Source organism: Amborella trichopoda, chromosome 4, assembly GCF_054954075.1.
Source record: "Amborella trichopoda isolate Santa Cruz 75 chromosome 4, AtrichopodaSantaCruz75HAP2 v2.0, whole genome shotgun sequence".
Lineage (NCBI taxonomy): Eukaryota > Viridiplantae > Streptophyta > Magnoliopsida > Amborellales > Amborellaceae > Amborella > Amborella trichopoda.
In genome coordinates, this window is record NC_142339.1 from 11,683,378 (window position 1) to 11,789,499 (window position 106,122).

General features: G+C 33.3%; 1 protein-coding gene, 1 non-coding gene and 2 pseudogenes across 2 annotated transcripts; 1 reads left to right on the plus strand and 3 right to left on the minus strand.

Annotated features, from left to right (window-relative positions):
* The first annotated feature begins 8,317 nt into the window (after positions 1–8,317).
* Positions 8,318–20,790, plus strand: LOC18426868 (uncharacterized). Its single transcript, XM_088864604.1, has 15 exons — positions 8,318–8,461; positions 8,690–8,777; positions 9,009–9,176; positions 9,454–9,527; positions 14,308–14,451; positions 15,163–15,266; positions 16,255–16,326; positions 18,916–18,972; positions 19,058–19,100; positions 19,435–19,541; positions 19,630–19,729; positions 19,814–19,852; positions 19,932–20,042; positions 20,274–20,345; positions 20,424–20,790. Exons 1-15 carry the CDS (start codon positions 8,318–8,320, stop codon positions 20,721–20,723), a joined length of 1,623 nt encoding a protein of 540 aa, XP_088720730.1. The 3' UTR covers positions 20,724–20,790.
* An 8,725-nt stretch (positions 20,791–29,515) lies between these two features.
* Positions 29,516–29,640, minus strand: LOC148782296 (small nucleolar RNA SNORD14). The gene has a single exon (XR_016055167.1). It is a non-coding gene; the product is annotated as a small nucleolar RNA SNORD14 (small nucleolar RNA).
* A 3,742-nt stretch (positions 29,641–33,382) lies between these two features.
* LOC18426869 (ABC transporter G family member 1-like) lies at positions 33,383–36,913 on the minus strand (annotated as a pseudogene).
* A 13,776-nt stretch (positions 36,914–50,689) lies between these two features.
* LOC18426872 (ABC transporter G family member 1-like) lies at positions 50,690–62,172 on the minus strand (annotated as a pseudogene).
* Between the last annotated feature and the right edge of the window lie 43,950 nt (positions 62,173–106,122).

The window sequence follows — 106,122 nt, forward strand, 5'->3', positions numbered from 1 at the left end:
GTATAAAGGGAATAGGGAATAATTCCTCCATGTTTATTTTTGAGCCGTGTTTAACCTTTTCAGCAAAAACATGGGGAAGTCGAGCTATAAATTTTTCATTCCAATGATCTGTCTTACTATCTTCCCTAGATAATAACCTAGAGTAGAAAACATCTTCATACCATTTAAAATGAGAAAGTGTTGGGCAACATAAATTTGAAAGCATATCTTCTAATCTAGCGGCTAAAAGAGCCGTACTTCCAACAAAGTGAAGGGTGATAGTGTAGATCAATGTTTTAATTGCATCACCTTCATCAACTACATTTTCGTACACCTGTCCAAGGCCGACTTCAGTTTTAATAATCCATTGTTTAGTAGTATTTAGGATTTGTTCATTTGCAGTCTCATCCATATGAAAATCCCACCATCTTCTAAGCCATCCTGTAAAGCCACATATGATAGCTTTGATAATTTTATGTTTCCACTTACTTTACAAACTGTGGCATACATTGTCACGTGTTTTATTAGATCGGGGATCTGATTTTCAGACAAGCCATCTATATTCCAATTTACAATTGACCTTTCTGAATAGGACACAGAACTAGAAATAAGATATTCTTCTATTTGGAGATCAACAGAAGTGGGTCTAGGATAATGCATTCTAGTTTGGGCAACTAGCTTAGTTTTCCTCCCATAATCTATTTTGTTAAGATCGAAGCTTTTTGTTTTAAAAGCATTTTCTATCTCAGAAATTTCTTAGTTTGTATAATTCTGATCTTTTTGGAGAACTTGTAGCTCACCGATAAGAGGTTTTCCCTTCTCATTAATATTCAGTTTTGCAAGTCTTTTGACTAACTCATCAACCAATTCTTTATTATCTTCTTTTTTCTTTATTTATTGCATACTGAATTTTCGTGCTTCTATACTTGGTGGTGGTTTGAATAACACTGCTTCCTTTTGATTTTCTTCTTTCTTTTCTTTCCGTACAGATTTCAAATTATTCAAGACATTTTCAATTCTAGTGGTATGTTTTCCTATAGTTTGTAGGACGAGATTTGTGTAATTATTCTGTTCTATGATGTGTGGTATTCCCTCTAATTTGGCCATATGATTTTCAAATTCCTTAGGCCCCAACTTAAAGGGCGAAGCTTTAGTTTCAAGCTTCTTTCCTTGTAATTGTAAACTCGTTATTAGGGGATTGATAGATTCAACAGTTTCACCTTTGATAGTGTGAAAGGTTTGAAAGACCTTTTCAGCCATATTTATTTTAAATTTTGGAAGCTTAATCCCTTCTTTTTTAGGATATACTTAAGCCATTTGAAGAATTTCACATTCCTTCTATGTTGTATCATAAATTTATTAAACTTTTTATGAAAAGCATCCCTTAATTCTTCCTTAAATTCTTGGAAACCCCATTCCCTTATGAGTCTATTTTTTTCCGAAAGGAAATCTCTTTTAAACCATTCTTTATCAATGACAAACTCGTCTTGACTTTAGATTGTAAGTAGATCAAAGTCAAATTTTGATAGGGTTGACTCTTCTGGTTTAGTTTGAGAAGAACGAGGAGTGTTAACTCTATATACTGGATGTTGGACTTGATTTGAAGCTTTTCTAAGTCCTTATAGGATTATTCTATCATTATGGGTTTTTTCATAATCTGATTGAGGAATATAGGAGGTTAAGTTCTTGGCGGATTAGGAAGTGTGATGGAAATACTTAGTCTAGTTTTTCTAGACGATGGAAATTGTAATTCAATTTCTCCATCCGGGTATTCAATTATTTGTTCAGCCTCTCTACTTTCAGGAATCTTAGTCTGATTTTCAGAGTGAAGAGACTATCTTTCCTGTAATTTAACTTGTGCCCAAGGTAAATACTTAGGTATAACCAGATTAGATTTATCCATATTTGTTTAAAAGAAAATGGTCCCCTTTGTATCCATTTGCCTCGCATTTGGACATAGAATGTTCATGACTTTATAATAGATTCTATAAACAAAACCTACGTTTTGAGATCCAGGATCTATATCAAAGCCTTGAGTTTTTAAATTCCGAGTTAAAACCTTCAAAAGATTTGGATCATATAAGGCCACCGTAAAATTCGGAAAGCAATTAAAATATATAGGACCATTGCAAAGAGTTGATTCGACGATTCCTAATAAAGAATCGATGAACCTTCTACGTCTGTTATCCCTTCAGCAAAGCAAAACAGAGTTGTTTAACCTTGTTCTGGTTAAGGGTTTAACAACTATCTGGTCTAGGCCAATATGCAGATAATTAAAATCTTTTCTTTTATGCTCTTCAATCATCCTTGAGGATAGGAGTTGGAAACTATCTTGAGTTTTCATGACATAAATAGCTTTCTCAATAGTTTTAATTGAGAAGCTACTTTTAAAATAAAAAATCCCCTTTTTATAAACATCCGTTATAGGAACTTTTGGGATGTTTCAATTTTTGATTTGTTTTTCGATATTATTGATAATAATTTCTTCCTTATTATTTATGCAAAGTGTGCCGGTAGAAGTTGTCCTACTAGATAGTGTTCTGAAAAAATTTGCATATTCGATTTTGTAGTCTTAATCTGGGTCAATTGGAAACAGTCCTTACACCTTCCCTACCTTCTGCCTCACCGGCGATCTTTGGGTCACAGTGACTTTCGATTTGACTGAAAAATCTAAATTTGCATAGTTAATCAATTCACCACTGAAGAGAACTTGTCTTGATTTTCATTATATAAAGAATTGAGCAGATAATATATATATATATATATATATATATATCTATAAATATGAGGTTTGTATAGGGTGTCAATCTTATACAATCACACTAAAGTGCACCATAAAATATGTATTTTCGATAACAAAACTCTTATAATGCCCCAAAAGTCAATTTTTCACCCCTATAATGAAACTGAAAGCTCCAAAAAAAGGTACAAATCTAGCATATCCATGAGTACTTGAAAATCTTAAAAATGGACGGACTAGATAATATGTTACAAGATGCACTAATTTTAAAACTAGATATTTAATTTTTCTTTCATATCCATATATATTGAGGTCAAAATGATCAGTTGGAGAGTTTTATAGTGACGAACAACCATTTTCAATGAGTTTTCGAGGTGCACCTTACTTCTACAGTATAATTCTGACACCTTGTATAAACTTCTACACACACACACACACACACACACACACACACACACACACACACACATATATATATATATAAACCCAGAAACCCTGATTGAATCAGGGCCGATCTAATAGTCACGATTATATTTCGTATTTTAAATTTTTATTTTTTATTTTTACAAATCCAAATCACTTAAAATTTTAGACATGTTTTCATCAAAAATAGATGAATCTTCAAAAAATATCAAAAACTTTTTTACATGAAATAAATTGACCAAAACATCCCCGAAAAATATTGGGGGTATTTTTATCATTTTACTTTTTGCGAAAAATTATTTTTATATTTTTATTAAGTGCACCTTGATGAGAAGAATACATACCTAAAATTTCAAGTGATTTGGATTTAAAAAAAAAAAAAAAATTAAAATACTGACAAATGTTCTTGATAGTCTGATCGACCCAGATTTAATCTGGGCAGTTGGACTCATATGTTTATATGAGCTAGTGAGCTAAGCTCAACGTTTATATTTATATTTATATTTATATATATATATATATATATATATATATATATATATATATATATATATATTGATATTGAAAATGCTAAGGTTAACCCACTAGCTCTCATCAACATAGCTCAAATTGAATCTGGATCGATCTGACAGTCACGATCCTCATTTCGTATTTAATTTTTAAGTTTTTTTTTTATAGATCTAAGTGACTTGAAATTTTAGGCATGCGTTCTTTACAAATTGCATAATCTAATAAAAATATCAAAAAAATAATTTCTAATATATAAATTGATTAAACTATGCCCGAAATGTTTTGGAGGTATTTTGATCAATTTATTTCTTCTGACTTATTTTTTAATAATTTTATTAGGTGCGCCTTGATGAGAAGTATGTTCAATTAAAATTTGAAGTGGTTTGGATTTCTAAAAAAACAATTAAAATTCAAAGTTCCTAAAAGGTCACGATTCTGCTGATAAGTAAATATAAATATAAGCTAGTTGGCTAACCTCAACATTTTCATATATATATATATATATATATATATAGTTTCTTCTTAAGTTTTTACCCAAAACTTGAGGTTTATAATCAAATAAGAGAACAACAATAACTTGGAGAAGATACAGAGTTACCTCACAAGTTTCAAAGAATGGTCTCTTTCCCACATCAAAAAACCCAAAGATGGTCTTCCAATGGCTTGGAGATGCAATCACCGAGCACACCAACTGTTTCTATGGTTGAAGGATACTCAATGGTGGAAGATGCTCGCTAGTAGAGATGATCACTGGTGGATGGAGGTTGCTACGCTCTCCCTATTCTCTTTTTCTACCGTGGTGAAAAATCCTAATGGGTTTTGTCTTTTAAATACCCCCAATGTTCTTTCTCTCTCTAACATTTTATTATTTTATTGGGTCTTTTTTTTCTTATCACTCCTTATGGAGCTAAACCCCACAAGGTATCACCCAACAAACTCCCCCTCCAGACCTATGAGGAGGGCTCCCCCATATTGGATGCTCACATGGCACCCATGCATGCCAAAGCTCTGCATAACTCATGCTTCTCCTTTGGCACTATCTTCGTCATCATGTCTGATGGATTCCTATTGGTGTGGATTTTTCTATTCTTCATCAACCAATTTTCTAATACATCTTGAATCCAATGGTATCGCACATCAATGTAACATTCTTGCTCAAATCAATGGCACTTTGATTGTCACATCTAACTGCATACTCTGCAAAAGTAAACAAGTAACCGATGTAGACTCTCTTCTATCAAGATCTCCTGCCATATCCACATCGGTATAGCCTTCCACCAAGGGTGATGAGTTTTCAAAACATAGACAAACTTTAGATGTGCCTCTTAGATACCCTAGAATCCATTTTACAGTTTTCCAATGTTGCATGCCTGGATTTGCCAAGTATCTGCTAACTACACCGATGGCATGTGCTATGTCAGGCCTTGTGCACATCATAATGTACATCAAACTCCCGACGGCTGATGCATAGGGGATCTTCTCCATTTTCTTCTTCTCTTCACTCCTGGTTGGCGATAACTTGGCACTCAACTTGAAGTGTCTAGCAAATGGTGTATTGGCTGGCTTGGCATTATTCATGTTAAATCTTTCAAGTACCTTCTCAATGTGCTTTTCTTATGATAGCCACAACTTTTTGTTCTTCCTATCACGCTTGATTATCATGCCCAAAATTTGTTTTGCAACCCCTAGGTCCTTCATGTCAAAAGCCATGTTCAATTATTTCTTCAACTAGTCAATCAAATTCGCATCATGATTAATGATAAGCATATCATCAACATATAACATGAGAATAATAAAGGAAGACTCATAATGCTTTTAAAGGTAACCACAGTGTTCTCCAGTGGTTTTAGTAAAATCATGGCTCATCATAAAAAAGTCGAACTTTTTGTACCTTTGTCGTGGAGCTTGCTTCAATCCATACAAGCTTTTTTTCAACTTGCATACCATATGCTCCTTGCCCTTCACTAGGAAACCTTCTGGATATTTCATATATATTTCTTCCTTTAAATCTCCATGCAAGAAAGCTGTCTTGACATCTAACTGTCCATTCTCCAAGTCTTGACTAGCAGCTAGACCTAGGATGATGCGAATAGAAGTCATCTTCAACACGGAAGAAAAGATTTCATCAAAATCAACACCCTTTTTTTGCCCGAATCCCTTGACAACTAGCCTTACCTTTTACCTCATTTTCTTATTGTCATCTTCATTTTTTAACCTAAATACCCACTTGTTCTTCAAAGCTTTTCGTTCCTTTTGTAGCTCAACAAGCTCATAGGTCTTGTTCTTATGAAATAATTCAAGTACTTCTTGCATAGCTTTCTTTCATTGTTCATTTTGCTCATGTACCATAGCTTCTTTAAAAAATTTTGGTTCACCACTTTTGGTGAATGTGATAAACTGTGATGATGGATATTTTGTTGAAGCTTTTGTTCCCTTTGTGACCTTCTCACCATAGGTGGTTCTTCTTGAGGAGGTTGCTCCCCCTGCTCAACATAACCATGTACATCATTATCATGTATGGGTAAAGCGGCTTGTGCTTTACCCATACATTATCAAGTATGGGTAAAAGGGCTTGTGCCCAAACTTGGTCATCTTCATCTTGAACTTGTTGCCCATCATTATCATGTATGGGTCAAGGGGCTTGTGCTTCTGGCAACTCATCTACAAGCCTCTTTGGCGGTTCCTCCTTATCAAAATCGGAAAATGTTTAGCTTTCACGAAAGATCACATCTCGGCTTCTATGCAACTTCTTGGCCTTGGGATCCCACAACCTGTACCCAAATTCATCATCTCCATGGCCCAAAAATACACATTGGGTTGTTTTGTCATCAAACTTGCTTCGATGCTCTTTAGGTATATGTATGAAAGCTTTGCATCCAAAGACTCTCAAGTGTGAGTAGGATACGTTCTTGTCGGTTCGCACTCTTTTTGGCACTTCCCCTTCCAATGGAGCCGAAGGAGATGGATTTATCAAGTAGCACGCCGTATTCATAACTTCACCCAAAAACTCCTTTGGGTACTTAGTTCACGAAAGCATGCTTCTAACCCTTTCCATTATGGTACGATTCAATCTTTCTGTAACACCATTATGGTGCGATGTGGAGGGAACAATCTTCTCATTGAAAGTGGATACAAAGACTAGATCAAATTTTCATGCCAAAAAATAAGGCAAAATGAACACCTTCAACAAGCCACTTGCTAAAAACCAAGATAAATAAATAAGTTACAATCCTTTTAAATAACAATTGCAACCATTTCTAACCTTGTATAACCATTGTAAATAAACTCAAATACCAACCCCTTATGGGGCAATTACCTATAAAGCAAGTTTGCTTATGAATTACACTTTCATAGCACAAATTACATAAACTATGTCCAAAAGCTTAAATATATCATGCAACTAATCTAAAAAAAAATCTAAAGAATAAAATTAATTAAACAGCGAATTAGAATGCCAAATTAAAATAGGGAAGCCATGTTTCGAACCCCTTGTGCCAATAGGGCCCTATAAGGACTTAATTTTGTCCATTTGGATTGTACAAAGGTGGTTCAATCTCACAAGAGTATCTAATCCAAATGGGAAGAAATTACACACCTTAAAATTACTTCTTAAGATCTCAACACACTTAAATTGACTTTTGTCTCTAGTCTTGAGTCATTGGATTTAAACTAATCCAATGGCTGTGGTGCTTCGAAAGTACCACATAGAAAGGTTTATTTATTTATTTTTTAAGTTAACCTTTTCTCGAAAAATTTTTATTTATTTTTCTTTAGTAGGAGAGAAGGAAAGGATGCAAAGAAAAGGGAGCTTACAGTGGGTTTTTATGCCGTGTTTCTGTGCCTTACTTTCTAGAGAGAGTGAAAAAGGAGGGTCATCTTTTTGGGTTTTGAAGCCCTATTGCATGACCCATTCTAGTGAGAGAGAGGGTCGAGAGAGAACCCCTTGTTGTTGTGTCTGGTGCCCTATTTTGGGCCTTGTTTTGGAGAGAGAAGGTTGTTGTAATTTGGTGTTTTGGGCCTTGTTTTCTCTTGTAATCTCCTTGAATCAATTAGTAAGGCCTCACACCATTCTCCTATGGATGTAAGCCACGATTTATAGGTAAACTACCGTAAATCTTATTTCGTTTCATGGTTGATTGCTTTCCCATGTTTCTTACATTGTTGTTTTGATTGTATAAGATTTCATGTTATTTCCACTGCATGTTTATGTGGATTAGATGCACAATGACTGTTTATGCTTCATCATCAACAACTAGTATAAGAGATTATCGTTATGTGATTCACTTTATTTATGAAGAAAAGGGTTTTCGTTCTTGTGCTTGTTTGTTATATTTTCTAAAATGGACAAGGCCAATGGAACTTGAAAAATTAAACGCAAGTAATTGGTCAATATGGAAGATATTGACAGAAGATTCTTGTTGGGAAAGAATTAGATCAATCACTTTGAGAAAAAGAGCCCATCCTTGTTGGAATGGAAGACTAGGGATTGGATATTCTTCATAAAAAATGTTTGGCAGCCATTAAACCTTGTATTTCACTCTCAATTTTATTTCATGTTTGCCAATGTAAATTATCTGCAAAGCTTTGGCAATCTTAGGAGCAATCTTTTGAACAACCCTTTGATGCAAATAAATGCATGTGTTGAAAAACATATTTCTTTTGAAAATGAAAGAAGGAGCAACAATTGGAAAACGCTTGAGTGAATTTAATCCTGTTGCTGCACAATTCAGGTCTCTAAAAGTCATGTTCGATGAAGAAGTTTTACATTTTCTCTTGCTGAGTTCTTTACCTCTTAGTTCGGATACCTTGGTTACTACTATGACAAATACAATAACAAGTTTAATTTGAAGGATGGTGTTACTTCATTGTTGAATGAAAGGGTGGAAAAGTATCTACGCATATGCTTGCTGAATCAAATCAAGTATTGATAGGGATAAATCTCAGGGTAGAGGAAGATCCATGTCATAATGCAAGAATGTTACTTGTTGGAATTGCAAGAAACCTTGTCATACAAAAAAAGGTTGTTATGCTTTCTAGAATAAGCAAAGGGCTAAAAGCAAGAATAACAATGTTGAAGCAAGTACTGTAGCTGATGGTGAAGAAGGGGTCACTTTTACTGTTGCATGTACATCATTATTTACTGAAGACACTCAGGTTTTTGACTCTGATGCTTCATTTCATGCTTGCCTAGAAAGCTCATATTTTCATCATGCGCAAATGTAGATGGTGGTTTTGTCTATCTTTGTAATGACCATGCTTGCAAAATTTTGGGCATTGGAATGTTATTATTAAGCAACCAGATGGAAAGAAGCACACATTGAGAAATGTGAGGCATGTTCATGACTTCTCATTTCAGTTGAGCAATTGGATGACTTTGGTTTCATTGTAACTTTTGGAAGTGGATCATGGAAGATTTCACAAGGTAGCATGACAATCTTAAAGAGGCAAAAAGATGGAACTCTCTACATTCTTCATGGCACGACTCAAAGGAATGATGTTATAGAGCAGATCGTTGCTATGACTGGTAAGCATGAGTTTATGCATATTTGATATAGCTGCTTGGATCATCTCAGTGAGCATGGTATGAAGGTATCATAAAATCAAAACCTTATTCCTATTTCTAAACATTTCGCTCTTTCTTTTTGTGATCATTGTGCCATGGGTAAGCAGTGTAGAATTAGCTTCAAAAGCAATGAATCTCATAGAAAAAGCAAAGCATTAGGATTATAATATGTTATGATGTTTGTGGCCATGTTGATTTTAAATCTCTTATGAAGCTTCTTATCTTGTGACCTTTTTAGATGAATATTCTGGAAAGTGTTGGTTGTATCCTTTGACATTCGAGGATCAAGTTTTTGATGTTTTCAAAGCTAAGGTTGAAAAAGAAACAAAAAGATTTATTAAACGCCTACAAACTGATAATGGCGTGAATTGCTCAAATGTTTTTGATGCTTTTTATAGAGAGAATGACATTAGCAGAGTAAGAACTATTCTTGGAGCACCACAATAGAATAGTGTCATTGCGAGGATGAATAAGACCATCATTGAATGTGTAAGAAGCATGCATTCACAATCTGGTCTTGTCAAGCAATTTTGTGTTGAAGCTATTGTTAGAATTGTATATTTGATCAATATATCTCCTAGTGCACCCTTGAATGCTAAAATACCTTAAATTCTTTGGAGCGATAAAAGTGTGTCATATGATCACTTGAACATTTCGGTGTGAAGTTTATGTTCAAGCGTCAATTGTAAATAGAACAAAGATGGATTGACAGTCAAGAACACGTACTTTCTTAGATATGATAGTGATGATAGAGGCTATAGGCTTTGGGATGCTATTGCAAAGAAGACCATAAGGAGTAGGGATGTTCTCTTTAATGAGAATGTGATGTTCTCTTTAATGAGAATGTAATATTTGCTTAAAAGAAGTAAGAAGAGCCAAAGCAAGAGAGACTTGTTGTAGATATGCAAGTTTGAGATCCCATTGTTTCACCTCGGAAAATACAAAAAATTCAACTTCATGCTCAAGATGATGTTGATGGAGGTGATGATCCATTCCCTTTACTCTCTCTCTCCAGACCAGGGCCCAAAATCAGGCACCAAACACAAATCTACATACACATGAAGTGGAAACACAATATGAAATTTCATACAATCAAGACAACAATGTAAAAAAGCGTGGGAATGCAATTAACCATCAAACAACACAACATTTAACATTGTTCAGCCACAAATTGTAACCTATATCCACGGGAGAACGGTGTGAGGCTTTACATACTGATTCAATGATATTAGAAAGAAAACAAGGTTCAAAACACTAAATTACAACAACCTTCTTTCTTTAAAACAATGTCGAATTGAGGACACCAAATACAACAAAAATGGGTTTTCTCTTGACTCTTTCTCTCACTAGAAAAGGGCCTGCAATAGGGATTCAAAACCCAACAAGATGACCCTCTTTTTTCACTTTCTCTCTCTAGAAGGTTAGGCACATAAATAGGGAATAAAAATCCGTTGTGATCTCTATTCTATTTTTTTTTCCATTTCTTCTCTTTTACTAAAACAAATGACAAAACCCCTTTTAACATGGTAATTTCAAAGCACCACAATCATTGGATTAGTTTCAATCCAATGGATCTAAACAACCCTTGTGTGTGATTTGGATTCAGACATATAATATCTCCCACTTGAAGACAAGTCACCAAGCCTCAAAAGCAACCACACATGCACCATTCTCCATCTCCTTGAGGTTATGTCTCCTCCAATTTTAAAAACCTTCTACACATCTTATTCTTCTCAGTTGAAACAACTATTGCCAATACATCAAAGAGGTTCTTCTCAGTGTTGATCTTATCCATTTGCAAATCCTTATGTTCCAGGGCTAATCGAATGAAGTAGTGTCTAACCACTAACAAGGTATGACATATTTATCTTCTGGTCAAGTAATCTCCTCAACAAAATCATTTCTTTTGTTGCGTTTGTCAATGTAACATACTCAAGTTCCGTTGATGACAAGGAAATAATATTATGCAACCTTGACATCCAGTTGACTGCACCACCACCAAACTTGAAAATGTTGCCAATAGTGGATCTTCTAGTCTCATGGCACCTTAGCATAATCTGTATCTACAAAATCAACAACTTCCAAAGTTGAATTTTCAAAGCATAGACGTACATTTTGTGCCCCCTTCAAATACCGAAGGATCCACTTCGCTGCTTGCCAAAGTTCTCAACCTGGATAAGCCATATATAGAAACAACTCCCACTGCATACAAACCATTGCATACATCGAACTACCCCTTGCAAAAGTATATGGAGCATTTTTCATCTTGCTTTTATCTACCTCGATAATTTGAGAGTCATTTTTAGACAACTTAAAATGTGCAGCTAATGGTGTAGGAACAAGTTTATTGTCAATCATATTAAAGCACTCAAGAATTTTAGAAATGTATTCAGATTGACTCAACTAAAGCTTATCTTGCTTTATATCTCTGTGAATGTGCATGCCCAATATCTACTAGGTTGGTCCAAGGTCCTTGGTGGCAAAATGTTTGGACATATCAAGCTTCAAATGCTTGATCGACATAGAGCAGTAAAACAACAAAAAAATCATGTCTGAAGTACACACAATGATAGAATTCACATCTAGTATAACCTTCATCTTGCAAAAAGTTGTCTAATTTCTTATACCATTGCCTAGATGCTTGCTTCAAAACATATAATCCTTTTTTCAACTTGCAAACCGAGAAAGTATTGGTTTTGTCCTCCAAACCTTCAGTTTAACACATAAAAATTTCTTCCAAGATCACAATGCAAGAAGGCATTTATGATATTCAATTGTTCTAGCCCCAAATTCAAGTTAGTAATCAAAGATAAAACAACTCAAATAGAGCTATGCATAACAATAAGAGAAAAAATTTCATTAAAATCAACACATAGTTTTTGCCCATAGCCTTTCACCACAAGTCTGGCCTTATGTCGTATAATACCATTTGCCTCCTAGTTAATGCCTACATTCATCTATTCTTTAATGTTTTGCTCCCCTGTGGAAGTTCCACCACCTTCCATGTACGATTCTTGTGCAAAGTATCAATCTGTTCCTCATCATTAGGACAATAAATAGCCTCTTCAAAAGACTCAAGTTCATCATCATCAGTATATAAGGAAGGAGAGTACCTTTGTGTGGGCTTGTGAGGGCGTGTGGATCTTCTCAATTCTTGTACAGATGTAACTGGTATATGTTCTTCATTTTCAATCAATTCAGTGTCTTCTTCCTAACAAAGAGACAAACAAATGTATTCACAATACGGTCATCACTCTGAGATGAGAGGTTTTTACTTGGATGGTGTGAGAACAAAGAGGCCAAGTAAAACTCTATATACAATGCCTGGATGGTGATGCTCCACTTTCCATGTTTGGCATTCCTTACGAAATTCTTGTCCATAAATACCTTCTCAGTCCTTATGAGGCTCCTGTTCCCTCTCTTGCTCCCTAAATTTATTAGTTCCCCATCTTCCTGTTCCAACCAATGGTTTAAAAAGCGGATCGGTGACCCGGATCGGGCATCTCAAAAACCTATCCAAATCGGTGAATCGACGATCCGGGTCGGGAATCGGCTGAATCGGTCGGATTAAAGCTTCAAAACACTCCGAAAAAATTATTAAAATTCATTATAAATATTGCATTTTAGGAATCCAATAAGAAATGAAGGTACTACATTATTAACTTTCATTTTTTTCATCAATTTGTGAATATCGAGATGCTCTTTCCCTGTATAAATTTATGTTAACCATTAAATTTACATCACATAAAAGAAAAATCATAGAATTAACATAGATAAAATATAAAATTATACATGGACTATTATAAAGAGTAGACTAATCAATGAAAGAATGGCCATTAAAATATCATTTTGGCGAAAAACCCTAATCCGCTAAAAAAATCCAAATTATTACAGCCTAACTAACTATAATCCAAAATTATTAAAATCTAACCAATTATAATATTATATACTGAAATTATAATTATTAGTTTACATTTTATAATTATTTTATTAGACAAATAATAACAAATTAAAAATATTTTATAATATTATCTAATTTAAAATGTATTATTGACGACTATAAGAGAAATAGTACATTACATGATTTATAATGTAAAAATTAAGAAATAAAATATAAGATTTGGTTATCAATGTAAAAATTAATAAAATGAGTACAAATGTTGGAAATAGCACTTCAACTTTTCAAAAAGTTATTTTTTTAGGTTTCTATAGTAAATTTAGTGAAAGATGTTGTTAGTAGAAAGATGGAGATTTCAAATAGAATAAATTTTTTATGTTTTAATTTTTTATGCCTTTCATATTATTTAAAAAAATAATATACCACTATATACAACAAAAATTAACTACTATACAAAAAATTAAGTTTTTAAATTTCAATTTTTTATGTTTTTTATATTATTTACAAAAATATTTACACAATATATATAACAAAAACTATACTACAAAAAAAAATAACACCCACGGGGGGACTCGACCTTGAGACATCACATGAAGAAGCAAAAGTTTTAACCACCAAGCCAACTCACCACATGTGGTTGTAACTTGATGATTACTAGAATATATTTAAATTCCCTTTTCATTTAATGATGTTTGGGAATTATCCCACATCGAAAGATGGGTATTTCACTTTGGTATATCAATACCTAGGTAATATAAATTAAAATCTTTGTAAAGAAATATTGGGGTAACCTCAACCGTGTCGCACGCATGCGTGCGTGCAGGGGGAGCCGGGCTGAATCGGGTAGAACCTGACAGAACCAGATTGGAACCTGCAGTTCTTCTCTAGAACAGGGCGGTTCCCGGTTTTGTACCGGAACCGGCTCGGCCCTTCCGGATCCCGAGTCGAAACAGGCGAGTCCTGTTCGACTCCCCGATTTTTAAAACACTGGTTCCAACTATTGTTCATGATCTTTTCATGATCTTTGGTTTTCTCCAACCGTGTTTTCCATCTCCTTGATATTCTCTAGTATCCTGAGCAATTATGTTGTAGCTGTGAAAAGTGATGACCGATAAACTACCATTCTTTATGATGCTAATTCAGCTGTGGAATTGATGACTGGTAAACTACCATTCTTTATGATGCTTATTGTAGCTCATGTTGCACATTGAGAAGTATGCTTCATTGCCCTCACAGAAAAAGACAAAAAGAGGGGGCCTGCTGGGGGGGGGTTGGCTTTTGTTTCTTGTAGAACTTCAGAATCTTATGGATTGCCCTGTGGTCTCCACTTGTAAGATTGTAAGTTGTGAGTTACCTTCTGTGATTATAATTGTCATATAGGCAACCAAAAACATGAATACTTCACTGTTATTTTACTATGGTTTGCTCCAAATTGCACTGATTCCCCAAATCAATACAGTTTCTTGAATCCCCTGCATATAATAGCTAGCACTTTTCTCTACAAGAAATGTGAGCACAGCATTATTCAGATGCTGAAATCTTCTATAGTTGAAAGTCGCAGATATTTTTCCAAAATCCACTATGAGGAAAAGACACCAAGTCCATTTTTAGTGAACTCCTGCAAACTATCCTTCTTATAATTGCCGGGAACCATACTTCTTTCTGTGAAATATTATTAGATTGTGGTTAAGTTAACCATAAGCCTGTGCTTCAGTACTGGATATTTCAGCCTGTAGATAAGAATAGCTGTTATCAGAATCATAATTATTTCATCGAATCTGATTTAGACTAAAAAGCTGCATTATGATGATTCAACTGTTGCTTATGTTTGGTACCACAGTTTGAACCATTCCTAGAACTCACATATATACTTGATAAATGCATGTAAAAATTTGACAAAGAAACTTCAAGAATTGTGTCCCTTTTATGAATATTTTCTGCGTGAGTCTTTTTTAGCGTCTTGCATGGTTGCTATTCCGAAATTGATATTCTACCCTCCTACAATGAAGCAATGCTTAATTCTATATATTTTCACTAACGCTGTGACAGGTAGGTGGTGCAGCAGCATATTTACTGACTGGATTCTTTGCCGCTAGGCGCTATCTTGTGCTCTTATTGGCATCAGCTTCCATCATTACTTGGCTCAATTTGAGGTGAGATTAATTGCGACGCAAGAAGTTGACAGTGCCACAAAGTACATCAGGGAACCAATCCATCAATATTCATATCTAATGTCTGTTTTGCTACTATAGTTGATCATTGTGGTTCCTTTTATTGATATGATTTTCATTTTTCACATAATCAACTCAAGGTTGAAAAAAAGGCCAGACGTTGCTCAAGTGTTGGTGGGCACCAAGGGTCTCTCGGAGACCAAGAAACGCACACACACACATGCACACATACACACGCACACACACGCACACACGTACACACACACATATTTGTATTTAAGAATTTATATTTATTTTAAATTTGTACATGTGCAAATATATTCACTTAAATGCTGTGAAACACATTGAAATAATTGAATCACATTTCACAATTGTAACAAATCAGTAGTCACGTATTAATGGACTATTAAATTAACTTTGCTGAGAGTAAAGGTCTAAAAGATATGACATTGATATGTTCATATCCATGAAGTAATAAAAGTACTCAAATATTGAATAAATACAAGTCTGCAACCTCGAGTCCAAAATTCACAGACTTGATCTCCGTACACATTCCAAAACCTAAATTTTCAATTTCCAAACCACGATATATTGAAATCAGTCTTCTAGGCATTAGGTGAGCCTTACCTGCCGAGGCGGCCACCTCCGGCCTCCCAGGAAGGGCCCCATAGGCCTAGCAGGGGCACCCTGGCCTCCTAGGCGGCGTGCTGCTCCCTAAGTACTAGACAATTGTTTTTATGATATTATCCAATGGGCTTTATATAAACCATGTCATTGAGTCTTAACCATCAAATGAATTGATAAATTGTAGAGAAGTTGGACCCACCATTCCACCATTGAGTCCACTTTTTCTCCATTGTGCCCACCATTTTGTTGGGAAGTGATGACCCAACAAATAATGAGTATTCCATAGTCCATTATATTATAAAATACTCAAGCTGTCTGAGGACCTTTTTTGGTTTTTACGCAGCAATGATGTTTATGATTATGATACTGGGGCTGACAAAGACAAGAAAGAATCCATGGTGAACATTTTTGGCAGGTGAGCACTTAAGGAAATGTAATAAAACCCCATGGACTGTGGAAAAACCATAGTCCATTGGGCTATCTATTCATTGAAGTGTTGGATGGTGATGGAGTGAGTTTGGCGCCAAACCATTATGGTGATGTCAATGTTCCTCTCTCTCTCCTTCTCTCTCTCTTTTACATACACATACATACACGTACACGCACACACCTTACTCCAGCATTTCAATGGATTGTGATGACTAGTGGACTTGTAATTTTGTCATAGTCCACTGGCCACTAGTCTACTTATTTTTTTTCAGTTTGGGAGATCCATGCTTCTTGTAGAATCCTGCAGAAATAGTAGTGAGGTTGATAATTATGTTATTCATGTGATGCAGTCGTGGAATGACCCTCTATGCTGCCTTTGCTCTCCTAGCCTCAGGCTTTGTTGGACTTGTTTTTGCTTCTATAGAAGAGGGAAGCATTGTCTCGATTTTGTTATTAACAGGTGCTATAAAGTGTGGCTATGCCTATCAGGTATGAAGTTGTCCCTGGTCTAAGCTTTTTAATCGCCACCAATGGAGAAGTTTGGTGTTGAATGCCTTATGAGAAATCTTAGATATCTTCTTATTTATTGCTGATTTTGTACAAGTGGTTTGGTTACAATAAAAATATGGACCTTGTCCAGCTTGAAAGTAGCAGCATATTCACTAGATAGTGATGGGTTCTCGGTTAGAATGGTTAAAAAATGGAATTGACAGGGTATTCAACCCAATCGAGGAGATGATATTGTGGATTGCCTTTGAGTGCGGGCAATGTTGCGAATCATATCGTATCGGTATATAGTAGGGAGGACATAAGATTCCCTGATATGGGAGTCGGGATATGTGTTGCCATTTGGGTTCTTTTATTTTTTTATTTTTATTAGGATGTTGAAATTAAGTTTGGGGTTATTCGGGCTTCTAGTTTTTTAGGGTATTTGTATCCTTTTTATTATAGAGAATTGAAGGATAGACTTGAAAGGTTGGGATTTAATATTGATTGGGATTTCTTAAGGAGGAAGTTAGGTTTTACGGTATTCTCTAATAAATATATAACTAGTGGACTAGAAATAGTGAGAGAGGAGATGAAAGTTGATTGGAACTCTTGGGGAAAGAACATTTTGAGTAGATTCCCCTGAAACCTAGAGAAGGTATATTCTCTCACCTTTATGTTCTTTTTTATTTTTCTGATTTATTTTTTCTTTCTGCACCTTTTTCTTCATCAATAAGAATGCATTTTTCAAAATTCAGGACATAGATACAGATATGATTGTCCTCTCCTTTATAGTAGCAAATGTATATTGTAGTTTCAATAAGATTATATCATCATCATCATCAACAACATCACAGACACACACACACACACACACACACACACACACACACACACACACACACACACACACACACATATATATATATATATATATATATATATATATATATATATATATATATATATATATACACACACACACACACACACACATATAGAGTTTTGTTAGGCTACACCACTTGGTGGTGTAGACCCTTAAAGTGCTCAACATTTTTTGACACTAAAATACCCTTGAATTGTAATACAAAATTTCTCAAGTAGGGGCACTTTTTGTCCTTTGGAAGGGTAGAATGGATATTTTTATAAGAAAATAGTGGCATTCTATTAGTAGTTAAAAACAATTAATGCATCTTGTGGGTGATGTCATACACCATATCGATGATGTCATTGTCCACTATTGTTAGTAAATGATTTTATTTCTATTAGGAATATCTAGTTTACCCTTGACTAATTACTTAAAATACCCCTAAACAAAAAGTTACTAAACTATAAGATAAGGGTATCTAAATGTCTAAAAATGTTACGTAAGGGACTACACCACAAATGGTGTAGCCTAACAAAACCCATATATATATGGGTAAATATAGAATGAGACCATTTACCTTTGGTACAAGGTGAGACATTAATCTTTACCATTGGATGTGAAATTGGATGGCTGCAATTATTCCATTAACCAAGCTCAAACTTCAAAAGAAATTTTTTTGTACTTTGTGACACATCCAAGCTATCAAACTTCACATCAGATGGTTGTAAGTAATTGTGACCACCTTGTATCAAAGGTAAATGGTCTCATTGTGGACAATCCCAATATATATATATATATATATATATTGTTTTTAGATGGAACACCTACTTGCATCCGACTTTAAGATGGATGCTTTACACTTTTTGGACCTCATATGTGGTGATGTGGTCCAGCCGCATGAAACAATTTTCCATATATATATATATATAAAACCAAAATATTAATGCTTACAAATACAATTATCATAATGATATTCTATGAGTGCATATACTATGTTTCTGCAAAAGTAAAATTGACATTTACTTCCTTAAGCAAATGACCTGCTTAAAGAGAATTCCTTGATCTGATATTGTGTGATCCATTTTACTATCACCAGGCGAGTAAATTAGGGAAAAAAGGGAAATTGAGTACCTAAACACCTAGTTTTGTCTGTTAAAAAAGTGGACAGTCTGTGTGCAATCGTAGGGTATAATATTAATTCCTTTTTTCATGCAATTCCAGGATGCATATTGAAGTTCTCTTTCTAGGGTCAGTTACCAGGTTGAAGTTTGCACTAAGGTTCTTGAAAACTAGAACCTGACGTTTTATTGTTAGAAGCTGGTCATATTTTATATGATGCGGTATAATGAATCATATTACAAAGGGGAAAAAAAGAAGCTGTGGAAAATGTGGAAATTCCGGAAAATGTAACTTTCTAAGTAGAACAACTAGAGATGGATTCCACCATTCAAAATCTAACTGCATTGTATTTTTTCATATTAAACAACTCTTAACAGGTTGCTTTGTTATTTTTCATCTAAATGGAGTTGGAATATATCCCCCTATTGTGTCTTGTGCATAGCAGCATAGCAAACTCCATTTTTTTTGTGCTAGATGTCTTTTTCTAACAAAACGAGCATTAGTAAGCCTTTCTCATATCTTGCACCTTACTATCCTTTCTTATTTTTATAAATGTTACTGTGGCTTAGGTTGTTAAATTCTGACGTAGATAGGGATGGATATATCTGATCTTTTTGGCAGTGTCCTCCCTTTCGATTGGGATACCTGGGACTTGGGGAACCGTTGTGTTTTATCCCATTTGCCCCTCTTGCCACCACTGCATTTTATTTGTCTCAAAGCAATAAAAGGTAATTATGGATCATATGATAAGCTCTTGTAGGCCCCTATTTGATTTACAGTGTCTCTCATTATGATTTTAAACGATTGGCTTTTCAGTGTTACAGTCCTTCTTCCATTAAATGGCACAGTTCTATCAGCAGCTATCCTTGTTGGCATTTCAACCTCTCTGATTCTATTTTGCAGCCATTTTCATCAGGTCTCTTTCTCTCTCTCTCTCTCTCTCTCTCCATCCTGTTCTTCAAAGGCAAATAATATAAGTGTATGACCTTAACTATATCAGATTGAAGGAGTTCTGGCTGTGGGTAAAATGTCTCCCCTGGTAATATCCAAACCTGAACATTACTACTAATTGAACATAGCCATATTGTTGTGGAAGTAATGAAAAGCTTTGTGTTCAGGTCCGAATTGGAACTGAGAAGGGATCGAAGGTGGTGAAGTTCAGCATTTTGACACTTTATTCCTTTCTATTTGTTTTGGGTGCATTGAGGTCTCTTCCTTTAAAATGTGTCGTAAGTCTCTGATAACTTATGAAATATCTCTTTTAAATCCCTCAAATTTGTCATAGGATTTTAGGAAACAACATGTTGCTTTAAGATCGTGCATTGTGTAAGTATCATTATTGATATGTGTAGTTCTTGCACTAATTCTTTTATTATTTGCTAGATTTATTTGTTATTTTCTTTTGGTGTTCTGTCATTGGTACCATATGCTGATTGTCCCATACTACTAAGTGATTTTAGGTCCTCTGCACATTAACCCTCCCGATTGGAAAGCTAGTTGTTGACTACGTTCAAGATAACCATAACGTAAGCGTCCTTGCCCACCCTTTTACTTGCTCCTATGTGTTATTGCCTCTCACAACTGTGGATTCTCATCTCTTAAAGGTTTAGACGAAGATTTTTATGGCCAAGTATTACTGTGTGCGCCTTCATGCTTTATTTGGAATTGCTCTGGCTATTGGACTAGCCATGGCTAGAAGGATGGCTCATTTTTTAATGAAGGTACAAGAAGCTCTTTTGTGTTTACGGTTTTTACTTGGTTTTCACCTTTTCTTTTGGAGTTCTTTAGGAGGACCTAGGCTTTTGGATCACCTGTTTTGCGCTCTAATGGGGTTTGTTATAATGCCTATAGAGATGCAAATGGGCCATGACAGAGAAGGAAAAGCTCGAAGAAAAGGAGAAGCAGTGTGAATGTAAAGAAAAGTAAAAGCAGTGTGAATGTATACTATCTGATGGTTAATGTTTTGGTCTTTCGTCAGCATGCATTTAAAAGGGAAAAAAAGAAGCAGCCGCCACGCATCTCTGGATCATTTTAGGGCAATAAAAAAGACAATCAAGGTAAAGAGTGTAGAATGAGAGGAAGTCCCTTATTAACTCTCTAAGGTCCGTCTTGACTCCTTTTGGGTAGATCAGTGTGGATTACTGCCCCCCTACGCTACCCATTTATGGAAAGAGTCAATTTTTTGGTAGTGTTAGTGACAACGGAGGACTTAACTATCAACTGAACTGGTACTACCACCAGGACCCCAGCCCCATCGTAGCTGTCCGTCTTTACTCCAGAATCCCTAAGTTACGAACTTTTATTGTTTAAAAAAATTACATAGAGCTCAAACAATAATGTGGTCATTTCCAACAACTATTTCAGGCAAAGATACCCCATGCTTAGTCAAACCATCCGCAATATAATTCGCTTTCCAGTAGACATGATTAAATTAGATCAAAAGATCATGACATATATCAACAATTTCAGTCCATAGAGAATAAAATTTCCAATGAGGCTACGCCACTTTGTTCCTCAAATTTTTGATATTTTGCAAATCGTCTTCCACCACAAATGCAACCCTTCGAAATTTTGTTTTGCTACATCTCAGCCCTTGCAATATATTTCAGAATTATGTTTCATTTGAGGTTGCAATCCCACAAGGCCTTGCACAAGAAAGAAAGAAGAACCAATCCTCTCCCATCTCTTAGCACCCTTCCAAAACTTGCGAGCTCTGGATTTCTAAAAGAAATACCATCGAAGTTAAAAACTTCAAACAACCCTTTTGTGGCGGGCACCACCTTTCCTTTGGTCTCAACTTCCATGATTTATTTAAAACCATATTTTTTAGATTCATTGAAACGTCAACCTTATAAATACCCCTTCCTTCTTTTGAAACTGAGAACCAATTCCAAACTCCAAATAGAATAACCTCCTTTATCTTTGATACACTACAAAAGCCTTATTGTTTCTTTCCCTCCATACTTCCCACAAAATAGCTGCTTGAGAAATAACCGGCCACCTATAAGTAAACCTAATCCCTCTTGGCCGTTGTTTCTTCACAATCCTCCAGGTTTGTAGCACTAGTGTTTTCAGAACTAAATTGGACATGCAACTGATTATAGGCCAGTCCAAACTAATCAAAGCAATGAGAAGGAAAATTGTTTCATGTGGGCTGGACCGCATTACATATGCGGTTCAGAAAGTGTAAAGCATCCATTTTAAAGATGGATGCAAGTGGTTGTTCTTTCTAAAAACAATGAAAACTAACAGTACAAATGTTTTCTTACCAAAAGTATTTTTAATTTTTAATTTTTAATTTTTAATTTTTAATTTTTATTTTTTCATATTCATGATCTCATGTTAGAGATTACATGTTCTTAAAATTATGCCTTAAAATCCATTTCAAAAATAGATTTCTACCTATGCAAGCTTGGCCGCATAAAAACCGGGACCATGAGAAATTACTCCATTCACATCACAAACCAGTTTTAGCCAATCCTTTTGACTGAAATATGAAATTTTGTGATTGGCCTGTGTGAATTGTATTGCTCCTCCCTTATTTTCCTCCTATAGTGGTTCCTACCTTTGCATAAAATAAAACAAAAAAGAAGCTAGAAGAGGTGCATAAAAGAGGCAAGATATAAGGGCATAAAAGAGACTAGAACAAGAAAACATATGCAGTTAAGATAATAGCATAGCACACATTGCATACCAAAGTCTATTAACTTAAGGATCAAAGTTACAGCAAAGAGGGGGAAGGAGAACCAGAAAGAAGCACACCAAAGAAAATCAATGAAACTAGGCTGAGAGGCTCTAGAAGCGCTCTGCCGTTACAACTAGCTTAAGCATCCTTATATAGACACAGGACTTGAAATCCGGATTTGAAAAAAAAATAAAACAAGACAGCTGGCCTAGATAGGTGGCCTTTTGGAACAGCAAAATGGTGATGTACAGTGGACAGGTGTCCGACATGAACAGTGAAAAGCTGGTGTACAGTGTTTTCTAACAAAAAAGTGTTGAACAGTGCGGTCGACAGAATAGTACTTGAACAATGCTTTCGACATAATAGTGCTTGATTAGTGTTGCCGACAGAATAGCACTTGAACAGTGCTTCTTTAATCTGTGTCATAATTGAGGGGATATTTGTTTGAATCATAGCTTGGGGAAGAAGGATTGGACGCGGCCAGTACAATTTCCAAAGTCATTGTAAGGCTAAGAGGACGCGTTTTTGAGTGGTACATAAGCCTTGGAGAATATAGGCAAATACAGTTGAGAAATAGTCAGTCCATTGTTGAATTTTTGAATTAATTGGTTTCCGAATTCTCAGGCCCGATTAAGCATGAATAGATTGCTGCCAGAGAAGAATTTTTCCAACTCAAATGTTGTTCGTTCAAGAGACAAGATCTTGAAAAGCATTTTTCAGTAATGAACAAAAGATACCATAAAATAGAAGGAATCGATGACATCAATCTAAAACAATTTTATCTTAAATCTATACCTCCTATTCTTGGTAAAGAAGCAACAAAGACAATGGAAAACCAAGGACTTACTATTCAAAATACCACTTTTGGTGAATTATATCAGTTTGTTTTCCATGCAATAGAAAAGCTCTACAATCAAGTTGAATTTGTGAAACAAATGGAAAAAATAAACATTTATTGGGAAAATCTTGTGATAAACCCTATCTCAAGATTAAATGTGATGCAGAAAAACAGTGTTCATGTCCACCAACTTTGAAAGGAAGGAAGAAGGTTGAACAAAAGCGAAAAAAGAAGAAATTCAAAAGATTCAAATATCTCAGAAGGTCAAGATTCAGAAGAAATAAACAGAAGGGAGATAGATGCTATATTTGTGGAGAAAAAAGACATTTTGCAAAAGATTGCCCAAATCAGAAAAAGAAGAAAAAGATAATACATTTTTTATCGCAGGTTCTAGAGGAAGAAATTGATGATGATTTAGAATCTGTGTTCTCTCTTGAGGATGAGCAAAGTTCTGACACTTTGCTATCAATATGTTATTCTGATGATTTTGAGCTCAATGAAATAATCAACACCCTTGTTCCAGAGATATTGTCTCCAGAAAATGAAATTACAGACATCAACAGTTTACTATTTCAGCCTACCCCAATAGCCCTTGTTCAAATACTTCAAGAACATTATTCCAAGCCTTTGACCATTCCTGCCTTTTTTGATACAGGAGCATCAGCTAGTATTTTAAAACCTGATTTACTACCAAAACAGTTTTGGGAAACATGTAATCAAACCTTTAGAGCTGCTAATGGAGAAAAATTTACCATAACCCAAATTAGCAAACCTGGTTAGATAAAACTGTTTCCAAAACTAGTTATCCAACATAAACTCTTAGTATCCTATTTACCCAATAAGGAACTTTTACTTAGGATTCAATGTTTTGCATCAAGTAAAACTTCAGTGGACTTCTAAAGGACTACATTATAGGAACCTAACCTTACCCTGGATAGCTGCCGTAGGCCAACCTTGCACCATAGAAACAGTCAAACAAAAAATAATATCAGACTGTTGCGCCACTTCCCATTATGAGTTTCTTAAAAAGTGCACAAACCCATTATGGAGAAATCATAATTTCTATGTCAAACTGTCTTTCAAGAAAAATGAAGATATAAACCCCACAAAGGCTTCTTATAGAGGTTTAAACCCAGATCTGATGGAACAAGCTAAGCTAGAAATACAAGACCTGATAAAGGAACAGTTAATTGAGCCTACCAGTTCTCCTTGGGCTAGTGAAGCATTTTATGTAAATAAAAGAGCTGAACAGATTCGAGGAAAACTTAGGTTAGTGATCAATTACTAACCTTTAAATGCTTTTCTTGCTGATGATAAATTTCCATTGCCTAATCAAACAACACTATTTTCTCAGATTTCTCATGCCCATATCTTTTCCAAATTTGATTTGAAATCAGGATTTTGGCAAATAGGAATCCACTCAGATGATTGTCCTAAAACAGCTTTCTATTTACCAAATTATCATTTTAGATGGACGGTTATGCTATTTAGTTTGAAAAATGCACCCACATACTTTTAAAAAGTTTTAACTACCATTTTCGAACCAATCTCAACACATGCATTGATATATATAGATGACATCCTCTTATTCTCTCCAGATCTTGACAGCCATGTTCTCTTGTTAGATAAATTCCACTCCCTTTGTTGTAAATATGGTATTATGCTTTCAGAAAAAAAATGTCTTTGCTACTGCGGAAGTAGATTTCCTCGGCATGCATTTTCATAATGGCATGTACAAACTCCAGTCTCATATAGCCAAACACCTTTTAGAATTTCCGGATACTTTATCCTCTGAAAAGCAAATACAACAATTTTTAGGAATTGTAAATTACATGTCCCCGTTTATTCCTAAACTTCCTTTATTTACTAGTCCTCTTTACCTTTTGTTAAAGAAAAAAGCACCACCGTGGATAAAGAAACAAACTGAGTCTGTTCTGGAGCTCAAAAAATTTTCTCAAAACCTTCATTCTTTAAAAATCCCTTCCACAGGAAAAAGAACTTTGCAAACAGATGCTTCAGATGAATTTTGGGCGTGTATCTTGCTTGAAAAACAAGACAATATCAGAATGATTTGTAGATACAAGAGTGGAAAGTTCAAAGGCTCTGAACTTAATTACCTTTCAACATTCAAAGAAATCCTTGCAGTAAAAATAGGAATTGAAAAATTCCAATTTCATTTAATAAGACATACTTTCTTTGTTGAAATGGACTTATCTACTTTTCTGAGTATGCTAAAATTCAAAAATAAGATTTTACCAAATCCCCAATTACTTAGATGGTCGAACTGGTTTTCTCAATTGAATTTTGAGTATAAGCATATTTCTGGAAAAAACAATGTTTTAGCACATATGTTTTCAAGAAGAAAATTTATTGAAGAAACAAGCCTTGTTATTGTTCCTTTCATTGGAGCAATACTCAGAATTGAGGAGGAAACAAAAGAAGTTCCTGATGAAATATATGACATCATTCTAAAAAAACAATGGAATCTAGAAATGAGAATATGCAACAAAAAATGCATGAAATAACAATCAGAAATCATGGAGAATGTTTTCAAGGAATTCGATGCCATCCTACATATCCTTTTTTATCCTTCTTCCAAACAAGACATTATTACAATATGCCAAAAGAAGCTATTTGTTTCCTTTGGTATCTTACCCAAAACCACCATATATGTTTTAATTTCCATATAAGAAAATTATTATCCTATCTTAGACACTACTATTTCCTGCAATGGAATAACTATATCCATCCCAGTCCCAGAGCTTTCAACTTCTATAAATTTTTTATCAGACATTACCATTATAATCGTTGGATTGAGTCCTTTGGTTGTCCCCATCGTCCTTATATCATTATTGCTTTTCACCAAGACCTTGAACCCCAGATTTATCCTGAACATACCTACATCACCCAACATCCTTTAATCCATACCATTGGATGGTATGATTCTAATCTCTTGAATTGCTGGTTATTGCAGACAGAATTATGGAAAGAATTAAAAATTCTCATGTGCTACATTAACAGAGTCCAGCCAGAATGGATTCCTCTTGATGTCTATATAAGAAACACCGTTTGGAATGATGAAACTCCCAGAAGAGTAGCACTGTTACACCAGCTATACCAATGGCTTGCTGAAGTAATAATACAAATCCGACGGCCCATATTAAATGGGTTGATCTGATGATGACGACTTCATTTTATAATATAATTTTAATATTTTTTCTTTAAATCCCAATTACATGAAATTTTGAATATTCATTCTTCTCATCAAGGCACATCTAATAAAAGTTCTAAAAAATAATTTAAAATAATAAATTAATCAAAATACCCTTAAAATTTTCAAGTGTATTTTTGTCAATTTATCTTTTATTAACTATTTTTTGATATCTTTAATTGATTCTTCTATTTTTAAATATAAAAGCCTTAAATTTTAAATGATTTAGATTTATAGAAAAAAATTTAAATTAAAATACAAAATACAATCGTGATCATTAGATCACCCTAAAATCAATATGGGCCATTGAGCATTCACTGTAGCTATCAACTAGAGGCCTGCCCTCATATTCTCCCTGTTATTTTATATTAAACCTCCCAAGTTTTTTTTTTTCTGTTTATGCACACTTTTATTAAGGGTGTGGTTGCAACCTTGAACAATTCAATTAAGGTGAACCTCCAAATTTTATCATAACATGTAATTTTGGTATTAAAAATTCTTAGGATTATTTGAAAATCTATTTTCACATCTAATTATAAAACTTTAAACTCTAAAAATAGTTAAAATCAAGTAGATCTATATATGTATGAAAATCTTAAAAATGGATGGTCTGTATATATGTATGAAAATCTTGAAAATGGATGGTCTATATATATGTATGAAAATCTTGAAAATGGATGGTCTATATATATGTATGAAAATCTTGAAAATGGATGGTCTAGATAATGTGTTGCAATATGCACTATTTTTGAGACAATCTTTTTTATTTTTCTTTTTCATATTCATACATCTCAATGTCAATATAATCAATTAGAAGATTTTTCAACATTAAAACAACCTTTTTCAGATGGATTTTTTAGGCGCATCCGTAGTTCTACATTTCAAGGTACATTTCAAGGTTACAACCCTATGTAAACTTTTTAAGTGATCTTCTTGTAGAATAGGTATATGGTTTCACATAAGATGTTTGTAAATAATTGTGATCTCCTTATAGTATAGGTATATGGTTTCATATAAGATGTTTCTAAATAATTGTGATCTCCTTGTAATATAGTTATATGGCTTCATTGAATACATCGCTTCTTTTTAACTGGGTTATGTTATTGAGAGATTATTTGAACTAATTTTTTAATATATTTCCTACACTCTGTTTCCTGCCTCTCCTTCGGATGTCGTATATGCAGAGATAATATGATGAAGGTATATGAAGTAATTATTTAAATGGTGTGGTTTCTGAAGGGTTACAACCTCAAAATTAAAGTGACGTCCAAATTTTATCATTTAATTTTGGTATAAAAAATTATTCAGATTGATCTCAAAATCTATTTTCATATTTAATTAAAAATTTTAAACTCTAAAAATTAAAAATAATTACAAACAACTAGATATATCAATATATAAAAATCTTAAAAATGAAATGTGTTGCAAGATGCACTATTCATTTTAATTTTTTTATATACATGCATCTCAATGTCAAATCTCAATATCAAGATGATCAATTAGAGGATTTTTCAACATTAAAATAACATTTTCAGATGGATTTTTGAGGTGTACCTTTAATTTTACATATTTAATTTTGTATTAATTCCTACATAAATTTAACTGGGACTAAGAGTTTTATTATCATCAACCTCCAAAACCAAAACTGATTTAATTTTTACAAATAAGTTATAGAGAACCAACTCTCATTGGAAGAGATTTCCAAACAAAGTTTATTGTTTTATACGAATTGGAAAATGATTTATGGATTGAGACAAGTTTGTTTGCAATCAATGTTTAACTGTATTATATTGATTGGAATACAGTATTTTTCATTGTGATTTTGTATGCAACGAAACAACTCAAGAACGTTCATTTCTAATCTCGCCACACTTATAGTCAACCGCAACCCAAAATAACCAACATGAATAATAACCATTTTAAATGTATATAATATGATCTCATTCCCTCTACCAAAGTAATGTAATTTTTAATAATTTTAAGACTACGCTTTTCACTGCCTTCCTACTTTCTTGATACATTTGTTGCAAATTTTCCCTTCACAGGAAAAATTTGAGTTTTTCAAGAGAACATAGATTTATTTTTTATTGCACTAAACAAGAAAGCGCAATTGTTGTTTAGGGAAATTATAATCCTCCCCACCCCCCCCTCCCCCCCCCCCAAGCCCCAAGAACTAAACTTTCGTGAAAATCGAAAGCTCTGATACATTCCAAAACATGGCCAAGTTAATATACTTTTGAGAAATTAGAAACAAACAAAAAAGGCCCAAATAAAATAGAGAGCTACCTTATATGGATAACTCAGTTATGCATATAAAGTATCTCAAAAACGTTGATAATCTCAAAAGAAAAAATATAAGTTATAATCTCAAAAGAAAAAATATAAGTTATCCATATAAGTTATCCAAAAACATTGATAATCTCAAAAGCAAAAATATTTTAAATCTTGGTATCCGTATCTCTTGTAATACGTTGTAATACATTTTGTGGACCATCAGTTTCCAAGATGTTCACGTGTTTCATACTTCATCCACACTTTTTTAAGCTCAAATTATATAATTAGAGATGAACATAAATTTTCCTGCCATCAACTTTAAATGCGATTGAAAAAAATCAATTTAAAGACGAAAAAAATACATATTAAAAGTCAAAATACATCCAAGAATCACAGAGAGGAATACTAGCTCAAAAACGAGTATCACAACCAAGAAAAAAATTCTAAAATGTTAAAACTGTAAATAAGAATTAATAAAAATCTTAAAAATGTCAAAAGAGCAAAGAAGAATTCATAGAGAGATCAAGAGAGAATAACCAAGAATAAGATAACAAATATTAACCAAAAGAGACCATTAAATAGACGGACAAGCAGATCTGAGAAAGAGAGAAAAAGAGAGAAGGAAGACATAACTTCTAAAAAATCACAGACTTTAAAGAAAGACAGGAGTAGGACTGAATTTTGTGAGAGTGAGTGTCTCAAACATCCAAGGAAGAGTTAGGCAGTATTAGGTCTCAAGCCTGGCGGGGCGAAAGCTCTTAGGCGGGCACTGCAAATGTTTTTCTGAGAAACAAGCCTTTCCTTTTATCATCATTGACACAACCATTCATCCAATATAAACATCTTCACATGAAGATCACATCAAAACCAATTACAGAGTTATCAAAGACCTTGACTTAAAAAGCCCAACATATCAGAGAAACAAACCCATTGAAAGGTTCATTATGTTATCATCTCGACCTCGAGATATATAGGTGAAAAAAACAAAAAAAGTTATTTCAAGGTTGGTTTGAAGTTCGAAAGGTTTTTAACTGATCATCTCGACATCGAGATGTATGTTGAAAAAACAAAAATAAATAAATTTCAATTCTTAAAACTAGTGCATCTTGCAACACAATATCTGAATCGTCTATTTTAAAGATTTTCTTGTGTTTATAGATCTACTTGAATTAAACTATTTTTTGGGTCCAAAATTTAGAATTAGAAATGAGAATAGATTACTAAGCTATCCTAAGAATTTTCGGCACCTAAATTATATCTTATACTAAAATTTGGTATTGCACCTTATTTCGATTTTTTAAAGTTGCAATCTTATACAATCCACACCCTTAAAAATATTACATTGCTTATTCTTTATTATCTTTTTTTACCATTTTATATTTTTTGAGTCCACATACTCATGTAGAAATGCGGTCCTCTTAATTATTTATTTTCCAAAATTTAACAATTATAAATAAAAATAGATTATTACGCTATCCTAAGAATTTTCGGTACCCAAATTATATCTTATACTAAAATTTGGTGATGCGCCTTACTTTGATTATTTAAGGTTGCAACCTTGTACAAACCACACCCTTAAAATTATTGCATTGCTTATTCTTTATACTCTTTTTTACCATTTTATATTCTTTGAGTCCACAAACTCATGTAGAAATGTGGTCCCCTTAATAATTTAATTTTGAAATAGAATTTGATCCTAGTTTTGAGGAAGTATATAATATTTAACATGGAGACTATTAGCCTATAAAAATAAATATTTTATAAAACTAGAAATGACATTTTTTGAAAAAAATATTTGAATTTTACTTTTTCTTTGCAGGACTATTATTTATGTGACCCGATTTTGGTGGACAGTGTAGATCTCCAAGTCCACAGAGTAACATGTGGGGGCTTGGACGCACCATACAATTTTCCTTACATTGAGGGTATTTTAGTCCTTGGATTATTTTTTAGGGAAAGTCTTAAATGTGACCCTACCCACATATAAAATATATGTGATCTCTGCTCTCAATTGTAAGATCTGAGAAGATGGCTGGAATACCTTGAGTCACAATGTCATAAGTTGGCTCTTGAGTGTCAGATCTTGATCTAACGGCTTAAAATATTTTATTTGTAATATTTTTCTTCTATAAATCATTTTGCAGCAAAATTTGGGGCACATATATATCTGACAGGGGTGAACATGATAAAAATAAATTAAAAAATATTTCCCTAGATAAAACAATACTAGAATACCCTTAAAACATTAGAGGCATTCTGGTTATTTATTCTCCACATAAATACATTTTTTATTTTTTGCTAGGTGCCCAATAAGAAGATGGGATACCTCAGTAGAATAAATAGTTTTTTATTTTTTGCTAGGTGTCCAATAAGAAGATAGGATACCTCAAATTTCACTTGATTTTTTTAATTAAAAATCAAATAATGTTTTGGTGTGACCTTGTAATATGAGCAATCCTAACCATCTATTCCAATTGAAAAGCTGAGAAGTGGGATCACATCAAATCTATATGTGGGTGGGTCACGTAGAATGCTTTCCTTATGTACCTCTTCCAAAGAGAGGGGCAGGTTAATAATATTAGTTCGGGAGCGGCCCGTGTCACTCTTTCGCCACTGAACATTTTGTTAGATGTTATATGCATCTTTAACAAGAAAAAAAAAAAAAAACACATTATTGAATTACTGGGGTCAACGAAGAAAAGGTCATTACCTTCATAATACAATTACAAAGTATATGGATCATCGACCTCATGTTTCTTATTGAATTCCATGCATAGGCTCTTCTAAGTTTAATGAAGCCATAGGGATGGGAACACCTATGGGAAGCCACTACGTTGTGAAAAGAGAAATTTACAGAAAATCCGTTTCTATTTTTGGAAATTTAGAAATGGTCATGTATATCTTATATTTTACAGTAAAATCTTACTTTTTTATCTAATAATGTATTTTAATTCTATATTTTATATTTTACACCCAAGTCTAACTTTTTTTTTATAGTAAATAATGTATTTTAATGTTATCTTATTTTCAGTACATTTGATTAAGTTCAAATTTTAAGTATCCATACTTCTTATCATAATACACTTGTAAAACATTATTAAACATATATTTCAATGACGAAAATACCCCTATAAATTTTAAAAAATTTGTGTATTTTGTTTATTATTATTTTTTAATTTTCTTTAGAATGTGAGATGGTGATAGAGAAGTTTCTATCAGGCCTGGGCATTATGAAAACAAGATAAAGCCTCACCTAAAATCCTCGTCTGGAAAGTCCTTTTGGCAACATAAATCTCCATGATGTATCTAAAATCAATTTTCAACATAGATAATGAAATTTGAAACTCAAAAAATGATACACATATTGAGAATCTATGAACACTTGTTTTTAGGGTAAAATGGATGGCCTAGATAATTTGTTACAATATACATTATTTTTAGAGCTTAAAATCCTAATTTTTTCCCAACCATAACGTTCAAGCTGAAATGATCGATGTAAATATTTTCCAGTACTTGAATCGCAATTTCCAATATTTTGATAGGGCTGCAGCCTTATCAAACCACTTTCCAATATTGATTCCCCAAATTTGAGCTAAATTAAAGAAAATAAAAGTCAAAACACAATTCACAGTCTCGTAAAGTGAGACTATAAAATATACATGTCGATTTTTAAAATTTTGATAATTATAAATTTTGCTTGAGTGATGCCTAAATTGTGACCAATCCTATATTTCATGAGCTCTTTGAGAGAGAGCAAGGAAGTACAATAATAATACGTACCACTTTTTCTGTCTTTTTGGGAATACATATATAAAATATTTTTTTTTTGATAAGTCAGTGGGGGAGAAAGCATGTTACCAAAATTTTCATTAATAATAGAATACACATAATTACTATACAATAAATAAATGGCAATGAAAAAACATTAATAATAGAATACATACACATAATTACTATACAATAAATAAATGGCAATGAAAAAACATTAATAATAGAATACATACACATAATTACTATACAATAAATAAATGGCAATGAAAAAACACATACAATGACCCTAGCCTAACAGGTACAATAACATCATTTCAAGTAAACAGATGATCTCTCCCCACCATGAAGGGGACTGCATCATATTTGATAATTTCTAGGGTTATCCAACCTCATACTAATAAGTGTACCAATATGTGTACTGTATATTTACCTTGGAGATCCAACTTCCATGTTCCTACAAAATCAGCTTGTTTCATCTGTCAAACAGACAAAGAGATAGGAGGAAAACTTGTATCTTCATTATTATCAACATGTAGATATACAATCAAAAGTAATTTTGCACAATAAGAAACAAATTCTATTATAAGAGAAAAGGGCATTTCTTTCTACTCTTGTGTCGCTTTCTAGCAAGGCCGAGCTAAAAAAGCCAAAAAAGCCCTTACATATTGGAGTATGGCCACAAAGGCCTCACGACTGCCATTTACTTCGTGGTCTCTCTTTTTTATATTATTTTAAAGTACATTTAATAATATTATTTACTTTATGCTATTTTCAATAAGTTACTTTTCAACTATTTTTTCTTCATCACATTCTCACTAAACTTAATTATGCCTAAGAACATGAGCCTATATAAAACCACCATGCCCAAAAATATGGCCAAGTCCACCCACTTGGAGTAACCCATCTCCACTTGCCATGTCTCTGTTAAAATCTTCTCTCCTGTTATGGTGGGTGCCTCCTACTAAGCCATTAGGGAAAGTAAGACCCTCAAACTCATTCTTGTAAAAACCTTGGTTAGCATGCTTACGGAATGCGATGTAGTACATTGGGTACTTCCAGAACGGCTTAGGCAAGTCGTTAGGATGTCGGAAAAAGCCACCGTTCAGCATCATGACACCTTGGATACCGGCACCAGTGATGATGCCCATGAGGAAGTCGGGGACGAGGCTCGCAACAATCATCATGAGGCTCTCTACAAGCATCATGCACACAAAGAAGACTAGAGCAAAGTAGATGAAGTGCTTGGCTCCATCTTGAAGACGAGCCAGGTAGTAGGCAATGGCTCCCGGGATTAGAGAGATGAGGAGGAGGTTGGGGGTGGAAGAGATGGTGATTCCAATCACATAGGCACCCACGCCGTAGTGCCCGTTTAGTCTCTCATGCCCAAAGATTTGTGACCATGAGGATCAATCCATGTGAGAGAGAGTGAGAGTCTCTAGTCATTTGCATCTTGGATTATTAGGTGAGATGTTTTGAACCCTCGATGTAATTTTTTCGTTTTCTTCTAATCTTTAAGCTTTTTATATGGAAAATGTTTATATAGAGCCGAGGCTCTAAACAATCAAATTAGAGTCCACCTAAAAATTTTTGAGGTCTTTTGATGCCCAAATATCCTTAAATTGATCATCTCGATATCAAGATTCATAGACATGAGAAAAAATTTGATTTCAAGCTTTATAAATAGTGTATCTTGTAACACATTTTTGGACCGTCAGTTTTCAAGTTTTCATAGATATGCTTGATCTACAGTATTTTTGGAACTGTGACTTTTTTTTATTAAAGGTGAAAGTATATTTTAAGACTATCACAATGATTTCACGTATTGAAACTACCTTTCTTTTTAAGACTATCACAAAGGTACGTTTTACTTTGATTGTTTAGAGCCTCAGCTCTATACAAATTGCACCTTTTTTATATAGGTTCATGGTTCCGTATTTTTTATTCTTTTTTCTTTAGTATTCTAGTTGAGTCACCAAAACTTTTTTTATTGTTGCTGTAAAAAGGAAAAGAAATATATGGAAAGATAGTAATGAAAAAGCGACCTTCATGTCCTCCACAAAGAAAGGGAAGCCACCAATCGCCATGAACGTCCAAAATGCAGCCACAAACATGAGCATGGACCCTCTCGCCTAAAATGTTTGTCATTACAAAACACACGAGAACCATGATATTTAGAAGGTAGAAAGCATAGGTTGTTCAACTTTTGATTGAAGTTGAATGAGCTCAAGGCAAAGGCGATCAGGTTCCACAATATGACATTTTGAGTTCCACTTTTACTACAAGTAAGGCCGTTCCCCACTGATCTACCCTAAAAAGCAAAAAAAACTTTTAATTGAAATACAATGTCACACTAACCTGAATGGAGCCAAAGCTGTGGCCAATGTCAAAGAAGATGGTGCCTACGCACACGCACAACGCAATGTAGATTCCTAGGTGCAACCAATAATATCCCAAATCCCTATACATGTTCACAAAAGATCTTCTTGTCAAGACTGATGCTTGTGTAAAGAAGCTTGCTTGGCTTCCTTTCTTTGTCAATGCTTCTCCCTCCTATAACAAATCCTTCAAAGAGTTAGACATACACATATGGAGAGAGAGAGATTGAGAGAGAGAGGTCTTAGAATCTTGGATATATCAGCTACAGAAGCAAGGACTTGTTTGGCAATGGTGGATGACTTGTAAGACTTGACTAAGATATCAATGGCCGCAGCAGCTTTTATGGCCTTGGCCTCGGGACCTTGTTCAATATCCTAAGGAAATTGACTACTTCTTAGTGACAAGCAACAACCTTGGATCAACAAACACCAGCCCAAATCCAAGAATTGCAAGCCTAGGAGAGCTTGAAAAAGTATTGGGCTGGACTTGGGCCATCATATAAATATATATGATATATATTCTCCAGCATGGCAGAGCTGGGCCAAAAAATAATTTGGGCCCACTGGCCAGTGCACCTTATTTTTAGAAAAATACCAATAAAAGTGTCGAAACCCATTGCAATATAGCTAAAAGAATAAAAAGATTCAAAATTACACTTAATATAAATGGATATATTAGTAGGGTACTTAAAGAAATTGTTGAAACTTTGTCTTCCAAATTGCCCCAATTCGATATTAGGAAGCCATAATAATTAAGGGTGCTTTGGTAATTTTACCCCCAAACAAGCTTTAACTAAAAGATGTGGTTTGTATAGAGCCTAGGCTCTAAACAATAAAATTAAAGCCTACTTTCAAATAGTATCGAGAAAAATCTTTGTGATAGCTATAAAATATATTTTCATATTTACTTATAACATTTCAAGTTTAAAATTATCCATGAAAACTTGAAAATCTTGAAAATTGACGGTCCAAAAATATGATTACAAAATACAATATTTTGAAAATCTTGAAAATTTTGATGTCAAGAAGATCAATTTGAAGATATTTGGGCATATTAGGAAGGTTCAAATTTGGTTGTTTAGCGCCTCGGCTCTGTACAAACTTTTCCCATAAGTAAATGGCAGAAGTGTATCTTTTGAGGGTAAAATTACCAAAACACCTCCAATTTTTTTGGCTTGTCAATACTGATTCGGTGAAATTTGGATAGTTTTTAACATTTTCTTTGAAGAAGTGCTTGATTGATAATGAAATTTAGAGGCATATCCCCACTTGTAATTTGTAATATTTTAACCCATTTAGTGATATTGTAAAGGTTTCAACCCATTTTCCCTATTTTCTTGGCCTAAACCCGGTCCAAAAACCCACTTAGACATGAGAGGGGGAGAGATTGTGCACATTCCAATTACCTTATCAAAGTCAGAGTTGATGGTGCAGAGGAAGTGATCTGATGGGTTTCTCAGTGAAGGGCAAGGGAAGCCACTCAGTGCAAAAAACTTACTGGCTTTGGTGGCCGGGCCAAAATACAAAATTTTCCCAGTGGAGAGGAGGGATAGTGTGTTGAAGAGGCCGAACACCTCAGCACTAGGCTGCTGTATCAATGCCACCATGGTTCGACCATCATGCCAAGCCAAACGTACAATTCGAGTCATGACATGGTAAGATGCTGCACTGTCGAGCCCACTAGTGGGCTCATCAAGAAAGAGAAGGCTAGGTCTCGTGATGATCTCAATACAAACACTCACCCTTCTCTTTTGGCCACCACTTAGTCCCTTAACGCCCCAACCCCCTATCCTTGCATGCATCGTGTCATGTAAACCCATCTCTCTGATGGTTGTCTCAGTCTTCTCTCTCTTTTGGGAGCTCGACATGGTGCTGGGCACGTGGAGCTAAGCTGAGTAGTACACCGCTTCCCATACCGTGAGGGTGGTCATGAGTGTATCATCCTGGGTCACATGGGCCTAGGTTCCAAAAGGAATTTGAGCCTATATAGATTAGAAATTGAAAGTGATTGGTGCTGGATCGGTCCTTTACATCTACGAAGAGGTTTATATAGAGGCGAGGCGATAAACAATCAAATTAGAGCCCACCTAAAAAATTTCATTAGATGAGGTTGTTTTGATGTCCAAACATCCTCAAATTGATCATCTCGACATCAAGATGCATGGACATGAGAAACAACATAGATTTCAAGTTTTGGAAATAGTGCATCTTGTAATACATTTTTGGATCGTCAATTTTCAAGCTCTTCATGTTTTCACAAATTTGCTCTATCTACACTATTTTTGAAGTTGTAAAATTTTTAATTAAAGATAAAAATATATTTTAAGGCTATCACAAAGATTTCCAATATTGAAACCATATTTCTCGACACTATTTGAAGGTAGGCTTTACTTTGATTGTTTAAATCCTCGGTTCTATACAAATCACACCCTTACATCTAAGGTGCATGATATATCCTACACCATAGGAACATGTATTGTGTTCTAAATGATGAATGGTCAAGATTAACTCTATCCAATTGACTGCTCATCATCAAGAATTGTTGTTAATCTCTCATTGGATTTTGGATGTTCCCCATACTAAATAGAACGTTAGGAACCATGTCCTTCTATTTAGGAACCATGTCCCTTAGAATAGGGTCAAACGACTCAATTAAGAGGGCTGATCCCAATGTAAAATCCAGACTTAATGCATCAAGTAAGGTATGCCCATACCTATGTTCCATATGCTAGGTCTTGTTTCCGACCATTGAAAAGGATCTCCCCTGTTTGCTTTGTGTTAGAACTCACTCGGCCTACAAATCAGGCAATCCAAGTGTAGGGCATCACAAGTGTCAGAATACAATGAATACTCATAAAAAATGAAAGGGCTATGTGATCTAGCACAACATGTACAATCAAAATTTTTGCATTCTTTCTTTTGCAATACCTGTTAGATGACTTACATATGTCTAGAAAATATAACATTAACTTACATAAATAAGAGCTAATACAACCTAGGATCTTGTCTTGCATACCATTGCAATTCTATAAAAAAAAATATAGTTAAATTCATTATTTTTAACAAATATTTGTATTAGTAGGAATTTAGAAAATATGCTATCCTTGTAGAATAGAGTCTTAATGAACAAAGTTTATTTCCATAAATATTAAATTTAAGTCCTCAAATTATAAGGAGTCCCTTAATTTTTATTTCCATTGCAAATACGGAATGCGACATTTTTAAATTTTTATAAAATTTAATTATTAACATTTTATTGTTAAACATAATTTACTCCAATTTAAATTATGAAATTTAAAAATAAAGTAATAACGTTAAAGCATCAAAGGCTATCTATTTTGATTGATAGCTTACGAGCTTGCAGCTCGTGACTAAACACACTCATTTAAGGAAGGAACAAGTTTAGATGAGGTGTGAACATCATACTATAGAAGTAAAGCGTACCGTAAACATCCACTTGAAATTAATCATCCCGGCCACATAATATAAGAATATACAAGAAAGATTTCAAAGATTTCAAGTCCTAGAATTAATGCAATGAACTATTTGGACCATTCACTTTAAAAAATTTAAAGTATATTTAGATTAACTATATTTGCACTATTTTTGGAGCTTTAAATTCATAGTTTAGAGAAATATAGATTTTCAAGCTACTATTGCTCGAGCAACTGGAGAAGTAAAAGTCTAATCCGAGATTGGAACCATAATTATCGTATCAAATTGGATTGCTTGCCTTTATAGGTAACTTCAAATAATCTGTATTTTTTTTTTTAAATAACATTTTGTTTTCTTTTGGATAAGTTGGGTTATTGAAATTAGGCTCCCCTAGAATTTTGTGCATCCAAACAGGGTATAAACAACTAAATATCTTTTTTGGTGGTATTAGAACTTCGCTTTGATTAGAATGTTGCGTTTTTTTACTGCATGATTGGTTGGTGCATGTTAAAATTGCCTTATACATATTTTTGTAAATAAAACTCATCATAAAATATTTTACTATAAATTGGTCCACTTTGCATCAAACTATAACCACATTTCAGCCCATGAGAAGCATTTCTCTGGTTTTATTTAAATATAATATATAAATTATTAATATATATTTATGTTATATCTAAAGTTGAAAGAAAAGCCTCAAACCTGCAAGTGCATCAAGAAGGATTGACTTTCCGCACCCTGACGGGCCCATGATAGCTAAGACCTCACCTGGTTGGGCGCACCCATTGAGCCCCTTGAGAATTGTGCATGCACCTTCTATCCCATGAGCCGTGACCCACAGATCGGTCCATGTTAATGACAATTTGGACCTAGTGGAGCCTACTGGATCCATATCGGGCCGAACTGACTTATGCTTGGTCCTACCCATCTCCACAGTTGTCTCAGTAGTGCGTTTAGAGCAAATCTTGGGCTGTTGGAGAGCTGGTGAATTGAGGTGGAAGAAGCATTCAGTGATGGTTGATGCATCCCCATCTGTGCCGAAGACATTTAGGGTAGGGCGTTGGAATGGTTTGGGAGTGATTTCATTAAGGCAGATGTCGACTTTGGATTCATGTCGGAAGGGAAGGTTGCCGAGGAGGGGGTTTGGGGATTGTGTTGGGCTCGAGCTTGGCGTCCATCGTGGGACATAAGGGGGTGAGGCCATCGAGATTGAGAGAGAGAGAGGGCGGTTAGAACCAGCATGAAGGGGAGAGAGAGAAAGAGAGAGAGAGAGAGAGAGAGAGAGAGAGAGAGAGGGGGGAGGGGCGGACGGGGGACTGGGAAGACTGGTCTGAGGGGACGATGGTTTTAAACTCTTTTTGGTCTGTTTAGAATGAGCGTGTAGAGATAGAGGGTGGTTTATTTGTAAAAAGAGAATAAAGAGTGAGAGTGCGGCTCGAACCAGAACGAAGAGGGGGAGAGAGAGGGGGAGGGTGGACGATGGCTTTAAACTAAACTCCTTTAGGTCCGTAAAATGCATGGGGAGAGTAATATATTATATTTAGGGGAAATTTTTTTCACAGGGTCCTCTCCCTACCATGCAACCATCCAATTTTGATGAAGAGAGTCACTCACCATTTGATATTAGATCTGACATCTCATAATATTTTATTTTTAGTTTCTTTTATACAAATTGTATGAATATGAAATTTAGTACATACCATCTTCTCATTGGGGCGCACCTATAAAAAATATTAAAAATAATTTTTTGATAATATATAATGACCAAAATACCCTTGAAACTTTCAAAGGTATTTTGATAATTTTAATTTATTGAAAAAAAAATTTTAATATTTTTCGCTAGTGTGAGCTTAATAGAGAAATGGAAATTAGAAATTTAGTTTCAAAATAGTTTATAGAAAAATAATTAAAAATAAAATAGTGTAGAGACGTGACATTGTCATTGGGGCAATCTTAGCCCTCCATTCATAATGGACGGTTGGATAAGGGAGAGGATAGAACTTCTATGCTATCGGGGAAGCATAGAAATTTTGCCCAATAAATAAAGCCTCAGGTCAAAACTCATTGATTTTTAGTGTTGGAAAATGAAAAAGTGCTGATTCATATCAGAATTGTCTAATCCAGATAAAGTATCGCCATCACTGTTTTGGATCTCTCGATATATCAGGATTCAACCATGTCTCCCAGAACCGATCCTTTGTCTCGGCCATTGTAGCACGTGTCTCGCCCTCAGCTTCCTCCGGCTATCATCCGTGGCAACTAAATATGAGGGTTGTGCTCGCCACAGAACTTAACCTAACACCTTATGGCACAAGTTGATGACAACAATGCCCCCACCTGGGTCTGCCTTCCCTAAGGCATCCTTCTCTTTCAAAAGGGTTCACGATATGTCAAGCCCTGATAAGGTTTTTGGCTTTGCATTGAATTAAACCACATGCTCCATCGCTTGTCGGTCCCTGTCAACTCCTTTGAGTTTCATGTTCGAATTGGTCTATACCAGGTTTTGCCCATTTGCCAAAGAACCGGAGAGAGAACATGACGATTCAAAATAAACAGATTTGTTCAACATTTTTTCAATAAAAAGTATTGTGATAGGGCCCACCAACTTCATTTACATAAGCCAACAATCTATCACACTTACCTCATGGGCAATAATGTCGCTCTTACCTCATGGGCAACACCTTTTTGGTAGTCAAGTGAGGTTCGTACCTTTTATGGTGGCATTTTCTCTCACAATCCTTGGATTTCCATTCCACGTCTATATTTCCCTTAACTCTCTTGGTTGCTTCTATATTTTCATGAACATATATATATATATATATATATATATATATATGGGAAAAGTTTATATAGAGCCGAGGCTCTAAACAATCAAAATTGAGCCTACCTCAAAACTTCATGAGATGAGGTGTTTTGATGCCCAAATATCTTCAAATTGATAATCTCGACATCAAGATGTATGGACATGAGAAAAAAATGGATTTCAAGTTTTGAAAATAGTGTATTTTGTAACCCATTTTTTGACAGTCAATTTTTAAGATTTTTAAGTTTTCATGGATATATCGATCTATACTATTTTTGAAGCTTTAAATTTTATAAATAAGTACGAAAATATATTTTTAAGGCTATTATAAAGATTTTAAGTATTGAAACCACATTTCTCAACATTATTTGAAGGTAGGCTCTAATTTGATTGTTTAGAGCATAGGCTCAATATAAACCACACCCTATATATATATATATACATATATATATATATATATATATATATATATATATATATATATATATATATATATATATATATATATATATATATATATATATATATATATATATATATGTATATAAAAGTTAAACAAGGGCAAGTTTGACTACAAAAATGAAGTAGCCTATAAAACAAAATTTATTTTTCTTTTTTAGATTAAAAAAATAAAAGTAATATAGATAAAATTTTAATTACATATAATTACAAAAATAAATTCCATATAATTAATTTAAAAAAATTAATATAATTATATTAAAATTAATATTGTTTATTTATCTTAATAACTTGTTAAACTTATGTCAGTATAATTATGTGAATTCGATTACATTAAAATTATGTTAGTATTATTATGTTGAATGAGTAGAAGTATGTAAAAGTTGTTAAATTATTTATTATAAATATGTTAAAATTGTTAGTGCTATATTGAATTTTTGATCGTTATAAATATATTAAAACATCACATAATTAATGTATTAAATTGCTGCATTTTTAATAAATTTTTATTGTTATGTTGATTATGTTATTTTCTTATTTAATATAGAGTGTAATTTTAAATTAATATGTTTATAACTTATGCGTATAATAACAACTGACTTACTTTGTAGATCAATAAAAATTTTAATATAATTTTATTTATTTTTTTATCTTGGTATCAGGTTGTATTTTAATTGTTCTATGTTCCATTTTAGACCATGTATTTATATCGATGTTGATATGCTTGGTTTTTAGTGATGTGGATTTAATGGTCAACAAACATCCAGACAAGAAAACAACATCTCAATATCCACAATTTTTTACAAATAATGGAAGTAGATAATGCACTATCCCTTGTTTTTTGAAAACTCACAAAACATTATTTATGAATTTTTAGTGATTTCTTGAAATTTGTTTGAGACCAAAATTGGCCAATCCGTCCAATTCTTTGATCCATATCGTCAATCCACCGATATGACCCGATTTTTGAAGGTGGCTGATCGAGGTCGCCTATCCATAAACCTTGCTTTAAATTGATGATCTCAACCTTGACTATTATGATTATGTAAAAAAAAAAGATTTCAAGCTGTAAAAATAGTGTGTATTGCAACACATTATTTATACCATCTATTTCACCTTAAAAATAACTATTCACACATATACAAGATCTATACTATTATTCGCTTCAATTTTATAGTCCATGTTGAAAATTGATTTCAGAGACATTATAAAGATTTTTTATGTCCAAAACTAATTTTCGAACAAAAATTCAAAGTGGCGCTTTACTTTATTTTCATAAAGCCTAAGCCTAATAGATACTCCATCTTTTATATTATATGGGGTTAGTGGGTGGGATGCGTCACTCACTCAAACGACACGGTAAGTATTTCGAGATTTTGCTTTTACAAATGGGAAAAGTTTACATAGAGCATAGGCTCTAAACAATTAAATTAGAGACTACCTCAAAACTTTCATTAGAAGAGGTTGTTTTGATGCCTAAATATTATCAAATTGATCATCAAAACATCAAGATGGATGAACGTGAGAAAAAAATGGATTTCAAGTTTTGAAAATAATGCATCTTGTAATGCATTTTTGGATAGTCAATTTTCAAATTTTCAAGTTTTCAAAAATCTGCTCGATCTACACTATTTTTGAAGCTTTAAATTTCATAACTAAAGATGAAATAATAATTGAAGGATATCACAAAACTTTCCATTATTGAAACCATATTTATCGATACTATTTGAAGGTGGGCTTTAATTTGATTGTTTAGCGCCTTGGCTCTATACAAACTGCACCCTATATAAAAAGTCTTTTTTTTTTTTTCACAAAGATACAAAAAGTCTTAGGTGAATTTTGGTGCACATCGATCTCACACATCTTTCCATGATTAGTGGGGTATTATATATGCGGGTGTGGTTTCTATAAGGTTGCAACTTTAAACTAGGGGCACATCTAAATTTTATTAAAACATATAATATTGGTGTAAAAAATTCTTAGGATGATCTGAAAATCTATTTTCATATCTAATTATAAAATTTTAAACTCCAAAAATGGTTAAAATCAAGCAAATCTATAAACATATGAAAATCTTGAAAATGGACGATCTAGATAATGTGCTGCAAGATGTACTATTTCTGGAACTTAAATCTTTTTTTTTCATATTCATTAATCTCGATATTGAGATGATCAATTAGAAGGTTATTCAGCATTCAAATAGTCTTTTCCGATGGATTTTTGAGGCGCATATGTAATTCTACATTTTAAGGTTGCAATCTTCTATAAACTCTGTCCTTGAATGAATTACATATATAGCTAATCTTTCTTTTATGGACCTGATTTCCATGTGGCCGAGCCCGCATATGCAGAAATGCAGACCTCTTAATAAATCTATTTTTGAGATGGATTTTAAGACTTAATTTTTAAGGACATGTAATCTCTAACATGGAGATTATGAATATGAAAAAGTAAATAAATTTTAGAAACTAGAAATAATAATTCTAATAAGATAACAATTGGATTATTAATCTCCATTGTTTTTACATAGAACACCTACTTGCATCCATCTTTAGGATGGATGCTTTACACTTTCTAGACCGCATATGTAGCAATGCGGTTCAGCCCGCATTAAACAATTTTCTTTCTTTTATTTGTTTTATTGATGTACATAGCACTCTTTGACTCTATTTTGTCTTTCATAATTCCACAATGATATTCCTAAGGTAAAATTAAATGAATAAACCAATGTTTAGAATTGTTGGGTTTATGTGGTCTTTAAACGCCTTATGAGTGTGTAATGAAAAACATTTATTATAGTGGAACATAAACTCAGTGGGAGTGTGGTCCCTCGGGGACCATACTAAGTAAATGATATTTACTGATACTGGACTGTACTCGATTATCTAGGCCAGTCGGTTGGAAAAGTCAATGTACCTTAGCATAGGGAATAAACCGAGAAGGGTTCTGGGTTATCCCTTGATGAGGTCGGAACTTATGCCTGGATGAGTGAGCTGAAGAACTGTGTGACCCTTGTGTGTGATGGTAGGCTTAAAGAGACGGGGGTCAAAACCTCATCTATGATCCATCACAAGGCATGCATATCGATAGATAAAGCTAGATATCCACCTTTGGTTGAAGCGTATGCATGTGTGAGAGATACCCCTATGCACCATAGAGATGTGGTCGCATCAGGTTGTGGTGACTTTGACTCATCTCTAAGGGAGGACCTGTAATCCATAGACTGGGATTGCGACCCCTTGGCTTATTGGCTAGACTTTGGTGACCCGTTAATGAGCCCCTGCTTGGACTGTGGGTCATGGGAAACACTGGGTCGGTTCGATAAACCAAGTGTGGTCTGCAGTCTACAGTTGAAGGTGGAGTACCCCATTATTTCAGATTGAATTCCTAAACTATATGGATCCATTTCTCATCAAATTAATTTAATTGATTTAATTTTATTATAGAAACTATTTTAGATTTATTATTTGATTTTTTTGTGAATTTTTTAATATTTTATTTATGATTTTTGAACTTATAAAAATTCAGTAATTAATTTTACAAAGTTATAAAATTTAAATAATGTTTTAAAATTATTGTGTAAAATCTCATGGGGGCCCATAGTGCACATGGGCCTACCATGTGACAAGCGGGTGGAGCCCACATGTCACACAAATGGGTGGCATGCCCCACCCCTTGTATGCTTCCTTCTCATTGCTACGAACTCAAGAAATCTATTTTTGGTAAGTATATCTTGATGCATGTGGTCAAATTGGAATATGGTATGTTTTGACCATATCTTAGCTAATTGAGATAGCAAATATTAACTTGATATCTTTTGACATATTCTTATGGAATATATGAGATGGATTATGCAATTTTATGGAATGCATGATATTTTAATAGATTTAATTTATTTAAATATATTGATGGGAAAATGGTTTAAGGAAAGGGGGATAATAATCCATGCATCTTCCATAATGTTGATGACCCATCTATGGAATGGATGGCTTAGATCTCTCAACCCACAAGTCATCCTGATCAACGGTCTATATTCAATCTCAAGAAAGAGGTAGACTGAGAGAAATCCTAAACCTAACTTTGTACTATAAATATGAGTGTACCCTTCCCAATTCTCTACACCTTTTCTCTCCCACAACTATCTCATTCATCTCTCTCCTCAGGGTTTCTCTCTCCTAAGACCCATAGGGGGCATGCCCCAACACTAGGCCTCCTACTCTCTCTCTCTCTCTCGTGACCTAAAGGTACTGAGGGTTGGGAAATTACGGTTAACCCTAAATTATTTCTCCTACTCTCTCTCTTTCTCTTGACTTAAAGATACTAAGGTTTAGGAAATTAAGGTTACGACTAAATTATTTTTGGGATTAGGGTTTTTTAGAGATTTAAGGGTGCTTACTCAGTTTGACCAAAATTGGCTTTCCCAGTTCGAGATTAAAGCTAGACCGCTGATCTCGCGCCATCGGATGTTGGTGAGTCGGTATGGGGTGTAATAAGCCCAGTTGAGTTAATCTTCAGCATCTTTTTTTATTTCATGCAAATTTATTTTTATTCTCAAGTGTAGTGTTTAGTTGTATAAATGGCATCAAGTGGTCTTTTTGCCAAAGCAAAAAGGGTGATTAAACAAAAAAAAGTTATATTCACCGACAAAAGGGCACATAGGTCTTACTTTCAAGAAAAACACTGATCTAAATTGAAATCACCCGATTTGGATTGGTATTTTGGCTGCCGAAATTTGGTTCAGCCGATTCTCAGATAGAATTAGCATATTAAGAGAATTAGCCTGGGGACTTGGTGGTAGTATTGTTGAGCCCTATGGTGAGTTCTCTTACTCCATTCTCACCAAAGGGTAAAGGCCCAAATCTCCACTGACTTACAATATTTTCAAGAAAGGAGCTAGGTCGTAGTGGTAGTACCCCATACCTAGTTACCATATTGTGGTTTCCAATCCTGCTAACACCACTTAGACACTTTAAAAAAAAAAGCTAACTCCTTAATCTACTTGAAAAATAACGGTTAGGGGCTTGTCTTCCCCACTCTATTACTCAAAAAAACCGTTACTTAGTTATCATGTTGTGGTTTCCACTCCTGTTGATATCACTCACTGACACCTTTAAAAAAAGCTAACTCCTTAATCTATTTGAAAAGCAACCAAGTAGGGGCGTGTCGTCTCCAAAGAATTACCAAAAAAAATTAAATAGAAACCTAATATGTTAGGAATTGGGCACCGACTCATGTCTTTATGTGAATGGCTTCACTCATTTACTATGCTACTGACTCCACATCCACGTGGTGAAATCGGCAAACTATCCTTAGCCTAGATGGGCTTTTGTAAGTCCTTGGCTCTCAACTATTCTTCCATCTCCCCAATTTGAAATGATATCTTTTAGTTATAAAGCACATTATTTGCTTGCTCTCTCTAACTAGACTTCTCACACTATAAATACCTTGATTCCCACTCTCATTCTCTCTCTAAATTTTACACCAAATAAAGAAGGGAAAAGTTTATATAGAGCTGAGGCTCTAAACAATCAAATTAGAGCTCATCTTAAAAATTTCACTAGAAGAAGTTTTGATGCTCAAATATACTCAAGTTGATCATCTTGACATCAAGATGTATGGACATGAGAAAAAAAATGGACCTCAAAATTTGAAAAATAGCTTATCTTGTAACGCATTTTTGGACTGTCAATTTTCAAGATTTTAAAGTTTTCAGGGATTTGTTTAATCTACACCATTTTAAAGCTTTAAATTTTATAATTAAAGATGAAAATATATTTTAAGGCTATCACAAAGATTTTCAATATTGAAACCATATTTCTAGACACTATTTGAAGGTGGACTCTAATTTGATTGTTTAGAGCCTCAGCTCTATACAAACCGGTGTGTTTATAGTTCCAAGCCTTCACAAACAATAATCTCACTCAATAATTGATTGAAAAAGCCCTAAAAAGTAACAAAAACCGAATAAAAAAAAGAATCAAACAAAACACATGGGTTCGGTCAAATATAATGGACATAGTTAAAAATAATGTCATACTTATATATAACGGGCATTATTACGTTAACTAGCGATTTTTAAAAAACTGGTCTGGTTAGGTTAAAAAGCCATCTGATTAGCGATAAAATCATCCAATTCATGTATATTCCTACGGTTTTGATATGGACATGTTTTATTGTGTTAAGTACACCTATTAGAACCCTGAAATTAGGGTTAACTAGCGTCGAGACCCTACCGGTTCTGATATAACAGGCCGGTTTTGATTCTAACTAGCCAGTTTGTTCTATACTAGTTTCTTCATTGAGTACGAGAGAGAGGAGGAAAGGGACGAGAGAGAGGAGGAAAGGGAAGAGAGAGAGAGTACCATTGTACTAGAAAGAAGGAAAAGGAAGAGAGATTGAAAGGAGAGCGTATGGCGGTACCACGGTGTTAGCGGGCGGGAATTAAATGGACAGTTTTTTAATCAAAATTGAGGGGACAACAGGAACAACATCATAACCATCCATTTTTTCCAAATAAATCAAGACCGTTTGGTGCACTTAAGAAGGGTACACGGGCAGGCGTTTGTAGAAAACTACGTTATATCATTCCACACACTCTCTTCATCTCATTAATCAATGTAACAAAAATCAATTTGCACTCTACATATGGTCAAAGTGAGTCATCTTCCAACAATGAATTTAGATTATCGATTTGGTGAATTTCAAGATCTAAGTCTTTACAATTCAAAATCAATTTTTTCCTTTTTAATATTGTTAATCCAATGATAATAATGCTATCAATAAATTTTGAAAATAAAAAAAAGATCATTTATACCCAGATCTTTGCATATCACTAAAATGGATGACTTATATGAATTGGGCTGTAAAAAACACTTTTTTGGGGCTATACTTTCAAATTTTGTTTGTCTTTATTGTTCATTAGAATGAAAAGAATGTATATTAACAAAATTGAGGTCAAACAAATAGACCTAATATGATATTTGAAGAATATTTGTTTTTCTTCGGTGAATATAAAAAGGAAAAAGTTTGCAAGGGATTCGAGCTTCAAGCAAGTTGTAAACTAAGTACACAATGATATATATATATATATATATATATATATATATATATATATATATATATATATATATATATATAAAATATGTTGGTTTGGTTTTATAAAGTAGCTTAATAATGTGTATATAGATATGGAAAGTGTTTATATAAGTTTTCACAATAAAATGTAGAAGTAAGGCACAACTAAACAATCCATCAAAAAATGTTGTTTCAACGATGGAAAACCTTCTAATTAATTACCTTGACTTCGAGATATAATGGATATGAAAAAAAAAAAAAACCTATTTCAAGTATTAAAAGTAGCACCTCTTGTAACACATTATCTGGACCGTGATTTTTCAAGATTTTCACATATTTATAGATCTACTTAATCTAAATTATTTATGAAGTTTCATATTTTAATAATTAGAGATGAAAATATATTTTCAGGCCATCACAAGAATTTTCAATACTAAACTTATATCTTTAAACAAAATTTGGAGGTATTTAAGATTGCACCCTTATGCAAACCACACCCAATGCGAAAAAACATGTAAAGAGTATTCTGGGTTTTTAATTATTTTTAATACCTCATGTAAAGAGATGGGTCGGTGAATGAAACTAGCTCGAGAGCTGCCCCTTTCACATTTTCGCCACCCTATATTTTGTTAAGGACAAAGCAACCTGACATTTTTAGCTACAGAGGCACCTCAAAAATCCATCAGAAAAGATAGTTTTAATATTCTTGGTAAAAAAAAGATAGTTTTAATGTTGAAAAACACTTTGATTGATGATCTCGACATCGATATGTATGGCCATGAAAAATAAAAAGATTTCAGTATCAGAAATAGTGCATTTTACAGCATATTATCTATACCGTCCATTTTCAAGATTTTCATATGTTTATATATATCTAACTGATTTTAATCATTTTTTTTAATTTAAAATTTTATAATTAGATATAAAAATAGATTTTGAGATAATCCCAAGAATATTTTATATAAAAATTATATACCATGAAAAAATTTGAAGGTGCACCTTACCTCTATAGCTACGGATCCATCTGTATGCCAACTGCACCCTTTTGTTAAATGGTACATGCTTATTAAAAATTGTTTAATTACCGGGGTCAACAAGAAATAAGTAATTGTCTAGGCGCATTTGCTTCGCATGACAAATATTTTTTGAAAAATATTTTTACGTGAAAAAATTCCTTCATGACGTTAGATATGGGATGGATCACCGACCTCAATTTCACATTGAATTCTATGTATGGGAGTCTCTAAATTCTAATTAGTAGGAACCCTAGGGGGGACACTACACAGCAAAAAGAGAAATTTGTATAAATTTTGTTTTTTATTTCAAAATTTAAAAATAGTTATGTATATTTATATTTTACTCTAGTCACTTTTTTATAGGGAATAATTTAGTTTTATTTTATTTTACTTTTTATACATCTGATTAAGTTTGAATTTTAGGCATCAATACTTCGTGTCATAACTCACTTGTAAAATCACTAAAAAATATAATTAAATTAAATAAAAAGATAGAAATAGCTCTACGAAAAGCAGTGAGGCTTATATTGAGCTCATCAATAGGATGTATATGAGAGAAAATAAAATTAAAATACAATACTACATGCTCTCAAAAAATGACACTTGAGCGTAAAATATAAAATGCACATGACCGTTTTAAAATTTTGATCATAAAACAATTTCCTTTATTTTCTTTGCAAAAAGAAGGGAGGTTCATATTGTGACCAATCCTATATCTCATGAGCCTATTGAGAGAGAGCCAGGAGGTATAACTATTCCTATATTTCATGACCAATCCTACAGTCAAGGCCAAGATGACTAATTTGAAGGTTTTTGGATGTCAGTACTGTTTTTTTTTTTTTATGGGTTTTGATGGGAGGCTTTAATTACAGCCCTCTCAAAAGTTATTCCTATACATTTTCCAAATGAGAATACACACACATTTAAATGGCAAAGAAAAAACCTATCCCTTGCCTAACATGCACAAGAATATAACCTCAAAACCAGCTTCTTTCATCGATGCACAAATGAAGAAGAGAGAGATTAAAGAGAGAACATCAGATGAAGACTTCCCTGTCAACGAGGATCGATGAAACCAGACCTCACCTTAACATCCAACCAGCACAGATTCTTTTTCTTTTTTTTGAGCAATAATGTAGCTGAATACGAGTTCTACTCAAGGAGACTAAGGCATCGGGTCTAACACCTTTGTCACTTGCTTGCGATACCGTACCAGAAAGTCCCTCACCACCGGCATTGCCTTCTCGCTGAGCTTAATGATGGCAAAGAACATAAGCCTATAGAAAACCAGCATGCCCATCAATATGCCCAAGTCCACCCACTTGGAGTGCCCCATCTCCGTTTGCCATGTCTCTGTCAAAATGCTATCGCCAGGTATGGTGGCTTGCCTTCCGTCAAAGCCATTAGGGAAAGTAAGACCCTCAAACTCGTTCTTGTATAAACCTTGGTTAATATGCTTGTGGAATGAGATGTAGTACAATGGGTACTTCCAAACGGGCTTAGGCAAGTCGTTAGGCAGTTGGAAAAAGCCACCGTTCAGTGTCATGATGCCTTGGATACTAGAACCGGTGATGATGCCCATGAGGAAGTTGGGGACAAGACTTGCAACAACCATCATAAGGCCTTTTACTAGCATCATGCACACAAAGAGGACTAGAGCAAAATAGAAGAAGTGCTCAGCTCCATCTCGAAGGTGCACCAGGTAGTACGCGATGGCTCTTCGGAGTAGAGAGGTGAGGAAGAGGTAGGGGTGGAGGAGACAGTGCTCCCGATCACGTAGGTACCCATGCCGTAGTGCCTATTTAGTCTCTCTCGCCCAAAGATAAGTGAGAATGAGGATCATTACATGAGATAGTGAGACTAGTTAATTGCATCTCATGTTATTAGACTTAATTTTGAGGGAAATATCTGATGAAACCCCTTGTAAAATCATTAAAAGGGTAAAATTATCTTTATTAATATTTAAGGGCATTTTTTTTTTTTTCATTTAGGGGTTGATGAAAGAAAGACTAATAATTCTTTCTTCAAAGAAAATAAAATTAACAAATCTTAAAAACCTTGATGCTATTGAACCATTTTTTTTTAAACAAAAAAAATATCCACAATTCTTATGCTTGGGAATATAAAACCAATATAATTAAACATAGCAAGAAAAAAAAAAAAGAGTGCCGGAGATTACCTCAATCGAGCTTATTACACCCCACACCGAGTCACCAATATTTGATGGCGTGGGATCAACGGTTTAGCTTCAATATTGAATCGGGAAAGCAGATTTCTGCCAACCTGAATATTCACCCTTAAATCTCTACAAACTCTAACCCCCAAAATTTTCTTGGCCTACCCCTAATTTTCCAACCTTTAGTATTTTTAAATCATGAGAGAGAAAGTGGGTGACCTAGGGTTGGGGTGTACCCCTCTAGAGGATTAGGACAGAGAGGGTTAAACAGAGAAATTGGAGAGACACCCAGAGGAGAGAGAGAGTAGGGCATGCCTCTACAGGAGAGAGAGGAGAGAGAGAGTTGTGGGAGAGAGAAAAGTGTAGTGAATAGGGAGAGGGTGCACCCCTATTTATAGAGAAAAATTAGGTTTAGGGTTTTTCATAGTTTGCCTCTTTATTGAAATTGAATATGGACCATTGATCAATGTGACTTGTGGGGTGAGAGATCTGAGCCATCTATTCCGTAGATGAGCCATTAATATTATGGAAGGTGTTTGGACCATTATCTCGCTTTCCTTAAACCATTTTCCCATCAATATATTTAAATAAATTGAATCTTATTTAAATATTATTCGTTCCATAAAATAATATATTCTTTCCCATACTATTCAAAGATATGTCACGTCAAGATATGCTTTCAATATTTAGGATAAGATATGGTCAATCTTTTCTATATCTAATATTAGATCACATGCCACAAGATACCTTTCCTAAGTTTGAATAACTTGACAACAAAGCAAACAACGAAGAGGTGGGGCATGCCACCCATGTGTGGCACACGTGGGCCTCACCAATATGGTACATGGTGGGCCCATATGCATTATGAGCCCCCATGATATTTAACAAATTAATTTTTAAAATATTATTTAAATTTTATACTTTTGTAAAATTAATAATTTTATTTTTATAAGTCCAAAAATTATAAATAAAATATCAAAAGATTCATAAAAATTCAAATAATAATTCTAAAATAATTTATAACATAAAAAGAATATAATTAAATTAATATGATGAAAAATAGATCCATATGGTTCAGGAATTGAATTAACAATCATGGGGCACTCCACCTTCAATTGTGGCCAATAGATCACACTTGCTTTCTCAGACCGACCCTGTGTTTCCCATGACCCACAGTCCAAGCAGGGGCTCATTAACGGGTCACCAAAGTCTTGTTGATGAGCCAAGGGGTTGCAATCCCAGTATGTAGATTTCAAGTCCTCTCCAAGATACGAGTCAAGGTCACCAAGACCTTATGCGACCACAACTTTATAATGCATAGGGGTATCTCTCACATATACATATACTTCACCTTACAAGGTGGATATCTGGCTTTTTCGAACGATCTATCGATATGCATGCTGTGTGATGGTTCATGAATGACGTTTTGACCCCTGTCTCTGTAGGACCACCATTACACAAAAGGGTCACATATGCTCATTCATTCTAGCATAAGCACCAACCACATCAAGGGATAACCCATAACTCATCTTGGTTTGCTCTCTATGGCCAGTTATCTTGGGTTTTCCAACCGACTGGTCTAGATAGTCAAGCACAGTCTGATATCAGCAAACATCGTTCCTTTAGTATGGTCCACGAGGGACCACACTCCTACTGAGTTCATGTTCCACTATATTATTTAATTTTACAAGCACTCACAAGGCCTTTAAAGGCCACATAAACTCAACAGTTTGGATACTTAGAAATATAATGTTTGTGAAATATATTACTGGTGTAATACATTACTGCGTAATGTATTACCTTCAAATGGACTATTACTACTTGGGTAGTATTTAGATTGTTACTATTTGAGTAGTATTTAGATACAACCTGGGAAATACATTGCTACTGTTTGGCTATATTTGAAAGAGATATGCAAAATGCATTACCAACATTTTACCGGTACTTGCTTATAAACTATCATTTCTTTCTTTTTTGTCACATAATTCCACTGAAATGAGGAATTAAAGTCATCATCACACCATTACAAAAAGATTTTCTAATAATAACATCATCGCCATTTCAAAAAAAATTTCTAATAATAACTTGTACCATTCTAAAGTCATCATGACACCATTTCCTACTTATTTTGCATGCCTTTGGCACTTACATGGAATTACATGTCTATTAACATCATTAGACTTTGGTTTCAACATGATAAGTCATTGGAATAATATGATTTTATTGTGATAAACCTTATTTTTATAGAAGTCTTTCAAATATCTCTCTATATAATTTCAAATAAACAATAAATTTTGATACCAAATTCAAAATCTTTAGGGTACAAGTTAAAATATGGGAAGAAGTTTGATTAGTAAACTATAATTGCAGTATAAAATTTTTAGGAGACTAAAGCGGTATCTTATTTCAATTGAACTTTTACTAATCTTTTACATGAGTATATTGTATGAAATTTTTTATTATGATTGCATTGTATAATTTATGATTGATTACCAATTATTATTTTTATTATATTTGTCTATATATGAGAGCTGATGGCTTCAGATGACGGCTACAACCAAATTGGGGATAGAGGGATGTACAAATGGATGTTAGTGTAGAAATGGAAAAAATAGATGTGCGTGCAAACACTTATAGGTGAAGTTTAGGGAGAAAAAGTAGAAATGGATGTGCGCAGTAGAGTGGGAGAATGACAGGAGAATGGATGAGCACAGGAGGGAGGGAGAATGGTGGGAGATAAATGATTTTTTTGGGTAAGAGACACAGGTAGTTATATTAGCCGCTAAGCACGTGGTGGATTTCACAACCATTATGTGCGTAATAGATTTCACGTATTTTGGAGAAATCTTGTGTAATTTATGACCATTTTCTCACTGTTAACGTGTACCATGGTAAATCTCATATTTTTGTGGAATATGTTTTCCTGTAATATATTTTCAGGTACCCAAATGGCCCTTTAGATATCTTTTTTAAAAGAATTTAAAAAAATTCTCAAATTGCTCTTGTTTGGTAATTCAGAATATGAAATAAATCAGGCGTATTTTTGTAGTACTAAGAGACGTCACCTGAATTATGAAAATAGTTGTAGTTGTTCCACACTACAAACAAGGAACTCACACTTTGGAATTAGTGGTGTAGAGCAACTAGGTGTTATGGATCCGGTTTCTATGCGGCCAAGCTTGCATATGTAGAAATGCTGGGGGGCCTATTAATAAATCTATTTTTGAGATGGATTTTTAGACTTACTTTTTAAGGACATGTAATCTCAAACATCGAGATCATGAATATGAAAAAATAGGTAAATTTTAAAAACTAGAAATAATAATTCTAGTTAGAAAACATTTGGACTGTTAGTTTCCATTGGTTTTAGATGAAACACCTATTTTCATCCAGCTTTAAGATGGATGCTTTACTCTTTTTGGACTGCATATGTAGGCATGCGGACTAGCGCGCATGAAACAATTTTCCTTTTGTTATTCTACATATAAATGTTTTGTATGTATCTAATTACAAAACTATAACTAGTTGTTCCACATCATTACTAATACTGAAGAATGTAAATACAAAATAACTTGAGATAATTTCATCATTCAAATGGGTCTCTAGAACATTAAATTATTAAAATGCCCCTCATGTTCCTCATACCCAATACTGAACAAGAGCAATATGGATATTTTTTCAATTTTTTTGAGGATGTATCTAAGTGAAATGATAACATAAAATATGCCCTCAAATGTTAATATAAATGATTTTGCCCCTTTTAAAGATTTTATAAGAAATTTGATCTCCTTTAATGGTATTTTCCAATTAATTTTATATGGTATTATGTAATTTAACAAACAAAAGTTTAGGAAATATTAAATTAATCAGTCATTTGGAAAATTTGGAAAAGTAGGAAATTTAGCACCCATGCGAGTTTTCTAGTCTTATTTTTTGTGGAATTCTTCATCATTTTAGTCAATGTTGTTGCTAAAATACCATTTCACACAATCATTACCATTATTAGAGCCTTATCTAAATTGCTTGCGGTCAGCTACATCATTACCATTATTAGAGCCTTATCTAAATTGCTTGCAGTCAGCTACAAATCCTATTTCGTGCTAACATATCTAAAATAGGGAGTGCTTTCGGGCTTTCGGGTTTGAGTGAAATGAATTTGAGGACGTGTCTTTCCAACTATGTTTACCAAAAATGGAAAAAAATGCATGAATAATTTTTTCATACGACCCCTAAGCTCTAAGTTTTTGATAGAGGTTCATGGTCGCCCATTTCTTGATGCCTTCTTTAGTGTTCTAATTGAGCCATCATCTTTACATTCTATTGGATCATTATCGTTGTAAAAGAAAAAGCAAAACTCAAAGATATTAATTAAAAGGGACCTTCATGTCCTCTACAAAAGAGGAGAAGCCTCCAATTGCCATGAACGTCAAGAATGCTGCAACAAACATGAGCATGGACCCTCTCGCTGCAACATTTACCAGCCCAAAACACAAGAAAACCATGATATCAAAGGAGGTAGAAAGCAAAGGTGGTTCAACTTTTGATTGAAGCATAGGGATCACTCTAACCTAAATAGACCCAAAGTTGTGGCCAATGTCAAAGAAGACGGTACCTATGCACACGCTCAACGCAATAAAGATTGCTAGGTGCAACCAGTAGTAACCCAAATCCCTATAGATATTCACAAAAGATCTTCTTGTTAAAGTGGATACTGGCGTAAAAAAGGTTGTTTGGCTCCCTATCTTTGTCAATGCTTCTCTCTCCTATAACAAATCTTTCACGGGTTAGACATACACACATATAGTGTGGGAGTAGGGCTGTGAAGGTATCTGATCCAAATCCGAAACTTGAAATTTTTGGTGCTATCTGGATCTGCGTATAGATCCAAATCCAAATCCAAAATTTAGATCCGAAAAGTTTTCGGGTCAGATCTGGGTATAGGTGGATCCGATATGGAAAACGTTCCTGTACGCCTATGTGCGTACTGCTACAGTAAACGCCCAACAACCTAGATCGAATTTGGGCTGATCTAACTATCACGGTTGTCTGAGAGTGTTTGAATTTTAATTTTTTTTTCTATAAATCATAATAATAAAAAATTTAGAGCGTATGTACATATTAGTTAGACGCACCTAATAAAAATATAAAAAAATATTTCGTAAAAAACCTATTGACCAAAATACCCCTGAAGCTTTTTGAGGGTATTTTGGTCAATTTATTTCATGTAAAATTTTTTTTTGATATTTTTTATAGATTCACCTATTTTTGATGAACACACACTCAAAATTTTAGATTATTCTAATTGGTAAGAAAAAAGAATAAAAAATAAAATACTACCAGACATTTGTGGTCGTCAGATTGGCCAAGATTCGATTAGGGCCGTTCGGTGTTTATTGTCGGCATACCGTAGCATCTTCATATATATATATATATATAAAAAGTATCCCCCACGGGCTGAATGCTACAATGTCAATCAACGACTCAGATTGAATCTGGGCTAATCTGACGGTTACAACTTCATTTCGTATTTGAATTTTTATTTTTTCTACAAATCCAAATCGGTTGAACTTTTAAGCGCTCGTTCTTCTCATCAAGGCGCAGCTAATAAAAACTGATCAAAATACCGTTGAAAAGCTTTGGGGGGTAATTTGGTCAACTTGTATTTAACAAATTACTTTTTTTTTATATTTTTATTAGATTTTTCTATTTTTAAAGAATAGACGCTCAAAATTTCAAGTGATCTGGATTTTTTTATGAAAAATGAAAATTAAAATAGGAAATGAAGTCGTGACTATTGGATTGGGCCATATATATATATATATATATATATATATATATATATATATAGCCCTCTGCAAAGACATGAAACTCAAAAAATAGTTAGATTAACAAAAAATGACTGGAAGAAAAGAATTAAGAGACTTCTGTGAACAATTTGATTATAATATTGAAAATACAAAAGATAAGAGTTATAAGAAGAAAAAATATAAATATGAAAGTAAAGAAAGAAAACAAAGAAAACCAGATAAAAATCATAAAAGAGAAAAATTCATGAAAAGATTTACACCAAAACAAAAATATAAAAATGGTAAGAAAAAATTACCTGTATGCTATAAATGTGGAGAAGTACACCATTATAAAGTTAAAAAGAAAATAGAATCATTAATATTAGATGAATCCATAAGAAATAAAATATATGATATTATACCAATATACCATGAAGATAGCTCTAAATTAAGTAGTTCAGATAGTTCTAGTGAAACTTCATTAATAGGAAATATAGAAGATGAAAATCTAATATAGAACAACACTGAGGAATCTTATCAAAAAATTGCAAGAAGGCTTCTGTAATATGTTATCTAAATAAGATAATCTCATACTAGATCTAATAGAGAAAATTACAGATCCCAAGGAAAAAAGAGAAATAATAACCCAATTTTTAAATATTACTAAAGCCAAGAATAAACCTCCTCCTTTGTTAAAAACTCCAGATGAGTATAATTTTGCAGATATTATTAAAAGAATAAACAAAAAAGATATAGTGCAAAAAGAACCAACAATAGGAGAATTACAAAAAGAGATTAATGAAATCAAACTAGAAATTCAACAATTAAAAGATAGAATTAAAATATTAGAATTACAGAGTGAAGTCTCAGGAAATATAACTGATACCGATGAAATAGAATTTGAACAGTTAATAAGCCAAACAGATAAACCTGAATCATCAGAACTAAAAGAAATAGATACTTATGATAATTCCGTAAACTTGATAGATAGAGTTATTACTCAAAAATGGTTTATATTAGTTAAAATTATAATCAACAATGATTATACTTTTCAATCCTTAGCATTAGTAGATTCTGGAGCAGATTTAAATTGTATCAATGAAGGATTAGTACCCACAAAATATTTTGATAAAATAAAACAGATACTGAATACTACTGATGGTAGCAGACTACTCATTAAATATAAATTATCCAATGCTATTGTATGAAATAATGGTCATTGTTTTGCTATTCCCTGCATAATGGTAAAAGGACTAAGTCAAGCTATCATTATTGGAGTTCATTTTCTTACTTTATTATATCCAATCATAATTAGTAATAGAGGAGCAAGAGAAACAATTATATTTGAATTTGTAGCTAAGCAAAAATTAAAAGAAGTTAATAGAATAAAAGATAATATAAAACAAAAAGAAAAAAGTATTTGTTCTCTTAAGGAAGAAATTAAATATAAAACCATAGAAGAAAAATTATAAACCAATGAAGTAAAAGAGCAAATAAAAAATCTCACTCAACAAATTGAAATGAATTTATGTAGTGAAATAACCAATGCTTTTTGAGAAAGGAAAAAGCATATAGTAAGTCTACCATATGAATCTGGTTTTCATGAATCCAAATTACCAACAAAGGCGAGACCTATACAAATGAATATAAAATTACTAGAATTTTGTAAAAAAAAAATAGATGGTTTAGTATCTAAAGGATTAATTAGACCATGTACTTCCCCTTGGAGTTGTGCTGCTTTTTATGTCAATAAAAATGCAGAAAAAGAACGAGGAGTATCAAGGTTAGTTATAAATTATAAACCATTAAATGAAGCACTTCAATGGATTAGATATCCTATACCTAATAAAAAAGATTTACTAGAAAGATTAATAACGACTTGTATCTTTTCAAATTCGATCTAAAATCTGGTTATTGGCAAATTCAAATACAAGAAGAAGATAGATACAAAACAACATTTAATGTCCCCTTTGGACAATATGAATGGTATGTTATGCCTTTTGGATTGAAGAATGCTCCATCAAACATATTAATGCTTTTATAAATGCAGTTAAACATGCAGGATTAGCCATTTCTGCAAAAAAGATGAGTTATTCCAGACAAAAATCAGATTTTTAGGACAATATATCCTAAGGAACCATCATACCAATAGATAGATAAATTCAATTTGCAGATAAATTTCCAAATATCATTCTAGATAAAAAAAAATTACAAAGACTCTTAGGTTGTGTTAATTATATAGTAGATTTCTATAATGATTTAGGAAGAGATGACAAACCTCTATATGGTAGACTAAAAAAGAATCCTCCTAAATGGACTAATATCCATACTGAAGCAGTTAAGAAACTTAAAAATAAATCCAAAGAGTTACCTTGTCTTTCTCTATCCGATCTCGATGCTTTTAAAATTATTGAATGTGATGCATCAGAATTAGGCCTAGGTGGAATTCTTAAACAAAAAGTACATTCTACTGAACAATTAGTCAGATACACCTCGAAAGCTTGGAATTCTACTCAACAAAATTACTCTACAGTTAAAAAGGAAATCCTCACCATTATTCATTATATTATTAAATTTCAAGGTGATATCCTCAATACTAATTTCCTTATTCGTACTAACTGTAAAGCAGCCAAAGATATTCTTGCCAAAGATGTGCAAAACTTGATTTCTAAACAGATCTTTGCTCGATGGCAAGCCATTCTCTCTGGTTTTGATTTTACAATTGAGCATCTTAAAGGTACTTCTAACCATTTACCTGATTTTCTTACATGTAAATTTTTGCAGGGGGGGCAGAACTGATCAATCTGACTCTGAAGACTTATCGTTAGGTCTCATTCTATTTAATAAAAATAGAAATCTGAATACCAGTCATGGTAAAATGTCAATGGATATAATTTCAGCCAGTTCATCACCCAGTTCCTCACCCAGTTCATCACCCTCACCAACTAGAACTTTAGTACCATATTCTCCAACTGACTAAAATAGTCTAGTTTGTCCTATATATTCAAGCCAACCACCTCCATCATCTCCAAGTGCACCATTATTTTTACAATCATCTGTTCCTAGAAAACCCACATTTAATCTCAATATGAAGCAACCGCTTTTATTGATGATATCATAATAGAAGATAATCAAGTGGCAGAAGACCTAAATATATTAGCTAGACATTATCTTTGCAACAACTTAAACCCTTCTTTTGGTATAAAAACCAGAGAATAGTTCGAAATGATACTGCTTGAAACTGGTTCAGTCACTATAGCACATTACTATCAGAAAAATTCTACAATAATAACATATTCAAAATTTCAAATAAGAAAAGTTTTACATTTCAATGAATGGGGTTCAGACACTTCCAGGGCAAAGAGATTAATATCCCCAGAATTCCCAAATAAACATTTCAGATATTTCGAATATATTGAAGCCTGGCATAAAGTGTTTACTGTTCAAAACCAGTTTTATTCTCATATCTGGTTCCTGAAATTCAAATTGCCAGTTACAAACCCATTCCCAAACTGGTTCAAGGACTTGTTTATGGTTTGGGGTTCCTGAACCCAAATAATTCCCAAAACCTTACAATTTTCTGAAGACAAGTTCATTGAATTTAATGGGAGCAATCCCAATGTTCATTATCATTTGTATTTTGTAGCATTATATCAAGTTCCATGGATATTAAAATGGCCATATGCTATATCTCCCAATATAACAAATAATTATCAATATGTACCATGCTTGGGAAAGCAAACCTCAGTAAAATGGTGGCTGTCTTAGTCTGCCACCATATTGAGCCTGATAATATTATTCTCAAACAAATACCTTTAGATTATACTCCATATGGAAACCCAAATAGTTTACCAGAATATATATCTATAATGAAAAGAAAAAATCCTAAGGCCACCAAGGCAGAATTGGAAAAAGAATTATTGAAAATATTCTCAGAAGAAGCTGAAACGGCCCAAATACATCATGAAGAAGGAACAACATCAGAAGATCCAGAAGACCCTGACAACATTGAAGATCAATCAGCCCATGGATGTTCTCAGAAGCAGACACTTTATTAATTCGGCCCAGTCTCATCTCCATCATAGCAACAGTCAAATCAAACAATAGAGAAGATTCCTTCTCATCTCCATCATAGCAATAGTCAAATCAAGCAAAAGTGAAGATTCTCTCATCAGACCACCTGTCTATGTGCTACACGAAAAAGTAGATCATGACAAGACATAAAAAAGATTCCATATTTCACTACCGACATATAGGACAATGCTGCTACAGGAAAAGGTGAATAATACATATTCCAAAAGTCACAACAAGTCAAGTCACCAACAAAAGAAAACTGTAAAAGTACATTCCTTACTTGCTTTCCACCAGCTTTTCCCGACAGCATCTATCCACTTACTTTCCTTTGTCGCCAACTCACCTTATCCTCGCCAGCTGCCCAGACCAAGAGAATCTTCATTTTCCCAGGTCATCCTCCACTATGCCTACTTTGCAATCCAATTGATAATATTTGGCGCCCGCTCCCTATAAAAGGAGGACGAAGGCATTTCACTAAAGCGTCGAGTCTTTCATCCAAGCATTCGGAGAACCCTCAGACATTCTCCTCAGCTCTTCTTCTCTACTCTTGTTCTCTGTGCTTCTCTGCTCCTCTCTCTCTCTCTTCCCTCTCAATGTAAATTCTTATGTGTGATTGTAATTGGGAGAGTCTCCCAAGTTACTTTCCAAATCCTTGAAAGGCATTTAGCAGCTACTGCATCTGTAAACAGTAAGCCTTTCTTCTCTTTCTTTCTTTCTTTTAGTTTGCTATGAGTCTGTAATATGTCACAGTAAGTTTGAGTTTGTAATAGTCTGTAATATCTTCGTGTTTTTTAATTTGTTTCATACAGTCTGTTATAAGTTTGTCCATGTAATCTTTGATACAATTGTTTCAATAAAAAGTTAGTTTAAAGTTGTAATCTTTGATTATGATTAATTATGCAATTTAGGATTGTTTTTAGCATAAAAGTTTATGAATCATCGTATACTACTTGGTAATTAGTTGATATAGCTCCGTTTTCATTAGCCATAATTATATTTTATACTTATATTAAGGATATTTTAGGTTGTTAGTTTAAAGGGATGATCTTGGCGTATTTTTATTAAACAGAATGAGACCTAAAGATAAGTCTTCAGAGTCAGATTGATCAGTTTTGCCCCCCATGCAAAAATTCACGTGTAAAAAAATCAAGTAAATGATTAGATGTACCTGTAAGATGCTCAACTGTAAAATCAAAAGCAGAGAGAATGGCTTGCCATCGAGCAAAGATCTGTTTAGAAATCAAGTTTTGCACCTCTTTGGCAAGAATATCTTTGGCTGCTTCACAGTCAGTACGATTAAGATATCACCTTGAAATTTGGTAACACAATGAACAATGGTGAGGATTACCTCTTTAACTATAGAGTAATTTTGTTGAGTACAATTCCAAGCTTTAGAGGTGTTTCTGACTAATTGTTTAGAAGAATGTACTTTTTCTTTAAGTATTCTATATAGGCCTAATTCTGATGCATCACATTCAATAATTTTAAAAGCATCGAGATCGGATAGAGAAAGACAAGGTAACTCTTTGGATTTATTTTTAAGTTTCTTAACTGCTTCAGTATGGATATTAGTCCATTTAGGAGGATTCTTTTTTAGTCTATCATATAGAGGTTTGTCATCTCTTCCTAAATCTTTATAGAAATCTACTATATAATTAACACAACTTAAGAGTCTTTGTAATTTTTTTTTATCTAGAATGATATTTGGAAATTTATCAGCAAATTGAATTTATCTATCTATTGGTATGATGGTTCCTTAGGATATATTGTCCTAAAAATCTGATTTTTGTCTGGAATAACTCATCTTTTTTGCAAAAATGGCTAATCCTGCATGTTTAACGTCATTTAAAAAAGCATTCATATGTTTGATATGTTGGGCTATGCTTTCAGAAAATATTAAAACATCATCTATATAGACTATCATGAATTTGATATAAGGATTAAAACCATCATTCATAATCCTTTGAAATTCTAATGGGGCATTCTTCAATCCAATGGGCATAACATTCCATTCATTTTATCCAAAGGGGACATTAAATGTTGTTTTGTATCTATCTTCTTCTTGTATTTGAATTTGCCAATAACCAGATTTTAGATCAAGTTTTGAAAAGATACAAGCCTTTATTAATCTATCTAATAAATCTTTTTTATTAGGTATAGGATATCTAATCCATTGAAGTGCTTTATTTAATGGTTTATAATTTATAACTAACCTTGGTACTCCTCGTTCTTTTTCTGCATTTTTATTGACATAAAAAGCAACACAACTCCAATGAGAAGTACTTGGTCTAATTAATCCTTTAGATAATAAACCATTAATTTCTTTTTTACCAAATTCTAATAATTTTATATTCATTTGTATAGGTCTTTCCTTTGTTGGTATTTTAGATTCATGAAATCCAGATTGATGTGGTACACTTACCATATGTTTTTTCCTTTTCCAAAAAGCGTTGGGTATTTAACTACATATATTCATTTCAATTTGTTGAGTGAGATTTTTTATATGCCCTTTTACTTTATTGGTTTGTAATTTTTCTTCTATGGTTTTATATTTAATTTCTTCGTTAGGAGAACAAATACATTTTTCATTTTGTTTTATATTATCTTTTATTCTATTAACTTCTTTTAATTTCGGTTTATCTACAAATTCAAATATAATTGTTTCTCCTGCTATATTGGTTTCTAGTCCACTAGTACTAATTATGATTGGATATAATAAAGTAAGAAAAGGAACTCAAAGAATGATAGTTTGACTTAGTCCTTTTACCATTATGCAGGGAATAGGAAAATAATGACCATTATTGCATACAATAGCATTGGATAATTTATATTTAATGAGTAGTCTGCTACCATCAACAATATTCAGTATCTATTTTGTTTTTTCAAAATATTTTGTGGGTATTAATCCTTCATTGATACAATTTAAATCTGCTCCAGAATCTACTAATGCTAAGGATTGAAAAATATAATCATTGTTGATTATAATTTTAACTAATAAAAACCATTTTGGAGTAATAACTCTATCTATCAAGTTTACTGAATTATCATGAGTATCTATTTCTTTTATTCCTGATTATTCAGGTTTATCTGTTTGGCTTATTAACTGTTCAAATTCTATTTCATCAGTATCAGTTATATTTCCTAAGACTTCACTTTTTAATTCTAGTATTTTAATTCTATCTTTTAATTGCTGAATTTCTGCTTTGACTTCATTAATCTCTTTTTGTAATTCTCCTATTGTTGGTTCTTCTTCCACTATATCTTTTTTGTTTATTCTTTTAATAATATATTCATCTGGAGTTTTTAACAAAGGAGGAGGTTTATTCTTGGCTTTAGTAATGATTATAAATTGGGTTATTATTTCTCTCTTTTCCTCGGGATCTATAATTTTCTCTATTAGATCTAGTATGAGATTATCTTCTTTAGATAACATATTATAGGAGCATTCTTGCATTTCTTGATCAGATTCCTCAGTGCTATTCCATATTAGATTTTCATCTTCTATATTTCCTATTAATGAAGTTTCACTAGAGCTATCTGAACTACTTAATTCAGAGCTATCTTCATGGTATATTTATATGATAGCATATATTTTATTTCTTATGGATTCATCTAATATTAGTGATTCTATTTTCTTTTTAACTTTACAATTACTTTGATAATGGCCTACTTTTCCACGCTTATAACATACAGGTAATTTTCTCTTACCTTTTTTATAATTTTGTTTTGGAGTAAATCTTTTCATGAATTTTTCTCTTTTGTGTTTTTTATATGGTTTTCTTTCTTTTCTTTCATATTTATAGTTTTTTCTTCTTATAACTCTTATCTTTTTTATTTTAAATATTATAACCAAATTGTTCACAAAAGTCTCCTAATTCTTTTCTTTCAGTCATTTTTTATTTATCTAATTGTTTTTTGAGTTTCATATCTGTGCATAGGGCTGATCCTTCTGCACATATTTCTACAGAGAGTTCCCCTATAGTATTTGATGAATAGGGTATAATACCACCATGTTTATTTTTTAATCTATTTTTTACTTTTTCAAGAAATAAATATGGTAATCTTGCTATAAATTTTTCTTTCCAATGGTCTAATTGGCTATCGTTTCTGGTTAATAATCTTGAGAAAAATACATTTTTTTACCATTTATAGTGTGATATGGTTGGACATTTTAAATTAGATAATAGGTCTTCAGTTCTTGCTTCCAGGAGGGCTGTACTCCCAAAAAAATGAAGAGAGATGGTATAGATAAGGGTATGACCAGCATCACTTTCACTATATAAAATGTCTTGATTTTGTTCATTTTTGACAGTCCATTGGCGGGTAGTATTTTATATTTGGTTTTTTGTATTTTCAGGGAGGTGAAAGTCCCACCAACTACGAAGCCAGCCAGTAAATCCATAAACTATAGCTTTGGCTACTTCTTGGTCATGGTTGCCTACCATTTTACATGCAGAGGCATACATAGTCATATGTTTCATTGTATCAAGGATCAGGTGTTCTGACATACAATCTACATTCCAATTTACTTTGGTTCTTCCCGAATAAGATGTTGTATGTGATATAAGATCTTCTTCAAATTGGATATCTACAGGAGTTGGTCTATGATGATAAGGCCTAGCTGTGGCAGGTTTCCAATTTTTACCATATGCTATTCTTTGAATAGATTGATTATTATTTTGACTTTTAGTAAAAGCTGCTTCCATATTTTCTATAGTATCAGGTATTATAGGTTCTTCAACTTCTGACGTTAATGTTTCTGATTCTTTAATTATGACTTTGCTTTTACCTTTTTTATCTGAATCTTTAATATCTAATTTAGCTAGTTGAGATATGAGTTGATCCATTAAGGTTTTATTATTTTCACTTATATGAATTTTTTTTTTATTTAATGTAGGAGGTGGTTTGAATAATACAAATTTCTGTGTTTCCTGTATTGGTAATGGTCTTAGCATATTTTCTATTCTTATGGTTTTTTTTCCAATAGATTGCATATATAAATTAGTATAATTATTTTGTTCTATAATATGTGGAATTAATTCTGTTCGATGAACTATTTCTCCAGAGGTCATTTCATATGGAGTGGCTTTTGTTTCTAATGTAGGAGTATTTTTTGTTTCTTTTCCTTTTATAATTAAGCTTTCCTCCAGAGGATGTACACCGGTTATTTTAGTTCCTTCTACTGTGTCATAGGTCTTATATTGACTTCCTAATGTATTTATTTCAAAATTAGGAATTGGAATATTTCTTTCTATTAATATTTGTCTTAACCAAATAAAAAATCCTTTATTTTTTTTTTCTTCTTTCAAAAATTTATTATATTTTGTATGAAATAGTTCTACTAATCTAGGTTCAAATCTTTTAAGATACCATTGTCGTATATTTTTATTTTTATCTAATAGGTAATCTGCTTCTATATATGCTTTATCTATTTTTTGTTCTTCTAATACACATACATGAAAATCCATTTCTGAGTAAGAAAATTCTGAATCACCTTTAGCTTGTTTCTGTATTGGTTTATACTGAGGTATTACTATATTGTCCCTAGTTCTTATTAATCCTTGTATTTGACGTCTAGATGAACTAGATGCAGAATAAAGGGAATGCCTTGATGGTTCAAGTCTTATTTTAGAATTATCTAACTCATCTTCATCGTTAGATTTAAGTATTTTATCTGATCCTGCAAACTTTATTTCTATATTACCGTCTATGTGTTCAATTATTTTATCAGAAATGTTATTTATTGGTGTTTGATGAGAAGTATTTTCATTTTGGATTGACCATGATTATGGTAGGATGATTCCTAACCATTTTATTGTTTTTGGTATTATAGTATTCGATTTTTCTAAATTAGTTTGAAATAAAATTGTTCTTCCTTTAGTATCCATTTGTACTACCTTAGGACATAGTGTATTCATTACTTTATAATATATTCCATATATAATTGCTATGTTTTGTGATCCTTGGATCATATCAAATTCTTGAGTTTTAATATTTAATGTTAAGACGTTTAATAAATTTGGATCATTTAATGAGACTGAGTAATTCGGAAAACAGTGGAAAAATATGGGTCCACTACATAAACTAGATTCTACCATACCTAGTAATGAATCATTAAATTTATTACGTCTAGTATCCCTTAGACATACTAAGATTTAATTATTAAGTCCTAATCTTGTTAAGGGTTTAATAGCTACTTGAATAAGTCCTATGTGTAAATAGTTATAATTTTTATTTCTATGTTTTTTGTATTACCTTATTAGACGACAATTGGAAATTTTCTTGAGTACTAGTTACTGATAAAGATTGTTCTACAGTTTTGATTGCATAACCTATTTTTAAATCAAAAGATCCTACTTGATATATATTGGAGATAGGTACCGTAGGTATAGTCCAATTTTGTAATTGGTTTTCTTTATTATCGATAAGAATTTCTTCTGTATTTTTTAGTTTAAGAATATTATTATTTTAAGGTAACGCTTTATTAGATAGATTCATAATGTAATTTTCCATTATTAGGATGTGGATGAGTGCTTTATTGGCTCTCTTACATCTTTTGACCTCAGCGGCTCTCCTGGCCTTAACGGTCTCTCGACTGGGTGCTCTTTAGCCTCAACTCTCGGACCAACTTTCTCTAATGGAAAATTTGATTAGGTTTCTGTCTAATAGAGTATTTCTCAAAGTAATAATTTCCTTAAAATAAAAACTTAGAAGGTTTTCTTTTCAGGATAGGCTCTGATACCAAATTACGCCAAGATCATCGCTTTAAACTAACAACCTAAAATATCCTAAATATAAGAATAAAATGATAATTATGGCGAATGAAAACGGAGCTATATCAACTAACAACCAAGTAGAATACGATGATTGATAAACTTTTCTGCTACAAACAATCCTAAATTGCATAATTAGTCATAATCAAAGATTACAACTTTAAACCAATTGTTTATTAAAACAACTGTATCAAAGATTACATGGACAAACTTATAACAAACTGTATGAAACCAATTCAAACACACGAAGATATTACAGACTGTTACAAACTCAAACATACTATGACATATTACAGACTCATAACAAACTAAAAGAAAGAAAGAAAGAGAGGAAAGGCTTACAGTTTACAGATGCAGTAGCTGCTAAATGCCTTCCAATGATTTGGAAAGTAACTTGGGAGACTTTCCCAATTACAATCACACATAAAAATTTACAAAGAGAGGGAAGAGAGAGAGAGAGAGGAGCAGAGAAGAATAGAGAAAGAGAGGGAAGAGAGAGAGAGAGGAGCAGAGAAGAATAGAGAAGAAGAGCAGAGAAGAAGAGCAGAGGAGAATGTCAGAGGGTTCTCCGAATGGTTGGATGAAAGACTCGATGCCTTCGTCCTCCTTTTATAGGGAGCGGACGCCAAATATTATCAACTGGATTACAAAGTAGGAAAAGTGCAGGATGAGCTGAGAGAAGGAAGATTCTCTTGGTCTGGGCAGCTGGCGAGGATAAGATAAGCTGGCGATGAAGGAAGGTAAGTGGATAGATGCTGTCGGGAAAAGCTGGTGGAAAGTAGGTAAGGAATCTACTTTTACTGTTTTCTTTTGTTGGTGACTTGACTTGATGTGACTTTTGGAATCTGTACTATTCACCTTTTCCTGTTGCAGCGTTGTCCTATATGTCGGTAGTCATATATGGAATCTTTTTTACGTCTTGTCATGATCTACTTTTTCCTGTAGCACATAGACAGGTGGTCTGATGAGGGAATCTTCACTATTGCTTGATTTGACTGTTGCTATGATGGACATGTGACCAGGACGAGATCGGGCCGAATTAATAAAGTGTCTGCTTCTGAGAACATCCATGGGCTGATTGATCTTCAATGTTGTCAGGTTCTTCTGGATCTCCTGATGTTGTTCCTTCTTCATGATGTATTTGGGTCGTTTCAGCTTCTTTTGAGAATATTTTCATTAATTCTTTTTCCAATTCTGCTTTGGTGGCCTTAGGGTTTTTTCTTTTCATTATAGATATATATTGTGATAAACTATTTGGGTTTTCATATAGAGTATAATCTAAAGGTATTTGTTTGAGAATAATATTATCAGGCTCAATATGGTGGCAGACAAAGACACCCCACCATTTTACTGCAATTTGCTTAACCAAGCGTGGTACATATTGGTAATTTTGTGTTATATTGGGAGATATAGGATATGACCATTTTAATATCCATGGAACTTGATATAATGCTACAAAATACAACTGGTAATGAACATTGGGATTTCTCTCATTAAAGTCAATAAACTTTTCTTCAGATAATTGTAAGGTTTTGGATATTATTTGGGTTCTGGAACCCCAAACCATAAACCAGTCCTTGTACGAGTTTGGGAATGCGTTTGTAACTGGCAATTTGAATTGCAGGAACAAGGTATGAGAATAAAACTTGTTTTGAACAGTAAGCACTTTGTGCCAGGCTTCAATATAATCGGAATATCTGAAATTTTTATTAGGGAATTCTTGGGATATTAATCACTTTGCCCTGGAAGGGTCTGAACCCCATTCATTGAAATGTAAAACTTTTCTTTTTTGTAATTTTGAATATTATATTATTCTAGAATTTTTTTGACAGTAATGTGCTATAATGACTGAACCAGTTTCAAGCAGTATTATTTCTAACCATTCTCTGGTTTTAGTGCAGAAAAGAAGGGTTTAAGTTGTTGCATTGATAATGTCTAGCTAATATATTTGGGTCTTCAGCCACTTGATTATCTTCTATTATGATATCATCAATAAAAGCGGTTCCTTCATATTGAGATTTGAATGTGGGTTTTCTTGGTACTGAAGACTGCAAAAATAATGGTGTGCTAGGAGATGATGGAGGAGGTTTGCTTGAGTGTATGGGATAAACTGGACTATTTGGGTCAGGAGAATATGAAACAAAATTTCTATTTGCTAAAGGTGATGAAACAGGTGATGAACTGGCAGGAACTATATCCATTGGCATTTTACCACGATTGGTATTCATATTTCTATTTTTATTAAACAGATTGAGACCTAAAGATAAGTCTTCAGAGTCAGATTGACGATTAGTATTAGTATTCATAATATTCCTTTTTTTATTAAACAATATGAATCCTAAAGATAATTCTTCAGGGCCAGATTGATCAGTTCTGCCCCCCCTGCAAAAATTCACGTGAAAGAAAATCAGATAAATGATTAGAAGTACCTTTAAGATGCTCAATTGTAAAATAAAAAGCAGAGAGAATGGCTTGCCATCGAGGAAAGATCTGTTTAGACACCAAGTTTTGCACATCTTTGGCAAAAATATCTTTAGCAGCTTTACAGTCAGTACGAATAAGGAAATTAGTATTGAGCATATCACCTTGAAATTTGGTAACACAATGAACAATGGCGAGGATTTCCTTTTTAACTGCAGAGTAATTTTGTTGAGTAGAATTCCAAGCTTTAAAGGTGTATCTGACTAATTGTTCTGTAGAATGTACTTTTTGTTTAAGAATTCCACCTAGGCCTAATTCTGATGCATCACATTCAATAATTTTAAAAGCATCAGGATCGGATAGAGAAAGACAAGGTAACTCTTTGGATTTATTTTTAAGTTTCTTAACTGCTTTAGTATGGATATAAGTCCATTTAAGAGGATTCTTTTTTACTCTCTCATATAGAGGTTTGGCATCTATTCCTAAATCTTTATAGAAATCTACTATATAATTAAGACAACTTAAGAATCTTTGTAATTCTTTTTTATCTAGAATGATATCTGGAAATTTATCAGCAAATTGAATTGATCTATCTATTGGTTCCTTGGGATACATTATGTCCTAAAAATCAGATTTTTGTCAGGAATAAACTCATCTTTTTTGCAGAAATGGTTAATTCTGCATGTTTAACTGCATTTATAAAAGCATTAATATGTTTGATATGTTGGGGTATGCTTTCAAAAAATATTAAAACATCATCTATATAGACTATCGTGAATTTGATATAAGGATTAAAAGCATCATTCATAATCCTTTGAAATTCTGATGGGGCATTCTTCAATCCAAAGGGCATAACATTCCATTCATATTGTCCAAAGGGGACATTAAATACTCTTTTGTATCTATCTTCTTCTTGTATTTGAATTTGCCAATAACCAGATTTTAGATCAAATTTCGAAAAGATACAAGCCTTTATTAATCTATCTAATAAATCTTTTTTATTAGGTGTAAGATATCTAATCCATTGAAGTGCCTTATTTAATGGTTTATAATTTATAACTAACCTTGATACTCCTCGATCTTTTTCTGCATATTTATTGACATAAAAAGCAGCACAACTCCAAGGAGAAGTACTTGGTTTAATTAATCCTTTAAATAGTAAACCATCTATTTCTTTTTTACAAAATTCTAATACTTTTATATTCATTTGTATAGGTCTTGCCTTTGTTGGTATCTTCGATTCATGAAAACCAGATTCATATGGTAGACTTACTATATGTTTTTTCTTTTCCGAAAAAGCATTGGGTATTTGACTACGTATATTCATTTCAATTTGTTGAGTGAGATTTTTTATTTGCTCTTTTACTTCATTGGTTTGTAATTTTTCTTCTATGGTTTTATATTTAATTTCTTCCCTAAGAGAACAAATAAATTTTTCTTTTGGTTTTATATTATCGTTTATTCTATTAACTTCTTTTAATTTCGGTTTATCTACAAATTCAAATATAATTGTTTTTCCTGCTATATTGGTTTCTAGTCTTCTATTACTAATTATGATCGGATATAATAGAGTAAGAAAAGGAACTCCAAGGATGACAGCTTGACTTAGTCCTTTTACCATTATGCAGGGAATAGGAAAACAATGACCATTATTGCATACAATAGCATTGGATAATTTATATTTAATGAGTAGTCTGCTACGATCAACAGTATTCAGTATCTGTTTTGTTTTATCAAAATATTTTGTGGGTACTAATCTTTCATTGATACAATTTAAATCTGCTCCAGAATCTACTAATGCTAAGTATTGAAAAGTTTAATCGTTGTTGGTTATAATTTTAACTAATATAAACCATTTTGAGTAATAACTCTATCTATCAAGTTTACTAAATTATCATGAGTATCTATTTCTTTTAGTCCTGATGATTCACGTTTATCTGTTTGGCTTATTAACTGTTCAAATTCTATTTCATCGGTATCAGTTATATTTCCTGAGACTTCACTTAGTAATTCTAATATTTTAATTCTATCTTTTAATTGTTAAATTTCTAGTTTGACTTCATTAATCTCTCTTGTAATTCTCCTTTTGTTGGTTCTTTTTGCACTATATGTTTTTTGTTTATTCTTTTTATAATATAAGCAAAATTATACTCATCTGGAGTTTTTAACAAAGGAGGAGGTTTATTCTTGGCTTTAGTACTATTTATAAATTGGGTTATTATTTCTCTTTTTTCCTCGGGATCCGTAATTTTATCTATTAGATCTAGTATGAGATTATCTTCTTTAGATAACATATTACAGGAGCATTCTTGCATTTCTTGATCAGATTCCTCAGTGCTGTTCCATATTAGATTTTCATCTTCTATATTTCCTATTAATGAAGTTTCACTAGAACTATCTGAACTACTTAATTCAGAGTTATCTGCATGGTATATTTGTATAATATCATATATTTTATTTCTTAAGGATTCATCCATTATTAATGATTCTATTTTCTTTTTTACTTTATAATTACTTTTATAATGACCTACTTTTACACATTTATAACATACAGGTAATTTTTTCTTACCCTTTTTGTATTTTTGTTATGGTGTAATTCTCTTCTTGAATTTTTCTCTTCTATGCTTTTTATATGGTTTTCTTTCTTTTCTTTCATATTTATATTTTTTCTTTTTATAACTCTTATCTTTCGAATTTTCAATATTATAACCAAATTGTTCACAGAAGTCTCCTAATTCTTTTCTTCCAGTCATTTTTTTTTTATGTAATTGTTTTTTGAGTTTCATATCTGTGCATAGGGCTAATCCTTCTGCACATATTTCTACGGAGAGTTCTCCTATAGCATATGATGAATAGTGTATAATACCACCATGTTTATTTTTTAATCTATTTTTGACTTTTTCAGCAAATAAATATGGTAATCCTGCTATAAATTTTTCTTTCCAATGGTCTAATTGGCTATCTTCTCTGGTTAATAATCTTGAGAAAAATACGTCTTTATACCATTTATAGTGTGTTAAGGTTGGACATTTTAAATTAGATAATAAATCTTCAGTTCTTGCTTCAAGGAGCGTTGTACTCCCCACAAAATGAAGAGTGATGGTATATGTTAAAGTATTAACAACATCACTTTCATTATATAAAATGTCTTGATTTGCTTCATTTTTGACAGTCCATTGGCGGGTAGTATTTAGGTATTTGGTTTTTTGTATTTTCTAGGAGATGAAAATCCCACCAGCCACAAAGCTAGCCAGTGAATCCACAAACAATAGCTTTGGCGACTTCCTAGTCATGATTGACTACCATTTTATATGTAGAGGCATACATAGTCATATGCTTCATTGTTTCTAGGTGAAAATAATAAAACCTTAATGGATCAATTAATATCTCAACTAGCAAAACTTGATATAAAAGAAGTGGATTCAAAAGGTAAAAGTAAAATAATAATTAAAGAATCAAAAACATTAAATTTAGAACATGAAGAACCAGTAATACCCGATACTATAGAGAATATAGAAACAACTTTTACTAAAAGTCAAAATAATAATCAATCTATTTAAAGAATAGCATATGGTAGAAATTGGAAACCTGCTACAGCTAGGCCTTATCATCATAGACCAACCCCAGTTGATATCCAATTTGAAGAAGATCTCATATCACATACATCCTCCTATTCAGGACGAACCATAGTTAACTTGAATATTGATGGCATGTCTGAACATCAGATACTTGATACAATGAAACTTATGACTATGTATGCCTCTGCATGTAAAATGGTGGGCAACCATGACAAAGTAGCCAAAGCTATAGTCTGTGGATTTTCTGGCTGGCTTCGTGGTTGGTGAAACTTTCACCTCCCTGAAAATACAAAAAACCAAATATTAAATACTACCCGCCATTAGACTGTCAAAAATGAACAAAATCAAGACATTTTATATCGTGAAAGTGATGTTGTTAATACTTTAATATATACCATCACTCTTCATTTTGTGGGGAGTACAGCCCTCCTAGAAGCAAGAACTGAAGACCTATTATCTAATTTAAAATGTCCAACCTTATCACATTATAAATTGTATAAAGACGTATTTTTCTCAAGATTATTAACCAGAGAAGATAGCCAATTAGACCATTGGAAAGAAAAATTTATAGCAGGATTACCATATTTATTTGCTAAAAAAGTCCAATATAGATTAAAACATAAACATGGTGGTATTATACCCTATTCATCATATACTATAGAAGAACTCTCTGCAAAAATATGTGCAGAAGGATTAGGCCTATGCACATATATGATACTCAAAAAACAATTAGATAAACAAAAAATGACCGGAAGAAAAGAATTAGGAGACTTATGTGAACTATTTGGTTATAATATTGAAAATACAAAAGGTAAGAGTTATAAAAAGAAAAAATATAAATATGAAAGGAAAGAAAGAAAACCATATAAAAAGCATAAAAGAGAAAAATTCATGAAGAGATTTACACTAAAACAAAAATACAAAAAGGGTAAGGAAAAATTACCTGTATGTTATAAATGTGGAAAAGTAGGACATTATAAAAGTAGTTGTAAAGTTAGAACGAAAATAGAATCATTAATATTAGATGAATCCATAAGAAATAAAATATATGATATTATACAAATATACCATGAAGATAGCTCTAAACAGATCTTTGCTCGATGGCAAGCCATTCTCTCTGCTTTTGATTTCGCAATTGAGCATTTACAAGGTGCTTCTAAGCATTTCCCTGAATTTCTTACACGTGAATTTCTGCAGAGGGCCAGAACTGATCAATCTGACCCTGAAGACATATCTTTAGGTCTCATTCTGTTTAATAAAAATAGAAATATGAATACCAATCATGGTAAAATGCCAATGGATATAGTTCCAGCCAGTTCATCGCCGAGTTCATCACCCTCACCAACTAGAACTTTTGTACCATATTCTCCAACTGACCCAAATAGTCCAGTTTATCCCATATACTCAAGCCAAGCTCCTCCATCATCTCCTAGCACACCATTATTTTTGCAGTCTTCTGTACCCAGAAAACCCACATTCAAATCTCAATATGAAGCAACCGCTTTTATTGATGATATCATAATAGAAGATAATCAAGTGGCTGAAGACCCAAATATATTAGCTAGACATTATCTTTGCAACAACTTGAACCCTTCTTTTGGCATAAAAAACCAGAGAATGGCTTGAAATGACACTGCTTGAAACTGGTTCAGTCACTATAGCACATTACTATCTGAAAAATTCTAGAATAATATCATATTCAAAATTACAAATGAGATACATTTCAATGAATGGGGTTCAGACTCTTCCAGGACAAAAAGATTAATATCCCCAGAATTCCCAAATAAACATTTCAGATATTCCGAATATATTAAAGCTTTGCACAAAGTGCTTACTAATCAAAATCAGTTTTATTCTCATACCTGGTTCCTGCAATTCAAATTGTCAGTTACAAACCCATTCCCAAACTAGTTCAAGGATTGGTTTATGGTTTGGGAATCCAGAACCCAAATAATGCCCGAAACCTTACAATTATCGGAAGACAAGTTTATTGACTTGAATAGGAGAAATCCCAATGTTCATTACCATTTATATTTTGTAGCATTATATTAAGTTCCATGGATATTAAAATGGTCATATGCTATATCTCCCATTATAACACAAAATTACCAATATGTACCATGCTTGGGTAAGCAAATTGCAGTTAAATGGTGGGATGTCTTTGTCTGCCACCATATTGAGTCTGATAATATTATTCTCAAACAAATACCTTTTGATTATACTCCATATGAAAACCCAAATAGTTTATCAGAATATATATCTATAATGAAAAGAAAAAACCTTAAGGCCACCAAGTAGAATTCGAAAAAGAATTATGGAAAATAATCTCAGAAGAAGCTGAAACGGTCCAAATACCTCATGAAGAAGGAACAACATCAGAAGATCCAGAAGACCCTGACAACATTGAAGATCAATCTGCCCATGGATGTTCTCAGAAGCAGACACTTTATTAATTCGGCCCGATCTCGACCCGGTCTCATCTCCATCATAGCAACAGTCAAATCAAACAATATTGAAGATTCCTTTTCATCTCCATCATAGCAATAGTCAAATCAAGCAATAGTGAAGATTCCCTCATCAGACTACCTGTCTATGTGCTACAGGAAAAAGTAGATCATGACAAGACATAAAAAAAGATTTCATATATCACTACCGACATAGGGGACAACGCTGCTACAAGAAAAGGTGAATTGTACAGATTCGAAAAGTCACATCAAGTCAAGTCACCAACAAAAGAAAACAGTAAATATAGATTCCTTACCTGCTGTCCACCAGCTTTTCCCGACAACATCTATCCACTTACCTTCCTTCGTCGCCAGCTCATCTTATCCTCGCCAGATGCCCAGACCAAGAGAATCTTCCATTTCCCAGCTCATCGTCCACTATGCCTACTTTGCAATCCAGCTGATAATATTTGACGTCCGCTCCTTATAAAAGGAGTATGAATGCATTTCATTAAGGCATCGAGTCTATCATCCAAGCATTCGGAGATCAGACATTCTCCTCTGCTCTTCTCCTCTGCTCTTCTTCTCTTCTTTTGTTCTGTGTTCTTCTCTGCTCCTCTCTCTCTCTCTCTCTCTTCCCTCTCTTTGTATATTCTTATGTGTGATTGTAATTGGGAGTGTCTCCCAAGTTACTGTCCAAATCATTGAAAGGCATTTAGCGGTTACTGCATCTGTAAATAGTGAGCCTTTCCTCTCTTTCTTTCTTTTTTTTAGTTTGTTATGAGTCTGTAATATGTCACAGTAAGTTTGAGTTTGTAATAGTCTGTAATATGTCACAGTAAGTTTGAGTTTGTAACAGTCTGTAATATCTTCATGTGTTTGAATTTGTTTCATACAGTCTGTTATAAGTTTGTCCATGTAATCTTTGATACAGTTGTTTTAATAAACAGTTGGTTTAAAGTTGTAATCTTTGATTATGATTAATTATGCAATTTAGGATTGTTTTTAGCATAAACATTTATGGATCATCGTATACTACTTGGTTGTTAGTTGATATAGCTCCGTTTTCATTAGCCATAATTATCATTTTATTCCTATATTTAGGATATTTTAGGTTGTTAGTTTAAAGGGTTGATCTTCGCGTAATTTGAATGTAGGTTTTCTAGGTACAGAAGACTCAAAAATAATGGTGTGATAGAGTTGGACACTTTAGATTAGATAATAAATCTTCAGTTCTTGCTTCAAGGAAGGATTTACGCCCCATAAAACGAAGAGTGATGGTTTATATTAAAGTATTAACAACATCACTTTCACTATATAAATTGTCTTGATTTTGTTCATCTTTGACAGTCCATTGGCAGGTAGTATTTAATATTTGGTTTTTTGTATTTTCAGGGAGGTGAAAATCCCACCAACCTCGAAGCCAGCCAGTAAATCCACAAACAATAGCTTTGGCGACTTCCTGGTCATGATTGCCTACCATTTTACATGCAGAGGCATACATAGTCATATGCTTCATTGTATCTAGTATCTGATGTTTAGACATGCCATCTATATTCCAGTTAACTATGGTTCTTCCTGAATAGGAGGTTGTATGTGATATGAGATCTTCTTCAAATTGGATATCAACTGCGGTTGGTCTATGATGATAAGGCCTAGCTGTAGCATGTTTCCAATTTCTACCATATGTTATTCTTTTAATAGATTGATTATTTTTTTGACTTTCAGTAAAAGCGGTTTCTATATTCTCTATAGTATCGGGTATTACTGGTTCTTCAAGTTCTAAAGTTAATGTGTCTGATTCTTTAATTATTATTTTACTTTTACCTTTTACATCTGAATCTTTAATATCTAATTTAGCTTGTTGAGATATGAGTTGATCCATTAAGGTTTTATTATTTTCACCTATATGAAATTTTTCTTTAGTTATTGTAGGAGGTGGTTTGAATAATAAAGATTTTTTTGTTTCCTGTATTGGTAATGGTCTTAGCAAATTTTCTATTCTTAAGGTTTGTCTTCCAATAGATTACATATATAAATTAGTATAATTATTTTGTTCTATAATATGTGGAATTAATTATGTTCGATGAACTATTTCTCCAGAGGTCATTTTATATGGAGTGGCTGTTTCTAGTGTAGGAGTATTTTATGTTTCTTTTCCTTTTATAATTAGGCTTTTCTCCGGAGGAAGTACACTGGTTATTTTTGTTCTTTCTACTGTATCATAGGTCTTATATTGACTTTCTAATGTATTTATTTCAAAATTAGGAATTGGAATATTTCTTTCTTTTTATATTTCTCTTAACCATATAAAAAATCCTTTATTTTGTTTTTTTTGTTTCAAAAATTTATTATATTTTTTATGAAATAGTTCTACTAATCTAGGTTCATATCTTTTAAGGTGCCATTGTCTTATATCTTAATTTTTATCTGATAGGTAATCTGCTTCTATATAAGCTTTATCTATTTTTTGTTCTTCTAATACACATACATGAAAATCCATTTATGAGTAGAAAATTCTGAATCACCTTTAGCTTCTTTCTGTATTGGTTATGATTACAGACTCAATCTAACATATTGTATACTAACATTCTATGCGATATCAAAATTATAGACTCATGAGAAAAAAATTTAAAAGAGAAAGAGAAAAGTGTACGGTTTACAGATACAGCAGCTGCAAAAAGCCTTCCACTTGTTTGGTCAGTGTCTTGAGAGACTGTCCCAATTACAATCACACATAAAACTATTTTACAAGATCAGAGAGAGATAAGAGCAGAAGCGAAGAGGAGAAGAGCAGAGGAGAAGAAGAGAAGAGCAGAGGAGAATGTCTTTGCTTGAATGAAAGACTCGAAGCCTTAGTGAAATGCCTTCGTCCTCCTTTTATAGGGAGCGGACGCCAAATATTAACAGCTTGATTGCGAAGTAAGCATTGTGGAGGATGAGCTGGGGAAAGGAAGATTCTCTCGGTCTGGGCAGCTGGCGAGGATAAGATGAGCTGGCGACGAAGGAAGGTAAGTGGATAGATGTTGTCAGAAAACGCTGGTGGAAAGCAGGTAAGGAATCTACTTATACTGTTTTCTTTTGTTGGTGACTTGACTTGATGTGACTTTTGAAATCTGTACTATTCACCTTTTCCTGTAGCAGTGTTGTCCTATACGTCAGTAGTGATATATGGAAATCTTTTTTATGTCTTGTCATGATCTACTTTTTCCTGTAGCACATAGACAGGTGGTCAGATGAGGGAATCTTCACTATTGCTTGATTTGACTATTGCTATGATGGAGATGAGAGGGAATCTTCACTATTGTTTGATTTGACTGTTGCTATGATGGAGATGAGACTGGGCCGAGATCAGGCCGAATTAATAAAGTGTCTACTTCTGAGAACATCCATGGGCTGATTGATCTTCAATGTTGTTAGGGTCTTCTGGATCTTCTGATGTTGTTCCTCCTTCATGATGTATTTGGGCCGTTTCAGTTTTGAGAATATTTTCAATAATTCTTTTTTCAATGCTGCTTTGGTGGCCTTAGGGTTTTTCCTTTTCATTATAGATATAGATTCTGATAAACTATTTGGGTTTTCATATGGAGTATAATCTAAAGGTATTGGTTTGAGAATAATATTATCAGACTCAAAATGGTGGCAGACAAAGACATCCCACCATTTAACTGCAATTTGCTTACCCAAGCACGGTACCTATTGGTAATTTTGTGTTATATTGGGAGATATATCATATGATCCATTTTAATAGCCATGGAACTTGATATAATACTACAAAATACAAATGGTAATGAACATTGGGATTTCTCCCATTAAAGTCAATAAACTTGTCATCACATAATTGTATGGTTTTGGGCATTATTTGGGTTCTGGAACCCCAAACCATAATGGTCTCTAAACCAGTTTGGGAATGGGTTTGTAACTGGTAATTTTAATTGCAGAAACCACGTATGAGAAAAAAATTGGTTTTGAATAGTAAGCACTTTGTGCCAGGCTTCAATCTATTAGGAATATTTGAAATGTTTATTTGGGAATTCTGGGGATATTAATCTCTTCGCCAATAAAGGGTGTTAACCCCATTCATTGAAATGTAAAATTTTCTTATTTGTAATTTTGAATATTATATTATTCTAAAAAATTTATGCTAGTAATGTGCTATAGTGAGTGAACCAGTTTCAAGCATTATCATTTCAAACCATTCTCTCGTTTTTATACCAAAAGAAGGGTTTAAGTTGTTGCAAAGATAATGTCTAGCTAATATATTTGGGTCTTCAGCCACTTGGTTATCTTCTATTATTATATCATCAATAAAAGCGGTTGCTTCGTATTGAGATTAGAACGTGGGTTTTCTGGGTACAGAAGACTGCAAAAATAATGGTGTGCTAAGAGAAGATGGAGGAGGTTGGCTTGAGTATATGGGATAAACTGGACTATTTGGTTCAGTTGGGGAACATGGTACTAAAGTTCTAGTTCGTGAGGGTGATGAACTGGGTGATGAACCGCCTGGAACCATATCCATTGGCATTTTGCCACGATTAGTATTAGTATTCATATTATACCTATTTTTATTAAACAATATGAGTCTTAAAGATAATTCTTCAGGGTCAGAGGAATCTGTTCTGCCCCCCTGCAAAAATTCACGTGTAAGAAATCAGGTAATTGATTAGAAGCACCATGTAAATTCTCAATTGTGAAATCAAAAGCACAGAGAATGGCTTGCCATAGAGCAAAGTTCTGTTTAGACACCAAGTTTTGCACATCTTTGGCAAGAATATCTTTAACAGCTTTACAGTCAGTACGAATAAGGAAATTAGTATTGAGGATATCACCTTGAAATTTAGTAACACAATGAACAATGGCGAGGATTTCTTTTTTAACTGTAGAGTAATTTTGTTGAGTAGAATTCCAAGCTTTAGGGCTGTATTTGACTAATTGTTTAGTAGAATGTTCTTTTTGTTTAAGTATTCCACCTAGGCCTAATTCTGATGCATCACGTTCAATAATTTTAAAAGCATCGGGATCGGATAGAGAAAGAGAAGGTAACACTTTTGATTTATTTTTAAGTTTCTTAACTGCTTCAGTATGGATATTAGTCCATTTACGAGGATTTTTTTTTAGTCTATCGTACAGAGGTTTGTTATCTATTGATAAATCTTTATAGAAATCCACTTTATAATTAAGACAACCTAAGAATCTTTGTATATCTTTTTTATCTAGAATGATATCTGGAAATTTATCAGCAAATTGAATTTATCTATCTATTGGTATGATGGTTCCTTGGGATATATTATGTCCTAAAAATCTGATTTTTGTTTAGAATAAACTCATCTTTTTTGCAGAAATGGCTAATCTTGCATGTTGAACTTCATTTATAAAAGCATTAATATGTTAGATATGTTGGGGTATGCTTTCAATAAATATTAAAACATCATCTATATAGACTATCATGAATTTGATATAAGGATTAAAAACATCATTCATAATCCTTTGAAATTCTGATGGGGCATTCTTCAATCCAAAGGGCATAACATTCGATTCATATTGTCCAAAGGGGACATTAAATGTTGTTTTGTATCTATCTTCTTCTTGTATTTGAATTTGCCAATACCCAGATTTTAGATCAGAATTTGAAAAGATACAAGCCTTTATTAATCTATTTAATAAATCTTTTTTATTAGGTATAGGATATCTAATCCATTGAAGTGCTTTATTTAATCGTTTATAATTTATAACTAACCTTGGTACTCCGTGTTTTTTTTCTGCATTTTTATTGACATAAAAAGCAGCACAGCTCCAAGGAGAAGTACTTAGTCTAATTAATCCTTTAGATATTAAACCATCTATTTCTTTTTTACAAAATTCTAATAATTTTATATTCATTTGTATTGGTCCTGCCTTTGTTGGTATTATAGATTCATGAAAACTAGACTCCTATGGTAGACTTACTATATGTTTTTTTCCTTCCCAAAAAGCATTGGGTATTTCACTACATATATTCATTTCAATTTGTTGACTGAGAATTTTTATTTGCTCTTTTACTTCATTGGTTTGTAATTTTTCTTCTATGGTTTTATATTTTATTTCTTCCTTAAGAGAACAAATAAAGTTTTCTTTTTGTTTTATATTATTTTTTATTCTATTAACTTCTTTTAATTTCGGCTTATCTACAAATTCAAATATAATTGTTTCACCTGCTATATTATTTTCTAGTCCTGTAACAATCCTAAACTTTAAAAAAAAAAAAAAAACAACTATTAATACATGACAATTCGTTTGAACATGATGGTCCTTAGGGACCATCGTTACTTTTAAAAGCTTTTGTTTTAAAAGCTTTGTGTTTCCTTGCTCTTGCCACGTCCACTCAAGGACGTGGGCTTTAGGTGTTTAAAGCGTAAACTAACGCTCACACCTGTAACGTAATAAAAGCTTTAGGTGTTTAAAGCGTAAACTAACGCTCACACCTGTAACGTAATGAAAGAATAAAATAATTGTTAGTAGAATTTAAATTCAGAGAGGTGAAGACTCCTACCTTAGAAAACTTATGAGATTTTTCTCTCTGGCCGAATTTTTATCGGAAGCTCCCTCTCAAATATTTGTGTGTAAGTGACATCGTTTTCTTGAAAAATTGTCTGTTTTTAATAAATATTGATATTTCCGTCCAGGATCTTTATTTTATAAGTTTTGTGTGTAAGTGACCTCATTGTCTCGAAAAATAATCCATTCTTTTTACAAATGAAATGAAATAATTATTTCTGCTTATTATCATGAATTTTAGGCGTGATAAATTTTATGCGCACGTGACCTCATTATCTTGAAAAATAATGTTTTTAATAAAAATTGTGATATTTTATCTATGTTAGAAATTTTGAATGCTGTAAATTAGAAAATTAAATTTATTTATTTTTCTTGTCTATTGTTAGAAATAAATGTGATATTTCTGCTTTTAGTAAAATTGTGATATTTCTTTCTACTGTTTTGAATATTTAAACATTGCAAAATTCATGTGCAAATGACTGCCTTATTATTTAAAAATTGACATTTTTGCAATTGATTATAGTATTGTTGTGAAATGTTTATTTGTGGATTGATATCCCATAAATTGTGATAATTCCGTATTCTTGAATTTCCATAAGAGTTTTTCTATACATATTAAATTGGCAATTATACTAGAATGCCTTTACAAACTGCTACCTTTCTAAATTTGAGCCCAAAATATTTGATTGGTTATTTTTGAAATGTTATACAGAGTGACTGTTATTAATGGTTTAAGTGAAATTCATATTAATGATTTCAGTGATATGTTGAGTACATGATATTGCTGCTTTCGAATATTTAAAGAGATTTAGAAATACTTTAAGTATGCAAGTGGACTCATCCGGTTCACCGGTGAGGTATAAGTGGACCTATCCGGGACGCCGATAGGGATTAAGTGGACTCATCCGGTACGCCGGTGAGGTATAAGTGGACCTGCAGGGATTAAGTGGACCTATCTAGAACGCCGATAGGGATTAAGTGGACCTATCAGGACGCTGATGGGGTATATAGGTGACCTACTTGAGACGCCAGTAGGGTATTTTGTGAAATCGTTTAAATTATGCTTTGATGCTAAAATGTGATATGTATTTCAATTATTCGGATTATACTTAATTATGCATTTTTTAAAGTGAAATTGTTAATGCATTTCTGTTAATAGATCGCCTTTCGAAAAATATTGATATCTTTCAATCATGATTATTTTTAGGATTATGATGATCACTTACTGAGTAGCCAAACTCATCAAACTATGGTAAACATTTTTTCGGATAACCGCATATTCATTTTGAGTGCTAGTCAAGATCAACCTTGGAAGATATTGTTGTTGTGCTAGCTTTCTTTTGTTACTTTGTAAGACCTCGCCGCTGTAAATTTGTCCTATCAATAGATCTATATATGTTTTGTCTGTCACATCTCAGGATTAACAGTATTGTAAATTCTTGGAGTGTGACAATTATGGTATCAGAGCAATAGGTTTAAGATTCTTAGGAATGGAAATTTAAAAAGAATGTACTTAACATCACATTTATTGTGTGTAGAGACAGGGACAAAGTCAAGATCCAGAATGGCTAAGGCTAATATGGAAGGAATTCACAAAGCCTTGGAAAATATGGTTACTCTAATGCAACATCAGATGGAAAACAACAATCCACCCAGGCAGTCAGTTACTGGAAATGGTGGGTGTAATATCGAGCAATTTAAGAAATTGAACCCACCTTCTTTTAAGGGTGCTGTAAACCCACTAGAAGCCGAGGGATGGATTATGCAATTGGAAAAAATATTCGAGGTAATGGAATGTCCTGATGATAGGAAAGTGGCCTTGGCAGTCTTTATGTTAAAAGGTGAAGCACAACACTAGTGGTGAATGGCAAAAGGAGTATTGGTCAAAAAAAATAAACCCTTGACTTGGGAAGTATTTCTAGAGGCATTTAATGAAAAGTATTTCCTAGATTTTATTCGAGACCAAAAAGAAATGGAATTTCTAGAATTAATCCAAGAAAATAGGACAGTAGCACAGTACGAGGCCAAGTTTACTGAATTGGCCAGGTTTGCACCACATATGATTAACAATGAGGCATGAAAGGTGAAGAAATTTGAAATGGATCTCAGGCCAGCTATTAGAAGCAAAATATCAGTTTTGAAATTGAGAACTTATGCTGAAATAGTGGATCGAGCCCAAATTGTCGAAAATGATTTTGAAGATTACCAAAAGACAAAAAATCAAAACAGTCATGTTAGACCTACATCATCTAATCGACAACAGTTTGAAAGGCCAAACAAGAAGCCAAGGCCCTCGCCATTTCAAAACCCAATAAAACCATGTAGAAAATGTGGGAAAAATCATGGATCAAGCCCTTGTTATTGGAATACTGAAAAGTTTTAAATGTGGAAAATTGGGACACCAGATTAGACAATGTCCTAGCTTACAGACACAACAGCTTCCAAAGCAGGAAGAGATAGCTCCAAAGCCTCAGATGAAGGGAAGAGTATTTGCGGTTACCGAGCAAGACGCTCAGGCCTCAAAATCAGTGATCCAAGGTACTCTTACTCTCTTCCAAAAAGTAGCTCATGTTTTGATTGATCCTGGATCTACTCATTCATTTGTGTCACAACACTTTGCATGCCACTTAAAGGTAGAATCAGAACAGTTAGAATACATTCTAGAGGTAGCCACACCGTTGGGAAATTTAATTAACACCAATATAGTGTACAAATCATGTGTAATAAAGATAAAAGAAAAGGAAATATTGGTTGATTTAATACTCCTGAAAATTCAAGATTTTGATGTAATCTTAGGCATGGATTGGCTTTTTGCATACCATGCAAGTATTGATTGTTATAAGAAAATTGTTACCTTTAGTATTCCGAATCAACCAGTATTTTACTTCAATGGTGTCAAAGAAGACTCCCCATCATATTTAATCTCTTGTATTCGAGCTAATCGCCTCCTTCGAAAAGGGTGTCGAGGCTTTCTTGCATATATCAAAGAAGATAGGAAGGAAGAAATAAATTTGGATCCCACTCTGATTATCCGAGAATTTCCCGACGTTTTTCCAGAAGAATTGCCATGATTACCGCTTGACAGAGAAATTGAATTCTCCATTGAATTATTGCCAGGGGTAGCACCAATTTTTAAGGCACCATACAGAATGGCTCCTGCAGAACTTAAGGAACTGAAACAACAATTGGAAGAATTATTAGATAAGGTTTTATCAGGCCCAGTGTGTCACCTTGGGGTGCTCCAGTATTGTTTGTCAAAAAGAAAGATGGGACTATGAGATTGTGTATTGATTATAGACACTTGAATTAAGTGACAGTGAAAAATAAGTATCCATTACCTAGAATTGATGATTTATTTGATTAATTACAAGGATCACAAGTGTTTTCAAAAATTGATCTTAGATTTGGATACCATCAGCTTAAGATTAAAAGTGAAGATGTACTCAAGACAGCTTTCAGAACAAGGTATGGCCATTATGAATTTTTAGTCATGCCTTTTGGATTAACCAATGCACCGGCTGCATTTATGGATTTGATGAATCAGATCTTTAAGCCCTTTTTGGATAAATTTATTGTGGTATTCATCGATGATATTTTAATTTATTTCAAGAATCAGAAGGAACATGAGCAGCATGTAAGAATGGTATTGCAAATATTAAGAGAGAAGAAATTGTATGCCAAACTTAGTAAATGTGAATTTTGGCTTGAACAAGTGACATTTTTAGGACATGTCATATCAAAGGAAGGTCTATCAGTTGATCCTACAAAGGTTGAAGCCATTGTTAATTGGAAACAACCAAGTAATGTGACTGAAGTTCGAAACTTTTTGGGATTGGCAGGATATTACAAAAAATTTGTAGAAGGATTTTCTCGAATCGCAACCCCATTGACTCGCTTGACACAAAAGAATGTCAAATTTGAGTGGACAAGTGAATGTGATGAGAGTTTTCAAGAACTAAAAGTTCGATTAACTTCAGCACCTATTTTAACTATTCCTGAGGGGAGTGGGGGATTTGTGATTTATAGTGATGCTTCACATAAAGGTTTGAGCTGTGTATTAATGCAATATGGGAAAGTAGTGGCATATGCATCCAGACAGTTGAAAGAATATCAGAAAAAATATCCAATTCATGACTTGGAGTTAGCAACAATAGTATTCGCTTTGAAAATATGGAGGCATTATCTATATGGTGAGCAATTCGAAATATACACGGATCATAAGAGTTTGAAATATCTCTTCTCTCAAAAGGATTTAAATATGCGACAGATAAGATGGATGGGTTTCTTAAAAGATTTTGATTGTACAATCCATTATCATTCAAAAAAAGCTAACGCTGTGGCCGACGCTCTAAGTAGAAAATCTACGAGAGTCTTAGCACATCTAATGATCCAAGAAATGAGATTGTTAGAGGAAATAGTGGATTGGCATCCAACTCCGTCCATTAATGGTGTGGTAAGTATGATTGCCAACATTAAGGCGGAACCCCAATTAATCCAACAGATTCGATTGGCACAAAAGAAAGACCCCCAGCTTATAACAAATATAGAAGAGGTGAAGCAAGGATAGAGAGATGAATTCTCTATATGTAGTGAGGATTTGTTAAGATTCAAAAGTCGGGTTTGTGTCCCGAATAATGAGAGTGTGAAGAAAGCTATCTTAGAAGAAGCACATCATTCTCGTTATATAATACATCCAGGAAGTATTACAATGTATCAGGACCTGAAGAAAACCTTTTGGTGGAATAATATGAAAAAAGAGGTAGCACTATTTGTGTCTAAATGCCTAACATGCCAGCAAGTAAAAGCTGAACATCAAAGGCCCGCTGGGTTGTTGCAACCTTTACCCGTGCCAAAATGGAAGTGGGAGCACATCTCTATGGATTTTGTCTCTGGCTTGCCTAGAACAAATTCAGGACATGATAGCATTTGGGTCATTGTGGACCGGTTGACCAAAGCTGCCCACTTTCTACCGATTCGCACGACGTACACTTTGGATTGACTGGCTCAGTTGTACATTAAGGAAATAGTGCGGTTGCATGGAGTTCCTGTCAGTATTGTATCGGACAGGGATACTCGGTTTACTTCTAAATTTTTGGCTAGACTACAGTCAGCCATGGGGACGAGACTCACCTTTAGTACTGCCTTTCCCCCCCAAACTGATGGACAATCGGAGAGGACCATCCAAACCTTGGAAGATATGCTGAGGGCCTGTGTTATTGACTTTACAGAAAGCTAGGATGACCATTTACCCCTGATTGAGTTTGCTTATAATAATAGCTTCCAAGCCAGTATTCAGATGGCACCATATGAAGCCCGGTATGGAAGGAAATGCAGGTCACCCATATGTTGGGACGAGGTTGGTGAAAGAAAGCTTTTGGGGCCAGAAATTGTCTAGATAACCACAGATAAAATAGCATTAATTCATGAAAGGCTCAAGACAGCTCAGTGTCGGCAAAAGAGTTATGCCGATAACCGAAGGAGAGATCTTGAATTTGAGGAAGGTGATCGAGTTTTCCTAAAAATCTCACCAATAAAGGGCATTATGAGATTCGGCAAGAAGGAAAGTTGAGCCCACGTTACATCGGACCATTTGAAATCCTAGAAAGAATCGGAGGTGTCGCTTATAGACTTGCCTTACCACCCGAATTGGCAAACGTCCATAATGTCTTTCATGTATCTTCACTACGAAAATATCAGCCCGACCCATCCCATATCTTGAAATATGAACCTTTACCGATCAGGAAGGATCTATCCTTCATTGAGCAGCCAATTTTGATACTGAATAGAAGGGTGCAAGTGTTGCGCAAGAAGGAGATTCCTTTGGTCCGTGTATTATGGCAGTACCATTCAAGAGAAGAGTCGACTTGGGAACGAGAAGACGATATCAGAGAAAAATATCCCTATCTTTTTCAGTAATCAAGTACACAAATTTAGAGGACTAAATTTCTTTAAGGGGGGAAGAATGTAACAATCCTAAACTTAAAAAAAAAAAAAAAAAAAACTATTAATACATGACAATTCGTTTGAACATGATGGTCCTTAGGGACCATCGTTACTTTTAAAAGCTTTTGTTTTAAAAGCTTTGTGTTTCCTTGCTCTTGCCACGTCCACTAAAGGACGTGGGCTTTAGGTGTTTAAAGCGTAAACTAACGCTCACACCTGTAACGTAATAAAAGCTTTAGGTGTTTAAAGCGTAAACTAACGCTCACACCTGTAACGTAATGAAAGAATAAAATAATATGTAAGTAGAATTTAAATTCAGAGAGGTAAAGACTCCTACCTTAGAAAACTAATGAGATTTTTCTCTCTGGTCGAAACACAGTGAACTCCTCTCTCGAGCCGAATTTTTATCTGAAGCTCTAATTTACAGAAACCTCTAATTTACAGAAACCTCTAATTTACAAGAGAGATTGCAGAAACCTCTAATCTCTCTCCGCATCCCAAGAGAGATTGCAGAAACCTCTAATTTACAGGTCCTGATCTTGAAAGAAAACCAGTTTTAAGGTAATATTCCTGATGAAATACGTCAACTACAGCAACTGGCCATTTTAGATCTATCAGAAAACAACTTTGAGGGATCCATACCTTCTTGCTTCCATAAGAGCTCTGCTTGGGTAAATGGTAGCAGATCCACCATAAGGGCTAGCACGGATGCGCATGTGGGTTTGGAAAGTGAATATGTTGAGGTGGTGAATTTCTACAAGCGCAATGAGTATGGATACAGTGGAATAGTTCTCTCTGTTGTAATAGGAATTGATCTCTCCTTGAACCATCTTAGCGGCCCCATCCCAATGGAAATTGGCATCTTAAAAGGACTTATTGTATTGAATATCTCCAACAATCATCTCAATGGGACGATCCCAGATTCGTTTTCAAAGTTGTCTCAGATTGAAGTACTGGATCTCTCACATAATATGCTCAAGGGCAAGATACCATCTGATTTAGGTTCCCTAACTTTTTTAAGCCAATTTTCAGTTGCATATAATGATTTAGAAGGTGCAGTTCCCATTGTAAACAATTTTCAAACCTTTGAAGAAAGTTCCTATTGTGGAAATCCTAAGCTTTGTGGTTACCTAGGGAAACAGTGCTCTGAAAATCCTAAGCTTTGTGGTTATCCAAGGAAAAAGTGCTCTCAGCTCCAACAGGAAGACAAGGAAAATGAATAGAAAATGTCAAGATGGGTGGGGGATAAGCCTGTGCTCTATGCTTGCATTGCCATGGAATTTGTAGTTGGTTTTTGGGGTGTACTTTGGTTTCTTTTTCTAATCAAGAAGTGGAGGTTTGTATGGTTTAAGGCCATGGATGGACCGATTCACCGTGTTTTCTCTGGTCGTGAGTGATTTCCTTATGCTTTTCTTTTGTAAGATGTGAGGGTATTTTGATCATTTTATTTTATCAATAAGATTGTGGTTTTCTTTATGAAAAATGTGAAGCTTTTCTTTATGCTTGTATTTTTATTTTTTAAATTTCCATTTGGTATGGCACAGAATGGCCAAACTGGGTCGGGCCCCCTAGCCAATGGCCATAGTTCGGCATGGGCTATGGTCTCTTCTACTTGAACCAGATCTAGGCTCTAGGGACTGGGCTGGCCTTATTCATAAGGTATCCTTTCAACCAGGGGAATCTCAAATGAGATACCACAAGCATATTTCAGAACTTTACAATGTGAACAGGATTGGGAGTGTAATAGATGAGAGGAAATGAAGGAGTTGGTAAGAGAAAGGCATGTGGGTCCTTTTTCATTCTACAAAGGAGTGAATTACATAGACACAAAAGAAACACTGAAAATATAAAATGAGTTAATTTTGAGTTAAAATTAAATGAAAGGTCGGCCAACATAAGGTTTTAGTTTTTCAAAATTGTCCTTTAGTCTGAGAATAACATCCTCGAACCGTTTTCTTTCTTTCTTTTTTATCTTTTTTTATAGTAGAGTTATGCCCTAATGTTTGGGGCACTACCAAGTCTGTTTGGTCTCATCATCGGACCGCCTTCTGTAGTGCTCTTCAAAACAGTCTGAGGTCAGCATTGTTAGACTGCAAAGACTAATTGTGTTCAGCATTTAGAGGCCATCAAAGCTTCCCATTCTCGGATTATCTTCTCTAGTGCTCTTTAGGGCGGTCCAAGTTTGGCATCCTCGAACTGCATTAGCTCATTTATTTATAAAAAATAAGGCGGTCTGAGGGTGCCAACCTCAAATTGCCTTCTGGACTGGGTATTGCCCCTCATACTAGGGCACTGCCCTAATAACGAAAAACCCAAAAATAAAAATAAAAAAGCGGTCTGATGATGCCACTCGAACCAATGGGCAATCTTGAAAAAAAAACACGGGTTGATCGACCTTCCACATATTTTTGACTAAAATTCACTCAATTCGTATTTTCATTTTTTATTAGCTGTACATAAATTACTCTTATAAAAATTGACGGCTTGTCCATCAAAGTGAACTCTTGGATATCAAAGAGTGGGCTATTAGGGGAAGAACTTAAATGACGGTCCGGTGTATTACTGTATTTTGTTTCATTAGAATTCGATTGGAAAATATAAAAATGGTCAGGGCTTTCCTTTAAAAGATAAAGATGATATTCTAGGCTATGTTTTGAGTAACGGACTATTTGCTCTCAATTTGAAGATTAGGGATGATTTTTAATAGTGGAAAATATCTAGAGAAAATAATCAAGGAATAAAATCTGGTTGTGCGTTAATATGGAAAAAATCATATATTAGTACCTCACAAAAAAATGCAGTTTTAGTGCTTAAAAACCCTCAAATTGATTGTATCGACCTCAATAACTATGAATATGAGAGGAAAATAGATTTCATGCTCCAAAAATAATGTAATCCTCGTAAAGTGTTTAACACATCTAAAAAATAAAACTGTATAGAGAAAACTAGGAACCTCATTGAGAAGTGCAGTTTCAATACTTAAAATCCTTAAATTGCTCATGCTGACCTTGATAATTATGCATAAGGAAAAGAACATATTTCAAGCTCCAAAATTGGTGTATCTTGTAATTGCCCTTATTTAACATGTCTACATAATTTCTAGAGATTTTATTCAAATTTCATAATTAAAAGCAAAAATAGATTTTTAGGTCATCAATCGGTTTATCAATGTATAAGGTAATTTTCCACACCTTATGAAAAGTTTAGTGGAGTATACTAAGATTTTTTGGGAGTACAAATCCCACAAGAAAGAGTCACAAGTAACACGGTATTGTAACTTTTTTCTTCTGTTTTTTTAATGGGGACAGTCAGAATAGTCGGTTTTTTAATTTGTTAGTGAGAATGGAGGTCAAGACCTTTAACTGGAGCTTAGGTGGTACTGCCACTATAACCCGAACGCATTCCCAAGGGTATTGTAGTTAGAAGAGATTTAAAGAAATAAAGATGTGTAACAAAGAGAGTTTTGGCTCAAAATCTGGTCAAGGCAAATTCATCCATCATGGGTTTTGTATATTTCACAAATTCCCAAATTACCATAACATCCTACATGTTCATAATCAAACAAATTAACTATAAAAGTTTTATTTTATTTTATTTTCAATGGATTTTTTTTAAAATTTTCATTTGATCTAAGTACTCCTCTATAATATTTCCCTTTCAAGATTAGAACCCTAAACAAGCAGCAGCACTGTAGTGATTTGACCCACCTAAGATCCCTCAATCAAATATGGATGTAACCCTACTTGACCAGGGTGGGTCAAATTACTAAAATTTCTCTGCATGTTTGGGGTTCCCAACCATAAATAAGGACATACTTTTAGATATTTTAGAGGAGTTGCATGAATGAAATAAATATGAAAAAGGAATCCCTGGTAATTGGGAAATCTACTTTCATCAACAAAAAAAATTGGGATATCCACTTTGTGAGGGATTTTTTGGCCTTAAATAATAACATTTTCCTTAAGTTTTATGGTCTTTAAATGGATATATCTTGACGAGCATGCTGGGTGCAAGACCCAAAATCCTTTTTTTTTTTTAATTTGAACCATTTTTGTAATATTTTGTATTTTGTTTGGTCGATCACCTATTTTAAAGGTAGGAAAGGTGTACAAAGATAATCATTTACTTTTAGTATAAACGGCTACAATCACTCTTTTCTATCAATTTTCAAATCGGGTGGTGTGAATGGATCTTTTACTGGACTCATAGTCAAAAAAAAAGAAATAGGTAAAAAATAAAATAAAATTCTTGAACTTCATGATACCCCATGAAATCGAGTAATTATAATAAGGATGAACGGCTTCATAGGATACAGTCCTCATTTGGAAACCTTGTCGCAGTAAATAACTGGGGAAGAGGTCTCTACCACGGGTAGAATGGCAATTTGTTATCTTCTTTTGTTAGTTTTATCCATTAGGATGAAAGTTTTGCAAAAATTAAGGGAGCGTTTTGGCAACATTATTTATATATGAGGGAACCCTTATGTAGGTCGTCATTTTTTGGAATAATAATTTGGAGCAAAAGCAAATTTTGGGTAAATAAACATATAAGATGAACCAATTTTATTTTCACATCTAATGAATGGGAAAGATTGACCTCCACGTACAAAGATAAATGGTCTCTTTGTTGATAATCGCTTTCGAAAATACTCCCTACTACTGTTTCGCATGGGCGAGCAAACGTGTCGCTTACCAAAAAACAAATTACCATATATTTTTCTACATTGTAGAGCAATCTGAGTCGTAAATTCTTGATTAATTTTCTAAAGAGTGTTTGAAGATACGAATTATTCAGTATTTCCTTTTTCCACAGTTACGCCTATGTTACCATTTACTATTGGGAAAAGATTTTATAGAGCCGAGGCTCTAAACAATCAAATCGGAGCCTACAATAAAAATTTCACTAGAAGAGGTTGTTTTGATGCCCAAATGTCTTTGACATCAAGATGTATGGATATGAGAAAAAATTAGATTTCAAGTTTTAGAAATAGTGTATTTTGTAACGCATTTTTTTACTGTCAATTTTCAGGATTTTCATATTTTCATGGATCTGTCTATTTACACTATTTTTTTAGCTTTAAACTTCATAAATAAAGATGAAAATATATTTTAAAGCTATTACAAAAATTTTTAGTATTGAAACCACATTTCACGACAGTATTTCAAGGTAGATTTTAATGTGATTGTTTAGAGCCTAGGCTCTATACAAACTGCACCTTTTACTAATTATAGAATTTACAAAAATGTAGCAAATAACAGGGACCTACTAATTGTTCTATCTTTTGACTAGATGGCTTCTCTTCATTCTATATCCATACATCTTGAGGTCAAGATGATTAATTTGATGGTTTTTCAGCATCGAAATATTTTTTCTATAGGTTTCTCAGGTTTACTTTCCTTCAATAATATAAAGTCGACATCTTGTATAAACGTTTTCCTTTAAAAAAAAAAAGAAAAAGACAAAAGTAGATCCGCTTTCTTTGCAAATACATAAAAGTTGACCATAATCGAGAATATTGAATACTAAAATACCCTTAATTGGACCTAAAATTATTCTAATTAGTGAAAAAAAGGTAAAGCGATGAGTATTTAACCATAGCACCAGCCACACTAGATTAGTATTTTAAAGTCCATCAATTCGGATCAATTTGGATTGGAAATTGTCAATCTAGAACTGTAATCATTCGAGTCAAGCCGATTCTCGGCAAGTATAAAAAATCGACCCTATCCCTTCTAAAATCCCCTTCTATTTGTGTATGGTTGTCTTTTCATTTCCCTCATTATTTCATTACCTTACAATACTACCCCATTTTGTAGGTCTGTTAGAGCCCATTTCCTCTCTTCTTCTTTTTTATATTTTTTTATTCGGCCAAATCCGATCCAGCCGATCACGATCAAGACTCGGTAGACAAATGATCCACCCCACTAATCCGTATTTAAACACACTAAACTAGACTATACAAGACACCATGACCATCTCATGTTGTGTGGCTCCAATGTGAATCACAGCTCAAAACACATTCAAATGGATGAAACGCAATAGCATACAAGACACTGACACTCACCAGGGAAGCATTATGGAATAAGCTCTCCTAGTAAGCATGGTATTGAATCCATTCTCTATGCTGCAACATTAAATGAGAGACAGTGGTTGTCCTGATTCTAGCGAACAATATTGCAGTCAATGCAATGCACCTGCAAGTAGAGCTGCCATCTGGGCAGGGTCAGTTCGCAGGTCTCATCGCACAGCTTGGCCTAAAGCCGGGTTTAGAGTCTGGACCCATTTTAAAGTCTACAAGATGACTTGGACATGATATGCTAGACCTGAAAAATTTTTAGGTTGGGTGAGGGAACTTTGGCCCAGCCCGACCCTAGTCTAAAATTGTATATAACATATATTTAGGACAATTGATTAGACTAGTTCGAAATATCAACTATTCTAACTCATGATCATGTATCCTTGAAGAGATTTTTAAAATCAAATAAAAAAATTTGATTGAATGTTAAATAGTTTGTTTCTTGAGTACTTTTTGACTATTTTCACACAGCATGCACATACACAGCACAAAAAATAGGGATAGGCCTTACCCAATATAATTTTTGGGCATGCCTGAACCTAAGTGATGTACTTCGGGCCTGGGCCAAGCTGCAAGTTATAGTTTAATTTTGAGCCTAGGCCTAACCAAAAAATTAGGGCCAAGCTCATGCCAAGGCTGACCGGACTGTTGGCAGACCTAGTGGCATTCTTTTAATTGAGATAGAAACAAAATTCTTTTTGAAACTACGTGTTTGTATTCGCTGCTATAAAAGTGCTTTAAGTGGGCAGCTTGATTAGGATTACAAACTAAAATAAAAGCATTTTAGGTTATTTTAAACAAATTTCTTCAGGAGTTACCCAAATGAAAGCTTTCTAGAAAGTAGTTAAAGTTGTTGGTAGAATTACTGATTTACCCACTCATTTAATTTTGGAAAATGGTTTGATTAGGCAGCTGTAGTAAAATAAGTAAAGTCTCACGTCATAACTCATCAAAAACTTTAATTCAAGCATTAGAAAACATTTAAATCAATCATCTTGGCTTGAACATTATGGTTGTGAAAAAAAAAAAATTTCAAGCTCTAAAAATAATGTATATTGTAACAAATTATCTAGTTCGTCTATCTTGCCCTAAAAATAACTGTTCATAGATCCGAAGATCTGTGCTATTTTTTTAGTTTCGAATTTCATTGACGGTGTTGGAAATTAATTTTAGAGCTATCATGGAGATTTATGTTGCCGAAAGTGCTTTCCGAATGAGGATTTGATGCGAGTGTTTATTTTGTTTTCATAAACCTTGAGCCTTATAGAAACCTTATCTTCCAAGAAGAATTCCAAAATCTCCTTTGATATATATTTATATAGAATGGATGTTGTCAGCCCACGGGCTGACTGCTACAGTATCAGCCAATGACCCAGAATGAATATGGGTCAATCTGACGGTCACTATCTTATTTCCTATTTGAATTTTCGTTTTCTTTTTTTACAATTCCAAATCCCTTGAAAATTTATACGTAGATTGTACTCATCAAGACGCACCTAATAAAAAGATTTAAAAAATAATTCAAAAAATATAAATTGAGCATTTTATTTATTTTTAATTATTATTTTTATATATTTTTATTAGATTCTAATATATTTTAAGAATAGACACTCAAAATTTTAAGTGATTTGGATTTGTAGAAAAAATTAAATATGTAAATACGAAATGAGTTCGTGACCATTGGATTGGGCCAAGATTAATCTGGGTTGTTGGCGGACAGGATCATTTCCCATATATATATATATATATATATAGATATATATATACATATATGTGGGCCCAATCCAATGGTCACGACTTCATTTCGTATTTTAATTTTCATTTTTTATATACAAATCCAAATCACTTGAAATTTTGAGCGTCTATTCTTTAAAAATAGAAAAATCTAATAATAGTATAAAAAAAAAAGTAATTTGTAAAATACAAGTTGACCAAATTACCCCCCAAAGCTTTTCAGGGGTATTTTGATCAATTTTTATTAGGTGCGCCTTGATGAGAAGAACAAGCGCTTAAAAGTTTAACTGATTCGGATTTGTAGAAAAAATAAAAATTCAAATATGAAATGAAGTTGTAACTATCAGATTAGCCCAGATTCAATCTGAGCCGCTGACTGATATTGTAGCAATCTGCCCGTGGGGGATACTTTTCATATATATATATATATATATATATATATATATATATAGTAAGATGCTACGGTATGCCCATTCGTGTACCGCTACAGTAAAGACCGAAATGCCCTAATCGAATCTGGGCCAATCTGACGACCACAAATGTCTGGTAGTGTTTCATTTTATATATTTTTTCCTACCAATCAAAATACTTTAAAATTTTGAGTGTGTGTTCATCAAAAATAGGCGAATCTATGAAAAATATAAAAAAAAATATTTTACATGAAATAAATTGACCAAATTACCCTCAAAAAGTTTCAGGAGTATTTTTCTTAATAGGTTTTCTATGAAATATGTTTTTTATATTTTTATTAGGTGCGTCTAACTAATATGTACATATGCTCCAAATTTTTTATTATTACGATTTGTAGAAAAGAAATTAAAATTCAAACACTCTCAAACAACCGTGAGAGTTAGATCAGCCCAGATTCGATCTGGGTTGTTGGGCGTTTACTGTGGCTGTATGCACATGAGCGTATAGGCACATTTTCCATATTGGATCCACCTATACCCAGATCTGACTCGAAAACGTTTCGGATCTAAATTTTGGATCTGGATCTAGATCCATACATGGATCCAGATAGTACCCAAAATTTCAAGTTTTTGATTTGGTCGGATAACTTCACAGCCCTACTCCCTCTCTATATGTGTGTACGTCTTACCCGGGAAAGATTTGTTATAGGAGGGAGAAGCATTGACAAAGAAAGGGACCCAAGCAACCTTTTTTACGCAAGTATCCACTTTAACAAGAAGATCTTTTGTGAATATGTATAGGGATTTGGGTTACTACTGGTTGTGTCTAGCGATCTTTATTGCGTTGAGCATGTGCATAGGTACCATCTTCTTTGACATTGGCCACAGCTTTGGCTCTATTCAGGTTAGAGTGATCCTTATGCTTCAATCAAAAGTTGAACCACCTTTGCTTTCTACCTCCTTTGATATCATGGTTTTCTTGTGTTTTTGGCTGGTAAATGTTGTAGGCGAGAAGGTCCATGCTCTTGTTTGTTGCAGCATTCTTGACGTTCATGGCAATTGGAGGCTTCTCCTCTTTTGTAGAGCACATGAAGGTCCCTTTTAATTAATAACTTTGAGTTTTGCTTTTTCTTTTACAACGATAATAATCCAATAGAATGTAAAAATGATGGCTCAATTAGAACGCATCAAGAATTGGGCGACCATGAACCTCTAACAAAAACTTATAGCTTAGGGTTCGTATGAAAAAATTACTCATGCATTTTTTTCCATTTTTGGTAAACATAGTTGGAAAGACACCTCCTCAAATTCATTTCACTCGAACCCGAAGGCACTCCCTATTTTAGATATGTTAGCACGAAATAGGATTTGTAGCCGACCGCAAGTAATTTGGATAAGGCTCTAATAATGGTAATGATGGTGTGAAATGGTATTTGAGCAACAACATTGACTAAAATGATGAAGAATTCCACAAAAAATAAGACTAGAATGCTCGCATGGGTGCTAATTTCCTACTTTTCCAAATTTTCCAAACAACTGATTAATTTAATATTTCCTAAACTTTTGCTTGTTAAATTACATAATACCATGTAAAATGAATTGGAAAGTACCATTAAAGGAGATGAAATTTCTTATTAAATCTTTAAAAGGGGGTCAAAATCATTTATATTAACATTTGAGGGCATATTTTATGTTATCATTTCACTTAGATACATCCTCAAAAAAATTGAAAAAATATCCATATTGCGCTTGTTCAATATTGTGGAACATGAGGGGCATTTAAATAGTTTAACGTTCCAGAGACCCATCTGAATGATGAAAATATCTCAAGTTATTTCTTATTTACATTCCTTAGTATTAGTAATGATGTGGAACAGCTAGATATAGTTTTGTAATTAGATACATACAAAACATATACATGTAGAATAACAAAAGGAAAATTACTTCATGTGGGCTAGACCGGATGCCTACATATGCAGTCCAAAAAGAGTAAAGCATCCATCTTAAAGCTGGATGCAAATAGGTGTTTCATCTAAAAACAATGGAAACTAACAGCCCAAATGTTTTCTAACTAGAATTATTATTTCTAGTTTTAAAAATTTACTTATTTTTTCATATTCATGTTCTCCATGTTAGAGATTACATGTCCTTAAAAAGTAAGTCTGAGAATCCATCTCAAACATAGATTTATTAATAGGACCCCCACATTTCTACATATGCAAGCTCGGCCGCATAGAAACCGGATCCATAACAAAAATACACCTAGTTGCTCTGCATCACTAATTCCAAAGAGTGAGTTCCTTGTTTGTAGTGTGGAACAACTACAACTATTTTCATAATTCAAGTGACGTCTGTTATAACTACAAAAATACCCCTGAGTTATTTCATATTCGGAATTACCAAACAAGAGCAATTTGAAAAAAATTTTAAATTCTTTTAAAAAAGATATCTAAGGGGCTTTTTGGGTACCTGAAAATATATTACAGGAAAACATATTCCACAGAAATATGAGATTTACCATGCTACATGTTAACAGTGAGAAAATGGTAATAACTCGCACAAGATTTCCCCAAAATACGTGAAATCTATAACACACATAATGGTTGTGAAATCCACTACGTGCTTAACGGCTAATATAACTACGTGTGTCTCTTACCCAAAAACATCATTTATCTCCCACGATTCTCCCTCTCTCCTGTGCTCATCCATTCTCCTGTCATTCTCCCACTCTACTACGCACATCCATTTCTACTTTCTCTCTCTAAACTTCACCTACTTTTTCCATTTCTACACTAACATCCATTTGTACATCCCTCTATCCCCAATTTGGTTGTAGCTCTCATCTGAAGCCATCAGCTTTCATATAAAAATAATAATAATAAAAATAATAATTGGTAATCAATCAGAAATTATACAAAGCAATCATAATAAAAAATTTCATACAACAGAATCCTCAAAAGAGATTAGTAAAAGTTCAATTGAAATAAGATACTGCTTTAGTCTCCTCAAAAGTTTATACTGCAACTATCAAACCTTCTAGTTTACTAATCAAACTTCTTCCAATATTTTAACTTGTACAATAAAGATTTTGAATTTAGTATCAAAATTTATTGTTTATTTGAAATTATATAGAGAGATATTTGAAAGACTTCTATAAAAATAAGGTTTATCACAATAAAATCATTTTATTCCATTGACTTATCATGTTGAAACCAAAGTCTAATGATGTTAAAAGACATGTAATTCCATGTAAGTGCCAAAGGCATGCAAAAAAAGTAGGAAATGGTGATATGATGACTTTAGAATGGTATAAGTTATTATTAGAAAATATTTTTGAAATGGTGATGATGTTATTATTAGAAAATCTTTTTGGAATGGTGTGATGATGACTTTAATTCCACATTTCAGTAGAATTATGTGACAAAAAAGAAAGAAATGATAGTTTATAGGCAAGTACTAGTAAAATGTTGGTAATGCATTTTCCATATCTCTTTCAAATATAGCCAAACAGTAGCAATGTATTTCCCAGGTTATATCTAAATACTACTCAAGCAGTAATAATTTAAATACTACTCAAATTGTAACAACCAATTTGCAGGTAATATATTACGTTGTAATGTATTCCACCAGTAATATATTCCACAAACATTATATTTCCAAGTATCCAAACTGTTGAGTTTATGTGGCCTTTAAAGGCCTTATGAGTGCTTGTAAAATTAAATAATATAGTGGAACATAAACTCAGTAGGAGTGGGGTCCCTCGTGGACCATACTAAACAAACGATGTTTGTTGATATCGGACTGTGCTTGACGATTTAGACCAGTCGGTTGGAAAACCCAAGATATCTAGCCATAAAGAGCAAACCAAGAAGAGTTAGGGGTTATTCCTTAATGTGGTCGGAGCTTATACTAGAATGAATGAGCCGAGGGATTATGGCTTGTTTGAAAATCAGATCCTTGATCTTATGAAACACATGACAATGTATGCCTCCGCTTGTAAAGTAAGTGGAAACAAAGATCATAAAATTATCAAAGCTATCATATGTGGCTTTACAGGATGGCTTAGAAGATGGTGGGATTTTCATATGTATGAGTCTGCAAATGATCAAATCCTAACGGATTATTAAAACTGAAGTCGGCCTTGGACAAGTCCAAGAAAATGTAGTCGACGAAGGTGAGGCAATTAATACAATGATCTACACTATCACCCTTCACTTTGTTGGAAGTACGGCTCTCTTAGCCTTCTAGTTTACTAATCAAACTTCTTCCAATATTTTAATTTGTACCATAAAGATTTTGAATTTGGTATCAAAATTTATTGTTTATTTGAAATTATATAGAGAGATATTTGAAAGACTTCTATAAAAATAAGGTTTATCACAATAAAATCATGTTATTCCATTGACTTATCATGTTGAAACCAAAGTCTAATGATGTTAAAAGAAATGTAATTACATGTAAGTGCCAAAGGCATGCAAAATAGATAGGAAATGGTGATATGATGACTTTAGAATGGTACAAGTTATTATTAGAAAACATTTTTGAAATTGTGATGATGTTATTATTAGAAAATCTTTTTGGAATGGTGTGATGATGACTTTAATTCCACATTTCAGTGGAATTATGTGACAAAAAAGAAAGAAATGATAGTTTATAGGAAAGTACTAGTAAAATGTTGGTAATACATTTTCCATATCTCTTCCAAATATAGCCAAACAGTAGCAATGTATTTCCCAGGTTCTATCTAAATACTACTCAAGCAGTAATAATTTAAATACTACCCAAATTGTAACAATCCATTTGCAGGTAATATATTACGCAGTAATGTATTCCACCAGTAATATATTTCACAAACATTATATTTCCAAGTATCCAAACTGTTGAGTTTATGTGGCCTTTAAAGGCCATATGAGTCCTTGTAAAATTAAATATTATAGTGGAACATGAACTCAGTAGGAGTGTGGTCCCTCGTAGACCATACTAAACAAACGATGTTTGCTGATATCGGACTGTGCTTGACGATTTAGACCAGTCGGTTGGAAAACCCAATAAATCTAGCCATAGAGAGCAAACCAAGAAGTGTTATGGGTTATCCCTTAATGTGGTCGGAGCATATGCTAGAATGAATGAGCGGAGGGATTATGTCTTGTTCGAAAATCAGATCCTTGATCTTATGAAACACATGACAATGTATGTCATCACTTGTAAAGTAAGCGGAAACAAAGATCATAAAATTATCAAAGCTATCATATGTGGCTTTACAGGATGGCTTAGAAGATGGTGGGATTTTCATATGGATGAGACTGCAAATGATCAAATCCTAAATACTACTAAACAATGGATTATTAAAACTGAAGTCGGCCTTGGACAGGTCCAAGAAAATGTAGTCGACGAAGGTGATGCAATTAATACATTGATCTACACTATCACCCTTCATTTTGTTGGAAGTACGGCTCTCTTTAGCCACTAGATTAGAAGATATGCTTTCAAATTTATGTTGCCCAATACTTTCTCATTTTAAATGGTATAAAGATGTTTTCTACTCTAGGTTATTATCTAGGGAAGATAGTAAGACAGATCACTGGAATGAGAAATTCATTGCTGGACTTCCCCATCTCTTTGCTGAAAAGGTTAAAACATGACTGAAAAATAAACATGGAGGAATTATTTTCTATTCCCTTTATACCCTTGGAGAATTATTAGTGGAAATCTACGCTAAAGGCCTTGCTTTGTGCACAAACCTAAAACACCGAAGACAATTAGAAAAACAAAGAATGACAGGGTAGAAATAACTATGAGACTTTTGTGAACAGTTTGAGTATAATACTTTACCCTCTTCTAAACCCTCTCACAAAGAAAAATACAAGAATTTACAAAAGTCAAAATTTAAACAATCGCAGGGAAGGAAATAAACATTTCCTAAAAGATTTATGCAAGATTACTCTTTCAAACAAAAGGGAGAAGGAAAGATACCTGTTTGTTATAACTGCGGGAAGGTAGGTCATTACAAAAATAAATGCAGAGTTAAAAAGAAAATCAATGCACTCGAAATCAACGAAGATATCAAAAAACAATTATTTGATATTCTCTTAGTGAATAGAGATAATTATGATGAGCTCTTCTAACTCTGATGGAGAAATTTTAATTGGATAAATGATGAGGATTTGATCCTCACTAGCTCTGACTCTGATTCAGATGATGATGATAATCCTAGAAATGTCAGCCAATGCAATTTTTACAAAGCTATCATTGATATGAATGGTTTAGACCTAAATACTCTTATAAAAGAGAAAAGTTTAATCATTGACCTGATTGATAAAATTAGTAACCCAGAGGTTAAAAAGGAAGCTTTGGTTCAATATATCAACCTGGCAAAAGATCCATCTAGACCTACTACTCCAAAACCTTCTCTCGTATCAACAAGAGAAGAATACAATTTCCACGACATCGTAAAAAGGGTTCAAAACAAAACTCAAACTATCAGAGAACATTCAATTCCTGAGTTAAAACATGAGACAAATGAAGTTCGCAATGAATTGATATCCCTGAAAACTAGAGTTCAAATCTTGGAAATGGCAACTGCTACTTTTATTAGAAATGAAGGTATTCATGATGAAAATATTAAAGTAGAATTCAACAACTTAATGAATGAATATCGCCATAATCTTCTACCACCTGAAGCAAAAGATACACTTCCAAAAGTTTTAGAAAATGATGACCATGAAACTTCAAACAAATGTAACATGCTAGAAAAAATCAAACTTCAAAATTGTGAATATGTCAATCTTTTAGACAAAATCATAACTCAACGATGGTTTACTATCGTTAAAATAGTTGTACAAAAGGAATATAGTTTCCAAACCACTGCTCTTATTGACTCTGGAGCAGATCTAAACTGTATAAATGAGGGCTTAGTCCCCTCAAAATACTTTAGTAAAACCCAAATTTTAAACACCGCTGACGAAAGTAAAATGTTAATAAACTATAAACTATCTGATGCAGCAATTTGCAATAATGGAGTATGTTTTAAATTTCCTTTTATCATGGTTAAAGAATTACGCCAATCGGTTATTCTTAGAACCTCATTCCTAAATATGCTTTACCCTATCAAAATTGTTGGTACTGGTATTGAGCCTAACATTGAGCGACATGAGGTAAAATTTACCTTCATAGATAAGCCTAGAGTTCATGAAATAAATAACATTAAGAATAAAATTTGTACTAAGGAAAAATTTCTTTTTTATCTAAAAGAGGAGATCGAGTATAAAACCAATGAAGAAAAATTACTATCTCTAGAAATACAAAATAAAATTAGTACTTTCAAAATAATTCTTGAAAAAGAAATATGCTCTAATGTCCCTAACGCTTTTTAGAATAGAAAACAACATACAGTTGAACTTCCTTATGAACCAGGTTTCGATGAGCGGAAAATACCTACAAAAGCAAGGCCAATTCAAATGAATAGTAGGCTCCTTGAAATTTGTAAAAAAAAAAATACAAGAATTACTTGATAAAAAATTTATCAGAAAAAGTTCTTCACCTAGGAGCTGTTCAACCTTTTATATTGAGAAGACTTCTGAAATCGAAAGAGGAGCCCCTAGATTGGTTATAAATTGTAAACTATTAAATAAAGCATTAAGATGGATTCGGTATCCATTTCCAACTAAGAGAGATCTCTTAGATAGATTGGTATTTTCAAAGTTTGACTTAAAATCTGGATATTGGAAAATCCAAATACTAGAAAAAGATAGATATAAAACAACCTTTAATGTTCCTTTCGGACATTATGAATGGAACATTATGCCTTTTGGTTTAAAAAGTGCATCATCTGAATTTCAAAACAGTATGAATGATATATTCAATCCTTACACCAAATTCATGATTGTATACATTGATGATGTACTTGTTTTTTCTGAATCCATTGATCAACATTAGAAATATCTAAGCACATTTTTAAAAGCTGTTAAAAATGTTGGGTTGGTGGTATCAGCAAAAAAGATAAATATTTTCCAAAAAAAAATAAGGTTTCTTGGACATAACATTTATTAAGAAAGGATTATTCCCATTGATAGGGCAATTGAATTTGTGTCAAAATTCCCAAATATCATTAAGGACAAAATCAAACTTCAACGGTTTCTTGATTGCCTAATCTATATCTCTGATTTTTATAAGGACCTTGCTATAGAACTGACAAACATACCAGAGCAGTCAGAAAACTAAAATTGAAAGCCAAAGAATTACCTTTCTTGGTATTATCTAATCCCACAACTTTTAAAATTATTGAAATCGATGCCTCTGAACAAGGGCTAGTGACGTACTTAAACAAAAACTTCATGAGCAAGAACAATTAATCCGATATACTTAAAAAACCTGGAACCCAGCTCAAAAAAACTATTCCACTGTTAAAAAAGGAATTATC

Excerpts from the sequence above, each read along its gene's own strand:
- LOC18426868 (XM_088864604.1), top strand. The coding sequence starts at position 8,318 with ATGAAAGAAGGAGCAACAATTGGAAAACGCTTGAGTGAATTTAATCCT. Across the intron at positions 15,267-16,254 it reads ATTACTTGGCTCAATTTGAG|CAATGATGTTTATGATTATG; the intron begins GTGAGATTAATT and ends GTTTTTACGCAG. Across the intron at positions 19,101-19,434 it reads ATGTGGAAATTCCGGAAAAT|TGTCCTCCCTTTCGATTGGG; the intron begins GTAACTTTCTAA and ends TCTTTTTGGCAG.